Genomic DNA, 144,179 nt, shown 5'->3' with positions numbered 1-144,179 from the left:
GCATGTACCCTACAAAACAGTAAAAAACCTATCATTATTTCAGCCAAAATGTAAAAAAAAATTGAAAAGACATAGCAGGCACCCAAGTCGCTCTTTTCTTGCATGATGTTAGTACCTGTATATAATACTGTTCATGCTCTAATGAAATAATTAGAGGGTCGATGAGCAGGATTGGAACTATCTGAGTCGTCGTAAGACCCAGCAGGTATTCGTAAGACTAAGTCCCAGTTCCAATTACTACAAACCTCACAAGACAGATATACAAATAAAAACACAAAGGTTAATTTAAAATTAAGATCATTACAACAGGCAAAAAAACTATTAGTCAATTTATGGGAAATTTGCATATATAATAGGTCACAATCGCAGCAGTTATCCTAAATTCCTCTGTCACACCTTCACCATGTATTCATCTTTTTCTTTAGGGTTCAGTAACTATGTCCATTTGGTGTCTACAAATGGGCTGATGTGTTTGTGCTGGTAGTTCGCCATTCACCTATCTTACCAAGTTTCCTCCAGATATCAAGCAGGCTGTTTCGTGGTCTGCATGAGTATTGTGTGTCATCAGCATATGTGTTTTTGTGGACTTGTGGTGGTCTATCAACTGTCTTATTGGCAAGAGCCATCAGGATTATGTTCCATGTGCCAATTTCTATTCTTCCATCCCTTTGCCCTTACATCCTGTCGAGTGTCTCTGTTATTTTTTTATTACATAAACGTAAAGTGTATATAATATACAAATGAAGATATAAACCAGTTATCAGAGATAAATAAAAATGCAAAAGAAAAAAGAAACTATTCAAGTACTGTAATCACATGCGCAGGAGATCAATCGTCTGGTCAAGCTAAGTAAATATAGCATTAATATTAATATATACAAAGTACCTTTAGTAAGTATAGATGTAATATTATTACTTGAATAAACAAATTCAAAGTTTATTAAGTGAGCAAGACACTCTCTTCTGAACGAGCGTTGTGATCTATACTTTCTACTTTCCTTGCCATTTTTTAATCATACCTCCTGGAGGATGGATTAAAGTATTACTACCTACCTACCAGGCAGGTATTTTTAACCTTCCACCATGCACCAAAAACCTTTCTGCTCATCATTAAGAGCATAGCATTCAGTGCTCCGGTGTAACCCGCAGGTCGTAGCACGTTCTGTTCCGAAGCCGAACTGGTTGAACCCTATGATGAAGCATGTCACTAAGGGGCAGCCCTGGAGGGTGAGGGTTATATAAGAAAGCCTAGACTTTTCTCTGTACCCTGCAGGGGGTTAGCACAAATAGAACAGACTGGCTCCCTTTTTCTGAGAGTTAAAAACCCAGAAGCAACAGAACACACTAAGGAAGTGATTTTTGGGTGCAGCAAAATCACATGACCTTGATCAGTCTTAATAAAGAGGGCTACTCGGTAGCCATAATAACTTATTGAAAAAAATACTGCATATACAAGTACAAACAATTTGAATAGTTCGGACGGATTTGAAAGCTGCATTGTTCATTAGTATGTATTATAGCTACCTGATATTTTTAGTATGAACCGTTGGTATGGATATTCGAATATACATCCTGCCATGCAGACCCAGGCAAGTTGTGAGACACTGCTGGGGTCTGGGTTAAAATGAAAGGAGAATGACCTTGGAAATCAAGTGGCAGCGTTCACCTGCTTCGGTTGCAGCCAGTAAGTGGGGACTGACAGGTTGGGGACATTGTCCTGAATGCACCTCTCTCCTAACGAAGGCTGCTCTGGGCTCCGTGTAGGAGAAAGAGAATCAAACCAGTCATTTCCACAGGCTAGGGTAAGGCAGAGGTGTGCACTAGGACAAAAATATCCAAGAAGCAAAGGGGATGATTATGGGTGCTAAGCCTGAACCGGGGCACTTTTTATAAAACTGCACCATCAAGTGGCTTGTTGACCAATTGTGTTCAATTCTATCTTCCCAGGTCGTGCTCAATGAACCGCTACAACACCAGTCTTGGGTGCAGCTTATTATTGCATCACTAGCTTAACTCATGTGCCTGGTGTCCCCTGACTGTTGTATTAGTAGAGCACGGATTCTAGACTGTTTTATTCACTGCTGGGATCTGCAATTCTTCTGGGGTCTGCTGCAATGCTGTAGTCTACAGTGCTCCCGGTGCCTGCATCATTGGTGATATTTGTAGTGCTCCTGGGAACTGTAGTGCTGCTGGGGTCTGCAGTGCCCACATTCAAAGCCCTATATGCCTAATGCCATTCTCTATTCAATGCTCAACTCACTGCACAACACTTAAATTAATACTGTCTCCATCCATTTCACAGGCTGTACTCAAGTTTCCAAATTCGAACCAGCCTGCCACCATGTGTAGACAACGACTGTCTGCTAACACTTTTGCCTTCTCCGCAGATCTACTCGTAGACATCACCCTCTACTCTCTAGATGACACCTGCCCTTTCAACAAAACACATCCTACTGCATATACTTTCATCTTCGCTCTGCACGGTCCTCAGTCTCTCTACACATCTACCACTCTGTCAATTTCTGGGAAGTCTAAGCACACTCCTTCTCTTTCCACAACGCACCACTCTGCACAGTTGACAATGCTCTGCACAACTTTCCCCACACAACACCCCACTCTTTGTCCAGGCTTGTACTTTGCACATTTCATCAATCTTTTTTCACATTTCTCCACTTCCTGCAAGACCCACTCTGACACCCCATGACTCTCCGCTCAGCTTTTCGCTCTTTCTATGGGCTATCATTCTCTGTGCAGCATTCCATCCACCATGTCCATCGGTTCACTGCACATACCTTCACTCTGCAAATGCCCCAATATAAGAAACACCCTCTGTGAGCTTCTCTAATTCTAGACATCACTGTTTTTCTTCTCCTAGATCTCTGCTCTCTCAACAGCTACAATTTTACCCTCCACTCTGCACATAGAATCCATGCAGCACAGGACCCAATACTCTGCAAACCTCATTACAGTCTGCACAGATCTTAAGATTTTGTAATTGTCTGCACTCTCACACACTCTTTGCATACACCTAGACTCTGAATGTCCCACTTCCTCGAATATACCCTCACTAAACCCTTCTGCTTTCTGGCAATTGCTTGTGCAACCTTGCACGATGAGCCTCCCCACTCTCTGTGTGCTCACATCTCAGTCCTAACTCTGCAAAACCCCACTCTTCTCAGCACACTCCACTTGGTCTTCCCTAAATAAATCTGCACTTATTGCCCAGCCCTCTGCTGCAGCACTGCCCACATCTTCTGTATGCCATACTACTCATCTCCTAACTTTCTGAACATCTTTCCATTCTCCTCACATGCGCTTGGGTCTCTACGCAGTGACCATTACCAGTTAATGTACCCATTAATTATTCTCAGTTCTCTACTGTCTGCAAAGCAAAGATATCTACAATATCCTCTACTCATCTTACTCCTCTAGTCCCTACTCTACATTCCGACCCTGGCACATCACTTTACTCTCTGCATGGCCCTTCAATGAAAGAACATCTCCCACTACATACAACTTCTATACTCTCTGCACAACATCCTATTACCTGCCCAGACTCACTCTACGAGCACAGCTCACACTTCGTGCACACAACACTCTGTACAGCACATACAATCTTAGTCTCCAGTCTATGCACAGCCAACTGCACACCCCCACTGTCTAATCAGCGTTCCAATGTGTATGTATCCCTCTACTTTCTGCACAACCACCAGTCTTTACAAACACTACTCTATGCACAGCCTTCCACTCATCTCCTCGGTAGAAAGACACCCACACTCTATGGATAGCAGATTCCACTGCACAAAATTCTACTCTGCACTGCAGTCTACCAATCTGAGCCCTCCACTCCATGTACAGGAATCCACTATGCAGCTCCCCACATGGCGCGTCACAATATAGCCCTACTCTCTGCTCCTCCAATTTCTATTTTTACCTGGCCCTCCACTCTACCAGACACCCAGCTCTTTGCAGCTTTGGATTGACTTCTAGGTTCTAACCAGCTTTTTTATCGCCATGCAGCCACTGTGTGTCCCTAAAACCAGAACTGCCCTAAGTAGCTTGCAAAAAGCATTGATTTTACTGCTCTGCCAGCTGCACAGTCCTTCATTCTCTAAACCGGCCCCTTTATCCTGCACAAATTCACACCCCGCATGTAAGAAATAGGGTTACTGAATGAGGAGGGTGAAACACTACTCAAGCAGCAACCACAATACTTCTCAAGGTGAAGTCAAAAGCAAACCACAAATTAGCATGTGCTTAACCCTTTGGTAGCTTAGCACAAAAGTAGTTAGGCTTAACTTAGAGGCAATGTGTTTATTCAACACTTGAAATGGTAATGAAGTAAAACACAACACAAGAAAACCCCTACACTAATTTAGGTAAGTAGATGAAAATCTAATAAATGATTTAAGGCCATAATCACAAAAATCCAGTCAGCAGAACCAGAGATATGCAATGTTAAAGATGTAAATGAAAATAGTGCCAAAAAGCACAAAGGGCCAACTGTGGTTATCTGGTCGTGCTGGACCAGGGAAAAGTCACAATTTCAGATTGACCGATGGAGTGTGAACTGGCTACAGGAACCCAGTTAGGCAGGCTGAACAAGAGTATCTTAAGTCTAGTTGCTGAGTGATGTGGAGTCCAGCATCAAGGATGCGTCATGCAGCAGAGATTCCTAGGAGCTGTGAAGTTGTGATGTGAGGTCTTATGTCATTGTCGACGATGCTGTCAATGAAGGATTTTTGATGCAAAGCCCTTCTTTGAGATGCGTTGTGAATCAATTGGTTCCAAAGAAGCTGCAGGCTTGCATTGTGGAGTCCTGAGTCATTGTTGAAGGTTTTATCGATGTGGGGCTTGTGATGCGAAGGCCTGCACCAAAAATGCCTTGCTGGTTACTGGAAGGCTGCGGGCCACAATGCAGAGTCCTGTGCCAGTAACGGTTCATGCAGTGATCCCGATGTAGATTCTGGAGAGGCTATGTGTCGTGCAGTGGCTCCAAGGTAGAGGTTAGTGAGGCGATGCATCATGCAGTGGCTCCAGTTTGTTGTTTCTGCTGGGACCACAGTTAGGTTAGGAGAGCACCTTCAAGACCACTTTAAAGGGTCTAGGACTGGGAGTGCACCTCTTGAGAGAGAAGTACTCACAGCTGGCAGAGTGCAGGTGCTGGGTTCAAGATGGAGGAAGCCTATTATATCCCTGAGCCTTCTGATCAGGATGGCAGCCAACTAGCCCTTGGAGTCACACTGGTGGTCCTGGGCTCAAGATACAATTCCAATCCTTCTTCAGGCTGGAGAGCAGCAGGCCATCAGAGCAGCAAAGCAGGGCATCAGAGTGGCAGTACTTTGTGCAGCAAACAGCACAGTGTTCCTTTTTCTGAGTATTCCACGGGTCCAGATGTGTATTGAAGATGTGGGGTCTGAGGTCCAATATTTATATCTGGTTTTCACTTTGAAGTAGGAAAAGCTTACAGAGGTTTCCAGTTGCCCCCAGAGGTGCTTGGAATGTCCTGCCTTCATGCCTGTCTTGTCTGGGGTCCCATAGACTAGTGTCAATCAAACCCTTTGTGAGAGTACTCAGGCAGGGCCTTTGTGATTTACAAGTGTGGTAGGTGGCAGTTCCTCCCCCTCATAAACTCCGAGTCGCCAATTCTGCCAGCAAATAACTTCCCTTTGTCTCACTTTGCCTCACTGTCTGGGAGCAATATACACAAACCAACTACCAGCTACACCTAGTCATGTGACCCAGGTGCAAGCAGACAGCAAATGCCAGCGTTCTAAAGGTGACATTTTTATAATTGTGACTAAAAATTCAACTTTGCCATTAAAAAGGGCTTATTATTACTATGCCATAGACACCAAACTTGACATTCCTACCTGCTCCGAATTGAAAGTTATCACTCATTAAATGTAAAAGCATGCAAAAGCCTATCCCGATGAGGGTCGGAATGCTGTCCTCATCCTTTTGGATTTGACTGCAATGTCTGACACCATTTCCCATCACATCTTTCTGTCTAGACTGGCTGAGATTGCACTTGGGAGCTTTGCCCTGCAATGGATACAATCCTTCCTATCAGACATGGAGTCCTCTGTGAGAATGCAATCTTTCTCATTCTTGGTTAGGCCACTCAAATATGGAGTCCCATAATGCTCTGCCCTCAGCCCCACCTTTTTAAATGTATACATGATACCTCGAGCACCGATAGCAGAATCACATGGCACCAAAGTAATTTGTTATGCTGATGACATTCAATTAATTTATTCATTGGGTTACCATGCCATAGGTGGTCAGTTAACATTAAAACAATGTCTTTTAGACATAGTGGCCTGGATGAATAAGAGTGGTCTCAGATGTAATTCATGTAAAACAGAGATCCTCCAGTTTGGTCAGGAGACAGCTGTTAATCCTGAGATGTGGTGGCCAAGGGAAATTGGCTCACCACCTAACCCTTCGGCAGTCATCAGAAACCTAGGGGTTAAATTTGATGATACTCTTCCTTCCCAGCCACATATTCTAGCTGTGACAGGGACAAGTTTTTGTGCAACAATCTTTAAAAAGGTTTTAGAGTTTGTTCTGTCTGATATTCGAAAAACTGTCTTACATTCTTGCATCACATCCAGATTGGACCATGCTAATACATTGTTCCTAGGTGTAGCCAACTACTTAGTAGATCGCTTACATAGCACCACACTCAAATATATTTGTCAGAGGCTTTGCCCTTATCACCCCTCTCGACCTCAGGAGAGTTATCTTATTTGAAGATGCCGAGGTTCTGCCTCAAAAACCAAAGGCAAGTGATCCTTTACTTACCTCGCTTCTAAAATATGGAATGAGCTTTCCCCCTTTCTTTGATGCACCATGGGTAAACATGAGTTTAGGAAGGACTTGAAGACCTGGCTTTTTAGTGCTTGAGTCCTGGTAATACACTGCTCTGCTTCTAGCGCCAGGATGCATATGCTTGGCAGTCAGTCACTTTATAAATTCTATTCATATTATTAGTATTGTTATTATTATTATTTTTATTATTATTATTATTATTGTTGTTGTTATTGTTACTATTTTTATGAATAATAATAATAATGTGTACATTCATATGAAAACTCAATGTTATCCAATAGAAGAGGTAGAGCTACAACCTAAAAGTACATGTCCTACTTTTAAATACACTGCACCCTGCCCTCTATGTTGTTTAGGACAGATCCTAGGGGTGACTCATATGGAAGGCTTGGCTTGGCAAAAGGTTTATTTTGCTAGGTCAAATTTGCAGTTTAAACTGTACACACAGGCTGCAATGGCAGGAATGAGATGTTTACAGGGCAAACTTAAGTGGGTGGCACAATCAGTGCTGCAGGCCCACTAGTAACATTTTAAATTACAGGCCCACTGTACATGTGGTGCCACTTCACTTGGAACTTACAAGTAAATAAAATATGTCAATCAGGTGTTAGCCAATGTTACCATGTTTAGGGGAGGGAGTACGCACTTTAGCACAGATAAAGCAGTAGTGAAGTGCACAGATTCGTAAGGCCAACAAAATAGAGATCCGCAAAAATAGATGGGTGAAAGCAAAGAGTTTTGGGGGAAGACCATCCTCAGGCTGACTGGTCTAACACTGTACATTTCATCACTTCACACTATGCACAACTATCATCTCTTCGCAACCCTCTTGTCCATATAGTCCTCTATGCTGTCCATAGTCCTCCCCTAGTAGCACTGTCTTCAACCCTTGGTTCCATTGTCCACCATCTGGCAAGCACAGTACAATCCCATTCTTAGCTCCTCTTTCAATTTCTGCACAGTCTCAATTCCTTCGCAGCACTAGGCTTTACACAACTCTCCGATCCGTGCAATGGGCAGCAACCCTCGTACAACAATTTGTCTTTCTTTGCACCGCCTCCTTGCTCTGTGAAGTCGCCCACTTTCTGACCTGTCTTCCAATTTCCGAACACCCCCTTGCTGCCTATCAGGATGAAATCTCCACAAGTTCTTCACTTAACACATCCCTCTACTTAATAGAGAGCCTTCCATCCTTTCTACAGCAAGCCAGTCTCAGCACATCCCTTTGCTCATTTGTCTACTCCAAACAGGTCTTACATCTGCATTCTCTACCCTGCTTATGTGTCTAAGGAACCCTCCAGGCTTCACATTCCTCAGCTGTGCTCAGCTATTTATTCGTTCCATAGCACTCCCTTCTGTCTTGTCCTCCTGTCTGAAGATGTAATAATGCAGAGCTCGTCGCAGTCATTTCTAAATCTATTCTCTGGACATATACACCATACACAATTGTCTGCAGTGCTCTCTACTTTCTTCCTATCTGCAATTTTCACTTCTCAGCATGGGCCTGGGTGTTCTGTAGAGAGAGTATGTGTGTGTCCTTGCGCACAATCATGCATATTAGGATATTGTTCTTTTGTATGTGGGTGACTTCATATGTACTGTCAGCACGTCCACACAGCAACCTATGCGCATTATAGCAGGCCACATATCTACATGAAACATGCCAGACTTACTGACTTTGCCAATGCGTGTTTGATTATATGTGTATTAACAAACATACAAAATTCTTGGACACTGCCCAAGAGGTATTATATACCTGTCCTATGCAAGGTGAACATATTTCATTCAATCGTGTATTTTCTTTTTCCACTCTGGTGATTGATTCTCCCTTCAGAGGCACATTGAATACTTTAATGGAGCACCATGAGAGGCAAGCGTTCATATCCTAAGAAAACATTACAAGCATTGAACATTTGTACAGGGGTAAACCTCACTGCGTTAGACAAGCTCTTTACCCTCGACTGTGCCCGGATGCTGGAATACAAGCCTAAAAAACTGTGGTATTCACTTGTATTAATGAATTGTGATGTGCTTCTTCTTTACTTTGAATCTGGCGGGTTAAAAGTGAAACCAAGCAATCACAATGAGGTCTCTTGTTGCCTATCAATGGAACTGCAACTTGTAAACAATAATCCCACCAGAGCAGCCTTCCAGGGGCTAATGAGAGCTGTAAAGGATATCAGCATAATAGCAATCCTGTGCCCTACATCGACATCCCCACACTGTTTTCTACCGCAAGCAGTAATCCTTCAATGCATTTTCATTACTCAGGCTAATTTTCCTTACTTATCGTTCCATTGTAATTTGCTACATTTTACTTTTTCTTGCCTTTCCAGGTTATATTGTTTCCTGGGCTCAGCAACGTTTCTAAAATATTTTAGAAACAGACGAAGATAGCCACAGTTGCTTCAATGATTTGTAATGTCTCCAGAAGCTCCACGAAGTGTGCTGTCCCCCTCTTTATGACGAATAGTGACTTTGCCACCTCCATGGGCTAGTGAACAGTGGGGTCCATGTTAAGTTTATAAAATGGAGATGTTATCAACTTCTATATTTTGCACTGCTGATCTCCGCTGATTGTGTAAAGGCCATCTGGGAATGGAGATTATGCTCATTAAATGCCTCATATTCTTGGATGGGAAGCTAGAGAGGCTCCTGGTACGGAGCGGTGCACGCGGAGCTAGGCTCGAAGCGTGCCTGCCTCCATTTGGGGGGCTCTTCTGCAATTTGATGGCAAAACCTTGTGCTGGACCCCATGAGAACAGCTCTCGACACATCAGCTGCCAATCATCAAAGGCGAGAGTACAGCCACATTTTAAGCGTGCCAGTCAAGCACTCCAGATGTGTATCTGCCAACACATGTGGACTCGTGTTATTCCATCATGTGAGGAATCCTGCTTTAGAAAAATTCCACCCAACCATCAGCTAAGTTGTATTCTATGCCTCATTCTGATGTTTTTCTACTGTCCTCTGCAGTAAACCAGCAGTCACACACCCACTGCCATCCCAGAATTACACCTCTGAAAACAATGTAAACGTGCACAATACAATACATAAACATTGGCTGAAAGGTTCTGACCCAAAGCAATCAAAGGTTAAAAGGGGACTGACCAAAGACCCCTCGCTGGGATTTTTTTGTGCTAATGACATGTACCACGCTAACAGCCAAGGCTGTCTAAGAATCTGTTTATAAGAACATGTTATTGAATTGCTTAAATGACATATTCATGAAGCTTATTTCCAGTTACATCATATCCTCATTTGAATAATCTCGAATGACATTTTGACATTCAGCTAAAACTATATTGGCTACTTTTAATGATTGGCCTAATGGCTGAGATCTTGTCACATCTCAGCAGTCTGTATGTCACTGCTTAAGGGTTTCAGAGACAGTTAGGTAACTGTCACCTTTTTGTCTTTTTCACTTATGCTCAACGGTTTGTGGTCTGAGTCCATTAGCAAAACTTCGGTTATCCCTGTCTAGGGACTGATACTCATTCACTGATATAATTACACTTCTCTGACACAAAATGTATAATTTCTCTGACAATGAATTATAAAAATATGGCATGTAACGTTCCAAGCTTTGATGTATAAGTACAAAATATATTACAATCTAAACCTTCTTGCTGGTGGAAGGCACACCATGACCACAGCTTCAATGCTCGGATTTTAGGTCAGCAGTACTTGCGTTAGCTTGAGACAGGTGGGCTCAATGTCTGCACCTATTGATATAAGCAGTGCCTCCAGACATACTTCTCATTGTAGGTCATTTATACATAGAGGTCAAAAGTTGCTGCTACCTGTAAATGAATAAGAATGGGTTCTTAGCACTCAAATAAAGGTATAAATGCATTCTGTGATAGCTCCTCCACATCTAAGATGTTTTATAAGCACTGGTGAGAAAAAAATGCCAATTTAGTTTTTCCCAATCGTAGTGCATTAGCTCCATTTGCCAAAATGTGAATGCTTTAGTTAAGGTTAATAAAGATTAACTATTGGCAGAAGTGAGCAAAAATATTAATGAAAAGTAGCAAAATAATATTTAGAATTAATCCAATAAGTTGCCAAGGCTGTATTTATTTCAACTATGACAGAAAAGAAGCTGTAAACTTGCTTTTCTGATGAGCCTGAATCCAGCTCCGGAGCAGCCTCTCCTGACTGGCCAGCCTTTTACAGGCTGAGCTAAACTGCTGTGATAAGGTGTGAAGTAGCCTGAAAGGAAACAAAGATACATCTGGTGGGAGGAGATCTGCAGCTGCAGAGCAAAAGGCAGGCAGGGGGATGGGAAGCCAAACTGGTCTTCAAAAGGGAGAAAGACAGCAAAGAAAGGAACCAGGCCCACCCCCATTTCCTGCACCCCCAGCTAGATGGGAGCCCCTGTAATTGAATTAGCAGACGGGTGAAAGGAGAGTGTTAAGGAAAGTTAGCCACACTTGTAGGTTGGGTTAATCAGACCTGATGCTTTAGGAAAGATTTTCTTCATTTTGATTTTTGAGGAAATCAAAGTCTTGCTTTCTCAGACAAGAATATGCCACACTCCGGAGAAAGTGATCATCATTGAGGGTGGCACCCTGCAATCCATTGTTTAGTATCAACCCCCTTCTTGCCAGACAAGAAACCTGCAAAAATATGGGAGACCATCCCAGCAACTCAGATCCCTGTCTGGCAGAAACAAGAAGTAGGACTGCCCTGCTGAACCCCTGGTCTGCACCAAGAGGACTGCACTTTTAAGGAATGCATTTGCTGCACACAATGGCATTTACCAAAAGAAGAAATTTGCATTGCTCTGAAAGTTTAAGGAGTTGACTTCCTCAAAGCAACAGGTTAAAAGAGCTCCACCTACATCATCTTCAACAAGAAGAACCCAGCTTCACGTTGACTTTAAAGGATTTGGTCAGGTGCATTCTGGTCCTGTAGTCCCAACTTCCCAAGGAGCAACTCACAGTTTCTGGAAGCTTGGATTGGGGTTGTGGACACATCAAGGCCCCAAAAGAACCTTCTGGAAGGAGATCCAGAAGTTTGAGACAATTTGGAGAATTTTGATCAAAAAGCTCTATAAGTTGACAGACCCATCTTCAAGAGTCAAGCCGGCAATGTCAAACCCCGACTCAGCCTGACATTCAGGTTTTCTCCGCTAAAGTTCTGGTGCCTTTTGCTGTCGAGGTGACCTCCAGCAGTTCACTGAGACCTCAGGCTGAGGAAAGCCGCAGTTGTCAAACTGCAACCTGGACGGATGAGGAGCCTCACACAACAACGAGGGCAAAAGTTCTAAAAAAGTGACTAGTCAGAAGGTAAAAACATGACCATGCCCTATTACTCATAGTACCCAACCCACACTCTATCACGGTTGGTCTGCAACTTTAACTTTGTTCCCGATCAATTGCGACCAAATGTCCCATTGGTAAAACGACCCAGGAAATCAGACAGCGCATAACACAACACAAATCTCGTATCAGGAGAAAAGTCGAGAATGCGCCACTTGTGAACCATTGGATTACCAAAGACCATAAGGAGAATGAACTCCGCTGGACGGTGTTATCCAAAATTGAAAAAGACCCCCGTGGGGGGGATTTTGAAGCACGACTCAGCCAAAGAGAAGCTCTACTTATTATGAAATTTAACACGGCCACAAATGGCCTAAATGAGATCTCTGAAATATTTAAACCTCTGTAAAAATCGTGTACTATTTCTGCCTGCCTTTGGCTTTTGCTGATTGAGGATGTCTGCCGGTGACGCTGCGGTAATTTTCCCCGCTTCACATCCATTTAATAATTCATGTCTCCCAACCAGCAAAAAACCACTTTCCGCGGCGCTGCAGATATGGTTTCTGCTTCGCATCAATGTATTACATCATGCCCTGCAACTAGTGAAAAACTACTATGTCCAGCATCCCATGCGGTAATTCCGACTAGAAACAGGAAGTAAACCACCCCGCCTTGAGCAACGCGTTTGCCCGGCAGAAAGAGAGCGAATCGAGCATTGAACGGAACCCACACCCGTCTGGTAAGATTGGAAGTTTTGAGGAAATCAACGCTACGGAGTTAGGAGTGAGACGTCCCGTACACTAACATCCCGAATGTTTTATGTCTCCATCAGGCGATAAGAAGACTCGCAAGTAAAGCCCCGAGTGCTGGCTACCGATCCGGACGTTGTAATACATCCCCTCATGGTAAGCGATTAACGTCGCAAGTTCACCACTATAAGCCGTTTTCATCCCGCTTGCCGTCATTAAATGGGACATTGTTCTTTTTGACATTAGGGGTGGAGCACAAGACTTTTTTAAGGTTGGATTTGTTGGACAACCACTAGCTACATACGGAAGGATTAATGGACACACACAACCGTGCAACTCACGGTAAGCCATCTTAATGGAGCGGTTAGCGCTGTGCAGTCAGTAAACACGTGGCAGTTGTTGTTACATAAATACCTTTCACTCTCCTTCTTTCAGTGTTGTCATTGTATGATATTTGGAGTTTGGCATATCTGGATTACAATCACGAGCTGGAGATCATAAGGTATGGAAGCATCTAGGGGTTTGTAAGCTTGACCGAAGGCCAAGGTCATGTTGAGTTCAGTCAGTCTAAAACTATGTCGTTGTTTTTTGTTTTTTGTAGAGAGTTATTGGTCCTGAGGAGAACCCACTTAACAGCTGGGGTTCGAAACGCGTCGACCTACCTGGTCCCTGAACACAAAAAAGTTGTCTGTATAATAGGCAATATTTCTGTTGCCAAAGTTAGGAACAATTTAAATTTATGACATATGATGCATTCATTGTTCAATCATACACGTAGATGTGTTAAAGGGACCCCTTTGTTTTCATTGTTCATTTTGTTTTGTACTTAGGATGTATGTTTGTATGAATGTGACATGATTGTGAATTGGCCAAGTGCATGGTGATGAAATTGTTTTACAGTGTCCTCATCAGTTTTTCTTGTAAAATGTTTGTGGTTTTATGTAGTGAAATGCATAACTAAGATATGTTGCTCTTTGAAAAAATATTTGAAAAATTAAATGAAGATTGAATAATATATTGTGACTAAGTTGCAATCTGTAAAGCAGAGTTTCATGTTTGCTTTCATGAAACTATCACAAAAATGTGTATAGTCAGTCTCAGCATTGGCAGTTGTTTTGTTCTATTACAAATGTCCCAAGTTGGCAGTTTTGGCCTTTAGGCACTACAAGCATTTAACCGTTAAAAACTAATATATCTGATTATCTACATTGTATTATTTGCTGTTTTGGAGTCATATTTATCATAAACATATTTCCAATTTTTATAAAATGGTGTTGGATTTTTATTGTGTGTTGTGTCTTACTTATTTACTGTATTAGTGTTTTTAAACTCATTACACACCTATCTACTAAGTTAACCCTATCTGCTTAAGAGCCAAACTACCAAGGGTTGAGAAATGATTAATTTATTGAGACTTGACTGAACCTTATGTGTAATTGTGGTGTTATTACTAGCTGTAAGTACCCACCTGTGGTTACAAAAATACCACCTTCCAACAGCACTTTTTAAAATTGCTGGCAGGTTAGGCAACACTAAGGGAAAGATGACGGGTAGGGAGGGCAAGATAGAGAAAGGAGGATGTGGGATGGGAAAAAGTTCAATGATGCAGCTAGGGTATCCAAGCCATATTACTTTTCTGTTCTTGCATGGCAAGAGGCAACATGATCAACACAGAAAAAGGGGGATGGGGGGAAAAAGTGCTATGACTGGCTAGCGTTGTCAATTCGTAGCACTTTTTTGTTATGGTGGGAGGGGGCAACATGGATAATGGAAGGATGGTGGGTCTACATAGACAATGGAAAGTTTACGGAGCAACATGGACAACAGAGGGAGGGCAGGTAGGGTGGACAACACAGACAAAGGAGGGAGGTCAGTAGCGGCTGGCACAAGTAGATAGACAATGGACAGTTGGAGGGAAGGGCTTGGAGGAAGCACACAGAGAATTGAAGGTGGGAGGAAGATGCTGGGGTAAACAGAGAGTGAGAGGGAGGGAGAGGGACAGCGGAAGGTCAGCAGGTGGGTGAACACAGAGGTCACAGAAGTACTCAAGGGAGATAGCTGAAAGCCTGTATTATCATAAAGTACTGAAACACAAAGAAAACAGGAGCCCCTATAAAATGACGGAAACAAGTAATGTGTCCATGCTCCATAGCAAGAGCAAACATTCAAAGAAAAAAAGAAGACTTCAGAGGCTGACCAATAAGAAGCAATAAAATGAGAGTGGCAATGAGTCCAGCCAATTATAAGCAACGGGAAATGTAGAAAACGACAATCTTTTGCATGGTGTAACCCCAAGCTTTTCCCCTATTCATGTTTTTTGCCAGTAGAACTCTGTTCAATTTACTCCTGCAAACCAGTAGTTAAGTGCCTAGTTCCCCCTTTTAACATTGTTAAATTGGCATACTCCTAATTTGCATAATTAACTTGCCTATAAGTCCCTAGTACATGGTACAGAGTGAACCCAGAGCCTGGAAGCTAAATGCTACTTGCGGACTGCAGCACCTAATGTGTCATCCACTACAGTAGCAGGGCAAACACGGCTTCAGGCCTATTATTGTAGCCTTTTTGGAGCAGTGCAGAAATTACAGTTAGACCTCCCAAAATAGATCCCTTTGATTTTTCAGAATTACATAAAATTCTGTGAGATTCAGTGGAATTCCACAATGGGGCAAAGTGGGCATTTGGTGATATTTTAGTAGCACAAAATGCACCCTTATCTCAAAAAATGGATGTGAGGATGCATTTTGCATTAGGAAAATAGCTCAGCCAAACACCACTCAGTGCCCTTCCATACTCAGAAGAGAACACTGCAGAGTATCTAAGGGCACTCCCACCGGGTGGTATGCATTGGTTTCTGAGCTTTAGAAATCACTGCATGTCTCAATGCAGTGCATAGCCTTCGGTGGTCCTACATACTCTGCAGTAATCAATACAGAGTATGTAAGGTTGTTGAGCCGTATCCACATCTGTGCTGTGCAATGTTTCTTAAACAGGGTCTTAAGAGGGAGCAGTCTATCTTTAAATGCCATTGCAGACTAAAGTGAAATCTGCAGCATTTTTTAAACATAGAAGGACCACTCTCTCTTCCCACCATGTTTAAAAATCACTGCAGTGTCTGCCCCTCAGTGCCCTGACATACACTGCAGTAATCACAGCAGAGTATGTAAGAGGTTGGAGGGGTAAACTTTAATTTGCAGTGATTCTTAAACCTTAAGCGATTGCTTCCTCTTCCAGCCCTCTTTAGAAATAATTTAGTTGGGATTAACTCACCAGAGGAGCGGTGCAGTTATATAAGTAATTCTGTGTTACAAGAATAATGCAGAATTACCAAATTCCTCTAATTCTGCCAACGGATTTTAATAATTTCACCCAGGCCTACTTTTGACAGGACTAAATCTTTCCTTTTAAATATTTAAGCCCCTAAGTAGGCCTTGTAGCCTACAAAGTAGGGTGCATGGTATTTGAAAATAGGACATGTAGAAATGTAATGTAAGTATGCCTATACAGTGGCATATATCAAAAAGCTATTTTCGCTATAGGAAGGCTAGCTGACCTGTTAGACCTGGCACCATTGGCGTGGGTCTCCCTTCCATTTTTTACTGTTGCCTCTTGTATTTTTGCTGGTGATAGATGCTTTGGGCACTGTACTACTGCTGTCCAGTGCCACAGTGCAAGTGCTCCCTACTGTAAATTGATGTATTAATCAGTGGTTCCATGTTTGGCTATTCGGTTTACTTGTCAGACCCTAGTACAGTGCACTGAGTGTGCCCAAAGCATGTAACTCCAAATGCTGCTGGTCGGCCTTCAGCACTGGTTGTGCCATTCACAGAAGCAGCCTTGTAAAATGTGTCTAAGGTCTGCCATTGAAGAGCCTGCGTGCAGTCCTGTACTGTCATGCTGACTGGGCAAGGGTACCCACTTGCCAGACCCTTAACCTTCCCTTTTCTTCCTATCAGACACCCCTATGGTAGGCCCAAGGGCATGGTGCATTGTAAGTAAAAGGAAGGACAATACCTGATGTGTGTGGCATGTGCTGATAGTGGATTACAGCCATTTTCGTTGTTCACTATTGCAAGGCTACCTGTTCTCCATAGGCTAGAATGAGCAGTTAGATTATTACATTCTCATAATCCTAACTGACTTGGTGGAAATTCAAATTTAGTATGACTGGACTCAGAATGATAAAATAAATCTTTTAATGAAGTTGATTTTAACATTCTGTGTTTGAAAATACCACTTTTAGAAACTAGGTATTTTCTTGTATAACCTTTCAAGCCTGCCTCGTCTAGGTTGTGTATTCCTTGTCTGGAGTTTGTGAGTGACAGGGATGGGGGATTCCAAGAGACAGGATGAGTCAGCCCAGTGGTGAATAGAGAGATCTAGATGGGAGGGAGGAGTTGCACCTGAACCTTGAATAGGGCTGAGCCTGCCTTCTACAATGCTGGCTCCACATCCTGGGGTGCGGCTGATGTCTCTGCCCTGCACACTGAAAGAAGAGAAGAAATCTTGTCAATAAAGTGCTCCAGGTCTGTACTTGCCTTCCTCAAAGCTGGCTCCACCTCGTGTGGGGCGTCTGATGTTTCTGCCATGCACTGTGAAAGGAAAGGAGAAGTCTGGTAAAGAGAGTGCTTCAGAACTGGTTTGGGCTGGGCAAAGGCCCCTCTCCCCTCAGAGAACAAAGGATTTTGGGGTATAAATATTGGGACCCTGATCCCATGAAATTAGATCACTTTTGGACTACAAGAAGAAACCTCTGCTGAGGAGAGGAACCTGAAGAACCTGAGGAAATACTATTCCTAAGCTGAAGTGCTGCTTAGGGGATTGGCCTGCAGTGGTTGCCTTACTGCCAAAGAGAGGAGAATGAACTTTGTGTACTTTGCTTTCAACTTGTGAAAGATCTCCAAGGGCTTGGAAAAGAGCTTGCCTCCTGCTGAAGTCTCAGGGACAACAGACTTCACCCCCCAGCTCCCCAGAGTTCTTTGGAAATGCCTGCCCCTGTTTTGGGCCTTCTGAAGGACTGCGTGTAACAAGGAGATGGAAGCGAGACTCAACAAAGAAGAAGCTTGTCGCTGCTTCTGCCGTCGCACTTCTGAACAAGGGTGTCGCTGCTGGAGTTGTCACACTGCACCGCATCGAGAGAAGCGTCTCGCAATGAAGGGAAAGTCTGTCACTGTAGCTGCTGCCTGCTGTCTCACTTCTGAACAAGGGTGTTGCTGCTGGAGTTGTCGCACTGCACCGCATCGAGAGAAGAGTCTCACAACGAGGAAGAAGCGTTTCGCCATCACTCTTTCTGCCGTCGCATTTCTGAACAAGAGTGTCGCCGCTGCAACTGTCGCATTGCACCGCATCGAGGAAAGCGCCTCGCATCCCCTGAGACGTGCGCCGCCGTTGGAGCCGCATCGAGAGAAGAGTCTCACAACGAGGAAGAAGCGTTTCGCCGTCACTCTTTCTGCCGTCGCATTTCTGAACAAGGATGTCACCGCTGTAGTTGTCGCATCATGCGGAAGCTTCACCCAAACGTGGGAGAAGAGTGTCGCAGCTGAAGCTGTTGCCGTCGCATCACTGAATAAGGGTGTCGCTGCTGCAGTTCCCGCATCGAACAGAGAACTTCTAACATCCCCGTAGAAGGGTGCCGCATCTGGAAGATCTTCAAGTCTTTATTTCTTTGCACCGGAATTTTGCCGCATTTCCCTCACTGCAACATTACTTGTGGAAGCGCAATGCATCGTAAGTTACATTGACGCAAAGTGTTGCATCTTAAGAACTGAATTGAACTAAGCTAAAACTACCATCTTAAAGTAACAGTATTGTGTATTTTTGTTGTTTCTGGTCTTGTGTAAATCTATATAAAGTATACTTATTTTTTATATAAAACCTTGTGTGGTGTCCATCTGTAGTGTTGTCACTGGGTTACTGTATGTGGTCACAAATGATTTACACACTGCCTCTGAGATAAGCCTGTCTGCTCGTGCCAAGCTACGAAAGGGGAGAGCAGGGGTTATTTTAGGAGTATAATCCCCTTATCCTGACTAGAGACAAAGGTCCCTATTTGTCACAAGTACCTACCTGTGCCAACTAGAGACCCCCAAATCTAACATTGGTGGTCAGTGGTGAGGATTCTGGACTTCCATTTGTGACTCATTACAGTGATTGGTGAACACTAATTAGTGAGAGCAGACCATAACGCAACCACATACTTTTTTGGTAGATTCCTTTTTGAATTTTTTATTTTTTGAAAGATGCCAGATTCCGTTGTCATGGATGGAGCATAATCCATAGCCTCTATTGATAGTGAATGGGAAGAAGAGAGGCTAGAAAGCTACAAAGTAAGACACCTGAAGTACTTCTGCAAGAAATTCAATGTTTCCACTGTTGGGTGCACCAAAAAGGAGGAGTTCTACAAGGTGCTGAGGGCCTGGGTAGAAGCAAGGAAAACTCCTGAGATTGAGGAAGAGAAAGACAATGCAGATGTACAGCAGGCAGGGCCATTGGGCTCAGGAGGAAGGAAGGTACATTCCCCCATAGGTAGCAGTGCTTCTGGCAGGAGTCTGTCTCCAGAGGAGTTGGGGGACAGAGAGAGGCCCAGGAAGCATGAAATGGAGATGACCAATTTCAAGGTGAATGGTCAACTGGAGATAGAAAACAGGAGATTAGATATAGAGGAAAAGAAATTACAGTTTGAGCATGAAAAGCTTTTGCGGGAGTTGGAGTTTAAAACCAAGAGTTTAGAGGTTACTTCCTCTGGTGGCAGCGTATCGTCAGTGCCTGTGGAAGCTAGAGTGTATATTCCCAGAGACGTGGAGAAAGAGTTTTATAAAAATGATGATATTGATCAGTGGTTCAGAGCCTATGAGGTAGCCATGTCTTCCCACCAGGTACTGAGAGAGATTAGGGAGCGGGGTTGTGGGGAAAGTTCCTTAGTGAGGGGCAGGACACACTGTTAGACTTGCCTTTTGAAGTCCACAATTCATACAGCCGTATGAAGAATGCATTAATGTCTAGGTATGGTTTGACTCCTGAACTCTAAAGACAGAGCTTCAGGAAGTGCAAGAAGTTAGAAAACAGTACCTGGGTGGAATATGTCACTTTCTTCTGCAGAGCATTGGATGGTTGGGTAAAGGGCAGCATAGTTAATGATTTTCAAGGTCTCCTTGATTTGATTGCATGGGAGCTCTTGTCTGATAATTGTTTTCCAGAGCTGCGCCAGCACCAGATTGATAGCAAGCTGACTAACCCTCGGAAGCTTGCTGAGGAGGCAGACCGCTGGGTTAGCACCAGAGTCCACAAGGGTCACATGGGAGCCTCATTCAAAGGTGGGCAGGGTCTCCAGCAGAAGAGTGGGGGGGACAAGTGTAAACAAAAGGAGTTTTGCAAAGGGCCCCAAAGTAGTCCCCAAGGGAACCAAGGGGAAGGTTCCCAGCCTCCCCCTGAGGAAAAGCAAGGGGTCCCGACAGGTAGTCCTGTTCCACAGGGACCCCTGAAATGTTATAAGTGTGGTGACTTGGGTCATAAGGCGAATGTCCCCAGGTGCTGCCTGTTTGGTAAACCAGCACCCACTGGTGCTCCACCCCGGGAGATGGCTAGTGTAGCCTTGAAGGAGGAGATTGATGTCCAAGCTGGGTGGGGTCCCGCACAGATGACCCTTGTCTCTTTAGGAGACTGTGAGGTGGTCCCAGAAACTCAGCTGCCCAGAAACACTAAGACATATGGGCAGTGGGTGACCATCAATGGCCAAAGGGTGGAGGCTCTTAGAGATACAGGAGCCAGTGTGACAGCTGTCAGGTGTCACCTGGTGTCTCAAGAGCAGATTGTCCCTCATGCATTTTGCCAAGTTGTTGCCGCCAACAACACAGAGAGACGTTGTCCAATGGCTCAGGTTCCCTTTGAGTGTGGGGGGGTCTCTGGTACTCTTCAGGTAGCTGTGAGGCCTACCATGCCTGTTGACTGTTTGTTGGGGAACGATTTAGAGAGCTCACCTTGGGAGAAGGTGGAGAAGAGTACTCACTTGAAGATGGTGAGTCTGCCTGACTGGGTGTGCTTGACTACCCGGTCAATGGCAGTCAGTAGGGATGCTCAAGAGGACCTGGAGCCTGAGAGGGAGTTCCAGGAACCTGTTTTAGAGAGAAGTGGCAGGGGTGCAGGAAACCGCCCCCGAAGTTCCCACGGCCCAGGAGGAGGTAGACCTTGAGGGGTATGCCCTGGAGCCTACCGGGGAACAAGTAGCTGAACTGGGGGACCTGCCTGAGCTGACCCATTGGCAGCAAGAAGGAGGCATCCAGGGAAGAATTCTGCCGGGAGCAGAGAGAATGCCCTTCTCTTGAGGGTTTGCGGCAACAGGTTGCAATCCAGGCAGCAGGTGATCAGTCAGGATCACATTGGATTTACTGGCATCATGGTCTTCTGTATAGTGAGCCTAAGGTTGCTGAGCCTGGGTCAGCCTGTGTGCTGGTTTCAGAGCCTTCCTACTGGGGCTGGCTCATGATGTGCCGTTGGCAGGACATTTGGGGCAGAACTAGACTTTTGAAAGGCTTGTCACCCACTTTTATTGGCCCCAAATTCGCAAGAGTTCCGACACTCATTGCAGGACTTGTCAGACTTGCCAAGCAAGTGGAAAGAGTGGGAGGAAGCACAAGGCTCCTCTCCAGCCATTCCCTTTGGTCAGTATCCCCTTTGAGCGGGTGGGGATTGACATTGTGGGGCCACTGGACCCCAAGACAGCCATGGGCAACAGGTTAGTTCTGGTCTTGGTGAACCATGCCACCCGGTACCCGGAAGTCATACCTCTGAGGACAGTGACAGCCCCTTGGTGGGACGAGCACTGATGGGAATTTTCTCCAGAGTGGGATTCCATTGTGAGGTAGTGTCTGTCCAAGGAACCAACTTCATTTCCAAGTATATGAAGTCCCTGTGGCAGGAGTGTGGAGTAACTTACAAGTTTAACACTCCTTACCACCACAAGGAAATGGGTTGGTTGAAAGGTTTAACCGAACCCTGAAGGGCATGATAATGTGTCTTGAGGAACCCATGAGGCATAAGTGGGACGTCCTCTTACCATGCCTACTCTTTGCATACCGGGAGGTGCCACAGAAATCTCTAGGGTTCAGTCCCTTTGAGCTTCTCTATGGACACCCACTCAGAGGACCTCTGAGTCTGGTCAAAGAAGGCTGGGAGCAATCTCCCAGGAAACCTCCCCAGAATGTATAAAGCTACATGCTGGCCTTCAGGAACCAGACTCGGCGTTTTAGACAACTCGCTGAGGCGAATCTGGAAGCCAGCCAGGAGGAGATGAAGCGATGGTATGACCAGAATGCCACTCTGGTAGAGCTTCAACCTGACCAGAAAGTTTGGGTCATGGCCCCCATGGAGCCTTGCGCGCTCCGTGTCGTACAGGCCTCAGCCTGGCCCGCTAGTGCAAGGGGTTCGCCCTTCTGCGCACAAAGTCCTCAGACCCAAAGGAAAAAGTTGGCATGGAAACTGGAAATGCAAAACATAGAATTTATTAAACTTCATGAAGTGGTGCTAAAGTTCAGACAGTACCCTTCGGCACTATGAGAAGTAGCACAAAGGGCTACCGGACACATGGTTTATTTATACCCACACAGGGGCTCAAAAGAAGGCGGTACAAAGCACTAGAGCACATTTTATGACCATACAAGGTAATATCAAGAAGCACAATCGATCAGTGGGAGGAGTTAACAGTCTTGGGGTCTCGGCTAACACATTCCAATCTAGGGCTAACCATTAGCAGATGTGGACCCTAACGGTCAGCGGCAAAGCACAGAGATGCTATTATTAGCCTGTTGCCGGGCAGATTCAACGGCCATGAGCAGAAAGGTAGGACAACGCACATGGTCGGCACGAGGCAGTATGTGGCAGACAAAATGGCCGCCATGAATCCAAAATGGACGCTGCTAAACGTCAAGATAACAGTCAGAACTCGGATGTCTTTTGCTAACGCTCAACTTAATCGCTGTCAAACTACAACAGACGACCCTTTCAGCGTTAGCTAAAGACATATGCTCTTCTCGGGTAATCTGTGCATTCATCTTGTATATCTGTGCACATTATATTTGTCACCTCCTTATCCAACGATTGTTGCGCTTTTACGGCATTTTGTTTGGATGGTATACAGGCATTTATGCACATAGAACATAGCATTGGGCCACAGTGTATACACATACAACAGGTGAAAATTAATGTGGCTGCAATACACAAGATAGTCAGCAGTTTCCAACCCCAAGCAGAAATCAGAGCCCAAAACCATCCAGCAAATGTCCAGGTACCGTTTTTCTCATGAATATCAGACGCTATCTTATGTAGTTTGAGAATTGCTTCATATACAGAAGGCAAATTATCAGGGATGAAGACACAACAACTACTTCCGATAATTTTACAGGCTCCTCCTCTATCTGCTAACATAACATCTAGAACCATACGGTTCTGAAGAGTTACAATTCTAGCAACTTGTAGTTCCTCTGTAATATTACCAAGCGCTACAGCTGTTTCATTGGTGACAGCTTCCACAACCCTAGTTAACCATCGTATTTTCCTGCTCTTTAATGCAGCACTTACAAACAAAAACAGGCCTAAATTGAAGTTAACATATTGCTGTAGACTAGAGTCCGTCTGATCAATGTCATCAACTCGGACTGTTCGCTTATAACGATTCATGGAAACATTTCGAAACAGTTTAAAATCTCGGTGATAGGAAGCAGGTGCAAGGAAAACAGGGGGTAATTGAAAAGATACATAGCAAATTCCAGACCACCCTATTGGTAATCTATGATATCCTTGACTTCCACATACTAGATATGTGTTATGTGAAGCTAGAAAAGTACTATCATTTATTCCATCCATATTTAATACAGTAACACATTTGCTATCTCCCACTGGAATTCGTCCAGTGCTTTTCACACAAAGATTCGCTTTAGTCCGTGTTACAGTAATTACAGATTCATTACTCGTAGTAGAGTCTCTTGTATGGGTGAAGACATAAGGCGTAGAAGCATTGTCCGGTCAATATTCTTCCCATTTCCATATAGTTCCATTCGCTTGAGGATAACCATGTTCATCTTGATAACACTCTCTATTCAAACGGAAGAGAAGTCCACCTACTGCAGGTTTTCTGTTCGAAAAGAGAAGAGTGTACCAGGCTCGACAAGAACCATTGTGCGAAAAAGGAAGTGGAATAAACGGCGTCCCACCTTTCTTCTCATGAGCTGGAAGCATACCACAAATCTAGCAGTTTGTGGTATTGGTGGCATCGTGAGTATGGTGGAGCATCTGAACAAAAGTGTTATTTATAAAAGATTCTCTATGCTTATGCTCATGATAGGGAAGAGAAAAATGCTGATGCTCTTACGGAATTGGAGTAGTAGGAACCACAAAGAATTTCCGAGCAGGACTCACCCTCTCAACACACCAGGTGATCACTGCTATAACTGTTAAAACAACAAAAACGCTAAATGCTCCTAGGATCTTCTTCTTAGTAGCATCCATAGTTACAAAACTAAATCTTCAAAACTAAAAATAGAAAAAACAAAAATAGTCCATGAGCTCTTTACCCTGGGCAAACGTTGGTTTCTTCGCCACAGATCAAGACAGGTGTCACAACACTACGTAGGGCTGATCCCCCTCCCTTGTCATATTGGCTCTCCGTTTCCACTACCCAGAGCGGTTGCTCAACCAGTCTCGCAAAAAAAAAACTCAGGTTACTCTTCTCGATCTTAAATCATAGCGTGCCTTTCCAGAAGTCGTCTGGTCCGGGAAGAACTCCGCAGATCCGTCAGGTGGTACAGCAGGGCCTTTCTCCGTAGTCAAGATCTCTCGATGATCGGTCAGCACAGCAGGTTCCACTAAGGATGGCAGGACCTTCCGGCAATGGGTACTATGGACCCAGTTCTTCTTGTTGGTCACTCTGACCACAGTTCTCGTAGCGAGGAGTACTTGCTCTGGTCCACATCACCTCGGTTCCAAGCTGCTTGACCTCTCGAAGATCTTCAACATGACAAAATCTCCGGGACGGAGTTCATGGCCTTCACCTTGGGATTTATCAGGGAGCGCTTCTCGAACCTGTTGATGAATAGAAACCAAGCTGTCAGTTAATTGTGCCAAATAGTCATTCATTAAAACACAAGGTACGTCATACACAGAACTTGGTTTCGGAACTCCCCAAATGTTCATTGGCCACCCAAATACCACCTCGTACGGGGTAAGACCCGTCCTGGAATGTGGTACAGATCTAATGGACAACAACGCCAATGGCAGCGCATCTGGCCAAGTCAGATTCGTGGAGGCTTGAATTTTCGCGAGTTTGAGCTTGAGAGTACCATTATACCTCTCCACCAATCCTGCAGATTGTGGATGGAACACAGCATGAAACTTCTGCTTAATTCCTAATCCTTTCAGGACATACTTGATAACTTCCCCGACAAAATGAGGTCCGTTATCATTCCATAAAAGCCTGCAGACACCAAACCTCGGGAAGAACTCCTTCAGTAGCACCTTAGCAGTAGTAATAGCCGTATTATCTTTCGTAGGGTATGCCTCAATCCATTTACTGAAGGCAAAGACCACCACTAGGACATACTTCAAATTATTACACCGCTCAAGCTGAATGTAGTCCATTTGCAGGACTTCAAAAGGTGCAGTTGGTGTGACAAACCCTCCAGACGGAACTCGTGTCCCCTTTCCAGGATTATATTGCAGACAAATTAAGCAGGACTGTACTATTCTCTTAGCTGTGTTGGCAATCTCTGGATGCTCCCAAAGTTGAGTAAGCATTTTCGTTATTGCAAGAGCTCCAACATGTGCTACCCCATGCGCCATCTGAACCATAGGTTGCACGAAAGCTATAGGCAACTTCCACCGATCCATCTGCTTGTTTCTCCAACAACCCTCATCATCTAATTCTCCTTCTTTGGACCACTGTTCACGCTCTTTGTCGGAAGCTGTCTTCTGTATCTCTCGTACTTCCTGCCTAGCATCGTGCCATCTTTCAGCTTGTGACTTCACTACATACATAGAAGTGGTATTCCTCTGCATGGCAGTCTCACGCGCTATTCGATCTACAAAAGCATTTCCCTGTCCGATTTTGTCTGTGACTTTCTTATGCGCACTGCACTTCACTATGGCAATTTTCTTTGGCAGCGTCAATGCAGTTAAGAGATTTTGCACTAAATCTCCATGCATTATCTGTATTCCATGAGATGTAAGAAAGCCTCTTTCCTTACAGAGTAGGCCAAAACCATGCGCTACTCCAAAAGCATAGCGGCTATCTGTGTAAATGTTTACGCACAAACCAGCACTGAGCTCACATGCTTGCGTCAGCGCTATCAATTCAGCTGCTTGAGCCGATTTCTGTGGTATGCGAGCTGTCTCCACTACTGTCTCAAGCGTGGTAATTGCATACGCGGCTGAGGTCGTACCATCTGGCAATTTCAAACAAGACCCATCAACCCACAATTCACCATCTACATCTGGAAGGGGCGTATCCTGTAAATCAATACGACCCTTTGTCTGTTCTTCAGTCAGAAAAATACAATTGTGCGTTTCTTGTGACTGAGGCTGGGTCACCGGATATGGCAACAATGTGGCTGGATTCAGAGTTGCACATCTCTTTAATGTGATGTGGGGGGCTAGTAATGTCAGTTCATATCCTGTAAGACGAGCGCTAGTCAAGTGCTGCGTCTTTGTCTGATTCAAAAGGGCATCGACAGCATGCGGTACTAGCACTAACAATTTATGTGACAGAACTATCCCTTCACTCTGTCGAATGGACACAGCTGTTGCTGCAACTGAACGGAAGCATCCAGGCAATGCTCTAGCAACAGGGTCAAGGACTGCAGAGAAGTATGCACACGGGCGTTGCTTATCGCCGTGTAACTGGACCAACACTGACAATGCACATCCATCTTTCTCATGCAAGTGTGAAAATCTTTGTATAGTCTGGTGTACCTAACACTGGTGCTGAACAAAGGGCTTGTCGTAACTGTCGAAAAGCACTTTCACATTCTTCTGTCCATGGAAGGAGTACTGGGGTATCTTTCGTCAAAAGTGCTAACAGGGGCTTAACAATGTGTGAAAATCCTAAAATCCACTGCCTACAAAATGAAGTAAGACCCAAAAATGCACGTACTGCTTTCTGTGTGGTGGGAACTGGCGTGTCTAAATTTGCTTGTATGCGATCTGATGTCAATGCACGTCCCTCCTTAGACAAAAAGTGACCTAAGTAGGTTACCTTTGGTCTACAGTATTGCAGCTTCTTTCGAGAGACTTTGTGATGATGTGTCGCAAGAAAGGAAAGCAAAGATAAGGTACATTCTTCACACTGCTCTGGAGTGTCGGCTGCCAAGAAGATGTCATCGACATATTGTATGAGAGCCACACCTTCGACCAGTGCGAAAGAATCAAGTTCCCTCTTCAATGCTTGGCTGTAAATACTCGGACTTTCAGTATAGCCCTGAGGAACTCTACAAAATCGATACAATCGATTATTCAAAGTGAAACCGAACAGATATCGCCTATCAGGATGAATAGGGATCGAAAAGAACCCGTTTTTCAAATCAATCACAGTGAATCTAGTAGCAGTTGGGGGGACTAAAGTAAGGAGTGTTGTAATGTCAGAAACCACAGGGTATTGTGGTATCACTATCTTGTTGACTTCTCTTAAATCAATAATAAATCTGTAAACTCGTGTGTCAGTGTCTCTCTTCAAAATCGGAAGAATCGGGGTATTGCAAACATTGTATGGGACTTCCTCAACAACCCCAACTCGTATCAGATCATGTACAATATGTATGAGTGCCTCTTCTCCCTCCTGTGAAATGCGATATTGTGGCAAAAGAAGCAACACAGCTCCCTCCTTGACACAAATCTGGATCGGAGGAATGGTCATCCGACCCACATCAGTGTCTGAGGTAGCCCATAAAGATTCAGGAAGTGAGGCTAATGCAATGTCTTCCTTAACCAGGCAAATGCTGTCAAATTCAGTGTAATTATCATTCAAAATAACTCGCACCCCTTCAGGAAAACATCGGATAGTAGCCCTAAAATATTTTAACATATCAAGGCCTAAAATGTTGTGTGGAGTATTAGGGGAAAGCAAAAATGGACATGGAGCATTGAATTTATCAACATAGAACGGAAGTGGCTGGGACAAATGGCTAAGGGAAGGTGTTCCATCGAAACCTATCGAAGTAATAGTTGTGCCAGACAGGGGAGCCCTGGGAACCAATTGTTATTACAAAGCGCTACGTGTAGCTCCTGTATCGACAAGAAAGCGATCAGTAGAGCCCAAAACATGTGCTGTAACATAGGGACCCATCTGATCTACTGGAACATCAACTGATTCCTTACCCCATCCTACGCAATCCTATGCATGAGCAGAATCGTACAAATCAGGCTGGACATAATCAGATATTTGACATTGATTACGCCTATCGAATGTGTTCTGTCTCTGCTGTGGGCGTGCATTCATGTCGAATCGGGCACGATCATTCATGTTACCTCGAGGCACCGAGAAACCTGAACCAGTTCTTCCTTGACCCCGCCCCCTAGCATCCTACTGAAAACGTAACATTGGACAATTGCGCGCCCAATGGCCAATCTGTTTACAATACGCACATTGATTCGAAGACACATCCAAATGACTATAGGGAGTATTGGGAGGCGGTCGTCCGCCTTTATCATAGTTTCTATCAGGGCCCCTATCATAACCTCTAGAAGGCGGACCATACACTTGGGCCAACATAACTTTCGTTTTTAACTCTTTTGATTTCTTGTCCTCAGTCCCCTTCGCCTCCGCCTCTTGACGCTCATAATATTGAGCCATCGTCAAAACAGAAGCCGGAGAGGACGTAGTACAAGAACTCTCGCTAGCTTTTAAGCAGCTTGCTATGCCGGGTAACGTATTCGAAACATATTTATCGACAAACAAATGTCTGCCGGTATCGTCAGTAAGGGACTGACCGCTAAAATCATGAAAAGCTTCCTCAAAACGAGTAAAGAAATCAGAAACCGATTCATCTGCTTTTTGTTTAAAGGACGCTAAAACAGTCCAATCAATCTTTTTAGGGGGAATAATCGTTTTAAGCTTAGTCAAAATAGCTGTAGGAAGATCTAATATTAGCTGATGCGGTTTTTGGGCGGGCTCTCTATCCGCATCTGTGCGCTCTATCTCTTTCCATTCGGCGCCAGGAACAGCGCGATCATAAATTTTACGAACGGTCCTCCACATATCTGGGGGCAAAATGAGACCAAAAAACAAATCTATATCACATAAGGTCATAACACAAGAATTTAAAGCACCCTCAACTTCTTCGTAAAAGGCGCGTGGGTTTTTACGCGGATCAGGCAACGCATTTTTAAGCGCCATTACATCTGCTCCATTCCAGGGAGTGTATACCCAATTATAAATAAAATATCCCTTAGCATCGGCAGAGCTTTTATCTTCATTATCACCCGTTCCTTTAGGAGGAACATACAAAGGCACAGCTTCCCGCATAGGTTTCATGACAACTGGTGTTATCTTATCTGTCACGAAGATAGGACGCTGCGTCTCTTCGGGCGGATTAGTCTGTGGAACGGCATCCGCAGCCTTTTTCTGCTCCCTCAGATATCGCGCCTTGTTCCGTATCTTAAACAATCGTCTAATCGTATCTTCCACCTGGGAAAAAGCAAAAAGACCGTCACGTAACTGTATATGATCATTTGCAACATCAACAGATTCTAATGTTGGGGAATGTTTGCGATACATTTCCAATACTTCATCAGCAAATGCCGAAGTAAAATATATCTGTTCCCTTTCAGACCAATCCTTTATACTAGCAAAAAGATCGGAAGCAGAATCAGTGCTACGTAATGCTTTACGAGCGGCTTGTCTGATTTGGGCCGAGCGTTCAGCTGGCAACATAGATCGGGTGTCACGCGTGTTCTGTTGTCCCGAATCAGAATCCTCATCATTCCCGGACGGAGCAGACGGGACGGCATACGGAGGTGGAAGTCGATCTAATAACAAAAAATCATCTTGTGGTTTATTAAGGACAGGATAGAGAGGCTGACGGACAGGATATTGGCCAGATATCTGTAACCTACGTTCTTTTTCCTCTCGCTCCTGTAGTTCTTTTGCTTCTTTCTTTCTTAATTGCAGCGCTTTCTCATACACAGTCTTTCGCTGTTCTTTTTCAATCAACGCTTGCTCACGCTTCTCTTGCTGTCGTACTTCTTTCTCCCACATTCGTAAACTCTCAAACATATCACGCCTAGACTTTCGCTCAAACAAACAACGTTCCACATATTCAACCTTTCGCGCATCAAACGACCCATACAATGGCCAACGCAACTCAGAATGCTTCTTGGTGTATTTGTGCCACAAGGTGCTGTACATTATGGCAAAAAGACCATACTTCACATACATATCTCTATTAGGAGTCCCCTCGGGGGGAGCCGGCTGCGATTCTTCAAGTCGTAAACTGGTACCACCAAACAAGCAGCACATCTTTCGAAGTGCGCGACAAACAGACATGCTCCAAAATAGTGCAAGATATACACTACTATAGGCAAAGAGCGCTTAAGGTACTTTCTTAGTACGTTGCGCTATACAAATCAAAGCGGAGAAAAATCTCCATGCTATGTCTGCCTATATGGGTTGCAACGCATATATACCCAAACAAATCATATCAAACAAACAAAGTAGACAAGTCTATCCCAAATCAAACGTGCCACGATAAGCGTCCTTATCATACGTGGCACTCCAAAGGCCAAAACCTACAACAGGCGCCGCAAAACGCCTCTTACCAATCATAGGCTGTCCAGATTCCAACTGCCAAGTTCTAAATTCGACCAAACGGTCACTGCACGGCAGACCAGCAGAAGAGATCTCAGTCGAGGACCGGCGCCGCCTGGATGGTCGGATCGGAAAGCATGGAAGAAACACCTTGGGTGCCAAGACACGGGTCTTATCTGGCAGCGATCGCGTCCTCAGTGAAGTTCCGAACCTTCATCACGACCAATCCTTCGGGCATCCGAGTCGCCGATGAGCCCCACGTGCCGGTCACCAATTTGTCGTACAGGCCTCAGCCTGGCCCGCTAGTGCAAGGGGTTCGCCCTCCTGCGCACAAAGTCCTCAGACCCAAAGGAAAAAGTTGCCACGGAAACTGGAAATGCAAAACATAGAATTTATTAAACTTCATGAAGTGGTGCTAAAGTTCAGACAGTACCCTTCGGCACTATGAGAAGTAGCACAAAGGGCTACCGGACACATGGTTTATTTATACCCACACAGGGGCTCAAAAGAAGGCGGTACAAAGCACAAGAGCACATTTTATGACCATACAAGGTAATATCGAGAAGCACAATCGATCAGTGGGAGGAGTTAACAGTTTTGGGGTCTCGGCTAACACATTCCAATCTAGGGCTAACCATTAGCAGATGTGGACCCTAACGGTCAGCGGCAAAGCACAGAGATGCTATAATTAGCCTGTTGCCGGGCAGATTCAACGGCCATGAGCAGAAAGGTAGGACAACGCACATGGTCGGCACGAGGCAGTATGTGGCAAACAAAATGGCCACCAAGAATCCAAAATGGACACTGCTAAACGTCAAGATAACAGTCAGAACTCGGATGTCTTTTGCTAACGCTCAACTTAATCGCTGTCAAACTACAACACCAGGATAAGTGGACCGGACCATTTGAGGTTGTAGAGCGCCAGAGTCCAGTTACCTTTTTGGCAGACTTGCGGTCTCCCAGGAACCCCTTGAGGGTCCTGCATATCAACCGCTTTAAGCCCCACTTAGAGAAGTCTGAAGTAGGCATGCTCTGAGCAACAGATGCTGGAAAGGAGGAGGAGACTGAGCCTCTTCCTGACCTCCTGTCTGCAACAGAGCTGGATGGGTTAGTGGATGGTGTTAACCTCTCTTCCACCCTGACCCATGAGCAACAGAATGACTGCCGGCAGTTGCTGGGAAAGTTTTCTGATCTGTTCTCCCTGGTTCCTGGTGTCACAGATTGGTGCGTCCATGATGTGGACACAGGAGACAGCTTAGCTGTGAAGCATAAAACTTACAGGGTAAATGACACGGTGAGGGCTTGCATCAAAGAGGAGGTCTCAAAGATGCTTGCGCTAGGGGTGATTGAGTCCTCTAGCAGTCCTTGGGCCATCCCAGTGGTTTTGGTCCCGAAGGCTGTAGCGCCGGGTGCCACACCCGAACTCCGGTTCTGTGTGGACTACAGAGGGCTCAATTCAGTCACGAAGACTGACGCGCACCCCATCCCCAGAGCTGATCAATCAATCAATCAATCAATCATGCCATTTGTATAGCGCACTACTCACCCGGGAGGGTCTCAAGGCGCTTGGGGGGAGGGGTATGCTACTGCTCGAACAGCCAGGTCTTGAGTTGTTTCCTGAAGGCGAGATGGTCCTGGGTCAGCCAAAGGTGGATGGGGAGGGAGTTCCAAGTCTTGGCAGCCAGGTAAGAGAAGGATCTTCCTCCGGCGGTGGCTCTTCGGATGCGTGGTACGGCTGCGAGGGCGAGGCTGGTGGACCGTAGCTGGCGGGTGGGCGTGTAGAAGGTCAGGCGGTCGTTGAGGTACTTGGGGCCCAGGTCGTGGAGAGACTTGTGTGCGTGGGTGAGGAGCCGGAACGTGATCCTCTTGTCGACGGGGAGCCAGTGCAGGTTCCTCAGGTGGCTGGAGATGTGGCTGCGTCGTGGGACATCCAGGATGAGTCGGGCGGAGGGGACCCTCATGCGAGTAGAATTGTACCTGGACGCCGTCATTAGCCGACGAGGTATATTGTGAAACCGCCATCCAGCCTTGCAGCCTCCCCGTGTCCCAGGAGGGATTGACCGCCATATCGCCGCTCAACAACTTGCAGCACCCGCTTTGCGGGTGCCGCTGCGTGGCGTTTGGTGTGGGGTTGAGGAGCAGGAGCGCCGGAGAGCAACCGGGAGGAAGAGTGAACTGCGTGAGGTAACTGTGGGCGCGCGCCGCAGGGACTCCATAGACCAGGAGTCCCCGCGCTGCACAGGTGTGCACGGCCGCGCCCCCAGCAAGACACGCCCCCGGCCGCCCAAGCTCTTAAGAGCAAAGATTTCCCGAGTGCAGTGGGACCCTCATGCGAGAAGAATTGTACCTGGACGCCGTCATTAGCCGACGAGGTATATTGTGAAACCGCCATCCAGCCTTGCAGCCTCCCCGTGTCCCAGGAGGGATTGACCGCCATATCGCCGCTCAACAACTTGCAGCACCCGCTTTGCGGGTGCCGCTGCGCGGCGTTTGGTGTGGGGTTGAGGCAGCAGGAGCGCCGGAGAGCAACCGGGAGGAAGAGTGAACTGCGTGAGGTAACTGTGGGCGCGCGCCGCAGGGACTCCATAGACCAGGACTCCCCGCGCTGCACAGGTGTGCACGGCCGCGCCCCCAGCAAGACACGCCCCCGGCCGCCCAAGCTCTTAAGAGCAAAGATTTCCCGAGTGCAGTGGGACCCTCATGCGAGAAGAATTGTACCTGGACGCCGTCATTAGCCGACGAGGTATATTGTGAAACCGCCATCCAGCCTTGCAGCCTCCCCGTGTCCCAGGAGGGATTGACCGCCATATCGCCGCTCAACAACTTGCAGCACCCGCTTTGCGGGTGCCGCTGCGCGGCGTTTGGTGTGGGGTTGAGGCAGCAGGAGCGCCGGAGAGCAACCGGGAGGAAGAGTGAACTGCGTGAGGTAACTGTTGGCACGCGCCGCAGGGACTCCATAGACCAGGAGTCCCCGCGCTGCACAGGTGTGCACGGCCGCGCCCCCAGCAAGACACGCCCCCGGCTGCAACGCCTCCTTTAAGAACAGCGCACTACCGCTCAGCGGGACGCAAGCGGGACGCCGAGCGAAGCCCGGGCAAAGGGCGGGCCCTCTGTGGCCCTCAGAGGCCAGAAGAGGCCGGGCTGGGTCGCCCCCCTAAAATCTGCCAATCGCATCTTGCATAACAGGTATTATATCTGGACTTACTTACATCAGCCATACCCAGTCATCGTTCTTGTACTTTGCATGGTAGACTATGAGGAGAACGGCCAAGAAGTCAAAGATGCCCATCCTAAGATCAAGCACAAAATCCAAAATGGATTTGCCTCCGCCTTTACCAACTTTAACCGCTATCGACAAGATGCTTAAACAAACCATAGGGGCGGTTTCAAACGCTATCGCAAACACTGAAAGAAGGATGTCCCTACCACCCGTGATCGTCGTCCAAGAAACCCAGGAATCCCTCATTAATCTATCTGAAGCTTCCCGAGATTTGGCAGAAGAATTTGATACTAGTCTGCCCCTCACCCCCTCTTCCTTCGTCGACCTCCCTTGTGCCCAGGTGCCCGATGAAACTTGTAGTGAGAGAACTGATGAACAAACAAACAACCATAATAAGAATTCAAATATTACAGATAAAACTTCGGATAAGGAAGGTCCGAAATGTGGGGGCAAAAAAGGATCACTAAAAACTAGAAATCATAATTTGGTAACGCCTGTAAATCCATCTACACCAGGAATACCCTGCTGGATCACCAACATGGTGGCTGATCTCAAAACGGACCTGGAGCATTCCATTACTGTGCTGATAAAACCCCTTATAGCCAAAGTCGATAGGTTAACATCACTCGTAAATAATAAGGAGTTTGGCTCGAAAGTCCAATTAGCGCAAGAAGGTGGCCCAGCAAAACAGAATGAGGCCACATCTAAAAGACTAACCAAGGATAAGGCCGCTACAACAACTGACACGGCGCCAAGGAACCCTAACAAAGGCACACAAATAAGTACCAAAGATACACAAAAGGCTGCTACCACACCGAATACAGGTAAAAATAAAAAACAAACAATCACTGAAAATAATAAACCACCCCCTGGACCCCCTCAAACTTTGGAAGGAAACACCGCTCAAACCCCCAAAGCGAACCCGAAGACCAATGCGACCCCTTCTACAACAACTATTAAAGAGCATAAAACAGCAACTCGCTTCAGGACAATTAACCTCCCGCCTGAAGCTTTACCGTTTGTAGTAGTTATAACAGGAGTCCCACCTTTAAGGGAGGGCCAACGAGAATCACAAGTAGAGCTAAAAAACAAATGTGCACAGTGGTTAGAAATACACAGACCACTGCCCCCCAATATCCATGGGGAAATCCTTTCAGTAAGAAGGGGGGAGTGGATCGGCAAAGGCACCAAGACCATAGCAGGGGACATAATCACGGTGAACTTCAGGGATATGGCAGCAGTCAACTTTATCTGTAATGCCCCGCCGAGCTATACCCGCTCACAAATTCATCCGGTACATCTATCCTACTTTTATCCTTTCGCATTTCAAAGACCCAGGCAGAGTAACAGACCCCCACCGACTAGAATACCCAATATGGGCTCTCAATATGGACCACCTCAGTGGCAAAGGCCAAACTTTGTCGTTCCAAATTATGACTCCTTTTTAATGCAGCATGCACACTGGAACAGGTTCAGCACACTTGAAGAGGTCGATTGACATGGATGGGATAAACAACCCCCTATGATCGCAAGGCGGAAGGTGGTAAGCACACTCACAACGGGAAAGAGAATGGGGGCAGGAAAGGGATCAGAATTCGCGCCCAGTAATGGAGGCAGCACCAAATCGACGAACCCGAGCGGGGGAAAAGGAGAGCGGATAAATCCCCCAAAATATAGGACCACTGCTAAACAGAGTAGATTAACTGCTACTGGCAGTATACAGCCCAGTCCTGTTACCTTATCGGAAGCGGGAAAACATGCAATGCTCCCATCAGGAGACCCAAAAGGAACTCCAAAGGAAATGACCCAAGAAAACTTTCAAATTGTATCCTGGAACATTGCAGGATTAGCGGCCAAATTTGAAACCCAGGAATGGCTCAGCTATATAACCAAATTTCAAATCATATGCCTGCAAGAAACCTGGGCTACCGAACTAAATGATTACAGCCTGGATGTGTCTTCGAATCAATGTGCGTATTGTTTACAATACGCACATTGATTCGAAGACACATCCAAATGACTATAGGGAGTATTGGGAGGCGGTCGTCCGCCTCTATCATAGTTTCTATCAGGGCCCCTATCATAACCTCTAGAAGGCGGACCATACACTTGGGCCAACATAACTTTCGTTTTTAACTCTTTTGATTTCTTGTCCTCAGTCCCCTTCGCCTCCGCCTCTTGACGCTCATAATATTGAGCCATCGTCAAAACAGAAGCCGGAGAGGACGTAGTCCAAGAACTCTCGCTAGCTTTTAAGCAGCTTGCTATGCCGGGTAACAAATTCGAAACATATTTATCGACAAACAAATGTCTGCCGGTATCGTCAGTAAGGGACTGACCGCTAAAATCATGAAAAGCTTCCTCAAAACGAGTAAAGAAATCAGAAACCGATTCATCTGCTTTTTGTTTACAGGACGCTAAAACAGTCCAATCAATCTTTTTAGGGGGGATAATCGTTTTAAGCTTAGTCAAAATAGCTGTAGGAAGATCTAATATTAGCTGATGCGGTTTTTGGGCGGGCTCTCTATCCGCATCTGTGCGCTCTATCTCTTTCCATTCGGCGCCAAGAACAGCGCGATCATCAATTTTACGAACGGTCCTCCACATATCTGGGGGCAAAATGAGACCAAAAAACAAATCTATATCACATAAGGTCATAACACAAGAATTTAAAGCACCCTCAACTTCTTCGTAAAAGGCGCGTGGGTTTTTACGCGGATCAGGCAACGCATTTTTAAGCGCCATTACATCTGCTCCATTCCAGGGAGTGTATACCCAATTATAAATAAAATATCCCTTAGCATCGGCAGAGCTTTTATCTTCATTATCACCCGTTCCTTTAGGAGGAACATACAAAGGCACAGCTTCCCGCATAGGTTTCATGACAACTGGTGTTATCTTATCTGTCACGAAGATAGGACGCTGCGTCTCTTCGGGCGGATTAGTCTGTGGAACGGCATCCGCAGCCTTTTTCTGCTCCCTCAGATATCGCGCCTTGTTCCGTATCTTAAACAATCGTCTAATCGTATCTTCCACCTGGGAAAAAGCAAAAAGACCGTCACGTAACTGTATATGATCATTTGCAACATCAACAGATTCTAATGTTGGGGAATATTTGCGATACATTTCCAATACTTCATCAGCAAATGCCGAAGTAAAATATATCTGTTCCCTTTCAGACCAATCCTTTATACTAGCAAAAAGATCGGAAGCAGAATCAGTGCTACGTAATGCTTTACGAGCGGCTTGTCTGATTTGGGCCGAGCGTTCAGCTGGCAACATAGATCGGGTGTCACGCGTGTTCTGTTGTCCCGAATCAGAATCCTCATCATTCCCGGACGGAGCAGACGGGACGGCATACGGAGGTGGAAGTCGATCTAATAACAAAAAATCATCTTGTGGTTTATTAAGGACAGGATAGAGAGGCTGACGGACAGGATATTGGCCAGATATCTGTAACCTATGTTCTTTTTCCTCTCGCTCCTGTAGTTCTTTTGCTTCTTTCTTTCTTAATTCCAGCGCTTTCTCATACACAGTCTTTCGCTGTTCTTTTTCAATCAACGCTTGCTCACGCTTCTCTTGCTGTCGTACTTCTTTCTCCCACATTCGTAAACTCTCAAACATATCACGCCTAGACTTTCGCTCAAACAAACAACGTTCCACATATTCAACCTTTCGCGCATCAAACGACCCATACAATGGCCAACGCAACTCAGAATGCTTCTTGGTGTATTTGTGCCACAAGGTGCTGTACATTATGGCAAAAAGACCATACTTCACATACATATCTCTATTAGGAGTCCCCTCGGGGGGAGCCGGCTGCGATTCTTCAAGTCGTAAACTGGTACCACCAAACAAGCAGCACATCTTTCGAAGTGCGCGACAAACAGACATGCTCCAAAATAGTGCAAGATATACACTACTATAGGCAAAGAGCGCTTAAGGTACTTTCTTAGTACGTTGCGCTATACAAATCAAAGCGGAGAAAAATCTCCATGCTATGTCTGCCTATATGGGTTGCAACGCATATATACCCAAACAAATCATATCAAACAAACAAAGTAGACAAGTCTATCCCAAATCAAACGTGCCACGATAAGCGTCCTTATCATACGTGGCACTACGAAGGCCAAAACCTACAACAGGCGCCGCAAAACGCCTCTTACCAATCATAGGCTGTCCAGATTCCAACTGCCAAGTTCTAAATTCGACCAAACGGTCACTGCACGGCAGACCAGCAGAAGAGATCTCAGTCGAGGACCGGCGCCGCCTGGATGGTCGGATCGGAAAGCATGGAAGAAACACCTTGGGTGCCAAGACACGGGTCTTATCTGGCAGCGATCGCGTCCTCAGTGAAGTTCCGAACCTTCATCACGACCAATCCTTCGGGCATCCGAGTCGCCGATGAGCCCCACGTGCCGGTCACCAATTTGTCGTACAGGCCTCAGCCTGGCCCGCTAGTGCAAGGGGTTCGCCCTCCTGCGCACAAAGTCCTCAGACCCAAAGGAAAAAGTTGCCACGGAAACTGGAAATGCAAAACATAGAATTTATTAAACTTCATGAAGTGGTGCTAAAGTTCAGACAGTACCCTTCGGCACTATGAGAAGTAGCACAAAGGGCTACCGGACACATGGTTTATTTATACCCACACAGGGGCTCAAAAGAAGGCGGTACAAAGCACAAGAGCACATTTTATGACCATACAAGGTAATATCGAGAAGCACAATCGATCAGTGGGAGGAGTTAACAGTTTTGGGGTCTCGGCTAACACATTCCAATCTAGGGCTAACCATTAGCAGATGTGGACCCTAACGGTCAGCGGCAAAGCACAGAGATGCTATAATTAGCCTGTTGCCGGGCAGATTCAATGGCCATGAGCAGAAAGGTAGGACAACGCACATGGTCGGCACGAGGCAGTATGTGGCAAACAAAATGGCCACCAAGAATCCAAAATGGACACTGCTAAACGTCAAGATAACAGTCAGAACTCGGATGTCTTTTGCTAACGCTCAACTTAATCGCTGTCAAACTACAACACCAGGATAAGTGGACCGGACCATTTGAGGTTGTAGAGCGCCAGAGTCCAGTTACCTTTTTGGCTATTCTATGCAAAACTCTAGAGGTCGAGGACGAGGTGCTATGCCTCCACAGACGAGTGATCGCCCTTCTAATTATTTCAATCAACGAAATGGACAATCTGCCCAACAGAATAGGTCTCAACAGTATCATGTTGAAGATTACTATGAAGCTAGTGAGGAAGTTCAACAAAGTGAATACTAGGACAGCCATGGACAAAGAGAGGGAGTAGTATCAGTTCCAGTAGATCAGAGTGGGCCTTATGTCGCAGTAGCAACATCAGGTATAGTCGAACCGTTTCTGTTGGATACTGGTGCAGCAAAAAGTTCTATCATACATGCGAAACTCCCTGGCGCACCTTTGTCTGGCTCAACAAACGTTTCAGTAGGTTTTTCAGGCGCCCCTGTTCACAACCCTGTTTCTGGTCCTTTGTCTATTTCTGTTGGACCACGACAATTGAAAGCACCCCTGATTTTGACGACAGGTTGTAATGAAAATCTACTTGGTTTAGACTTGTTAAAACGCCTATATGCGACATTGTACTGTTCTCCAGAAGGAGTACAGCTTACGTTGGGTAAAAGAATCATCTCTCCAATGTACTTGTCGATGGATGCACTCCCACCAGAGCTGCGTTCACTCCCTGATACTCTTTGGGCGACTGGTCCTAATGATGTAGGTCTTTTAGAAATTCCACCATATGTAGTAACTTTGAAAGCGAATGTAAAATTTCCACGAATTCCACAATACAGAATTTCTACTGAAGGTGAGCGTGCGCTCCTACTGATAGTACAAGATCTGATCAAGAAAGGCGTTATAGAAGAAACTAGAGGTAATGTCTGTAATAGTCCTGTACTGCCCATTCTGAAACGAACTGACCCAACAAAACCTCCAGTATATAGGTCTCCCAGGAACCCCTTGAGGGTCCTGCATATCAACCGCTTTAAGCCCCACTTAGAGAAGTCTGAAGTAGGCATGCTCTGAGCAACAGATGCTGGAAAGGAGGAGGAGACTGAGCCTCTTCCTGACCTCCTGCCTGCAACAGAGCTGGATGGGTTAGTGGATGGTGTTAACCTCTCTTCCACCCTGACCCATGAGCAACAGAATGACTGCCGGCAGTTGCTGGGAAAGTTTTCTGATCTGTTCTCCCTGGTTCCTGGTGTCACAGATTGGTGCGTCCATGATGTGGACACAGGAGACAGCTTACCTGTGAAGCATAAAACTTACAGGGTAAATGACAGGGTGAGGGCTTGCATCAAAGAGGAGGTCTCAAAGATGCTTGCGCTAGGGGTGATTGAGTCCTCTAGCAGTCCTTGGGCCAGCCCAGTGGTTTTGGTCCCGAAGGCTGTAGCGCCGGGTGCCACACCCGAACTCCGGTTCTGTGTGGACTACAGAGGGCTCAATTCAGTCACGAAGACTGACGCGCACCCCATCCCCAGAGCTGATCAATCAATCAATCAATCAATCATGCCATTTGTATAGCGCACTACTCACCCGGGAGGGTCTCAAGGCGCTTGGGGGGAGGGGTATGCTACTGCTCGAACAGCCAGGTCTTGAGTTGTTTCCTGAAGGCGAGATGGTCCTGGGTCAGCCGAAGGTGGATGGGGAGGGAGTTCCAAGTCTTGGCAGCCAGGTAAGAGAATGATCTTCCTCCGGCGGTGGCTCTTCGGATGCGTGGTACGGCTGCGAGGGCGAGGCTGGTGGACCGTAGCTGGCGGGTGGGCGTGTAGAAGGTCAGGCGGTCGTTGAGGTACTTGGGGCCCAGGTCGTGGAGAGACTTGTGTGCGTGGGTGAGGAGCCGGAACGTGATCCTCTTGTCGACGGGGAGCCAGTGCAGGTTCCTCAGGTGGCTGGAGATGTGGCTGCGTCGTGGGACATCCAGGATGAGTCGGGCGGAGGGGACCCTCATGCGAGAAGAATTGTACCTGGACGCCGTCATTAGCCGACGAGGTATATTGTGAAACCGCCATCCAGCCTTGCAGCCTCCCCGTGTCCCAGGAGGGATTGACCGCCATATCGCCGCTCAACAACTTGCAGCACCCGCTTTGCGGGTGCCGCTGCGTGGCGTTTGGTGTGGGGTTGAGGCAGCAGGAGCGCCGGAGAGCAACCGGGAGGAAGAGTGAACTGCGTGAGGTAACTGTGGGCGCGCGCCGCAGGGACTCCATAGACCAGGAGTCCCCGCGCTGCACAGGTGTGCACGGCCGCGCCCCCACCAAGACACGCCCCCGGCCGCCCAAGCTCTTAAGAGCAAAGATTTCCCGAGTGCAGTGGGACCCTCATGCGAGAAGAATTGTACCTGGACGCCGTCATTAGCCGACGAGGTATATTGTGAAACCGCCATCCAGCTTTGCAGCCTCCCCGTGTCCCAGGAGGGATTGACCGCCATATAGCCGCTCAACAACTTGCAGCACCCGCTTTGCGGGTGCCGCTGCGCGGCGTTTGGTGTGGGGTTGAGGCAGCAGGAGCGCCGGAGATGAGGTTCCGTGACGATTTGAACTCGTGTTTGTAACATTGTCGCAAATACATTATTTTGGTATCAGTGAACCGCAAATGATCCATTTAGTATATCCTGGTGTTTTCGCTATGCTACGAGCAAGAGCACTCCCGTTATGAACACATTTCTGATCTACCCGTGGCATCCATCTTAGAACAAGGAAGCCATTTTGTATTCCTTGCCCTCACATAGTCAATGGACACGCAATGACCTCTTTTCATTTAAGGACACGTAGGCTTTAGCGGGCAATTCACCTTGCTAGTGACACGTGCACCTTAGGCCAGCAACGCTGTAGCAGCATGACTCGGCAAGAGCTGCCTCCCCAGCCTGAGGCCAGTCCTGCTATACTGGTTCTCGTGTCCGTTGGCCTGATCATGATTAGGCGGCCGAAGCTGGTAGCCTTGCCCATTTACGACCCACAAACATCTCTTATCCTACTGTTCTATCTTCTGCACCTGGCTCTGCTCCTTTCCTTCTGGGCTTTTATTAGGGGGAGGTAACTAAATTTACGATGAGGCGGTCCGGGTCTTGAATGAAAAGTTGACATGGGATTATGATGGAATAGTGGGAACCCCTCGTTCGTAATGTTTTGACATCAGATATTGTTGACGATTCCTGTGCAACGCCAAATATTTATTGTTTAAGATACAAAGGTTTTGAAATGTGCTAACATGTAAAGAATTTGCCTGAAGCCCAATATTCAGTATATAAGGAACAACCCTCTTTGTACAAATCGAACAGGCTCCTAGATACTGCCCATGTGTAGTTTCTGTGACTTCTGTGTCCCTGCAGTAATAAACCTTTGGTCTTTGACGCCACCATCGAGAAGCCCGTGTTTCTGTTTGTTTGTGCACCGAGACAGGTAGAACTCCGGGGTCTTCGGGTGTTATCCCTGACACCTCTGGACAGAACCAAAAAGTCCAGAACTCCAATTGGCGCCCAACGTGGGGCGACGTCATTCGGTATCGGTCCAAAAGCCTGAAGAGGTCGAGAAGCTTCGTGTGAAGATTTCAGAGGGAGGCGCCCCACTTCATCGATCCCGGCATATCGCAAAAGTGGCCCGACGTTCTCTTCCACGAGGGTTCCCGTTCAGACGGCTGCAGTGGTCCGTTGCCTTGACCGTCGCCCTGTCTTGGACCCGAGGTGCAGTCCTTAGTACGGCGAGACGTGACGGGTTTCTCCTTGGTGACGTCTTCAGTGCCTCAGTTAAGTATTAAGTGGTTGATAGTTGGTTACTTCATAAGGGTTGCTCCTGTTTGGATAATCCTTCTAGTTTTCAGTTTCGGTTCGGTTTCATAAGATTGTCGCTGGTTATTCTGGTTACGATAATCATTCAGTTCAGTTCGGGTATCGATACGTTTGTCTGTTCTGGTAGGCCTAAGTTCTTGGTTCGAGTGCGCACCTTTCTTTTGATTTGTGTTTTTTCTGTTTTGTGTTCCGGATTATAAAATGGTAAGTCGGAAAAATTGTATGTTGTCTTGTTTCAGTTGCAACAGTGATTCCCAGTTGGAGGACTCGTGTTCGGTTCCTCCGATTGGAACTCCCCTTTATGATCTATATTGCAAATTTGGTGTGGGCCCTATCTCTTATAACGAGGTATGGATCCACTACACAGAGAAAGATGGTGTCCTTAGTTGGCCACTGCATGGTAGTTTTGAACCTCAAGTTCTTGATAATTTAGAAACGAAATTATTCAAGAAGAAAGCCCGGCCGGCAATGTTTGATTCTTTCCGTTATTGGCGAAAAGAATCTAAACAGAGAGAAATTAAAAAGTTGAAGAAAGAACAGAAAGAGCAAGAGTTGACTTTAGAACAGTCTGCTAAGCAGCTGCAACTCAACGAGTCTGAGAAGGCAATGGAGATGGCCAATAGAGAGCGTAATTTAGCGATAGACAAGTGCTATCCTGCTTTGCCATCGAGTACAGCTAAGATAGTAGAGGACCCTGAAAAGGATCCCCTGTTATCTTACTTGTTACGATCACCCCCACCGTATGCACAAGGTGCTACGGCTCCACCTATACCGAATGTTCAATTACCGGTTGCTGGACAACCTGGTGTTCCTGCTCCTCTGAATCAAGTTCCTGTACCTCCTGTGGTCAATATTAATGTTCCTTCGGCACCCCCTCTTTCAGGGTTGTCGGCTTCTTTACCTATACCTGTATCGCTCACACCTGCTAGTTCACGAGCTGTCTTACCCGCTACTCCTACTGTTCCTGATCTATCTGTTCCAACTGCTACTCTATTTACTGCTTCTGCTAATATTATGACTCCACTTTCTGTTCGTCGGAGAATCGCTGATTCTGTCTCTAATATTCTATCTCCCTTCTATAAAACTCTGATTAAGACTCCTACCTCTGACTCTGTGCAGAGACGTAGTCAGCTTCCCAGTACTGAAGAAAGAGGAATACTAGATTCCACTGCTCTTAGATGGATTTCGAAAATTGGAAGATATAATGTACAAGATGTATTAGGTACATTTATGCAATGGAATGAACCGACACAACGATATGTGTTCGATGAAATGTGTTTCCTTCTACGTTAGGAATTGGAAGAGGATGACTCTGAATCAAATTTAGAAGAATTAATTAATGTTCAGAAAGAGTTTGCTGCAGGTATGATAGTTGGACAAAATATAAAAGAAGCGATGGAACTGATTCTAAGTTATAGGAATGACCCATCCCTTCGTTCACCGAGGGAGTTAGAGAAACGTAGTACGAAACAAAGTCGTCAATACCCAATGAGAGAGGTTCCACCAATTTGGCGTGAAGCTGTGCAAGCTAATGTAAACCTTGGTATTGCAGCCGCTCCGGCCCAATTCCAGAGAGTATGGATACATATTCCATGGAAGCGAGCTGAAGTATTAGCAGTGAAACAGGCCTTGCCAGATCCGCGTAAAAACCCTGCAGGATACTACAAAGAGTTGGCTCAGACAGTTGACGCTTGTGTATTAAATCTAGCTGACATAGATCTGCTATTTGGTAATGTAGTACCGCAACCAATTTGGGCTAAAATTCGTAAAGAGAATCATCCAGTTGCCCTAGGTGGTGATTGGGCAGCTATAATTGCAGCGGATGGTCAACAAATAGGTGGTTCTAAACCTGAACCCTTAATTGCTAATTTGCCCGGTAGAATAATCGACTTAATGAAAACCCTAATGCCAGCATTACGCGTTAACTGGGACAAATTGTCCGCGTGCAAACAGAAGAAAGACGAAAGCGTCTCCGACTTTTTCACAAGATTCGAAGAGACTTTTGTGGATCATAGTGGTCAGGATATGAGCACAGAAGGAGGCCAGAGATTATTTGTTGATAAATTTGTGCACAATCTGTTGCCAGAACTCAGTGGTAAATTAAAAAATTCTGAAAGTGCGTGGGCTGTCTCTACGACTGCGCAAATACTTGCGACTGCTCAGTACTATGAAAATAGGGATAAAGAGGAGAAAGAAAAATTTGATAAAAAGACGAAAGATTTAAAAACTAAAGTTCTTTTACAGCAAGCATATCCGCCTCGCACGAATCAGACTAATACACAGCAAGGGTCATATCAAAGAACGGAGTATAATTCTCAGAGGCCACAGTACCAATGGAATCAGTGTGCTTATTGCAAAATGGAAGGCCATTATAAGACTGAGTGTCCGGTACGGGCACAAAATAATGCTGCGGCAGCTCAGAGAGGTCGTGGTAGTTCTATGCAAAACTCTAGAGGTCGAGGACGAGGTGCTATGCCTCCACAGACGAGTGATCGCCCTTCTAATTATTTCAATCAACGAAATGGACAATCTGCCCAACAGAATAGGTCTCAACAGTATCATGTTGAAGATTACTATGAAGCTAGTGAGGAAGTTCAACAAAGTGAATACTAGGACAGCCATGGACAAAGAGAGGGAGTAGTATCAGTTCCAGTAGATCAGAGTGGGCCTTATGTCGCAGTAGCAACATCAGGTATAGTCGAACCGTTTCTGTTGGATACTGGTGCAGCAAAAAGTTCTATCATACATGCGAAACTCCCTGGCGCACCTTTGTCTGGCTCAACAAACGTTTCAGTAGGTTTTTCAGGCGCCCCTGTTCACAACCCTGTTTCTGGTCCTTTGTCTATTTCTGTTGGACCACGACAATTGAAAGCACCCCTGATTTTGACGACAGGTTGTAATGAAAATCTACTTGGTTTAGACTTGTTAAAACGCCTATATGCGACATTGTACTGTTCTCCAGAAGGAGTACAGCTTACGTTGGGTAAAAGAATCATCTCTCCAATGTACTTGTCGATGGATGCACTCCCACCAGAGCTGCGTTCACTCCCTGATACTCTTTGGGCGACTGGTCCTAATGATGTAGGTCTTTTAGAAATTCCACCATATGTAGTAACTTTGAAAGCGAATGTAAAATTTCCACGAATTCCACAATACAGAATTTCTACTGAAGGTGAGCGTGCGCTCCTACTGATAGTACAAGATCTGATCAAGAAAGGCGTTATAGAAGAAACTAGAGGTAATGTCTGTAATAGTCCTGTACTGCCCATTCTGAAACGAACTGACCCAACAAAACCTCCAGTATATAGGTTTGTAATTGATCTTAGAGAGGTTAATAAAATTGTGATTCCACAGTTTCCTGTGGTTCCAGACATTACTGCATTACTAACGTTGATTCCTGCTACAGCAGCATGGTTTTCGGTTATCGACTTGAAAAATGCCTTTTCAGCATTCCGATAGCCGAGGAAAGCAGAGATATCTTCGGTTTCTCTCTAGGAGGACGAAGCTTCAGGTTTAAACGCGCTCCACAAGGTTATTGTGAAAGCCCATCCATTTACAGTCAAGCATTAAAAAGCCAGTTAGACTCATTTGTACTTCCTCCTGGTTCTGCTTTAATACAATATGTCGATGATCTTCTAGTGGCTGCCGATGACAAGGAAACTTGCAAAACAGCTACAATTTCTTTATTGCATCATTTGTCAAATTTGAATCACAAGGTGTCACCTTCAAAAATGCAATACTGTTGCCAAGAAGTGACCTACTTAGGTCATCTCTTGTCAAAGGAGGGAAGGAAGTTGACCCCAGAGAGAATAAAAGCAATTACACAGATGAATGTTCCTAGCACGCAGAGAGAAGTACGTGCCTTTTTAGGTATTACCTCATATTGTAGGCAATGGATCCCAAATTTTTCTCTTTTGGCGAAACCATTGGTAGCTTTGACTGGGAAAAATGTTCCGAGTCCAGTGCCATGGTCTGCCGAATGTCAGGAGAGTTTTTCTGAGTTACGAAACGCACTGTGTTCAGCTCCTGTATTGGGTACACCCGATTACAGTAAGCCATTCACGCTCTATGTCCATGAGAGAGAAGGTTGTGCGTTGAGTGTTTTGACACAGAAATTTGGTGATAAACAACGCCCTTGTGCGTATTTCTCATCAACGTTAGATCCGGTAGCTAGAGCGTTGCCTAGTTGCTTGAGAGCTACAGCCGCAGCTGCAGCCTCCATTCGACAATCTGCTGGTTTAGTAATGAACAACATGCTAGTGGTTATGGTTCCTCATGCTGTGGATACACTCATGAACCGAACCAAGACGCAGCACCTTACCAGTGCTAGATTATCAGGTTACGAATTGACACTGCTAGCGAGTCATATTCAGATCAAAAGATGCAATGTATTGAATCCAGCAACATTGTTGCCGACTAGTCAAGAGTCGAGTGATTCCGAACCACACGACTGTTGTTTCAGAACTGAGGAAGAAACAAAAGGGCGAATTGATTTAAAAGACACTCCGTTATCAGATCCAGATGGCACGTTGTATGTTGATGGGTCTTGCTTCAAATTGGAGAATGGTGACGTGACTGCTGCTTATGCAGTAACGACCTTGAGTACGATTGTGGAGACTGCGAGAGTGAGTCAGAATTCTGCCCAGGCTGCAGAATTGATCGCGCTAACAAGAGCGTGCGTTTTAGCTAAGGGAAAGAGAGTGAATGTGTTCACAGATAGTCAGTACGCGTTCGGCGTGGCCCATAGTTTTGGCCGTTTGTGGAAAGAGAGAGGTTTCATTACGTCCCATGGGACTAAGATCCAACATGGTCAGCTAGTTAATGACTTGTTGGAATCTCTAACCTTGCCGACTGAAGTTGCGATTGTAAAATGCAGTGCTCATAAAGCAATCACGGATGATGTTGGTCGTGGGAATGCTTTTGCGGATGAGACTGCAAAACAGACAGCTAGAAATATGATGAGTAGAATGTATGTTGTAACGTCTGCAAGATGGATTTCTGAGTCTGGAATGTGTGAAGACACAGTGGAAAGCGTGAAAGAAATTCAGAAAGAGGCGACTGAGGAGGAAAAGCGTGCATGGAAAGAGAGCACGGGTAAATTGGACTCGAGTGGGTGTTGGATTGACTTGTCGGAACGACAGCGTTGGATGTTGCCTGATGCGTATGTGCTTGCAGTAGTAACGATGGCACATGGAACAGCGCACATCAGTTCTAAAGGGATTTGTAAGATGTTGGCTCCGGTCTGGAAGAATGATGGGATTAGTAAGTGTGCAGAGAGAGTGGTGAAAAATTGTATGGTATGCTTGATGCATAATCCTGGCAAGGGAATCCCCACACCTGCAGGTCATTTCGCTCCTCCTTCCTGCCCCTTCGAAGTGATCCAGCTAGACTTCATTCACATGGATCGTTGTAATAATTTAAAGTACGTCCTAGTGGTAGTTTGTGCTTTCTCCAGATGGATCGAAGCATACCCGCTAAAGGACAATACTGCTTTATCCACTGCCAAAATCCTTCTTAAAGAATACTTCCCCAGATTCGGAATGCCACGGATTGTATGGTCAGATAACGGAAGTGAGTTCGTAGGGAAAGTTATGCAGAGTGTGTGTGCCGGCCTAGGGATTAGACAAAAGTTCCACAGTGCGAATCATCCCCAGTCCGCGGGTTTAGTTGAGGGTTACAATGGCACCCTTAAACTGAAACTTGCTAAGATACAAGCGTCCACGGGTCTGCCCTGGCCAGACGCACTGCCTTTGGCTTTGTTATCAACAAGAGCAACTGTACATTCTAGAGTAGGGCTTAGTCCATATGAAATAATTTTTGGTCGTCCTGCAAATGTTTGGGGGGTACCTAGACCGAAAGAATTTAAGCAGCTGGAATACCCAATGTTAATTGATTACCTTTTCGACTTGACTGCTAAATTGAGCCTTATTCACCAACAGGTTTTCGATGCATTGCCAAAGCCACCGGAGAGTCCAGGTCATCAGCTGAAACCTGGAGACCAAGTAGTCATTAGAAACTTTGCAAGAACGAAAAATCTTCAGCCCAGATTTGTTGGCCCTTTCCAAGTCTTATTGGCAACGAGAACTGCTATTCGAGTGGCCGGAAGGAAGAATTGGATCCATACGACACACGTCAAACGTGTGCCTCTGCCACTTCCTTACGACAACTGGGTAAAGAAAGGAATCGGTACCTCTGAAACAGAACAAGTCCCCAGGTTCATACCTTTCAGTGATGCAGAACTGATCACGGATACATCAAACTCTGACTCTCCTCCTGAAACTGCTCTTTTAAACCCTGAACATTTGCCATCTGCACCAAAAGAACATTTGCCATCTGCAAACGTGAACATTGCAACGTCGGCTGAAAATACATTGTTTCCAGATCAGACAGCTCTTGCAAAACTGAGATACAATTTGCGGCCTCGCAATATGGACAAATAAAGCAGGAAACTGCCTATTTTCACATTCGAATTTTTGATACATTGCCTCCAGCCAGGAAGTTTGCTATTATTTTGTTGTTTTAAATTTTGCCTTGCCGTCTGGGTAGCCGTAGGGTCGTGGCTGTGTGCCTAGTTGAATCTGCGGGGGTCAGACACAAGGTCGATCTTTCTGTTAGTTCTGGGAACTCCCAGGGCTGATAGAGGCATTTTCATCTACGTACACATCATCAGTGGTCACAAGCGGATTGTAGAAGATGGAGCTTCCTGAGCTGCAAAGAAAGAATGTAATTTATGTTCGCAGAAATAGACTGTACAGAATACTTCACAGCAAATGCTTTCTAATACAATGTGCAGTTACATTTTTAATTGTTTTGATAACGTTGGTGGGTGGAATCATCTTTGGTGTACATTTGATTTTTATGCCGGTAACTACAGTACCTCCCCTTGATCCTACTACTTCTACGGTTTCTTCTATGCATTCTTTTCACTCATTTCCTGAACACGAACAAGCTCGACGTTCAGAATTTATTAACAATACATTTGTACAGCTCTTACATCAACACCAACTGGTAGTTAATACTACAGACTGCTGGGTGTGTGGCTTGATACCTCACACTATGGATAAAGGCATTCCCTATCTAGTCTTGCCTTTTAGCTATAATGGATCATTTCAGGCCTTTCAGACCATTTTTTCATATGCCCTTGAGACCTATCCTCCGCGTCCACCACGGTCCACTAAATACAACTCAGCCAACAAAGCTTTAGTCCAGGGAATTATTGACATGATTAAAGACGTCAATAATACTCCATCTTACCCTAGAGATGAATTACGGGTGTATTTGAGTTGGAACTCTACCGAGTATCGCCTTAGTTTGGGAGAAAGCAAGCGTAAAAGCTCCACTTCAGTTTGGGTCGTGCCTCACCGAGGTCAGGTCTGTTTGCAAGGAAATGGGAGAAATCTGAGAGCTCAGCTAGGGAGGAGTGAGTGCGTTGAGACTTATGTATTTCCGTCTAACTCCTCCCCTGCCTTCCTTACTGCTAGGGGTACTTACTTCATCTGTCAAGACAGAGCGTATACATGGCTGCCTGCTGACTTCTCAGGTTCATGTTATATTGCTCGATTGTTACCTCCGACATACACTGCTTCTTCAGATTATCACAAAACCAGAGTAGCAAGAGGTGTCTTCAACAAGGAAGATACCGCTGGTCAGGAAGCTGGAGACTTCTTCAAAGGTTTCCTTCCGTTTTGGGGGCCTATGGCCAATAGTAGAAATCTACGTCAACTAACACGGGTAGTCGAATCTACTATTACAGAAACCGCTGGTGCCCTTAGTAACTTAACAGCTGAGCTTCAGGCGGATCGTCTCATGACGTTGCAGAACCGAATGGTTCTAGACGTAATACTTGCAGATCGAGGTGGGGTATGCAGAACGATCCAATCGAGCTGCTGTGTTTTTATTCCCAATAATGCTCCAACCGTTTATGAAGCGATCTCTAAGCTACACAAGATTTCCGACTCTATACACGTAGACAAGGGAAACTGGTCCTTCATGGAGTGGTTTTGGACTCTGATATCAGCGTGGGGATGGAAGGTTCTGATGGTCATTGGTGTCATCCTAGTATTTCTGTTCTCATGCTGCCTTATTATCCAATGTGGTCCCGCTTTGTGTAGCCTCTGTGCTGCAACCTGTTTCAGAAAACCACCTGCATTAGGAGAAAAGGCACGAGACAGGATGATGATGCAACAACATGTCACTGACCTAATGAGCATAGAGTTAGATTCTGACATAGACTGAGTAATTGCCTATGTAAGGGCAAAAGGAGGGTCTGAGGTTCCGTGACGATTTGAACTCGTGTTTGTAACATTGTCGCAAATACATAATTTTGGTATCAGTGAACCGCAAATGATCCATTTAGTATATCCTGGTGTTTTCGCTATGCTACGAGCAAGAGCACTCCCGTTATGAACACATTTCTGATCTACCCGTGGCATCCATCTTAGAACAAGGAAGCCATTTTGTATTCCTTGCCCTCACATAGTCAATGGACACGCAATGACCTCTTTTCATTTAAGGACACGTAGGCTTTAGCCGGCAATTCACCTTGCTAGTGACACGTGCACCTTAGGCCAGCAACGCTGTAGCAGCATGACTCGGCAAGAGCTGCCTCCCCAGCCTGAGGCCAGTCCTGCTATACTGGTTCTCGTGTCCGTTGGCCTGATCATGATTAGGCGGCCGAAGCTGGTAGCCTTGCCCATTTACGACCCACAAACATCTCTTATCCTACTGTTCTATCTTCTGCACCTGGCTCTGCTCCTTTCCTTCTGGGCTTTTATTAGGGGGAGGTAACGAAATTTACGATGAGGCGGTCCGGGTCTTGAATGAAAAGTTGACATGGGATTATGATGGAATAGTGGGAACCCCTCGTTCGTAATGTTTTGACATCAGATATTGTTGACGATTCCTGTGCAACGCCAAATATTTATTGTTTAAGATACAAAGGTTTTGAAATGTGCTAACATGTAAAGAATTTGCCTGAAGCCCAATATTCAGTATATAAGGAACAACCCTCTTTGTACAAATCGAACAGGCTCCTAGATACTGCCCATGTGTAGTTTCTGTGACTTCTGTGTCCCTGCAGTAATAAACCTTTGGTCTTTGACGCCACCATCGAGAAGCCCGTGTTTCTGTTTGTTTGTGCACCGAGACAGGTAGAACTCCGGGGTCTTCGGGTGTTATCCCTGACACCTCTGGACAGAACCAAAAAGTCCAGAACTCCAGAGAGCAACCGGGAGGAAGAGTGAACTGCGTGAGGTAACTGTGGGCGCGCGCCGCAGGGACTCCATAGACCAGGACTCCCCGCGCTGCACAGGTGTGCACGGCCGCGCCCCCAGCAAGACACGCCCCCGGCCGCCCAAGCTCTTAAGAGCAAAGATTTCCCGAGTGCAATGGGACCCTCATGCGAGAAGAATTGTACCTGGACGCCGTCATTAGCCGACGAGGTATATTGTGAAACCGCCATCCAGCCTTGCAGCCTCCCCGTGTCCCAGGAGGGATTGACCGCCATATCGCCGCTCAACAACTTGCAGCACCCGCTTTGCGGGTGCCGCTGCACGGCGTTTGGTGTGGGGTTGAGGCAGCAGGAGCGCCGGAGAGCAACCGGGAGGAAGAGTGAACTGCGTGAGGTAACTGTTGGCACGCGCCGCAGGGACTCCATAGACCAGGAGTCCCCGCGCTGCACAGGTGTGCACGGCCGCGCCCCCAGCAAGACACGCCCCCGGCTGCAACGCCTCCTTTAAGAACAGCGCTCTACCGCTCAGCGGGACGCGAGCGGGACGCCGAGCGAAGCCCGGGCAAAGGGCGGGCCCTCTGTGGCCCTCAGAGGCCAGAAGAGGCCGGGCTGGGTCGACCCCCTAAAATCTGCCAATCGCATCTTGCATAACAGGTATTATATCTGGACTTACTTACATCAGCCATACCCAGTCATCGTTCTTGTACTTTGCATGGTAGACTATGAGGAGAACGGCCAAGAAGTCAAAGATGCCCATCCTAAGATCAAGCACAAAATCCAAAATGGATTTGCCTCCGCCTTTACCAACTTTAACCGCTATCGACAAGATGCTTAAACAAACCATAGGGGCGGTTTAAAACGCTATCGCAAACACTGAAAGAAGGATGTCCCTACCACCCGTGATCGTCGTCCAAGAAACCCAGGAATCCCTCATTAATCTATCTGAAGCTTCCCGAGATTTGGCAGAAGAATTTGATACTAGTCTGCCCCTCACCCCCTCTTCCTTCGTCGACCTCCCTTGTGCCCAGGTGCCCGATGAAACTTGTAGTGAGAGAACTGATGAACAAACAAACAACCATAATAAGAATTCAAATATTACAGATAAAACTTCGGATAAGGAAGGTCCGAAATGTGGGGGCAAAAAAGGATCACTAAAAACTAGAAATCATAATTTGGTAACGCCTGTAAATCCATCTACACCAGGAATACCCTGCTGGATCACCAACATGGTGGCTGATCTCAAAACGGACCTGGAGCATTCCATTACTGTGCTGATAAAACCCCTTATAGCCAAAGTCGATAGGTTAACATCACTCGTAAATAATAAGGAGTTTGGCTCGAAAGTCCAATTAGCGCAAGAAGGTGGCCCAGCAAAACAGAATGAGGCCACATCTAAAAGACTAACCAAGGATAAGGCCGCTACAACAACTGACACGGCGCCAAGGATCCCTAACAAAGGCACACAAATAAGTACCAAAGATACACAAAAGGCTGCTACCACACCGAATACAGGTAAAAATAAAAAACAAACAATCACTGAAAATAATAAACCACCCCCTGGACCCCCTCAAACTTTGGAAGGAAACACCGCTCAAACCCCCAAAGCGAACCCGAAGACCAATGCGACCCCTTCTACAACAACTATTAAAGAGCATAAAACAGCAACTCGCTTCAGGACAATTAACCTCCCGCCTGAAGCTTTACCGTTTGTAGTAGTTTTAACAGGAGTCCCACCTTTAAGGGAGGGCCAACGGGAATCACAAGTAGAGCTAAAAAACAAATGTGCACAGTGGTTAGAAATACACAGACCACTGCCCCCCAATATCCATGGGGAAATCCTTTCAGTAAGAAGGGGGGAGTGGATCGGCAAAGGCACCAAGACCATAGCAGGGGACATAATCACGGTGAACTTCAGGGATATGGCAGCAGTCAACTTTATCTGTAATGCCCCGCCGAGCTATACCCGCTCACAAATTCATCCGGTACATCTATCCTACTTTTATCCTTTCGCATTTCAAAGACCCAGGCAGAGTAACAGACCCCCACCGACTAGAATACCCAATATGGGCTCTCAATATGGACCACCTCAGTGGCAAAGGCCAAACTTTGTCGTTCCAAATTATGACTCCTTTTTAATGCAGCATGCACACTGGAACAGGTTCAGCACACTTGAAGAGGTCGATTGACATGGATGGGATAAACAACCCCCTATGATCGCAAGGCGGAAGGTGGTAAGCACACTCACAACGGGAAAGAGAATGGGGGCAGGAAAGGGATCAGAATTCGCGCCCAGTAATGGAGGCAGCACCAAATCGACGAACCCGAGCGGGGGAAAAGGAGAGCGGATAAATCCCCCAAAATATAGGACCACTGCTAAACAGAGTAGATTAACTGCTACTGGCAGTATACAGCCCAGTCCTGTTACCTTATCGGAAGCGGGAAAACATGCAATGCTCCCATCAGGAGACCCAAAAGGAACTCCAAAGGAAATGACCCAAGAAAACTTACAAATTGTATCCTGGAACATTGCAGGATTAGCGGCCAAATTTGAAACCCAGGAATGGCTCAGCTATATAACCAAATTTCAAATCATATGCCTGCAAGAAACCTGGGCTACCGAACTAAATGATTACAGCCTGGAAGGCTACAAAAGTTTTCTTGTTCCAGCTAAAAAAGCAACCTCGGGGAGAGCCAGCGGAGGACTTGTCATATACGTCAATCTAGACATTAAGGGTACCTGGTCCAATGTTAAATGGGCCTCATATAACCTCCAAGTACTAAGGTTCGGCTCATCAAGACTAACCTTCTTCTTAGTCAACTGGTACAATGCTCTTGGAACGACGGATAAGGGAACAGCCGTAAACGAGCTGAAGGCCTGCCTAAGAAATTTGAACTCTTTAAATAAGACCCCAAACCCCCCAAGCGTAATACTAATGGGAGATTTTAACTGCCACCTTTGTGACAAATTAAAACCCTTTAACAAAGACTGGTCAAGATGTACCATAATGAAAGGCCCTCACTTCATTCACTCAAAAGAGGGATGGGACTTAGAGAGGCTAACGAAAAGGCATACCCTGATTCAAACTCTAGACCTGGTTGTGCTGGGCAAAAAAGGGGAACTAACCCCAACATACAAAGGAAGAGGTTGCCACTCCTACATCGACTTTGTTTTAGTCTCTCCCATATTAAAAAGAAACATCAGCAATACTTTTATAGAGGCCAGCAGCTTTAGTGACCACAACCCGGTCATTATCACAATTGGAGGCTTTGATTTTAACTTGCACCTAAAGAGACCTGACATCATGGAAAAACCAGTGGATCAGGGAAGAAGAATCAAATGGGCCAAAATTGATGGGGACAGATTTTACAAAAAATTACTAACAGAGGCCTCAGAAGCAATAGACAAATGCCTTGATCCAAGCGTGGTTGGCGTTTCGGTGGTCAGGGTATTTGAAGAAATTGCGCAACATGTACATAACTCCCTAAAGTCTACTGGGCTTAATAAAACGTCCTCAAATCCCCGCTGGTCTGGTTCGAATTGCACCAAGGCGCTTAAAAAACTGAAGGACAGCCTCCACTCTAAACCAAGGGACAAGATCACGGTGGCACAGAACAGAGCGAATATAATAAAGCTCTGAAGAAACATAAGCAAAGCCTACAAAATCAAGCCTGGGAAGACCTAAGGGACGCTGCGGAAAGGAAAGATTCCGCATGTTTCTGGAAAGTGATTAATTCCCCATGTTTCCAGGACCAAGGGGCACCAAAAATTATGAACATTATTCTGCCGGAACAATGGCAGAACCACTTTCAGAGCCTATACAATCACTCAAGTTACCTAACTCTGGAGGATGCACCTAGGGGTTTTCAGCCGGCCAAGTTAGACTTTTCCCTGAAAGAAGTCGAAATGGGAATAGCAGGGCTCAGTAAAAACAAGGCACCGGACCCGGACGGAATTCCACCAGACCTATTCCTAAGTAGACCCGATCTATGGGCACCGTTGCTTACCAGGGTATTAAACGAGGCTGTGGTGGCAGGTCTGCCTCAGTCCTGGTCAACGGCCACCATAGTTCCCATCTACAAAAAAGGGAACCGCGATGACCCCCAATGCTACCGACCCATTTCTTTAATCGATGTGACAGCAAAGTTATTGGGGCGAGTCACTCTACAGCGGCTGCAAGATTGGGCTGAGGAGCATCAAGTCCTCTCGGAAATCCAATATGGCTTCAGGAAAGGCAGATCTACCACCGATCAATGCCTAAACTTATATCTCCTGATAGCTAAATATACCATCGCCGGGAAGGGGTCCATTCACATGGGGTTCATGGACCTTTCAGCGGCTTTCGACCGTGTAAATAGAAGAAAGCTTTGGTCCATGCTGTTAGAACTAGGAGTGGATCAACCACTAGTCGACACCCTGCAAAATCTCCACCGGAATACCACCGCAAGTGTGAGATACAACCAAGAGGGAAAAAAGACCAACCCCTTCACTTGCACTAGTGGAGTAAGGCAGGGATGTATCCTCGCGCCCTTTCTTTTTTCTATCTACATTAACTCGCTGGAAAAAGACCTCCTCAAACTTAAGGTGGACTCACCCCAAATCGGTCATCGTGCTGTGCCTGTACTACTCTACGCCGATGACGCGGTTTTGCTTGCCAGAACCCCTTTAGGATTGCAAAAACTGATTGACGGGTTCGTCACGTTCATGGACAAACTGGACCTGGCGACGAACCTGGAAAAATCCTATATTATGGCATCAGGGCAACTGACAAAAGGGAACTTCACCTATCACATTGGGTCACACAAAATAGACCAGGTCAAGACCTTTTCATACCTGGGGGCACTATTTGATCACCACCTTACCTTTAAACCTCTGGTAGAAAAGCATTCCATGAAACTGGCAGCTTCAGTAGGAGCCATCATGGGGTACGGGCAAAGACTAGGAAAATGGTCTCCAGAACAAATACTGAACTTGTACAGGTCAATTTGCTGTGCGAAAGTATCCTATGGGGCAGAAGTGTGGGGCTTTCTGGATAATAAAGTACAGCAGATCCAGACAGAAGAAAACAAATTCTTGAGAAGAATTTTGAAAGTGCCCCAGAGTGAATCGGCCCACATTATCCATGAAGAAGTGGGAGAAACCTTCATAGAAGACAGGATCAAAATTAAACCTCTCCTGGCATGGGTCAAAATATGGACTAACCCAGAGGCGACCCTAACAAGACAAATTATATCGGACTGCCTCAAAAGAGACAAAGGTCAAATCATCCCCTGGCTGAAATACGTCAAGAAATCATTAGCAGAGATTGATTGTATTAACTTTTTTACATCCCCAGACTCTCTAACATCCGAGAGCAAGGCCCTTGTGAAAAAACTCTTTCCGGCACAGCTTAAGTTGTCAAGGGCAGAAAAAGAAAACCATAAACCCACTAATCTCTCTTATAATGAACTCACAGTGAAGCACGGCATGGAACCTTATTTAAGGGTCATGTATAACGCCCAGGATCGCTATGTTATGACCCGTTTCAGATTTAAAATGCTTCATCACCTCTTTGCGGTCCCGGCTGGGTTCACTCACACAGTGGAGGAGAAGGGTACCTGCGGCTGCGACCACAGGTCTCCGCAGGATACCCTTCACTTTGTCTTACTGTGCCCATTTTATACCGTCCAAAGACGCAAGTTTTTAGTGGGGATTCTGAAAGACTTAAAGTTTAAACATGCAAGATTGGCCCTGAGGTTCTTACAGGAAGCGGAGGATGCTTATACCCTCTTTTGCACCATAAATTTTATTCGGATGGCAATACGACTAAGGAACACTAGAGAAACTGGCCCCTAACAATTCTCGTCCCCTTGAACTTTTAAATTCATGATCCCCTGGTCTTTTTATAGTGTCAAATAATCTTAACATGTATAACTTTTTAATGGAAAATTATTCTTGTTTTAAATATTTTGTGTGTACTTTGTATTTGTGCTTTTATGGTGTCTTTTTAAGAACCGAATAAAGATTACAAATTGAAATTGAGTCGGGCGGAGGCGTTCTGGATGCGCTGGAGTCTTTTCTGTAGCTTGGCTGTGGTTCCGGCGTAGAGGGCGTTTCCGTAGTCCAGTCGGCTGGTGACGAGTGCCTGGGTGACAGTCTTCCTGTTCTCGGTCGGGATCCAGCGGAAGATCTTGCGAAGCATACGCAGGGTGTTGAAGCACGATGAGGAGACGGCGTTGACTTGTCTGGTCATCGAGAGGGAGGGGTCCAGGATGAAGCCCAGGTTGCGTGCGTGGTCGGTTGGCTTGGGTGCGGTGCCCAGGGCTGGGGGCCACCAGGAGTCGTCCCAGGCGGAGGGCGAAGATCCCAGGATGAGGACTTCCGTCTTGTCCGAGTTCAGTTTCAGGCGGCTGTCCTTCATCCACTCGGCGACGTCTTTCATCCCTTCGTGTTGGCAGGTTCTGGCGGTGTCGGGGTCTCTGGTGAGGGAGAGGATCAGCTGGGTGTCGTCGGCGTAAGAGATGATGTTGAGGTTTTGCTGGCGTGCGATGGCTGCGAGAGGTTTCATGTAGATGTTGAAGAGGGTGGGGCTGAGTGAAGATCCTTGCGGGACGCCGCAGATGACTTCGGTAGCCTCGGAGCAAAATGGGGGGAGGCGGACTCTTTGTGTTCTTCCGGCGAGGAACGAGATGATCCACTCCAGTGCCTTCTCTTGGATACCGATGTTGCTGAGGCGCTGGACTAGGGTGCGGTGGCAGACCGTGTCGAACGCAACGGAGAGGTCCAGGAGGATGAGGGCCACTGTTTCCCCCTTGTCGAGCAGGGTCCGGATGTCGTTGGTGGCTGCGATGAGGGCGGTCTCGGTGCTGTGGTTGGCTCTGAAGCCGGACTGCGAGGGGTGGAGGGATCCGTTCGTCTCGAGGAAGGCGGTCAGCTGTCTGTTGACGATCTTCTCGATGACTTTAGCAGGAAAAGGGAGGAGCGAGATGGGGCGGAAGTTTTTTGAGATCGGTGGGGTCCGCTGTAGGTTTCTTCAGGAGGGCGCTGATCTCGACGTGCTTCCAGCTCTCCGGGAAGGTGGCGGTGTTGAAGGAGGCGTTGATGATGTTCCGGAGTTGGGGTGCGATGGTGGAGTCGGCCTTGTTGAAGACGTGGTGTGGGCAGGGGTCGGTCGGTGATCCGGAGTGGATGGTGTTCATCGTGCGGGCTGTGTCTTCGGTGGTCACCGTGGTCCAGGTGCGAAGGGTGGCGGTGGGGGGCGTTGGTTCGACGGTTGGGTGCGTGGGTGGGGCGCCGAAGCTGTTGTGGATGTCGGCGATCTTGCGGTGGAAGAACAAGGCGAGGGAGTCGCAGAGGTCTTGTGACGGAGTGATGTCGTTGGTGCCGGTGCTGGGGTTGGAGAACTCATTGACGATAGTGAAGAGCTCTTTGCTGTCGTGGGCGTTGTTGTCCAGTCGTTCCTTCAGGGATTTCTTCTTGGTGGTGCGGATGAGCTGGTGGTGCTTGCGGGTAGCGTGTTTGAGGGCGGTCATGTTGTCGGTGGTCCGGTCGAGGAGCCAGGCTTTCTCGAGGGTGCGACAGGTCTTCTTGGAGTCCTTGAGGTGTCGGTGAACCAGGATGCCTTCTTGCTTCTGGGTCTGCTGGGAGGGTTCTTTAGTGGCGCGAGGTCGTCGGCGCAGGCGGTCAGCCACTGTGTGAAGTTGCGGGCTGCTTCGTTGGGGTCCGTTGTGTTGGCGGGTGGGCTCTGGCTGAGGGAGGTGGTGAGCTGGTCTGCGGTGATCTTGCTCCAATTCCTGTGAGGTACCTGTTGCGGGTGGTCGTGGATCTTTTGAAGCTGAAGTGGACGCAGCTGTGGTCGGTCCAGTGGAGTCCGGTGGCGTTGCTGAAGGTGATGTACTTGCTGGAAGAGAAGACGGGATCAAGCGTGTGGCCGGCGTAGTGGGTGGGGGTGTTGACCAGTTGCTTGATTCCGAGGTTGGCGAGGTTTTCCAGCAGGGCGGTGGTGTTGCGGTCCTTGTTGTTCTCCAGGTGGAAGTTGAGGTCCCCGAGGAGGATGTAGTCAGTGGAGGGGAGGGCGTGCGGGCTGATGAAGTCTGTGATGTCTTCGCTGAATTGTGTGCGTGTTCCCGTCGGTCTGTAGACGAGGGTGCCTCTGAGGGTCGTCTTAGGGTCAGTGTGAATCTGGAAGTGGAGATGTTCGGCTGCGGCGAAGGAGTCGTTGGCGTCGGTCGTGATGCGGATGGTGTTCCTGTGGACGATGGCGATGCCACCTCCGGTCTGGTTGATGCGGTCCCTCCTGATGATCTTGTACCCGTCGGGGATGGCGATGGCGATGTCGGGTGCAGAGGAGGCGTTCATCCAGGTTTCCGTGAGGAAGGCGACGTCCGGTGATGTCGCGACGAGGAGGTTCCAGAGTTCCACGGCGTGTCTGTGGACGGAGCGGGTGTTGATCAGGATGCACTTGAGGTGGTTGCTGCTGGTGTTTGTCTTGGCGGGTGCGGGGCAGGTTCGGAGGCAGGTGAACTTGCAGGTGCAGCAGGTGAAGGGTCCGTGGGTGCGTCTCGGGGTGGCTCGGCAGCGGCATTGAGTGCGTTGAGAGTGGCGGCGTCGTAGGTCAGTCGGGTCGTCTTGCGTCGGAGGGGGGCAGGGGTCCTGGCACTGGGCGCGGGCCAGGCGTGGACGGGCGCAGACGGACTTACCTTTGGCGCACCTTCGGCGCTCAATCGGCGCTCCCGCTGCACGCGTCCGCTGCGCGGTCGCTCTTGGGGCGTCATAAGTAAGGAGCCGGGAGGGAGGAGCAGCTGGGTGGCGGGATCTGGGCGGCGAATGGAATCACAGGGGGGCGGGCCGCAGGGAGGCAGCGGCGGGAAATTCCAAGAAGCAGTGGGCAGCGGGAAATTCCCAGGAGCAGCGGGAAATTCCCAGGAGCAGCGGGCAGCGAGCGAAGGAATCTGCAGGCAGGAGGCGGCAAAGGCAGGCAGGAGCGGCAGCAGTGAGTGAGGCGACCAAGCCCTGTGGAGGGCTGAGCGGTGAGCTCATTGATCGGCTAGGGGCTGCACAGTACCTCAGCATGTTGACTTAACGTCTGGGTACTGATAGAACACCTGGGCAGCTGGGGCAAAGGAGAGGTCAGCATTCTCCACACCAGATGCGCATTTCCAGTTCCGTGTTATGCCCTTTGGGATGAAGAATGCCCCTGCCACCTTTCAGAGGTTGGTCAACCAGGTGTTGGTTGGACTGGATGAGCTTAGTGCCGCCTACCTGGATGACATTGCAGTGTTCAGTGCCAGTTGGGAAGAACATCTGCGCCACCTCTGGGAAGTGTTATTGGTGCTGCGGAAGGCAGGCCTCACGATCCAGGCGAGTAAGTGCCAGATCGGGCAGGGTTCCATGGTGTACTTGGGACACCAAGTTGGGAGCGGCCAGGTGGCGCCCCTACAACCCAAGATTGAAACCATCTTTGCTTGGGAGCCACCCAAAACCCAGACAGAGATGAGAGCCTTTTTAGGACTCACAGGGCATTACAGGAGGTTTGTCAAGGGGTATGGCAACATTTATGCACCCTTGAAAGAGCTGACTTCCTGGAAGCAGCCCAAGAAGGTGATTTGGACTGACACCTGTCAGAAAGCTTTTGACACACTGAAAGCTGCCATGTGCACGGCTCCCATGGTCCTGGCACCCAACTTCTCAAGAGAGTTTATCGTTCGAACAGATGCTTCAGAGCATGGTGTGCTGGCTGCTTTGTCACAGATGAATGAGGAAGGCCTAGATCAATCTGTAGCCTTCATTAGTAGGAGGTTATTTGCACGGGAACAGAGGAGGAGTGCTATTGAGTGTGAGGCATTTGCTGTGGTCTGGGCACTGTAGAAGCTGAGACCATACCTGTTTGGGGCTCACTTCCGGGTTCAGACAGACCACAGGCCCTTCGGATGGTTAATGCAGATGAGGGGTGAGAATCCAAATCTCTTGAGGTGGTCCATTTCCCTACAGGGTATGAACTTTACGGTGCAACACCGCCCTGGTACAGAACACGCCAATGCTGATGGTCTGTCCAAAATTTTACGCCTTAGTGATGAGAACTCCCAGGAGTTAGGGTAGTTCTCCCACATTTCAGCTGGAGGGGACACGTTTTAGACCTGGCACCATTGGCGTGGCTCTCCCTTCCATTTTGTTGCTGTTGCCTCACGTATTTTTGCTGGTGTTAGATGCTTTGGGCACTGTGCCACTACTGTCCAATGCCACAGTGCAAGTGCTTCCTACTGTAAATTGATGTATTAATCAGTTTTTCTATGTTTGGCTATTTGGTTTACTTGTCAGACCCTAGTACAGTGCACTGAATGTGCCCAGGGCGTGTAAATCCAAATGCGGCTGGTGGGCCTGCAGCAGTGGTTGTGCCACCCACAGAAGCAGCCTTGTAAAATGTGTCTAAGGTCTGCCATTGTAGAGCCTGCGTGCAGTCTGGTACTATCATGCTGACTGGGCAAGTGCACCCACTTGCCAGTCCCGAAATCTTCCCTTTTCTTCATATCAGACACCCCTATGGTAGGTCCAAGGGCAGGGTGCATTGTAAGTAAAAGGTAGGACAAGCCCTGATGTGTGTTGCCATGTCCTAATAGTGAATTACAGCCATTTTTGTTTTTCACTATTGCAAGGCTACCCGTTCTCCATAGGCTAGAATGGGCAGTTAGATTAATACTGTCTCATAATCCTAACTGACTCAGAGAACATGGTGGAAATTCGAGTTTAGTATGCCTGGACTCAGAATGATAAAATGTATCTTTTAGTGAAGTTGATTTTAAGATTCTGTGTTTAAAAATACCACTATTAGAAAGTAGGTATTTTCTTGTCTAACCTTTCAAGCCTGCCTCTGCTAGGTTGTGTATTCCATGTCTGGAGTTTGTGAGTGCCAGGGCTGGGGGATTCCAAGAGACAGGATGAGTCAGCCCAGTGGTAAATAGAGAGATCTGCATCTAGATGGGAGGGAGGAGTTGCACCTGAACCTTGAATAGGAGTGTGCCTGCCTTCCACAATGCTGGCTCCACCTCCTGGGGTGTGGCTGATTTCTTTGCCCTGCACACTGAAAGAAGCGAAGGAATCCAGTCAACAAGTGCTCCAAGGCAGTACTTACCTTCCACAATGCTGGCTCCACCTCCTGTGGGGCGTCTGATGTGTCTGCCCTGCACTGTGAAAGGAAAGGAGAAGTCTGGTAAACAGAGTGCTTCGGGACCGGTTTGGGCTGGGCAAAAGCCCCTCTCCCCTCAGAGAACAAAAGATTTTGGGGTATAAATATCGGGACCCTGAACTCATGAAATTAGATAACTTTTGGACTACAAGAAGAAACCTCTGCTGAGGAGAAGAACCTGAAGAAACTGAGGAGAGACTATTCCTAAGCTGGAGTGCTGCTTAGGGGATTGGCCTGCAGTGGTGCCTTACTGCCAGAGAGAGGAGAAAGAACTTTGTGCACTTTGCTTTCAACTTGTGAAGGATCTCCAAGGGCTTGGAAAAGAGCTTGCCTCCTGCTGAAGTCTCAGGGACAACAGACTTCACCCCCCAGCTCCCCAGAGTTCTTTGGAAGTGCCTGCTGCTGTTTTGGGCCTTCTGAGGGACTGCGTGTCGCAAGGAGCCGGAAGCGGGACTCAAAGAACAAGAAGCATGTTGCCGTCGCTGCTGCTGCCGTCGCACTTCTGAACAAGGGTGTCGCCACTGGTGTTGTCACACTGCATCGCTTCGAGGGAAGCGTCTCACAACGAAGAGGAAACGTGTTGCAGTCGCTGCTGCCTGCCGTTGCACTTCTGAACAAGGGTGTCGCTGCTGGAGTTGTCGCACTGCACAGTGTCGAGAGAAGAGTCTCGCAACGAGGAAGAAGTGTGTCGCCGTCGCTGTTTATGCCGTTGCACTTCTGAACAAGGGTGTCACCGCTTGAACTGTCACATTGCACCGCATCGAGGAAAGCGCCTCGCATCCTCCGAGAAGCACGCCGCCGTCGGAGCTGCTGCCGTCGCATTTCTGGACAAGGATGTCACTGCTGTAGTTGTTGTATTGTGCGGAAGCTTCACGCAAACATGGGAGAGGAGTTTTGCAGCTGAAGCTGTTGCCGTCGTATCGCTGAACAAGGGTGTCCCCACTGCATTCCACGCATCGAACCGAGAACTTCTAGCATCCCTGGAGAAGCGTGCAGCATCTGGAATATCTTCACGTCTTTATTTCTTTGCACCAGAACTTTGCCGCATTTCCCTCGCTGCAACATTACTTGTTGTGGAAGCGCAATGCATTGTAAGGTACATTGACGCAAAGTGTCGCACCTTAAGAACTGAATTGAACTAAGCTAAAATTACCATCTTAAAGTAACACTATTGTGTATTTTTGTTGTTTATGGTCTTGTGGTGAACCTATATAAAGTATACTTATTTTTGATATAAAACCTTGTGTTGTGTCCATCTGTAGTGTTGTCACTGGGTTACTGTATGTGGTCACAAATGCTTTACACACTGCCTCTGAGATAAGCCTGTTTGCTCATGCCAAGCTACCAAGGGGGTAAGCAGGGATTATTTTAGGAGTGTAATCTCCTTATCCTGACTAGAGGCAAGGGTCCCTATTTGTCACAAGTACCTACCTGTGCCAACTAGAGACCCCCAAAACTAACATGACCCATTAAGAAACACTGAGAAGCAATATTAAATATTAATCTAGCTTTCTCATAGTGAGGTTCAGCTAGAACTGTGATTCAACAACTGTTTTTCATAGTTATCAAAAGCCCAATTCAATGGTGACATAGACTTTTTGATAAATATCAAGGAAAACTAACTTTTAGAATATTACTGTTTCCTAGCCTGAAGCCTCAGGAGGCTAATTTTCATTTCCTCCAGCTGCAGCCTGCAGCCTTCTGAGTGAATTGGCCCGAGTGAGGATTGAAAACTGCTCCATGTGTAGAAATACAATGGGTGTGGGGAAGGTGTTTTTGTTCCTGTGTCAAGGAATTTCATGTACTTCAAAAGGGCATCCCCTGTCACAGGCAAATGTCAGATGACACCCGCCCAGACCCTTCTTTTGTTCCTCCAACCAGGTAAGCACCAGTCCCAGTGGAAGGGTAGCTTCCCCAGAACTAGTCTGGTAAGACCACAGAGGAGGGACTGATCATCACCTTGGCCAAACCTATGGGTGGGCGCACGGGCTTTGCACAAGGTGAAGAGGATTTCACCATCTCGAATTTAGGCAAAGTGGGGCACTGTGGGGTTGCTTCTACAGGTGCAGACAGGAACTGCTGCAAACGTGGTTAGAGTTACCCATAGGAACTTTTCTACCATATATTAGGCAGCAGCCAGAAACAACCACCACCCACACACTCGTGCCAGTCATAAACGTGGCATCCACTGGCACCTTCTTGCAAACCCTTTCTGCACTTTGGAAAGAACAGAATAAGACTGGACCTGCTGTCTGTAACCTGGACGAAGCCCTTAAGGGCTGGACCTACTTCCTTCTCTTACCCAGGACAAAGAAGTGGACTCCAAGCATTATAAGACTAACTTACTGTTCAAACTACAAGGATACAATAAGCTACAAGAGGCCTGTTCTGCAACTACTAGGCTGACCAGTTATAACTGGACCTGCCCAGGACCATGCTATTGACCTCTGCTAGAGTGAGTCCAGACCCCCAAGTGTCGCTCCTAAACTCCTGGAACTCTTGGATGTGTCTGGTTGGACACCTGTAAAAATCTGGACCTTAAAAACCTCTCAACTTTAAAACCTTTGGAGCACCGGAAAAAACTGTCAAGCTTATCTGACCAAGGTGTTTTGCTGCTGGGCTGAATAATCAGGTTTCTCCAATTTGAAGCTTCTCGCCATTGCAAATCCGATTCAGCAGGGCCTCATGGAGAAGCTATCAGGCCTTCTGAAGCCATGTTCAGGTACAGGCTGCAGCCTTGCCCCGCTGAAGAATTCTGAGCTCCTAACAAGGATGAATGTAGAAATCTTGCTTGGGCCAAGAGGCCATAGGTATCTGTCTGGCGGGGGCATTCTTTGAGCATGACATTTGATTTTCTCCCACTCAAAGGTTTCCCACCATAAAATCAATGGTTTTATTAGGAACGCACACAATGGCTATCTTACCTGTTCTTGCCCTGTATCTGACCCCTGGACCATCTCAGTTGGCCACAAATTCCGACTAGGTCCCGGTCTACCTCAATCAGTTGACCACGCTATTTGGCGCTATTTTTCTTTAAAACTTTAATGAATCATATCTTGGTTTACCTTATTGGATTTTTATTATTTTGGTTTCATTTATGGCATATTACTTTATGTTTCTAGTTTGGTTTGGGAATATTTTTGTACATTTAGTTTATTATGGTTTTGATCCTGCATAAATATGTTATCAATATTTTACACATTGCCCTAAGCTAAACCTGGCAGTGAGCTCAGCTTACTTTAGTGAACTTGATGGTTCACACTGGCAATGATTGTGGTTGTTATTTAAGGTGGGTTGTCTTCCCATTGACTAAAAATCCAATTTTTTAGATTGGTGTTCAGTGGTGTCATCCAGGACTTGAGTTTTGCAGCACCACTCAGTGATTTAGGTTGTCATTTCAAAAAAGGTTTTTAAATTAACAGCAACAATTAACGTTTTGAATTTTTAATCAGCTTTTTGTTTTAATGTGGTCATTTTTAATCTTTTCTAAATTCTTTCTTGTCCTCAATTTTGGCACCTGTAATTTTTTAATGCATTGAGGTAGACCTGAGCAATATGCTTGGCAGAGCTCAGGAAGATGTGCAAGAGGAGAGGGCTAAAGCTTAGCAGGGAGTCCAAGAAAGGCAACGACCACATTGCCCTCAGAACTTGGGAGGAAGTATGCATGCTGCAAGCCACCTCACAGAAGTATGAGGATAAGGTAGAGATGGAGGAGAGAGTGTATCCTCTCACAGTTTGTCCACAATAGAGCTACAGGGCAAACAATCAGAGAAGACATTGAAGTTGCAACTGGCCACCATGACCCTGGAAGAAAAGAATTTAACCCTGGCCTTGGAGGAGTAAAAGGTCAAATTGGCCCATGAGAGGAGTCAAAAGCGCCCCTTATTCAAGTGATGATGGTGGTAGTGACACTGAAGTGGCTAGGAAACTTGTCCAGAGTCCCCAGAGATATTGTGCCTAATTATATGGTGGGGATGACATAGATAAGTGGATTGCAGCATCCACAGAAGCCTGCGTATATATAGAATTCCATATATGGACGGTGATCCAGTCTGTGCAAGCAAGTGCCCATTGCTGGGAAGCATACATCATTAGCTCTGGGGGAGCTCACAAGATCAAGTTTTCTCCCATGAAGTGCCATAGCTGTCAGGGGGACCAATTCAGGTTCATTTAGTGACTTTGAGGGTTCACCTGACAAGGATTGTGTTTGTTAACAGCAGCGGCTGGTATTTAATGGCAGTGGTAGGCCAGGTCGCGGGAATAAAACAAAAAATAAAATATCACTTACCTGTCTGCCTTCGCTTCCGCCGCATCCTCTCGGTCCTCTTTTGCCCGCTTCCAGGGAAGAAAGCAGGAAACACCAGCTCCCAACCTCCTGAAAGCCAATCACAATGCTACAATGCAGAGTTGGGATTGGTTTGAGTGCCATGGATCGGCGCTCACCCAGATAATGGGAGGCTGGGCATGTTCCCCATGCAACCTGCAATGCAATGCAGCCTACATAGAGAACATGTAAAGTGCGCATGACGGCCGGTCAAAGCATCCTGCGCACTTGTAGTGGGAACACAACTCCTCCACTGCTCTGCCTTGCGAGCAGAACAGCCCAGCCCCAGCCCAGCTGAGCAAGAACGTAAAATTAAAATGGTAAAAACAAAAAGTTATTATCATTTTAGTTTTACTTTATCAGAGGGGCGACGTTCCTCCGCCTTAGCAGAGGAGCTACCACTGGTTGTTACTCTAGGTGAGGAGTCAATCCACTTGACTAATAACTCAATTTCTTACAGACAGCTTCAAAGCCCACTGTTAGAAAACAAAAAGCCTTGCAACGTGACTTAATTAAGCACTTTTCGTATGGTAATCGATCGAGGGTAATATTCCTGTATAGGTCTTTTCTACAAATTACTGTTACTGTCTATCAGAGACCTTCTATCACCAACACACACATACATGCGTGCGTACATACAGATTTTGACATTTTTATTTACCTTGCCGCTCACTTTAGCTGTCACTTAAAGCCATTGCATTTCATGACAGACTAAATGGGAAAACAAATATTCCCCTTTAACGTTTCCACTGTCTTGTGTGCTTCTTATTGTTACTCTGCACTGTCCATATCCCCGTACATCCCCAATAATCCCTGCAGTGTATACGGATGCCCATTTGATTTACCCACTCCCACTGCTGCTGCCCTCTGGGCCAGCATGCTCGTAGTTCGGTGTTGTCAATGTTTTTTGGATGTAAGCACTGGCAAACTCATACCATCCCAAAATGTCCCCTGTGCATGTATGGTGTATGTGTGGATCGTGTAGTAACATTTCTTTTTTTCAGGAAACTACTTTTCAAGATGAGCACTGCATACACAGGTGCATACATGACTACCATCGTGTAAAGAGTTTCGATTTAAAAAAAAAAAACTTCATTGCAAGATGCCTCCCATACATGTGCCCATATACATGGTAGCCATTTTGAAACTCGGTCATTCTTTTTTGAAACTTTTACAAGATGGACACCATATATGTGTCTGCATGCATCACAATCATTTTTAAATGAGGTCTGTTCCATTTACATGTCTTTTACTAGGTCTCCGCCCCAAAACCATGTTGATCTCTCAGTCTTGGCTCAGCATGTGGTACCTTTGTGCCATTTTGAGAATTAATATTGGTGGCCCTGGGGACTTAACAAACAAAATGAATCGAACTCTCTTCATTTTACTGACTGTTTTCATCGTACTGGCAGCAGAAAAAACAACCACTATCTTACAATACCAGTAACGGATATACTTGTTCATATTATGAACTGTAGCTTTACAGATGTGGCAGCAGGTCGGCACAACACCTTGGCACTTATATTTTCTTCTTAAAGCCACATTTGCTAAGTGGGCAACAAATGACATATGTTGGACTTGGCCCTTATGACAGGTTCACCCCTAATCTTTTTGCTTTTAGTATATGATCTGTGTTAGTGATTTTTGGGTCTCTGCGCACTTTTTTTCCCTGTGTCCCAGAGTAAAGTGCGTGCGTGTAGTGAGGCTGGCCTGCCCTCCCATAGGAATGCATGGGGAATGTGTGTGTCCATGTTAGTTCCTGATGTGTGGGGAGTGCAGGCTCGAGTTTGGTATGTGCGAACTCGTGTAAGTGAATGCTGCACGATGGTATGTGCGGCTTGTTTGTGTCTAATAGGGAAGTGCCACTTCTAGACATTGATGTGTGTGTGTGCAGTGAGGGTGCTGGAGCGTGATTGGCTGGAGCGGCTGGCAAGCCTGGCTCCAGGAAGTCTGGATGGGTCTGCCCAGGAGTGAGTGGAGAGATCAGACTGAGTGATGTGAGGGAGGGCTGCACCTGGTTCCTGATGGGGCTGGGCTTTCCCCACACAATGCTGGCTCCGCCCCCTGTGGTGCGTCTAACGACCCTAGCCTCCCCAGTGAATGAAAGGGGTGGTTGGGCCATCAAGGGTACTCCAAAACCAGCTGCGACTGGTTTCCCCCCACCCTGCACCCTGAGACAAAGGATTTATGAGTATAAGAAGGGGCTGTGTCCCCAGAAATGTTGTTCTGCTTTCTGGATCCTAGCTGAGGGGGCTGCTGCTGTTGCTGGGGCCAGGAGGACCGCCTCTTGGATTGTCACCCTGCCTGGAGACCCAGTGAGCTGGCTCTGGGCCCAGCCTTGCCCCCTGCCTGCCTCAAGACCTTGCTGGAGCTTTATTCTTGCCCCTAGCACCAGGAAGCACTTTTTTTGCTGTGCCAGCACTGGGGAGCGCATTATTGCCTTTAGCGCTTGAAAGCGCTTCATTTTGGATTCCTAGCGCTGGGAGCGCTTGACTTTCCCCTCTAGCGCTGGGAGCGCTTGACGTTGCCTTTAGAGCGCTTGGGAGGGCTCTGGTTGCCCAGCCGGTGCCCACCCGGCATTTGCCGAATTTGCTGCGCTCGTTATTTAATTTAAGAGTGCCCACCTCGAGTTGTTTTCTTACTTCAAGAAAGCCGGTGCCCACCCGGCATTTGCTGCTTTGTTAGCCCCGCCGGGCCGCCGCGCTGCCTGCGATGACCCGGAAGTGATTGGCAGGTCGGCCAATCGCTGCGCGGCCCGTGAGAGGCGGCCGGAAGTCCCGCCCCCGCAGCTCCGAGATGAGGGACAAACCCAAGGGAGTCCAGCGGAGATGGCCTCCACCCCAGGAGAAGCCGGTGAGTGGGGCCGGGAGAGCGAGTAAAGGGAGGAGGGCGTCGGGGCACATTGCCGGTGCCCGCCCCCCCTCCAGTTGTGTTCGAGCCCCGAGAGGCTCGCAGGGCGCACAATTGTTTCGAGCCCCGAGAGGCTCCAGCCCACAGTTCTATTTAGAGCCAGAGAGGCTCTGGGGGCATTTCGCTGTTTTAGAGCGCTGAAGCTCTCAAGTGACATTCTATTTGTTTTACGGGCCCTGAGAGAGGCTCAGGAGGGCCAGTTCTTGTTCAGAGCGTGAGAGGCTCACAGTGCCATTTGTACTTTAGAGCCCTGAGAGCTCTTGGGGGACACAGGCAGTTGGTCAGAGCCCCGAGGCTCCCACGCTGTGTTTCGCCCCACCTGTGTCCTTGAGCCCACGAGGATCCAACGTCGGCCCATCAGTATTTACAACTGCCCAGCACTTTGTGGGCAGTTGCCACGTTTATGTTTTGTTCTTTGCTGCCTGCGCAGCCTGCCCTGACATTTTGGACTAAGGGCATCCCAGCCCTTGCGAGGCCACTTGGCCTGAGGGACAGTTCTAGTGTTGTGCTACGTGCACCCTGCGCAATTTATGGTTTACTTACTTATGTGATTCCCGCGCAAATGTTCTACCTGCACCTCTGAATGTGTTTTAATGCCTCATGTGCAATGTGTTTTATGTTCAGCAGTTTTCGTATCCTCCAAATTATGGGATGACTCAACAACCAGATCCCAGTTTTGGTAGAGTATCATGTTTCTTCCCCTTTGCTAAAAGTGACCTGCTTAGAGGAGTGATTATGGTTTATTGCCGTTGCTAAATGTGACTTGCCTAGGTGATTGTTTTATGCTTCTTTCCCTTTGCTAAATGTGACATGCTTAGGTGAATGTATTTTTGATGCCTCATGTGCAATGTGTTTAATGCTTCGGTCCCTTTGCTAAATGTGACTTGCTTAGGGGATTGCTTTTCTTCCCCTTTGCTAAAAGTGACCTGCTTAGAGGATTGTTTTAGGTTTCCTTCCCTTTGCTAAAAGTGACCTGCTTAGGTGATGGTTTTCCTTCTATAGGTCCTGCTAATAAGGTCCTAGTTCCCTGCGTGATTTTCTTACAGTAGTTAGGGTTGCGTAGGAGGTATTTACCCTTTACCAGTAGTTACTGGTTGTGTGCTACATTTACTATTTTGGTGCTACAGTCATTTTATGTTTATGTGCTAAGTGTTATACCTACAAGTGCTAATTCTAAAAGTGCATACCCCTGACAGTGGTCCAGGTGGCCCTGTCCTGTACATAATCCCTTGTAAATTCTGCCCGTGCCTGTTGGCACATTGTAAAGTGTGTGTCTTATCTAATGTGTTTTTATTATAATACAAAGGCTATTTTTATATGACCTTGTGTAGAGTTTCCTTTGTGGTGGGCCCAGGGTGTTGTTGCTGGGGTGCGCGCGCAACCGCTTTACACATCGCCTCCGAGGTTAGCCTTGCTGCTCGTGTCACGTTACCTAGAGGGTGAGCAGGGGTTGTCTTGGTGTGTAACTGCCTTGCCCTGACTTAGAAATGGTGATCCCTGACTGACTTTGGCGTGAGCATTGGCCGGCCGGGGGTCCCGTTTCTAACAACATAGGAAATGCACACTGTCCATAAACCCATGATTTTATAGCATCCCCAATTACATATGCAAAGACTATCAGCCAGATTCATCAACCAAAATTGCGATTGCAATAGCTGCGAATTAGCAATTGCGATCGCAATTAAAAGAAAAGCAATTCATGATCAAAAAAAGTTCAAAATTGCGAAAACGCCAAAAATATTTTGCGAATTCGCAAAATAAATCGCAGAATCTAGGTGGAATCCCTTTAGCAATTCGGAAATAGCGAGAAATCAAGGATTCTGCGAAATATTTTGCAAACTCGCAAAATAATCGCAAACGCAATTCATGAAAACTCGCAAATAGCGAAGAACGAGAAAATCGCTATTTGCGACGCGCAATTTAAGGAGAACACAAACCAGGTGGTAACCATGAAGTCAATAAAAAAAAAAAACTAAACTAGCCACAGGTGCAGGCCTGACCAAACACACTTAAGGAGACACAGCAGGACTCTCACAATGCCAGGACTATACATGGTGGTCAGGCGGCGAAGCCTCCAGGCTGCAGCAAGGAATAGACGTAGGATCCATGAGAGAATATTCCGCCTGCGGATCACCCTTCTGGGCCAAACTGAGGAGCAAATCTACTCCAAGTACTGCCTGAATGGGGCAATGATCAATAAGCTGATCCGGGACCTAGACCCCCTGATGCAGCACCCGACAAGGAGGACCAATGCGGTGCCCACCCATGTCCAGGTCTTGTGCAGCCTGCACCTCCCGGCCTCCGGAAGCTTCCAGGGGGTAGTTGCCGTTGCAGGGGGGATCTCCCAGAGCACCATGTCCCGCTGCCTAAGGAGTTTCCTGGAGGCAATGCTGACCCGGCTACACCATCACATCACATTCCCGACCACCCAACAGGACTTGAATCAAACCAAGCTTGCTTTTTACAACATTGCGCAATTCCCACATGTAATCGGATGCATTGACTGTACCCCCATCCACATCTGCCCACCTGCACAAACCAAATACATGTACCGGAACCGCAAGTCCTACCACTCCCTGAATATCCAGATGGTGTGCAATGCTAAGACAATCATCACGGACATAGTGGCACAATACCCGGGGAGCACACATGACTCCTTCATATTCCGGCACAGCGGCATGCACACACGACTAGCCAAGGGAGACTTTGGCGAAGGACACCTTCTAGGTAAGTACACATGCCACCAAATATTACATTTTGACCATGTAGCTGCGCATAACAGGCACTCACCCTCTGCTCCTTTCATTTAGGTGAGTAGCTCCTCACCCATACCTCAACCCTGCCACATCGCAGCAACGGCATTACAATGCTGCACACATCCGCACAAGAAATTGCATTGAGAGGACATTTGGGCTTTTGAAGAGCCGATTCCGCATACTTCACAAGACTGGTGGTGCCCTCAAATACCAGCCTGAGGTCTGCTGCAGCATCGTGGCCGTGTGTGAAATACTCCACAACATTGCTACCAAGCGCAGGATACCTGTAGAGATCTCTGGCAGTGAGTCGGAAGGGGACAACCGCCCACCTGCACATGTGCGTCATGCACGCGGGGAGAATCCTGCCGAAGGACACAGGCGCCGCAACCAAATCACAATTAACTGTTTCTAGTGCACCCACTCCCCTCACCCAACACTTCACTCATGCATGACAATGGAAATAATGACATGAGTCTGATTAACTGGTACTGAATAAATATTATTGTTTTATTCACAATAATGTGGCATTTTTCTTACAGTTACATGAGAGCTGTATTGACTCATACATCCCCATGTATGTGAGGAGGGCAAGCTTGTTTCATCAGCATGGCCCTGCCTGGTACACAATAAATTGTCAGTGGCGCCTCCGGGAGGGCGCTCCCAGTCGCCTTTCCAACTCTTCCTCAGCATTTGCCCGTGAGGCAGCAGTGGGCCTGGTGCTGCGGCGGGGTACTGTCCCCAGTGGCACCGACAGGCTGCTGTGGCTTGAATTGCCCTCACTTGTGTCATCCACCCCTCCTGCCTGGCCATGGCCAGTCACCTGCAGACTCTGTACTGCAGTGGTGACTTGCTCCAGTGCCCTAGCGACATCCTGGCAGCATTGCACCATTTGAATTTGCATCGCCAACGAGCGACGTGATAGTTGGGAGGTGGCATTCCCAATAATGTGGTTCGAGCGTGTGTACGCAGACTGGCGGGTCAGCAGTTGGCAGTGGCGGCGCCGGTTGATGTCCCGCTGGGTCAACATGGCCTGGGTGTTTTTCTCAACTGCCGCGGTCATCCTGTCCATTCTGTCAGAGAGCTGTCCCACATTCTGTGCAGTCTTGTGCAGATGCAGGTGTGTGGCTGCAAGGTGACGTGCCTGCTTTTGGTGTACGTGGAGCCTACGATGCTCAATTGACAGGCCAGGTACCTGCATATTCACCCCCCCTGCCGCCGTGTGGTGGTGTGTCACGCGGCTCCCTCACCAGTCCGCTGGACTGTGACCTCACAGTGGCTGTGTGCCTTTTTTGCTTCCGTGCAGCAGCTGTAGTTGCCAGTGCCACTGGCATGGGTGCCCCACGGGGTGATTGTGGTGTGCCTGTTGTTGCTGGGGTGGCCCTGTCCACAGGGGCAGGTGGTGGTACTACTGCTGGTGCTGGTGCTCGGTGGGATTGTCGTCTATTGTTAGGGTCTCACTATCAGTGCTGGGTTCTTCAGCGCCACCTGTGATGTAAAGTGGACGTTGATTAATGACATGTATCTTGCACATGGAAGGTTGCTACATGCATGCAGGCAGCATTCCCTGACTGGCTCTAGGATTTACTCTCACTGGACAGGTCTGGCTGTATGGGGCTAAATAGAAATTGTGGTCAGACTACATGTCCCACAATGCAATAGGGCTTTTCTGGCGTGCATGGGCTGCATGACTGGGGTTTCTAATGGGTAGCTCTGGGGTCATGGCCATTGTTAGGGGACAGGGTCGCAGTCGCATGGCACTTACCTCGGGATTCTTGTGTGGGTCGGGAGGAGTCCAGCCGGGTTACTCCCACGCATGCCTCGGGATTAAGGGTGTCCTCCACGAGGTCCAGTCAGTGGGGTGTTGGTTGGTATGGTGGGCTCTCCTCCTCCAGTTGTAACACGCTCCCCCAGCCTCTCTGCAATCCTTTCCTTGGCACGCCCTCTGATGTCACACCTCCTCTTCTTCAAGTCATCTATGGAGCCTTGGGTCACTCCAACTGCATTTACTTTGGCGCGGATGCGCATCCAAATGCGCCTTTTCTCCGCCTCAGTCACCCTCCTTGAGTCCTTCGCAAAGAGACAGTCATGGTCTTTGCTCACTCCCTCAATTAAGAATTCCGAATTTTGCTCAGAGAATTTGATTTTACGTTTCCTTCCTGTGGAACTGCTCCCTGCTGCTTCCTGGGACATTTTCTGCTATGGGGTGTCTCCTGAATTTGAGCTGGAGGTGGTCTGGAGTGGAGCTCTGGCCAGTGCTGCTTCCACTTCAGACTCAGTATGCTGAATGAGGGAGGGAACTGCCTGCTTCCTGGTTGTGATGTCATCAATGTGCTCGAAATGCGACTTCCCGTTTTTGCGATTTCGCAATTAGCGAGATCGCAATTTGCGATATCGGTAATTGCGAGATTGCAATTTATTCTCAGAAAAAGGCCGATTCTGCGATTTATTTAGCGAGTTAAGAAAATTCGCAAACGGCAATTGCGGCCGTTTGCGAATCGCTTTTTTTGGTCGCATTTGTTGATGGATCCCATTCTGCGAATTCTAAATTGCGAATCGGTATTTCTCGCAATTTAGAATTCGCAGAATTTGGGTTTGATGAATCTGGGGGTAAGAGTTTAAGATGAGCCTTTATTTTCATGGCTTATGCTTAAGAATGGTCATACCATTGTTGAAAGGTTACTCTGAAGGGCGTTTTAAACTTTACAATGTTAAAAGAGATCCACACAAGCAGACTCAAGTGCGCTGGATGGCTCTAATAGATTTAGAAAGCAGATGTGCGAATGTGGAAAGATACAAAGTCATTCTTTTTATCATAAATCGTGAATAAACACTTTACGTATCCTTTGAGACAAAGGTATTTGCATTGAGACATACATTGTCATCATTCTAGATGTTAGCAGAACTGTTTGCTTTATTCTAATATGCGTTCAATCAAATGTAATGTGTTCTGAGACGGCTTTCACTGCAGCTATCGCTTTAAAACCCCTTAGCATCCATTAACTAACTAGGCATTTGTATTCATGACGTTTGATATAATAAAGGGCGTCAATGCCTGGGATGCAATAAGATGGCATATCATATTGAATAGGCTTAGTATTAAACAAGGTACACAAAAGGTCAAAATAGTGAAGTTTGTATGTTTTAACTACCAACCGATATATTCTTTATTTTGTTACATGAAGAAAAATAGGTTTCTGAGCATCCCTTATTCAATTTTCTCTGCTTGGACTTTGAGCTCCAAACATTTGTAAATATACTGCATAGCAAAGTGTGAAGAAATATTTTTTAATTGTATTTTTTTCCCTGCGTACTAAAGACTATTAATACAAATGTTGCAACAGAAAGAGAGAAATTTTAATTCGGTCATTTATTTTCCAAAGAGTAGTAAAGGTATGAGGGGTGAGAAAGAAAGAAGAGTAAAATACCAACATTGTGTCAAAAATTGTTCACGTCCTAATTTTGGATACAGCCATTTGGCACAAATGCGAGAGTAGTATTAGAAATACGTACATATTGCACAAAAAAGTGTACTGGGACGTGGCAAATGAGAGGCCCCCGCGTCTAGGGGTGGGGGGCCTTTAGTGGCATTTCGGGCGAGAGGCAGCAAGAGAGAGGCTGGGTCAGTGCACATGTGGGCAAGGGGAGTAATAGGGGTCAGCAGGAAATATGAGGAGGTAGGCAAGCTCTTAGGCGTCACCTAGGAGAGCAGGCGACCCCCCCCCCAGGAAAAGGGATAAGAGCACTGAACACGAGGGAAAAGCCCTCTTTGTCTTCTTGCCTTGGGCGCCGCGGGTCGCAGCTAGAAGCAAGTTGCCCACCCACCCATCCCTGTTCTTAAAGGTAGAACTGGCGGGGTCCTGGGCAAGAAAAATGGCGGGGACTCCTTTTTGGCAGGGACTGGCTCATCCTGGAACAGGGAGGGCAGTCAATGGGGCTCCAGGCTGGCAGGAGAGGGGGCCATCCTGCTGGTGGTCCTGGACTCTCCGGCCCTCCCCGAGATGCCCGTGCTTGGAAGAAGCAATTTTGGTGAAAGCTGGTGCGCAAGGAAAGGCGCAAAGCAGTACCAGGTGGCCACATCTAGGGGGTAGATGACGGGTAGTTACCTGGAATGGAAGGGAAGCAACGGAGATGGGTTGAGCCCTGCTGGTACAACCCGCATCCAAGGTGGCTCTGGAGATCCTGAATTGGACATACAATTGTAACCGGTGGGGCAAACGAATACTGCACAACCCAATGTTTATCAATGTGTGTTGGATTGGTTTAATAAAGTTGGTCTAATGTTGACAATGCATCAACAAATAAAGAGGGCGTTATCTGAGAATTAATAAAAACTACGCAGTGAAGACCAGCCACTTTGTATGGTGCCTTTTTGTAGTGGGCAAAAGGGGGCAAAGTATGGTGGGACGAATCGCACGTTATATGCCTACTATGAAGAACAGGAGTTTTCCCAGGTGGTTCTCATTATTACACAGGTTGCCAAACCCCTTAGACACAGTTTCTGCCTAAACTATCCACAATATATTCCTAGATGGTAGAAACTGTTTTGTCCCACATGTTCCAATATGACTGCCCTTTTACTTACAGTGAGAGGGCCAGATATTGCAGTAACAAGGCCTGCCTGCTGTCTCCGCTTCCTCAGCTCCCAACATCTGCATCGCCAGGAAAATGTACAGAGGAGACTGAAGCACAGTGATCTGGCCAGGAATTGGCCTCTAAGCTCACCAACTATATTACATTACAAGATGACCACAGTGTGGATGGCATGCATGCAGCCTATGCAATGCAGAATCTCTGGGGACCAAAAAATTATAAAATAGGTCCATACCTGCCAACCTGAAGAATAATCTCACAGTGTGAAAAGAGGCGGGGCCTTGAAGAGGGGGATGGTTCTTATGCCGAGAAGTAGCTAAGAGGTACAAAAGGGGGTGGTGCTGCACCACCCCCTTTTGTACCACTTTGTTCGCCATAAGTTGGCAGGGTATGCTCAGACGTGAGTCCCTTGCTCACTTTGCCACTGGATTCAAGCAAGCCGGGCTGAAGATGGCTGAAATGCCAGAAACCGGTCCTCGGAAGCTTGTTTCCGGTCCAGGGAAGGCATGGCTTGGCAGTTAGGGCTGGACTGTTCCCATGAGGCACAGGGTCAGACTGATTTGCATATGGTCATGTCTGAACTGGGGTGGCAGAGTGGGCTAAAGAACGGTGATGGATTAAACCCAGATCTGTTGACTGGGTGTGAGTGTTTGATTGGTTCAGATGCTCCATCCATCACCACCCCCTTTTGTACCGAGAAGTTACTAAGAGGCACTTTTGAACCCCACTGGCAACCCAAGCCCCTTCTCCCCAAAATAAATTATCTTGTTGTGGCTGTGCTGATGTCCTTGAGAGTTTTCACACCCCTAAATAGAAGTCAGCAGTTCAAAGCCGCTTGAAAACAAGCTGGAAAAGCACTATTTACAGTGGTTTTCAGCTCGTTTTCGCTGCCACAGTGTGATTCACAGGGATACCTTGTGATGGGAGCGGATATCGTGTGTCACACTGTGGCACCATGTGAGTTGGCAGGTATGTAAGTCCGGGCCTGGTAGCAAATGTGAGACCTACGGGTTTGAAAACGCTTGTTTAAATTAAATTTTGTGATGTTAGAAGTTTAACAAAAGATTAGAATACATTGGATTACTGTAGTTACAAATTGACGGCTACAATTTTAATGATTATGCATCACTGAACTAAAGGCATGCATATCTACTATTGTCTCATGCAACATACTTAAAGAACAGTAAAGTGAAGAAAGGGCAACAAGATCAATGCTCCAAAGGGTTTCTTATCACAAATGATCTCACTATTAAAGGATGACAAAAGAAGAAAATACCCTTCTTATTTTTGCGGTGGAAAAACTGGTCCCCACAGATGTAGTAATCAACATGGGCTGCAATGATGGCAATCTGTTAATGCAGGCAAGATGGTCCACTGTCCCTCACAGGCCTTTATACTTGCATTTGAAGCCATCTGCATTGACTCGCAGAGAGTATGGGGCCTTGTTACTTTGATATTGCAGATACTCATTTTCTGCAGAACCTATGTAATACATATGAGTCACACAAATACAACAGCGTGCAAGCGACACATCTGGTTTATAATCCAATCCTCGATTAATTCTGGCCTTAATCGTTTAAAGTGACACTGTCCCGCTAAACAAGCCTGTTGTTGCTGTGCCCGTATTGTTGAAATTGATTAAATAAAGTATGAAGGCATTTGGCATATAATCAGTGTGGGTTAGAGCAGTTGATGCGTATGTATGTTCCAGCAATTTGTTAATTTCATTGTTTTGCTTTTTCTTCTAAATTCATCTGTCAAGTTAACTAGTAGGTGGTTCATATTACACTTTTGTCTCTAACAACTGACACTATTATGCAATCTATTCAGCTGACTTGAAGTTGGTGTACCAGTAATATCAATGGGTCATAATGAGAAATGTTACACACAAACAAATTACTTAGGACTCAATTTAGAGTTTGGTAAATAGGGTAGTCTGTCACAAAGGCCAGGAGTACCCTGTCTGCAAAACCTATGGCCTGCATGACTCATTTAGAGATGGACAAACAGTACATTTTCTATCGAACTGTGTTCCTTTAGGCGTTGGTCGGTCGGATGAAGAACATTGCATTCCCCGCCCTGTTTAGGGTAGATGGAGTAATGTATTTTTTTCTGTCTCTCACCAACAGAAAAAAGATGGCAGTATGAGAAAGAAAAGGAAGAAATATTGAACCTTACACCCTGAGAGAAAACTTCCAGGGTGTGTGAGTCATTCGTGTTTTGGGAGTTTGAGTCTGAAAAGCAAAAGAAGTGGCCAATTTGTTTAGTTAAAGTATATAAACTTTTCTAGTAATTCTGATAGAAAATATGTTAACTTATCAACCTATAAATACATTTTGCTACAGTACTCATTCACTGTGTTGTGCATATGTGAAAGTCAATTTGACAACTCACATCTTTTTACCTAAATGTAAGCCTCAACATGTAACAATCATGTTGTCTGAGCTGTTGAGCAACATGGCGCCATAAGACCAAAAATTAAAGCAACACAGCAAGCCAGTGTGATACAGTGTACTGCATGAAAGAGATAGGGCAGGATTTCCACATATCCACTTAGGAATGGGCCATTCCTGTCCTCATGCACGTAAGCAGTGCAGTGCAGCACAACAAGCTGTCTTGCTGTGTTCTTCAGCATCAAAGTGTGTATCATATGGTACTCAGTGTATGATGGTTCACAATTCTTACAAAAAGGTAGTGCCTGAGGCAAACTCAATTTCTAGTGTGTTCCCCATTTAGACTAGCATGTAGAATGCTAACATTTTGAAGGAGTAAAAGTTGCAGAAGATACCATCACAGATCATGGGTGACAGTTGTCATGGACATAGGCCTAGTCTCAGGTGTAGATGTCACAATGTCATTAGTTAAGAATAAAGTCATGCATGTGTGGGGATCTATAAACCAGCAAACATGTCACACCTTTCCTAAACAGATTGATGTGATACTCACATCTGGCCAATGTTGGCTAAAAACACATCTACCATGCTTTGCACAGATATGCAAGGAGCATCAAAGGCCTGCGACAAAACTTAATATGCTGACGATTTAGCAATGTATGGCATAAACCAGAGAAGTAAGACAAGGGAGATGTGAGGCAACCATCACATCACTGCAGGAAGACATGTGTGAAACATCCAAATCCAAGATCATACACAAATGTATGTGTACATACACAGCAATGGAGGTGTTGGGTAGGAAGGTCCCCCTGCATGGTTAGAGTAATCTACTCCTGGCCGTAGTGACCAGCTGCATAGTTATGTGGCTCACTAATTCTTGTATAATCCCAAAGGGGTACATGGAATATGCATATGTCATGACTCAGGCCTGAGTCATGGATTGCAGTCTGTTTGAACCGGGCAGGCAACACAAACACCTGCCCTCATAGCAGATATCTGCTACTGCATTTGGCAGGAGTAAGACAGAGCTAAAGTGGGGGTGGGAGCATGCTGTATATCAAACAGTAGTAGTGAACATGACCAATTGACCGTGGCTCACTCTCCCCTTCAAAAGGTCTATTGCTGTAACATCGGGTGTTCACGAGAAAACCATATGCAGAATGCATGTGCCTGTGCAAGACGTACACAACACATAGGTTGAAATATGGAACAGTGTGCATGTGGTTCATGTGTATGTGTGCTGGTAGTGTGTGTTCTAAGTGCACACTCCAGTACAGTTCAAAGGGAGTGTAGAACCAATCGGTGTGTCTGCTGCCTGTCAGCCTGCTGGCGGTAGCATGATACATGTGGATCACAGTATTGTCCACTGAATGTCCTGTGAATGAAGGTACATTGAGGGGCATAGTTAGAGCATGGTCACACAGTGCAGCAAAGCAAGTCACTTAAGGTGCTGCTCTGCGTGAAAGCAAAAGTGCAGGGAAGTGCAGTATCTAATAGAATCAATACATTCCTGCCTTTTCCCTTGCAACATTGCCATTTAGGCTGCCTAGCTCCCATGGAGTCACCACTTACAGTGCATGTAGGAATGTGTTTGTGTATGAAGGGGTACTTTCATGCAAAAAAACAAACCTGAGAGGAATATACCTAGATCTATGTATACTGCCGAATGCAGCACACATTGAAAGACGAAGTAACAAGGATAAATACATTTAAAAGTCCTTGAAATGCCTGTCCTGAGAAGGTATATCTGTCTGGCGCATTAACAGCTTTGCCAAATCTGGGAAGTCTGGAAATGCATCATAAACAAAAAGGTGATAGAGGGCCCGAGGGAGTTTAAAGACACATGCCGGATACAATCCTCAACTCTATAATTCAAAAAACATAAAATATCCAGGGTCTATAAAAAACCAACTACTTGTTGAAAGAAGAAAATACAAACTTATAGTCTCTAAAAAGTATGCCTCAAGAAAAAGTAGCAAAACAACAGTTGATGGACAGAATGCAGAACAATGTCATACATTCACCGCAGTACAGATATCTGGGCCTAAATCCATCGTTTTTTTGCACTCCACACCACCCCAGTTCAGACATGGCCATATGCAAATCAGCCTTGACCCTGTGCGTCATGGGAACAGTCCAGCCCGAACTGCCAAGGCATGTCTTTCCTGGACCAGAATCAAGCATCCTAGGACCGGTTTCTGGCTATCAGCCGTCTTCAGCCAGGATAGCTTGACTCCAGTGGTGTGGAGAGCATGAGACTCACGTCTGAGCATACCCATCCCACTCGGGGTGACAAATGCAAAACAACAGATGATGGACAGAATGCAGAACAATGTCATACATTGACCCCAGTACAGAGATCTGGGCCTAAATCCATCATTTATTGGCACTCCACACCACCCCAGTTCAGACATGGCCATATGCAAATCAGCCTTGACCCTGTGCCTCATGGGAACAGTCCAGCCCGAACTGCCAAGCCATGTTTTTCTAGGACCGGAATCAAGCATCCTAGGACCGGTTTCTGGCTATCAGCCGTCTTCAGCCAGGATAGCTTGACTCCAGTGGTTTGGAGAGCATGGGACTCATGTCTGAGCATACCCATCCCACTCAGGATATCCAGGCTGATGAGGGCCGAAAGCCCGAAACCAGTCCTTGGATGCTTGTTTCCAGTCCAGGGAGGACCTGGCTTGTCAGTTCAGGCTGGATTGTTCCCATGGGGCACAGGGTCAAGACTGATTTGCATATGGCTGGGTTCAAATTGGAATGGCATGGTGAGCAAAAAATGATGGATTTAGGCCCAGATCTCTTTACTTGGGTGAATGTATGACATTGTTCTGCATTCTGTCCATCACCTGTTGTTCTTGCATTTGTCACCCCGAGTGGGACGGGTATGCTCAGACGTGAGTCATGTGCTCTCCATTCCACTGGAATCAAGCTATCCAGGCTGATGAGGGCTGAAAGCCCAAAACCGGTCCTTGGATGCTTGTTTCCAGTCCAGGGAGGACCTGACTTGGCAGTTCGGCTGGACTGTTCACATGGGGCACAGGGTCAAGACTGATAAGCATATGGCTGGGTTCCAACTGGAATGGCATGGTGAGCAAAAAACGATGGATTTAGGCCCAGATCTCTTTACTGGGGTGAATGTATGACATTGTTATGCATTCTGTCCATCACCTGTTGTTCTTGCATTTGTCACCCCGAGTGGGACGGGTATGCTCAGACGTGAGTCCCGTGCTCTCCATTCCACTGAAATCAAGCTATCCAGGCTGATGAGGGCTGAAAGCCCGAAACCGGTCCTCGGATGCTTGTTTCCTGTCCAGGGAGGACCTGGCTTGGCAGTTCTGGCTGGACTGTTTCCAATGGGGCACAGGGTCAAGACTAATTTGCATATGGCTGGGTTCAAACTGGAATGGCATGGTGAGCAAAAAATGATGGATTTAGGCCCATATCTCTTTACTGGGGTGAATCTATGACATTGTTCTGCATTCTGTCCATCACCTGTTGTTCTTGCATTTGTCACCCCGAATAGGACGGGTATGCTCAGACGTGAGTCCCGTGCTCTCCATTGCACTGGAATCAAGCTATCCAGGCTGATGAGGGCTGAAAGCCCGAAACCGGTCCTTGGATGCTTGTTTCCAGTCCAGGGAAACCTGGCTTGGCAGTTCGGGCTGGACTGTTCCCATGGGGCACAGGGTCAAGACTGATTTGCATATGGCTGGGTTCAAACTGGAATTGCCTGGTGAGCAAACAACGAGGGATTTAGGCCCAGATCTCTTTACTGGGGTGAATGTATGACATTGTTCTGCATTCTGTCCATCACCTGTTGGTCTTGCATTTGTCACCCCGATTGGTACGGGTATGCTCAGACGTGAGTCCCGTGCTCTCTATTCCACTGTAATCAAGCTATCCAGGCTGAGGAGGGCTGAAAGCCCGAAACCGGTCCTTGGATGCTTCTTTCCAGTTCAGGGAGGACCTGGCTTGGTAGTTTGGGCTGGACTGTTCCCATGGGGCACAGGGTCAAGACTGATTTGCATATGGCTGGGTTCAAACTGGAATGGCATGGTGAGCATAAAACGATGGATTTAGGCCCAGATCTCTTTACTGGGGTGAATGTATGACATTGTTCTGCATTCTGTCCATCACCTGTTGTTCTTGCATTTGTCACCCCGAGTGGGACGGGTATGCTCAGACGTGAGTCCCGTGCTCTCATTCCACTGGATTCAAGCTATCCAGGCTGATGAGGGCTGAAAGACCAAAACCGGTCCTTGGATGCTTGTTGCCAGTCCAGGGAGGACCTGGCTTGGCAGTTCGGGCTGGACTGTTCCCATGGGGCACAGGGTCAAGACTGATTTGCATATGGCTGGGTTCAAACTGGAATGGCATGGTGAGCAAAAAACGATGGATTTAGGCCCAGATCTCTTTACTGGGGCGAATGTATGACATTGTTCTGCATTCTGTCCATCACCTGTTGTTCTTGCATTTGTCACCTCGATTGGGACGGGTATGCTCAGACGTGAGTCCCGTGCTCTCCATTCCACTGGAATCAAGCTATCCAGGCTGATGAGGCCTGAAAGCCCGGAACCGGTCCCTGGATGCTTGGTTCCAGTCCAGGGAGGACCTGGCTTGGCAGTTCGGGCTGGACTGTTCCCATGGGGCACAGGGTCAAGACTGATTTGCATATGGCTGCGTTCAAACTGGAATGGCATGGTGAGCAAAAAACGATGGATTGAGGCCCAGATCTCTTTACTGGGGTGAATGTATGACATTGTGTGCATTCTGTCCATCACCTGTTGTTCTTGCATTTGTCCCCCCGAGTGGGACAGGTATGCTCAGACGTGAGTCCCGTGCTCTCCATTCCACTGGAATCAAGCTATCCAGGCTGATGAGGGCTGAAAGCCCAAAACCGGTCCTTGGATGCTTGTTTCCAGTCCAGGGAGGACCTGACTTGGCAGTTCGGCTGGACTGTTCACATGGGGCACAGGGTCAAGACTGATATGCATATGGCTGGGTTCAAACTGGAATGGCATGGTGAGCAAAAAACGATGGATTTAGGCCCAGATCTCTTTACTGGGGTGAGTGTATGACATTGTTATGCATTCTGTCCATCACCTGTTGTTCTTGCATTTGTCACCCCGAGTGGGACGGGTATGCTCAGACGTGAGTCCCGTGCTCTCCATTCCACTGAAATCAAGCTATCCAGGCTGATGAGGGCTGAAAGCCCGAAACCAGTCCTCGGATGCTTGTTTCCAGTCCAGGGAGGACCTGGTTTGGCAGTTCGGGCTGGACTGTTCCCATGGGGCACAGGGTCAAGACTAATTTGCATATGGCTGGGTTCAAACTGGAATGGCATGGTGAGCAAAAAATGATGGATTTAGGCCCATATCTCTTTACTGGGGTGAATCTATGACATTGTTCTGCATTCTGTCCATCACCTGTTAGTCTTGCATTTGTCACCCCGATTGGTACGGGTATGCTCAGACGTGAGTCCCGTGCTCTCTATTCCACTGGAATCAAGCTATCCAGGCTGAGGAGGGCTGAAAGCCCGAAACCGGTCCTTGGATGCTTCTTTCCAGTCCAGGGAGGACCTGGCTTGGTAGTTTGGGCTGGACTGTTCCCATGGGGCACAGGGTCAAGACTGATTTGCATATGGCTGGGTTCAAACTGGAATGGCATGGTGAGCATAAAACGATGGATTTAGGCCCAGATCTCTTTACTGGGGTGAATGTATGACATTGTTCTGCATTCTGTCCATCACCTGTTGTTCTTGCATTTGTCACCCCGAGTGGGACGGGTATGCTCAGACGTGAGTCCCGTGCTCTCATTCCACTGGATTCAAGCTATCCAGGCTGATGAGGGCTGAAAGACCAAAACCGGTCCTTGGATGCTTGTTGCCAGTCCAGGGAGGACCTGGCTTGGCAGTTCGGGCTGGACTGTTCCCATGGGGCACAGGGTCAAGACTGATTTGCATATGGCTGGGTTCAAACTGGAATGGCATGGTGAGCAAAAAACGATGGATTTAGGCCCAGATCTCTTTACTGGGGCGAATGTATGACATTGTTCTGCATTCTGTCCATCACCTGTTGTTCTTGCATTTGTCCCCCCGACTGGGACAGGTATGCTCAGACGTGAGTCCCGTGCTCTCCATTCCACTGGAATCAAGCTATCCAGGCTGATGAGGGCTGAAAGCCCGAAACCGGTTCTTGGATGCTTGTTTCCAGTCCAGGGAGGACCTGGCTTGGCAGTTCGGGCTGGACTGTTCCCATGGGGCACAGGGTCAAGACTGATTTGCATATGGCTGGGTTCAAACGGGAATGGCATGGTGAGCAAAAAACGATGGATTTAGGCCCAGATCTCTTTACTGGGGTAAATGTATGACATTGTTCTGCATTCTGTCCATCACCTGTTGTTCTTGCATCAAGAAAAAATAGGACCGTGGAAAATCAGCAGAAAGAAGAACCCTTGTTGTCATTTGGATTCCTATCACTCACCAATGTGATCATTATCATCATGTGGGTTTCCAACCAGCAACCAAAATTACCCACTTGATCAGAGAGGGAACCTGGCTGGATTGTATCCTCTCAAGGGTAGTGTAAAGGAAACAAGAAAAACAAGAAACCAGAGCGGGGAGAGAGTTATGTCACTCTCAACAATTTTGTAAACAAATCCCAAGTTATACGGAGGATCAGAATGGTACAACAGAAGTTGTATTAAGTACAACCTGTATGTATAAATTACAATTTTGTTTATTTTTATGGTTTCCACTACGGCACAGTAACTATTTAAATGCAGTAGCAATAGAAAGAAATAGACAGGTCCTGAAGAAAGCCGTGGACTAGTTGTCATATAGGCTGAAACATGTTGGCCGCTCCATAGGGCAGTCATTTTGAAGTGCTTTAATTATTTGCATTGTTTTTAGTAAGGATTGCAACAGATATTCCAATAAATATTATTATCTGTCTCTTTTTGTAAATCCTTTTTTAATCTCACTGCACTTTCCCACCATCTCCCCTATATCTTAGGCATACTTTTTAGAGACTATAGGATCTTATTTTCTTCTTTCAACAAATAGTTGATTTTTTATAGACCCCAGATTTTTATTTTTTATTTTTTTATTTAAACAACTCCAATTAATACATGTAGAAAAATATAAATACATGTCAGTAAATAAATATATAAATACCTTCATGATTAATAGAAATAGAAAAACGGCACCGATTCTAGGACCACTACAGCAGCAATCATAGTCAACCGAAAAAAATAGTAGTTTAAAAATACATAATTCATTAAGAGACATCAATAACACACATATTATAGCGAGAGCAACTTTCCTACAACCCTCTTACATCCCTACGCAATTGGAAACCAGATCCTACTGCCGCACATTCTAGAGTGTCTCCCTCTGGTAGAGTAGATGGCTTTTTCCTGGTTATACACCCCCAAAAACCTAGCTAACCACATTTGAAAGCTCGGGGGATCCACATCCTTCCAATGAGCTGCCAGTAATATTCTATAAACTGCTGTCCCCACAAAAAAACATGATTCCTCCTCCGAGCTTAGCCCCAGAGTGCTATCATAGCCAAGAATAAGAAGTGTAGGTGATTCCGCCACACTATGCCCAAAAACCTCCTCCCAAAATCCTGACAGCATCCTTTTAAGTGATGTTAATTTAACACCGTCATAAAACATATGTGGCAGGGTAGCTGGCCCTAATCCACACCTGAGGCAACAATCATTTATTCTTTAACCCCAAGCAAACAGCTTGGCAGGGGTATAGTATAAATAAAGATGGTCTTATAAAGCTGGGCTTTTAAGTTAGAGGATAAGAGTAGTCGTGATGTTAAAAATAAGCTCATGTCAATGTCAATATTTGGATTAGCGTGTTTGCCAGCCCAGGATGACTCTGTGCGTTCCAAGTCGTCTTGAAGTTTTTCAAGGAGCAAGCCACATATTGTTCCAATTCTAGTTGAATTATTACATATGATATCAAAAAATGGAATCTTTTCCAATGTGATCCTTGGAGTTTTTAAGCTAAGAATAGTATTAACCTTAATACATTTAAAATAATCACTATTAAGAATTTCAAAAGCTCTCTGTAGGCTCAAAAACCTGGTATTTGCCCCCCCCAAACAAAATCCCATACTGTTCAAACTCCCGCGCTTTCCCATGTTTTTTAGCCATGTCGTCATTAGCCTGTAGTGGTAATAAAGAAGAATGCCAATGAGGGGTATATCTATTAAACTTTGGGATTGCCATGTGTCTAGAAACCTTCCTCCAAACTTTCCAAGCACTGATGATGACTTTGAATTTAACTTTTGTATTGTAGCTTGGCTCTAGTTGTCTCAGCAAGAGCCCTTGATCTTTCTTTCCAATTGATAATTCATAAGTGGAAGGTATTTCTGTAACCTGTGTATTCTCGGTTGCGGCCGTGGTATTAAAAAGAGGTACCATTTGATGGAGAAGAGCAGCCTAGTATACATCATACTAGGGATTGCTAGGTCACCCCTATTTTGGGGTAAGGATAGATTTTTCAAAGTCCTCCTAATCTTCCCATATTGCCAAACAAAGTTAGACATTTGTGATTCAAGTGTTTTTATAATGCTATCTTCTACAATTAAGGGAATAGCTCGAAACAAATATAGTACCCTAGGGAGTACATTCAACAAAAAAAAAATCCCCCGCCAATGATTGATAAATGCAGACTATTAACTCTTGTAAGATCTTTTCTTATGTTCTTCATTAGGGGTTCATAGTTCAATTTGTTAATATTTTCAATCGTTGGGCTTAAACATACCCAAGGTAAGTAGCTTTTTCTGTTTTCCCAGGGTCATCATAATCAATATTATCGGTGCATAAAATAATTGTTTTATCTCTATTGAGAGTGTATCGAGTATTGACCAAATAACTGGGTAATTATCTCTATTTCTGGAATTGCCTCAGCGGGATTCGGTGTTAATACTGCCACATCATCGGCGTAAGCTAGTATTTCGGTTTCATACGCAAAGACAGTAATTGGTTTTATTTCCTGGGTCTGTAACAGTTTAATAATCAGAGGATTGATGTAAAAAGCAAATAATATCGGGGAGCAGGGACATCCCTGTCTCGTTCCTTTCGATATAATAATTGCACGAGATTCTATACCCATTACTTGGAACCTAGCTCTTGGTTGTTGTTACATGGCTCTGATCAATTTAATAAGGCCAGGCCCAAAATTGTTAAATTCAAGCACACCCCAAAGAAACTCCCATGACACCCGATCAAAAACTTTTTCGGCATCTAGGAGGATCATCGACCTCTAGCCTCCTGTCCCAGACATGATATCAAAGAACGAGATGACTCTACGGGTATGATCCGTTGTATTCTTACCAGGGATGAAACCATGTTGCCAGGGGGAGATCAGATGTTCAACGACCCTCCTGAGCCGATTAGCCAAGATTTTTGCATAGAGTTTAGAGTCAGAGTTAATCAGGGAAATAGGTCGGTATGATGATGGAATCTCGACTGGTTTACCCTTTTTAGGAAAATGATTATATTGGTCTCTTTCCAAGACTCTGGCGGGGTGCCACTCAGCTGTATTCCAATAAACAAATCCAATAGGAGAGGTAGTATTTATACTCCTAGTATTTTATAGAGTTCTCAAGGGATTTTGTCAGGGCCAGAAGCCAAGCCAGACAGGGCTAATTGAAGCTCTGTAATACTAATCTCTTTTTTCAGGTCCTCTCTAGTTGTAGTATCTAGGACCTTACTCCACCCAGTATCTGCTGTAAATTCACTTAAAATGTTCTAATTCCATCCGAATCAGCTATGGTATCACTTTGATACAGCTTTTGGTAGTATTGTTGAAATATTTTGGCAATATCCCCTGGATTTGCATATTCCTGGCCATCTGCTTTAATAGAGGTTATCGTATTATATTAAATCTTCTGCCGAGTGCCTAAAGCCAGCTGCTTACCCACCCTCTCTCCATTTTCATAAATACTGCTTTGGTGCGACTGAAAAGTCTCTGCTGCTTTCCGGGTCAGCTCAGCCAGCTGTTTAGTTCTGTTTTTAGAACCAGTATGCGGTGCATAGTATGTTTCACATCTTCTTCCGAGCTATTGTTGCACATGTTCTTCTTCAGCTCTGGCCAAATCTTGCATCAATAGATAATTTTCACTATCATGTTGTTTTTTTATTCTAGCCACATAGCTGATAGTCTCCCCTCTAAGGGCAGCTTTAAAACAGTCCCAGACAACCCCCCTAGAGGCACTATACCAATTCATATCGAAATAGCTTTGAGCCTAAACAGTTATACATTTTATATAATCTCTATTCACCAAAGAATTTCCATTTTGAGCGGTGTCTGGTAAAGTTGGTTACGTTAATTTTCAGAATTAGGGAATTATGGTCCGAGATTATTTTGGGACATTTTATAAATTCTGCTTGGTCAGCCAGATCCCTTGTCACTAATATGTAGTCCATTCTGACATATTTATTATCAGGGTATGAAAAGTACATATACCCAGGATCAGGTTGATTTTTAACATCCCAGATATCCAGATCGTAACTATCTTTAAGTTGGCTGATAGCTCTAAATACCCTTGGTTTACGGCCTGAGTATCTATCCTGAGTTTGATTCCTAAACGCAGACCCAAAGGAAATATTAAAATCACTGCAAAAGACGAGCAGTCTTGACCAAGAGGCAAGCTCCAATTCAAGATCCTCAAATATTTGTGGGTCGTCTTGGTTCGAACCGTAACTGAACAAATAGTTATACCCGATGCCAATTCTATAATAACCCACCTCCCAAGGGTATCCGCTGCTTTACCCACAGCTAGTCCTAAGGATACTTTGGCTAGAATAGCTACCCCATGAGTATTTGACGTTTGTGTGGTACAGGCAAGCATATTGTAGCCTCCAACCCTTAAAAAATCTTTTTTATCCCAAGGTAAATGTGTCTCTTGAAGACAGATTATATCCGAAGATTTTTGTTTAATTATTTCACATAAACTAACCCTCTTACTCCTATCATTTAAACCCGCCACATTCCTGAAGCAAATTGTTATCTTCCCAATTACAGTTTATTAGTTTGTTTCGAGGATCCTACCACCCTAATCTCAAAGCCCTGACAAGCTTTAAAAATATATTGTGCCTTTTGTGTATCTTTTATGAATAATACCCATTTAATTGTATCAATTACTATATCAGTATTATTATTGGAGTTTCTTTTTTCTGTTTTAGTCCCCTGCCCCCCACCACCATTCCCTCACCCTCCCCAACCGCCCCCCCAGCACCCTATTTGAGGCATACAGACTCCACTAGAGTCTGTTAGTGATGAGCATGCGACACATGACCAGAGCCCATTCAATCCATCTTTACATATATAACATACATGCTGACCTCCAAAATCAACAGTATATATATATTATTTTGTTTTGTTTTTTGTTTTCCGCCTTTTCTTTCTTTTCTTTTTTTTTCAGATGCTATGTTGTTCTCAGTTTGGCAATATCTGAGTCAGAAAGATTTGCTAGTCCAAACCTAATTTAACCTAATTTAACCCATCAAGATATTCTTTGGCCTTTATTTCGGAGAGAAAAAATGTAGTTTGCCCCCCCAAATCACTTTAAGGCGAGCAGGGTTGTTAAGGTAGGCTTGTGGGTTCTTGTCTTGAAACAGCTTTATTAATTGGTGCAGCCTCCACCGCCTTTCGACGGTAGAGTGACAAAAATCTGGGCGAACAAAGTAGGAGACCCAGTTTCTGGTTCGCTTAGTCTCAGGTCTAGCTTTCTCGGAGATCGCCTGGCGGAGCAAATAATTTCCAAAAAACACAAGAATGGCACAGGGATATGCCCCAGGTTACGTTGGTTGTTTTAGAGTGAAGGGCATGCGGTGGGCAGGTTGGACTTCTGCAGCCCAATTCCACCCAGAAAGTTCTGGCAGAGAGTCACGAAGAAGGTCCACCCCATAGGAGCGAATATCTTCACCCTCCACCCCCTCGGGGACCCCTAAAATGCGCAGATTGTTCCAACGCTGGCGGTTTTCAAATTCCTCCATCTTCCATCCAACATCTGCCTGCTCGGCTTCATGAGATTCAACCTGTTCCTGGTTCACAGCGATCGCTGTTTCATTAGAAGCAATTCTTGATTCTAGTTCAGTCTTTCGGTCCCCAAATGCACTATAGGTCCTGGTTAATTTACACACAACCCTTTGCACCTTACGTAGTCCCGCTTGAGCTTTGCGCCCATCCTGGGATATCTCCTCGCGATGCGATGGCCTGGAGAATATTACCCAGAGTTGGAGCAGCTGGGTCTAAATATACCAAGTGATCAGATTGCTATACAGGATGTGACACGCAAGAGGGATCAGTAAGTTGGTTAGTTGGGGTATAGTCCCAGGCCAAATGCTTTTCTCCGTGGCGACTTTTTTTCTTTTTCAAAACAGTTTTTAGTTTGATCCCGGGGTCTTCCATTTTTTCCCCACTTCCACTCTCATCAGTCATGCAGGAGGAAGTATCATCAGACCACTCGCCTTCATATGAGAAGGAAAAAAAGTCTCTGGGGTCCCTCTCCAGCTCCGGGTCAATGTTATTTTCGTTATTCTCATTAACATGGCCAGTGTTTAGTACTATGTTAGGGTCATTAATGGCTAATTAAGGTGTTTGGGGTTTGTGAGCTGGATTATCTATGTTATGTGACTGAGACGACTGAGCAGCCGCCCTGGATTTAGTCCCAATATCGGAGCTTATCACCCACCAGCATCAGCCCGCCGGCGTCAGTATCTATCATCAGGGGGGTAGCGGTGAAAGCATACCTTCGTCTCCGCGGATGTCAGTTTCAAAAAGGTCCCCCGCGCTCAAATCAGGTGTTGGCACCAAGATATTACTCTCTCTAACCCCTGCCAGGGTCAATGCTTCAGGGACAGCAGAGCCATCAGGTAGCGTGCTTACTAAGCCAGGATCCATGTATTTATCGTCAGTTAATACGGCTACAGCAGTCTCCGTTCCATCGACGTTTCCAGTCTTGCTCTTCGCCTTGCTCTTCCCTTCTTGACCCAGAAGCAATCTCACCGGGGTCTTCCACAGTAAATCTGCCACCGTAGGGCCGGTCGTACTCCCCTTCCGTGCAGCAGCATTTCTGCGCTTCGGCGTCTTGGAAATCAGAGCAGCCCCCTGCCCTTCTACAATCCTTCCGCTTGCCTTGTCTCCTGGCTCGGCGGTCTCACGCTGCGCCAGCCTCACTGCCCTAGACTTGGCAGCTGCCGATGCTGCTGCAAGCTTAGGAGCCATGAAAAAGTCAGCATCAACACCAGCACAGAATGAGGGGTAAGCTTTAGTTCCAGCTTTTTCTTTGGGATACTCCTTCCATAAATAGCGCAGACCTGCGAGGCCAATTACGGTGCCTAATTTCAGTAATTGATTTCTGGCGGGTTTTGTTTCTTCAAGGCAGGTTTCCGTTATCATCTCTTCTGTTCTCTTCCTTCGGTATGGCTCTATGGCTCTTGGTTCTTAGCCCAGCATTACCGGCACATTTTTCTTGGGAGCTCTGGTCAGCGTGTGCACTGCGTTTTTCACACAACCACCATCTTGCCTCCTCCCCGAGAGAACTGCAGCAGACCCCGGATTTCCAGACTTCAATAAACATTTTTTTAAAAAGACCCCGGATTTTTGATCTTTATTGAAGTCTGGAAATGCGTCTAAAACAATGGAAGTGGCATGGGTACGCCCATGCAATGGCCATGGAACATCTCCCTGGTGCAGAGTAAGGCTATGCAATGATTTGTGATGCATTCCTTCACTCGAGATACATGATGCTCTCAGGGCTATGCTAGTCGGATTTGGGTGGCTTCACAATATCATATTAAAGTAGCATTGTGCATGCACCATGTTGTGTATTGTAAGCACCACACAACTGGGGTCATACATATACCCCTGAGTGCAGAAGTCGATGAGCTGCTACATAACATGGAGAACCTTGGCTACCTTTGTGCGTAATTCATGGCTGCCTGGTCAAAACAGCGCAGCAAAGCTGCTAGATGGGTGGGACATACACTGGAATGCTTTATTTTATTTTATCATTTTATAAAGCACCTAGCTACACCAACGGTGTGTCCCTGCGCTAATCTGGACTTCTGTGTGGAGCAAGAGTGGAAGCTGGACTGGCTAAGAGCCCCCAAAAACACATATTCTCAGTATTCTAGTTTGAAGATGGGAACAGCCAGGTCTTTAAACCCTTGGGAAAAGTACTTTCTCAAGGTTCAGTTCTCAAAAACACTGGCAAAGAATTCCAGCTCTTGGCTGTGAGGTATCCGAAAGATTGAGTTTCCATCCTAACTTTTTGAATTCTTGGCTCCGTGGCCAGGGATATTCCTTTAGATCGTAAATTGCGTGCTGGTGTGTAGAAGGACAGCATAAAGTGCAGGTATCTCAGACCTTTTTTCCATAAAATTCTGTAACAATAGCACATGGTCTTAAACGTGATCCTCTTCTCCACAGGGAGCCGGTGTAATATGGGGAGCCCATCTGTCTCTGTGTTTCTCTAAGTGTGTATTGCATCCATGACACATCACATGGTAGGGGCCCTGATACATCACAAAAAGAGAGAGGTTGGTCTGATTAGGGAATCAAATGGAGTGGGGCATAGGCCCTCAATATCAAACCTTACATGCACAGACATCTCTGGGGGACATCCAGGTGTGTACCTTGGTAACACTGGAATTACTGATGTATCATCATTAAGCTTTTGATTACTGCCTTGCTGTGCTGCCATGCTACCTGTTGTTACCCTGGCTGGGTGATAAGGACTGCACATGCATTCCTTGAACCCAGACTGACTCCAAGTGCAATCTGCCTGGCCTCCTATCATTAAGTCCCAGGGACATGGTGGACTTCAATGACCCTGCTACAACACTGGACACTGCCATCTGTCTCTCTGACCTGTAAAGTGGTGCCATCTCAGTTCTGGGCAATTGAAAGTGGACCTGAGGTGTTGGTCCTGAAGAAGCCATACTTCTAATGTAGATCAAGAGCATACATCCTGTTGAGTGGATCAGAACCCACGCATCCCCCATGTTGCATGGCACATCACATAACTTGCTCCACTCAGAACCCATGCATCAATCCCATTGTGTGGAACCGACTGCACTGCAGAAGTGCTAATGCACAGAGCATCCATCAAGCAATGTCCATTTACATAGCAATGAGTCAGAAAAATCAACGCAAATGTCTGAAATATGCTGGACTCCCCCAGGAAATGATGCGTGTGGCAGGCTGCATACTAGGAAGTATGAAAGTTAGTTTCACTTTCTCTTGCAGTCTGTTAGTTTGTGCTGAATTTTGGAGGTGATAGAGAGTGCCTGGTGCTTCTGACTGAATTCTGGTCTAGTTGGTGTCTGATCTGTTCCTGTATTTTGTTAAGTGTGTACCTTTTGTATCTTTTTGTAGTATATTGTATTAATTTGCCATTGTATTGTTGGGTGTTTGACTGTTTGGGGTTTTAAATATATGAGGTGTTTGTTTGGAGTGTAGTAGGTCAGGGAGGGATAGGGGCATGTTGCGAAAGTTTAGGTGTTGGAAAATGGCCCTCTCTGAAGGGTCCCTCCAAACATTTTGCCTTCCTCCTCCTCTTTTTGATGAATCTTTGTGTTGACCATAGGACTCTGAGCACATTACCTCTGCTAAAATTCATGTGGTTCTTCCTGAAAACATGGTTACATTGATGTATACACAATTGGCATATTTAATTTACTTATAAGTCCCTTGTGAAGTGGTATACCATATACCCAGGGCCTGTAAATTAAATGCTACTAGTGGGGCTACATCACTAATAGTGCCATCCACACAAGTAGCCCTTTAAAAATGTCTCAGACCAGCCACTGCAGAGTCTGGATGTACAGCAGTTTTACTGCCATTTTGACTTGGCATTACGACCCTTTGCCAAACCTCCCTTTTACTACACAAAAGTTACGTCTAAGGTACGATCTAGGTAGCCAATAGGGCAGGGTGATGTGTAAGTAAATAGTAGGACAAGTATTTTAAGTTTTGCATGTCCTGGTAGTGAAAAACACCTAAATTAGTTTTCACTACTGTGAGGCCAATTTATCTCATATGCTAATATAGGGAATCCCTTAATACACTATTAAGCTGTAAGTCCTGATTGGAAAGGAGTAGGTGTGTCATGTTTGACATCTGTGAAATGGTAATGAGAAATCCTCTTTACTGGTAAAGTTGGATTTTATGTTACTATTTCAGAAATGCCACTTTTAAAAAGTGGACATTTCTTTGCTCTTACAGTTCTGTGTGCACATCTGGGGTGGGTGACAGCTACATATTGTGCATTCCCTCCAGATAGCCACAAACACAGGAAGATTAGGTGTGTTTGAGTACTCATCTGCCTTCTGATGGCTCTTCCTGGGAGGGAAGGGAGGGGGGATCTGATATTTACACCTGAACACGCAGTGCCCTGACCCCACAATAAGGGCTGATTACTCCCAACAGCTAGTCTTGAGCCGGGGTTGGGAAGAAATGGCTTCTGTGAACTTCAAAGACTTTTCTTTGAAGTCACCTCCACTTCAAAGGCACAACTGGGTATGAGCACTAGGGCTCTGACCCCACTAAATCAGACACTTCTGGACCTATAACAGAACTCGGTCAGAAGAACTGCTGGGTTGCACCAAAGATGATACTCTGCTGGACGGCCAATCTCAAATATTTGATTTTTAGCTATGATGCTGTGCTGCATGATGCTCTCTGACCTTGCTGATGGTAATCTGGACTCTGCCTTGCAACTAAATTGATCTCCCAGGGCTTGTTGCCTTTCCTCCTGTTGCTTGAGACTCAGGGCTATGGAAGTCTCTACACTCGGTCCTGTGCCTGGTTCATTGGAAGTGGACCCAGACACTTGCAGCAGAGAAATTTATGCATCTCCAGTCTTTTAGCAGAACCAGTACATCAACCTTGTTGCGGGAGCAGAATCGGTGCATCACTCTCAGAACCAGCGCATTGCCTAGAGAGCCTAACTCGTTGGATCTGCGCATCTGTTTTGGGGCAAAGTGGAGAGATCAATGCATTCCTTCAACTGCGTGGAGACCCCTCAGGTATCGCACTCTGGAACCAATGCATCTTGGCTCAATGCTTCGCCAACGAAACTGACAGATCATCACCACTGCATAGAGGAAAATCAATGCATCACCTCGGCTGTGGGCTCAACATCGACACATCACTCATCTGTAACCCGCATCTCACTTTTGCGACAAGGGTAAATATACTCTTTTCACCAGGCCTGAGTGGCTCCTGTCCCCTGCCTGTGCTCCATTGCAGTCCGCCTGAACTGTCGACTTTGCTCCGGTACAGTGCAACCAGATAACTCCCATTAAAGCTTATTGCTTCTAAGCATTAGAACTCTTTTAATTCATATCTTTGTGGAAAAACAGCCCAAATTACAACCGATGCCCAGGCTGCTGGCACAAGACGCCTCTTAGTTCCCATTTTGATCAGTTACCATATAAAGAGACGGGCGCTGGAAGCGGGAGTGCAAGAACAGATTTTTATTTCTCATGAGGAGAGCCTGTCATTTCGGACACGCGCACAATGTCTTCAAGAGGTGCTCTAACAAGTTTCTCTGAGGCTCCGTCTTTTATACACAGGTTTATGATGCACAAACATTCCTTATTGCAATAAAGAAACTTGGAAGTACGAAAAGGCACGTTTGGAATCCCAGCTTCAGGCCTATTCCCAAACCTGCCGCTCGGATGTCGTTTCCCCTCCCAAATGTAACATGTGATTGTAATCTTGCAGCCGGACATTCCAACAGGACGCGAGGGCAAGAGGGGGTGGTCAGATCTAAGGTTTGGCAGGCGATAAGATCGGGCACTTCGGTTGGTGTATCACGTTTTACTATGCGGGGCCGGGGGGGTACGTCCATGAGGCTTTGTTTTATGACTTGGGACCGGGTCGAGAGGCCAGGTGTAGCCGGGGGGGGGGGTGTCATCAGAAGAGGGGAAGGGTGTTCTTGGGAGGAATGCAGGGGGTGTCGGGCAGGCAGGGGTGTGACTTTTAGAGCAGGGTCGCGCAGAGGGAGAGGGTTTTATGGCCTATGCATGAGAGAGCGGGGGTGTTCAACGGGGGGGGCTGAGGATTTAACAAACGGGCAGAGAGGCCTTGGTGCCTAAAATGGCTGTCATGTATGTGCGTGCATAGGCCTATGCTGGCGGGATGATGCGGTCAATGCTTCGCGGTATTAGTTCTGCTTACAGCGAGGGGTATGGTGAACACAAATGAACGCCGCTTATGTACATATACATTGTCATTTTCCACAGTCGCCGCTTTTTAACATAAGTTAGTTCATTTCCGTGTTTATCATAACTGACGGGGTGTACATACAGCCATGTGTGGTCAATGAAATAGCGTTTGTCAATACTGGCGGATTGCATATAACCATGTGCAGTCGATGCGATAGACGAGGTGCAATACAGATGAATTTACATTTGTTGTGTTATATATACGAGTCTAGAGATTGGTATACTACTCAGTCGGAGTCAATCAAGGAAATGTTCCGACACATTATGGAACCATGTTCTGACTCTCTCTCCGGCGGTATCAATGTACAGTCAAGAGTGACCGATGAAACATTTTGAAAGCAATACAGAGTGGTTGAGGGAGGAATTCAGTTCAATACAAGCAAGTAGTCAGGGGGGGGTAGAAAGTTCAGAAAGGGGAGGGGGGTCTTCGCCACAGTGTCTTTTTAGCAGCGAGCCATCACTGGTAGGCTCAAGTAGTTCGTTTTCTTCCGTTGGCGCTGTTGAGCACCGGCGGTGGAGCTATAGGTCCAGCTCAGATCCATCCTTACACGTCGCAGGGTGCGATCTGTCCCCTGCTGTTAGACCACAGTCCTGTTTCCTAACTAATCTTTTTTTTTGGGTGCCTCATGCTGGGCACCTGCATTTCTTTCTCCTTCCGTGGCAAACCCTATTCTACCTAAATGCTGTTCTTCTTCTCTGAGTCAAAATCCATGTGAAAAAAAAGGGGGGTTGTCGGATAATCGAGGGAAGAGAGGGCGGAGTGGGATCAGATCTTTGAGACAAACCAAGGGAGCAACGGATAACGAGCAGGCAGGCCCATCAATCGGGCTCAAAGGGGCGGGGACTTCTGGCACGCATGGGTCAGCAAGCAGAGGGCTTCAAGGCAGCCCTCCATCCTTTCATTTTCCGTGTTTGAGAGTGGTGCCTCGTCCCGCGTCTCGTTGCTCTGCGGCTCCACCTGTGGTCGAGGTCACATGTGCTTCATGATCTGCGGCTAGGCTGTGCGTCACGTCCAGCCCCTCTCCTCCGGTGATTGTGTATCTTTGAATGGGTACAAAACAAGCTTTAGAGAACTGGCAGGAGAAGACATTTATACATTTCAATTCCGCCCTCAATCTTAAGTAGTTGGGGATACGTTCATCGGTCACGGTCAGAAGTTATCACTATGGAGTATGTATGCGGGCATTTCTACTGAGTTTGTACTAAGTCTATTTGGCGTTCATTCATGACGTATATGGAGAGAAGTCAGACTCCTATCAACTGCGTATTCCATCAAACTCGAAGTCGGGTCCTTCGGTAGAGACTCGTCTTTCTAACCCAAGCCCTGGCAGTCTTCTATCATCATGAGAGAGGGATAGAGGCTAAACATTCTTTTCTCGGGGAGCAACGGTTAATCAGGGTCATCAGTCATACTTCGGGGTATGGAGCTGGGGTCAATCGGGAGAAACGAGGACGCTTTGGACATCCGTACTTGGGTGCAGAGAGGTGGGGCAATCTGGGCATTGGGGATTGTGTTTCCAACGAACTGAGAACAGAAGGCCACTGACATATAGTCCCCCTATAAAAAAAGGCCAGATTAGGGGACATCAGTCGTCTTACCTGTCCTTTCCTTCTTAGCCAATTCAAGTTCCATCATTTTACAGAAAGGAGAGGTAGTAATATGGCAAATTACAATTGTTTTAGTTTCTGTCAATTTTGCCGAACACCTTTGTGTTCAAAAACCAATTAGGCTTGTGCCGGCGGGGCACAATGTTACCACACAAAGGAAGAGGGAACAGGGGGACCCTCAGAGAGAGAGAGAGTCGTCCGCATTTTAAACGAACTATTCGGTACACGTACAACATGGAGAGAGAGAGAAAGAGAGAGAGAGAAACGTGTACAATAATAGGCCATTTAGTGCGCACACAACACAGAACAGCAGGGGTCAAGTTATATAGAAACACAGCCTGAGGGACGACGTAGATCCATACATTATGTACACATGAATTCAGGCGGGGGGGGGACAGTACATGTATTATATACAAAAATCCAAGACAAAACATAGAACAGTACTTGGCCAAAAAGATTTCTTCCTGCATGCTGCGCATCCTTAGTATCCTACTTAATTCATCTGGCTGCCTTTGATGGTGGCCTTGGTTGCAAATACTTACACCTTTGTCAATTGTTCGGGAACTAACCTGGTCGGGCTAATACTCACGGTGGGATCTTCGAATCATTTTTAGCGAATGGGTATCCAGGCTGAGGCAACGGAGGGTGTCAGTCGGGAGAACAATGGGGCAGCTTTGAGTTTCATGTCTATGAGGGTGCAAGAAGGAGGTGGTAAATCTTAAACATTGACAATATTCCTAGTCTTCCTGGAGGAGGGTACTTGGGTAAACCTCACCCCGGAATATTCCTGAACCTTTCCCTATTTAGTTACCGTATGAATTTACTCATGGGTGCACGTCATTCTTGGTTGCATTATTTGGGGTGTCGGTTGGAGTCATATTTTGTCATACTGCAATAACCCGCCAAGTTTCTGCTTCAGGCCACCCTCACAGTCGCTGGGTTCAGAGAGAGAGAGACAGTCGTTTCTAAGTAAGGGAGTGCTATATCTTTGTTTGTTCGTCGTGTATAGGCACCATGTTCAGACCCCTTTTTCCCCATTCCATCGGCCGTTCGAACATCACTTAAGTCATACATAAAACATTTCTCTTATCAATCCAAACGTGTGCGACGTGTATTCAGTCGAGCTATACACATCAGGGCATACACGCGTGCATTCATATCAAACAAATTCGTCACGTTCTCAGGGGCAATCCCCATAGACAATATACAATTTTTCCGTGCGGAACCATGGCGTGTTGCTTAGGTCTTCTCCATACTTTAGTCGACGTTCCGATGTGACCTGCAGAAAAGAAGGGAAAAAGAAGGGGTGGGGGCAGCGTTTTAAAACACATCAGCGCGCATAAACCCGAAAATGCTTTTACTTACCACATACTCGACCTATCTCCGCGGGATGCAGTCCCTTTCATCTCGGCGTTTAAGCCCAGAGGGACCGGTAGTGCGGGAGAGATAATCATTGAATCATTGTATTGCATAGATCGCCCAAGTGTGGTATTACGGATCGTGTGTAGGGAAGGGTCAAAACAAAGGGCAGTCAGTGTAAAGTGGGGGGGTGAACTCGTGCTCTCCTTCGAGGAGGAGGGATGGTCTACAGTGGTACAGGGTCGTTTTTTGTTCATCAGGCACGGAAACTAGAGGGGCTAGGTGGCATTCCTTCGGAGTGGCTTAGGGGCATCTGAAACAACTTCTCTGATACATGTGGCACATAAAGTAAAGGCTAAATACCGGGACCTTTATCGATTGCTTTTACGTTGCACAAAAATAAAAAAATATATATATATAAAAAAAAAACACACACACACAACAAACCTGGACCATTCACACTTGCAATATTTCTGTGTACTTTGCTTTTTAACCTTTAAGTAATCGAGTTGCTTCATTTCATCTGTATTTTACTTATATCGGAAACAGTGGCCATTTATTCGAAACTTACCAATCTAAGCGCTACAACTATGTTTGCTTTTAAAAAAAAAACTTTATTTAAAAATGTTGGCGCACAAATACTGGCCTACAACCACGTGGGCCGGCCACGGAGCAGACTGGAATTGTACATGAGGGGATATTTATTTGAGGAAAACGTAACGGAGTCGGTGGTCGTTGATTTCATAAAGGTGCGACAAGTGCAATAAAATCATATCGAAAATTCATTGTGGGCAAGTACCATAAGTGTCGAAAATTCGAACTTTCAATAATACGGTAATCAATGACGCGTCAGAACTTAATATCAATTCATTGTACGAATGTTCGATCAGTACCCATCCCATCCCACCATGCGCTTCAAAAACTGCATACATATCTCATGATATCAAGGCTGAGCAACCGGAACACAACAGGGAGTTGCGAGTTTCATTTGTACCGGCGCCATTTTGGGTGAGGTCAGGCAGGTCCAAGTATAGTCAAAATGTCTCCACCAACTCGTGGTTGGACCAGAGCCTCTTTCGGCAGTCCAAAAGTTTCGTTAAAGGGCAACAGAAGGGGCCGTCGATATGAACCATCAGTCAAAGGGGGGAGGGAGGCAACAATCTTTCCTACCGGGTCATACTGGTGTTCCACCGGAACTGATCAAATTGGTAGTCTGCAGAATTTTGGTCATTCAAACTGAGGCTGGCGCCAGCATGAGAGCGCCAACGTCTCGTGGCTACGTCTTGGTCGTTCCGCGGGCAATCATGGCAGTCATTCCCCATCGGGGGGCCCGCGGGGGTCGGGGGCCCCTGCAGGTCTCGTAGAATCTTCAAAGCTGAGGAGAACGCTTCTGGACGGGGGACTCATATTCTAGCTGACAAGCGACCAGGCCATCTTTGCACGCCAGGCCCAATCCTGCAGAGTCGACCGTCATTTTATGAGTTCCGCGGCAACCGGCAGTCGCTGGATCGCAAGAGCAGATGGACTCCAGCCTGTCGGGCGTGGCATTGCACCGCAAGAGGGGTGGGCGCAACTCAGCTTGGTGAGTGAGGCGCAGGGGTGCAGCGTTGTGTCCCAAGAGTGGGAGGAACTCAGCTGGTTCGGGCGAAGCGCCGTTGTATCGCAACAGTGGACGAGACCCCGTCGGGTGAGTGGAGCGTTGCTGCACCGCAAGAGTGGACGAACCCTTGTCGGGTGAGTGGAGCGTTGGGGGTGCAGCTGAGGGGCCTCCACCTGGGGAGGCTCGTCCGCGCCGCCTCTCCCTCCCAGTGCACCCCACGCCGTCTCCTGGCGCTGACATTCGTGATGGCCGGACCAGGCGATGAGAGAGGGGGGGGGTCGGAGGCATAAGCAAGACATCCCCCCCCGTGGCCTGCAAGGCGCCAGGAGAGGATGGGAAAACCAGTACATTCCGGGCCATCCACCCCACGACCTCTCCGGCCGATGGCGGCCAGCCGGGCCCTGCCCTGCACGTGTCGAGGCCTCGTCTTCCGGATGGACGTAACCGTGGACCTGTTGCACTTCGGGAGCTTCCGGAATGGGGGTAGGTATCTGCTGACTTGTATCTATCTTATGTTACCGTTATTGGGCGTGGCGGGCGATGAGACAGACATGTTTGGAGCAGTGAGGGGCGGCGGAGCCTAGCTACCTCGTGGCTGCCGTGATGTCAAGCTTCGCTTCTCTCACCACTTTCATGTTTCTTATTGCGGGCTATTTCTAACGTTTCTTATTTCTAGCGAAGTCAAAAAAATCAACTCATCAGTGGCCTACTGATTTTGCTCGATTTCTTTTTCCTTCCTTTTCTAGTGTGTTTCGTGCTAAAGTTTCTGTTAACAGGATACAGTGATTACTTCGTATTTTACATATGTCCTTTTTATTAGGGGCGCCCTCCGGTTGAGCCAGATGATCTACCTCTAATAAATGGTCCGGGTGGAACTAGTTTACCAATCAGTGGGGAGTAGATAGGCATGACAGATTACAACGGGGGACAAAGGTCCGCATTACCTACCCTTCACTACTTGCAAAGACTAGACAGAATATTTTTATTCCACGTTCTTTGCAGACAGAGAATACCTCAAAAGAACTATTCCTTGAACAATAAATGTCCAGACAATCAATCAATCAGTGGGGAGAAAAACAGGCATGACGGATTACAACGGGGGACAAAAGTCCGCATTACCTATCCTTCGCTATCTGCAAAGGGAGACAGAATATTCCTATTCTTCTCTGTTTGTAGACAGGGAATATCTCAAAAGAGCGATAATCGATAAAAAAATCGATAACAAACAATCAGTGGGGAGAAAGATAGGCATGACGGATTACAATGGGGGACAAAAGTCTGCATTACCTACCCTTCACTATCTGCAAAGGGAGACAGAATATTCCTATTCTTCCCCGTTTGTAGACAGCGAATGTCTCAAAGAGCAACAGAGCAACCAATCAATCAGTGGGGAGAAAAATAGGCATGACGGATTACAACGGGGGACAAAAGTCCGCATTACCTATCCTTCACTATTTGCAAAGAGAGAGGAACGTTCCTATTCGTCGCTGTTTGCAAACAGAGAATGTCTCAAAGAGAACCAATACTTCAAGTAGCAACCAAGGCTAAATGAACCAATCAATGAACAATACCAGTATTTAAATACCAATTCCAATATAAACAATCAATCACTCAATCAATCAGATGGATAAAGTCATCCTATCAATCAGACGTAAAGACGTCCTACTTAACCTTACCCGGACCGGACCGTGTGCACAGTTCTTCGCCTTCCCTTTTCAGTGGCCGATCGTTCTCTTACTCCATGTTTTTACCGCAGCATTCCTGTGGGATCCCAGTCAGGACAGTAGGTCGCTTGAGAGAGGTCCGTTCGGAATCGGTGAAGTTCATTCAATCGGCAGCCGGACGAGGGCCCTCTCAAGGCAGGTATACTCCAATCGTTCAGATGTTCACCCCATCGTCTGGACCTCTCTTACCGGACCTTATGTCGCTGATGGGCCCCGCGTTGGGACGCCAATTGTGGAAAAACAGCCCAAATTACAACCGATGCCCAGGCTGCTGGCACAAGACGCCTCTTAGTTCCCATTTTGATCAGTTACCATATAAAGAGACGGGCGCTGGAAGCGGGAGTGCAAGAACAGATTTTTATTTCTCATGAGGAGAGCCTGTCATTTCGGACAAGCGCACAATGTCTTCAAGAGGTGCTCTAACAAGTTTCTCTGAGGCTCCGTCTTTTATACACAGGTTTATGATGCACAAACATTCCTTATTGCAATAAAGAAACTTTGAAGTACGAAAAGGCACGTTTGGAATCCCAGCTTCAGGCCTATTCCCAAACCTGCCGCTCGGATGTCGTTTCCCCTCCCAAATGTAACATGTGATTGTAATCTTGCAGCCGGACATTCCAACAGGACACGAGGGCAAGAAGGGGTGGTCAGATCTATGGTTGGGCAGGCGATAAGATCGGGCCCTTCGGTTGGTGTATCACGTTTTGCTATGCGGGGCCGGGGGGGTATGTCCATGAGGCTTTGTTTTATGACTTGGGACCGGGTCGAGAGGCCAGGTGTAGCCGGGGGGGGGGTCATCAGAAGAGGGGAAGGGTGTTCTTGGGAGGAATGCAGGGGGTGTCGGTCAGGCAGGGGTGTCACTTTTAGAGCAGGGTCGCGCAGAGGGAGAGGGTTTTATGGCCTATGCATGAGAGAGCGGGGGTGTTCAACGGGGGGGGGCTGGGGATTTAACAAACGGGCAGAGAGGCCTTGGTGCCTAAAATGGCTGTCGTGTACGTGCGTGCATAGGCCTATGCTGGCGGGATGATGCGGTCAATGCTTCGCGGTATTCGTTCTGCTTACAGCGAGGGGTATGGTGAACACAAATGAACGCCGCTTATGTACATATACATTGTCATTTTCCACATCTTGACTTCTATTTATTGGATCTTGGTAATTTTGGTCTTGATATATTAATAAAATAAACTAGTGTGGAGTCTTTTGTGGTGTTTTCATTGTGTTACTGTGTGTTGTGTTGCACAAATACTTTACACAATGCCTCTTTAGATACGCCTGACAGCTCTGTGCCAAGCTACTAGAGGGTCAGCACAGATTCTCTTTTAGTGTGGATCTGACTGGGATTGTGGTTCCTGCATGGACAGGGTGCATTCCTCTGCCAACCAGAAACCCAATTTCAAACAGTAGGGATAGGAAGTTTGATGAGGGAGATGTCGGGCATCTTATGGCTCACATTGTGCTATTTGCCCTACATGGTGGCCTCTGGGTGTAGGGTCAGCAAAGGCTACCCTACCAAGGACAGCAAGGACAGGTGGAAATGTGTGCGTTGGCACGTCTAGAATCCTTGGAGGGAATCGCATTGTCTCAAAACCAAAACATTGATTGGCTGATGTAGTGTCATGTAAGGCTGGCAAGCGGGGCCCAGAGGTGACAGTCATGCCTAAAAGTGCAAGTGATGTCCCGCAGAGCAGACATGCCTGGCAATGTGCCCGGGTGAAGACTGGGCCAAGATGGGCCAGTCATGGCCTGACAGAGGTCGGGCCTGGCCTTCCTATTTTGTGTGGCTTGTGGTTCACTTTTGCACTCCTCTCTGCCTTCTTTCTGCTAAGAAGTTAAAGAACAAGGTACTATCCGCTGCTTTTGCTCCAAGTCCCTAAGCTTGCATTCCCATCAGGGCATGTTTGTGGAAATGGGGAAAATAAAAACTGCCATTACAGCCATGGGCAACGATGTGTTGGCTAGGGCGGTAGATGTAATATCTAATGAATGTGACAATATCTCTGAAATGTAAAAAACGGAACCGCAGCCCACTTTCGTTTTTTGCGTCCAAAATGTGATTGAAAACCATCTTTTATTTGAACTGGGAAGCGAATCAAAAGAAATAGAGGTTGCCAGAGTGCTAAACATTCTAGAAATTTTTTATAAATGGGAGGTAGTTCTGAAAATAACTTTTTTTTAAATTGTTTTTGTTGTTTTATATTTTTTTGAAAATTCTTTCTTCAATACTGGTGCCATGTGCTTTAAAAGACAAATGAGCAAATAACTACTCAGTAAGGTATAATGTAGATGCACCTAGTATTGATTACATTGATACATTTATTTTGGTTTTCCGTTTACATTTGAACACCTTTTTCACTATTCAGATATTTGAATCTTGGTAAATTTCAGTACTGATACTCAGATACGAGAATTATCGTTTTGGACAATGGTGATTATATTGGATAACTTGATATGGTTATGCGTTTACTTTAGAATATTTTTTAAACAGAGATTTTTGTATCATTGAGTATTTCATTACCGATATTTAGGTACGATAATTATTGTTTCGGACGAACTATGGTAAGATACAGGGATCAGTACATTTTTTCAAGATGGCGCTTACTGATTTGCATCAGAGAGATATTCGTTTTCGGGTACGATTTGTGCTCGTTTTTTGAATGACACTGGCAACTTATAAGGATAAGTATACCATTTCAAGATGGCGCTTACTTTCACGCCTTGGAAATAGAAGATTTCTTAGGTAGAGAATGTATTATCATTTGGACAAACTATGGTAAGACACAGGGATTAGTACAGTATTTCAAGTTGACCCTTACTAATTTGCGCCAGAGAGAATGATATTTTCTGGTACATTTTTGTGTCAGTTTTTGGAATTACACTGGTAACTTATTAGGCTAAGCCTACCATTTCAAGATGGCGCTTACTTTTCTACGTCATAGAGGTAGAAGCTTTCTTAGGTAGTGAGTGTATTTAAGTACCTGCAAGATGGCGCCCTTTGTGTACGCCGCTGAGAAAACAGGATTACCGGGACACAGTAATTCGGACAGGTAAGGTGGGGAATGGCCCGTATTTACTTAAGGGATGTGGAGACTATGGGGCATATGTATGAAACAATTTTTTTGTCGCAAACGCTGCAAAGCGCAAAAACAGCGTTTGCGGCAAAAAAATTGCAAATCGCGATGTCTGAGACACAATCGCATCGCAAAATAGAATTCGCAAAAATAGCGATTTCTTAGACTGCGAAAATAAAAATCTGCGAATAACCTTGCGATTTCTTAAATTGCGATTTTCTATGTTTGCGAAAATCGCGAAATGGAGATCGCAATTTAAGAAATCGCAAGTAAATGTATGAAAAATTTGCAAATTGCGAAAATGGCAAATTCGCAATTTAAGAAATCGCAATTAACACCAAGTGCATGCTGGTGGTAACCAGGAGCAAGATACTTAAACCAGCCCACAATGCAACAGACCTTTTCACAATGGCAGCACTATATGTGATAGCCAGGAGGCTGCGTATTCGGGCTCTTGCACAGAAAAATGAGACAAGAATGTATCTTCGGGCTGCACGTCACTGTGTTCCAGCAGACTGAAGAGGAGATCCATGGCAAGTACAGGCTGCACCCACAGACCATCTTGGACCTGATTGAGGAGATGAAACCCTATTTGGAACATCCAACACGCAGGACCCAAACAATTCCCACCCATGACAGGTCCTATGCTCCCTGCACCTCCAAACCTCAGGGAGTTTTTAAGGGGCGATAGCAGAGGTTGGCAGGGTCTCACAGAGTGCCCTGTCACACTTTTTCCATGCCTTTCTAGATGCAATGCTACAGAGGCCATCACATCACAAATTCTTCCCCAGCACCCAACAGGCATTATAGCAAATAAAACGTGACTTCTACCAGATTGCACGTTTCCCCCATGTCATTGGCTGCATTGATGGGACCCATGTGGCCATCACACCCCCATCTGCAACTGAATATGTCTACAGAAACCGTAAATGCTACCATTCCCTGAATATACAGATTGTGTGCAATGCTAAGTATATAATCAATGACATTGTACCTAAATACCCTTGCAGTACACATGACTCTTTCCTCTTTAGACATAGTGGGATACACAGACGTCTGAGTGCTGGAGAGTTTGGAGAGGGATACCTTCTAGGTAAATGCATGGCACACATTCATCCATCCACTACATCTCCTGAGGGGGGGAAAGTGACTCACCTATTGTGTGTATTCCTGCAGGTGACAGTGCCTATGCAGTGCAGGACTTCATCCTGACCCCGTACCTGGATCCAGCCAATGCAAGGGAGAGGAGATACAACAGGGCACACAGATCTACGTGCTGTGTCATAAGGCAAACATTTGGAATCCTAAAGAGCCGGTTCCGGTGCCTGCATAGAAGCGGAGGAGCACTGCAATACAGCCCTCACACTTGCTGTAAGATCGTGGCAAGCTGTGCAATGCTCCATAACATGGCTATGAGGATAGGCACCACAATTTACGTGACCGATTCAGATACATCAGATGCGGATTGCCCTGCTCCCCCTGGCAGACCAGCATCAGGAGTTTGGGCAGCTGCCGGACGTCAGAGACAGACTGAGATCACACAGAACTACTTCTAGGTGAGTAATGATGACATGAGGCAAAAATATGATTTAAATCAGTGCAGTGTTTATTCATATTTGAAACACATTGACTGTTACTGTACCCAGCACATGTCAGGGTCACAGTGCAGGTAGTTCCCAAAAAAGTGTTCCATTTGTATTAATGGGTTACATCACCCATTGACCCAACTGTTTAACTGTACAGTTCACCTCCTTCGGTGACGGATTGGTGAAGGTTGGTCTCCATGCTGAGTGCCCTCCGTTGTGTGCCTAAGTACTGCACCCTGTCTGCCACTGTGCCTTCTTGCATCTGACAATGTTGGTGTGTTGCTACTACAACTTGTTGTCTCCTCACCCAGAGACACTGAGCGCTGTGCCACCTGAGTTTGCTGTCTGCATCTGCTCAACTGAACTGGTGACCTGCGCCAGGCCTCTTGCAATGTCGTGGCAGCAGTGTGACATTTCCACTTGCATGGTAATGCTGCAACGGGTTAAGTTTCTGGTGGTGGTTCACAGGCGGTTATGCAGACGTACGTTGGCACGTTGGGCATCCCTGTTCCTGGCGTCTTGGTCTTGTTTCAAAGTGACACAGAGATCACGTATGGCACCTGCCATGGCCATGATGCCCTCCCCCATGTAGCGTTGATTCTTGTTTTGTCTGCTGAGCTGCCTTTTAATAGAGCGCAATGATTTCTGTTGCAGGTGCTGTACCTGCAGCATGCTGTTTTCAAGACCGTCAAAGACTGTGTGTTCTTCATTGGTGGCAGTGCTCGACCTGGGCCTTGACCTGCGTGTTTCTGTTACTAGGACACTCATTTGTGGGGTTTGCTGCCCATGCTTGTGTGACACACCCTGCCTTGCCTCTCTTTGCTCACTCTCCTCCCCTGAGGCCTCTATGTCATCCTCCAACGGTGGCAGTGGGAGCACATATGTGTGCTTCATGTGCATGATGGTTGTGTGCTCTGTCTCTTCACTTGAGTCTCCATCATCAGCCTGGTCCTCAGCATTTCCAAACTCATCTCCCTCTGCACTGTCATCAAGTTTCCTAGATTGTGCTGTGGATGTAAAGGGGAATAAATGAGTTTGTGTCATTGTCTGTATTTTACACTCAATAAAGTTTCAACACTTTGTCTTGGCTAACTTCTGACACTGTCTTATTGCCTTATCACTGATCCACATGTTGCATTTCATTTCCTATGTCTCATAGACACATTATCATACATCTGACTATGTCTCCCATGATGCATTGTTGGGTGTGCTGTAAGACGTGGACCGGAGTGACATGTGTTGTTTCTATTTTGCGCATTCCTGATTGTGTGCATGGGATGAGGATCTGTGCAGATATATTTGGAATGCATCTTACCTTGGCTGCTGGTTGAATGGGTCAGAGCTGTCTATGTCAGCCACACCACTAATGTCCTCAGGCAGGAGAGTTGACTCCACCAGCTCTTCATGGGGTGTTGGGTCTGCTGCTGTGGATGATCCTCCCCCGGTCTTGTTAGACTCCTTCAGTCTGGCTGCCAGCCTCTCTTTTGACCTTTGCCGCATGTCATACCACCTATTTCGCAGTTCTTCCACAGTGCGATCAGTCACACCCACAGCATTTACTTTTTCTTGAATGTCCAGCCAGATCTTTCTTTTCCTGGACTCAGGGAACCGCAGTGCCTTTTTCCCAAAGAGGAGCTCATGGCTGCACACCATCTCTTCTATGCGCATCTCCTGCTCCTTGTCAGAGAATTTGTGTTTCCTCTTTCTTTTTTCTCCCTCCTTGCCCTCATGTTGCTTCTAGGACTCCGTTGGGCTTGCTCCTCTGCTGGGCTGACTCCTCACACTCTCCAAATAGCCTCTGACTGTGGCTCAGGCAATCAGGTGCAGCAAATCACTACCACTTCCTGGTTGTTATGTCATCAGGCTGCACCTGTATTGCAGATTCCCGTTTTGCGATTTCCTAATTTGCGAATTTCGCAAGGAATCACAAATCATGTTTCTGAGACTTTTTTGCGTTTTTTAAGAAATCCCTATTCGTTAGCAATTTTTTAAATACATCCCGATTTGCGAATCTCAAACTGGGAATCACAAAATATCACAATTTGAGATTCGCAAAACGGGATCTTCATATAGATGCCCCTATGAGTGCTTGAAATGAATAGGGCCGTTCTGGACTGATGTTTGTCTTTGTTCCTGATGTAGTATGCTGTGAGTAAATGATTACCGAGACATGGTTACTTGGTTAGACTATGTGGGAGGATTGTCGATATTTACTTACAGTGCACCAATAGAGGATGTGCATTATATTCAATATGTTACAACGGAACCAAGCTATATTTCCCGCAGTGTAGAACTGATTGACCGGTTTACTTCCAAAGCCGGTATTATTATTGTTACTATTTGATGTGTCTTTGAGTGTCTGTACACTTTGTTTTACTATATTTTACAAATTGGGTGACTTTGATTACATGTGACATATAACATTACTGGCTATTACTTCAAACTAGTGAGAGTAGTTGTATTTTATGCCTTCCTCTGTTTTCACTAGATCACATACTTGTGATTGCTTTATTATGAATTATGCAATTCATTCTATGTTTTGAGACATTTGCTGATGCATTATCGTACTTAGTCAGTGACTGATTATACAGTAGGTGAGACGTCTTACTACCTCATTTGGACATAGACAAGAGATAACATATTTTGGGGGTCTGAATATTTCTCATATATTTGTATTTTCTTTTTGGTTTTTCTCTTTGTTATAGCTACAGGATACTTGATACAGAGAGAATCGGTGTACATAAGATACATTGTATCTGGAGCTCATGTACTTGCAAAGAAGGATTTAGCCATTTACAAGGTGAACTGAGTGTTTTAGGTTACGATAATTTAGAAACCCTAATTGAGATTGGAAATACCATTATATCATGTGTTGTTTATATGTACAGGACTTTGGAGTTCGTGTTTCCAGTAACTTGGGCATCTTATAGTATGGATTTTACGGAAGATCTTTTAGCAAGTGAATTGGATTATTGAGTGACTGTACAATTCTATCGGAGAATCTTTTCTGACACTAGGCATTGAAATACAGGGCTTTTGTTTCTGCTCTCGCTTATACACGTACTCACTTTAATCGCAATCTGGTGATGGTGAAGGTCTCTTTTATCATTACTTGGTGAGTGGATTTTACTCCACAATTCTACGTTTTTTTTAGGTTAACAATTGAGCAATTATGCTTTTCTTGGGATTGCAGCCCTGAAGAAGTCAATAGTACATTACATCGCACAACAAAACATGTGTTGTCTGGTTTTGCTGCAACTAGAATTTGAGATCAAGCTGTGTCTTGAAAATATTACCTGGCTACATTGGAGAAGTGATAAACTCAAATAGATATTTTGAACTTGGATCAAGAGTTTTGGGATATTTGGGACAATATAGGAACTACTTGTGTGCTCTGGGTAGCTTTCATTTATGAATATATCCCTTCGAACGAGGGGAATAAGAGGATTAAATTGGTAACCAATCTTCTCTCTCTTTGAAGCACCAACAAATTAGATAATTGTGTGTTTGCTTAGCCCAAACCTAGTGTTGAGCACCCTAGGAGTAGTTTGTTCCAGGTTACCAAAGTTTAAGTGCAGAAAGAGGACTACTTTGACTGTACCTTTTTCACAGACTCATACAAAGTAGTCTATTCACTAATCCTTCTCCTAAGATGTCTTAAACCTCACTTTTCCCTTGAAGGTTCACTATTCATCAACAGCTCAAAATGTTAGACCTATCAAATGAAAACAGCAGTCCTAACCATATCACAGTTGTAAGTCTGTAGAAGGTATGCATGTGTCTCTGCTTTTACCTAGTGACATGCTACATGCAAATAAACATACAAATACTTGAATACATGTGCCTCAAATAACATACTCCTTAAATTTGTGTACAAAAAGGTGTATGGATTTCTTTCTGCTCATAAATCAGGGCACATGGGTATTCAATAGTATATTTGAGGGGCTCTATAACATCTATATACATAAGACATGTCTGCCTGTGCAACCGATTGACAGAGCAGAACTAAGAAGATTTGACCACCTATAGGAGAAGCTACCCACTTTTTAAGCTACCATCTTCAGATACATAACACACGTGAGAATACATGTACAAGTAGACATATACCTTAGTCACGAGAGCTTGCAGACCTTTAAACTTGACAGCTTGCAGTGTCCATTTGAATACAGAAAGAGGCAAGAGAAGTACAGAAAGAAGTAAGAAAATTGCAGAAAAAACAGAGAGGTGCAGTAAGAGTAAGAAATGTGCAGAGAGAGGCAAGAAAGGTGCAGGAATTGGCAAAGGGAGGTACGCAAAGAGGGAAGAAGGGTGCAGAAAGAGGCAAGAGGGGTGCAAAAAGAAGCAAAAGAGGTACAGAAAGAAGCTAGAGAAGTGGTACAGAAACAAAGCAACAGAGGTACAGAAACAGGCAAGAGAAGTGCAGAAAGAGGGAAGATAGGTGCAGAAACAGGCGGGAGAGGTACAGAAAGAGAGAACAGGGATACAAAAAGAGGCAAGAAAGGTGTAGAAAGAGGGAAGAAGGGTGCCAAAGGAGGTAAGAGGGGTACAGAAAGAAGCAAGTGAGGTGTAGAAAGAGGCAACAGGTGCAGAAAAAGGCAAGAGGGGTACAGAAAGAGGCAAGAGAAGTACAGCAAGAGGCAAGAGAAGTGCTGAAAGAAGCAGTAGAGGTGTAGAAAGAAGCAGGAGAAGTGATGAAAGAGGCGAGAGAGTTGCAGAAAGAAACAAGATAGGTGCAGAAAAAAGCAAGAGAAGTGCAGAAAGAGGCAAGTGAGGTACAGAAAGAGGCAAGAGAGGTACAAAAAGAGCTAAGAGAAGTACAGAAAGAAGTAATAGAGGTACAGAAGGAGGTAAGAAAACAACAGAAAGAGGCAAGAGATTTTCAGAAACAGGCAAGAGAGGAACAAAACGAGGAAAGAGGGATACAGAAAGAGGCAAGAGGGATGCAAAAAGAAGCAAGAGAGGTACAGAAAAAGCAAGAGATGTGCAGAAAGAACCAACAGAGGTGGGGAAAGAGGCAAAAGGGGTACAGAAAGAGGCAGGAGGGGTACCGAAAGAGGCAAGAGAAGTGCAGAAAGAAGCAAAAAAATGGCGAAAGAGGCAACAGAAGTGCAGAAAGAGGCAAGAGAAGTGCAAAAACAGGCAAGGGAGGTATAGAAACAGGCAACAGGTATGCAGAAAGAGGGAAGAGGGGTGAGAAAGAGGGGTACAGAAAGAAGCAAGAGAGGTGCAGAAAGAAGCAAGAGAAGTACAGAAAGAAACAACAGAGGGTCATAAAGAGGCAAGAGGGGTACAGAAAGAGGGAAGACGAGTGTGGAAAGAGGCAAGAGAGGTTCAGAAAGAGGCATGAGAGGGGCAGAAAGAGGGAAGAGGGTACAGAAAGAGGCAAGAGAAATATAGAAAGAAGCAACAGAGGTGCAGAAAGAAAAAAGAGAGCACAGAAAAAAGGGAGGTGCAGAAAGCAGAAAAGATGTGCAAAAAGAGCCAAGAGAAGTGCAGAAAAAGGAAGAAAGGAGTTGAAAGAAGTGAGAGAAATGCAGCAAGAGGCAAGAGAGACCCAGAAAGAAGCAAGAGTGGTTTGCACACCAATTTGACACCCACATTTAGCAATAAGTAACATGTGACCGTTACAGGTTTGCAAAGGGCCTTCCACGATGCTGTCACTGCATTTTTGGTAATGTTTGAGCTACAACAAGGTTTTTTTGTTCAAATCTGCAGATTATGCAGCAGATGATGGATTATGTGGAAAATGCGGGAAATGTATAATTGTGCAAAAATTGGTGCAGCCAAACAGTCACATAATTTCAATGGCCCTGCTTATACCTCTTACTAGGTCCAGAAGTGCTCCTCAGTGGTGCCTTCTTTTTCTTGTCTCATTGAGTTTATAGTTTAGCTTCTATGGAAATGGAAATGAGGAAGACAGTGTAAAAGGCTGGAAAGAAAATGGAGGCAGAACTATAGCGTATCTGCCAAGACAGAATTGAAATAAGCTCAAAAATCCTATTACGCGACGATTGTAGCAGCTAAATGCTGTTTCTATGCTGATCGTATCACCATGTTAGGCAATAATGCTAAGGAACTATTTAACATTGCTAAAAGTTATATTATCCCTAAAGCTATGAACAATGCTCACACCCCTTCTATCTCCTGGTGCGAAGAGCTTTCTGACTTCTTTATGAATAAAGTTAGATCGCTTCAATTGCTCTTCAACAAATTAGTAGCCCAGCCTACGGAGATGTACCCTGACCTTATTACTGCTTCTTTCTCCATCATATCCCTTGACAATTCCCTAGCTACCTTGTCCGCTTTAAAATCTGGTTCCCCTCTCGATCCTTGTCCCCCGAAACTCATAGCTCATGCAGCTGTTGCCTTCTATCCTCTGGTGAACCAGCTGATTAATGCATCACTGGGTTCGGCCTTTGTTCCTCGTGCCTGGAAGCAGGTCCTGCTGGTCCCTCTCCTCAAAAAGCCAACTCTGGATCCCCACATCCCATCCAGCTATTGTCCTATTTCCCTACATCCGGGTGTGGCCAAAGTATGTGAAAAATTGGTTAATAAGCAGCTGACCTCCTATATTGAATAGCAGGGTCTGCAGCATCCGGCTCAATCTAGGTTTCGAGCTTCATACACCACTCAATCTGCTTTGGTGGAAATTACAGAGGCCATCCGGGAGACGTTAGATGGGCAGGACAGTTTTGGTCCTGTTGGACATATCTGCTGCATTTGATACTGTTCCACACGCTCTTCTCCTGGCCCAATTGCAGAGGTTAGGTATTATCAGTGCTGCATGGGAATGGTTAAAATCCTTTCTCGATGGTAGAACCCAACAAGTATGGATCCCCCCTTTTGCATCTACTACCCAAGCCCTACAGACAGGGGTCCCTCAGGGATCCATATTGAGCCCTTTGTTGTTCAATATTTATATGACCCCTCTAATGCAGCTAGCCGAGGACCTTGCTGCTAAAGTGGTAGCTTATGCTGATGATACTCAGCTTTTATTCACCTGGTAAAAGCATGAGACTGTTACCACTCATGTCAGAGCCTTCCTGTCTGCTGTGGTCAGCGGGTTCACATGTGCCCAGCTGAAATGTAACAAAGATAAAACAGAGATCCTGTTCTTTGGGGAGTTTCCTTCGATGTTTTGGCATGACTGCTGGCCTGATGATGCCCCTCGACCCTCCGCTTCGGGACTCCCACTGAAAAAATTTGGGATATGGTTTGATGAAAAACTCAGTTTTGTTAACCAGATCCGCAAACTGACAGGCACCTGCTTTGGTATCCTGAGTCTTCTTAGAAATGTTTTGCCCGTGCTGCCTCTCTCCACCAAAAAAACTGTAGTCCAGGCCTTAGTCACCTCCCGTCTCGATTATGCTAATGCATTGAATGCGGATCTTCCGGCCTACCTCATGGATAAGTTGCAGACTGTGCAGAAGGTCACTGCATGGCTGCTGCTGGACTTACCCAAACACACTAGTGTTAGACAGCATCTGCCCGACTTGCATTGGCTGCCGATAAAAGCTAGGGTCATGTTGAAGGCTCTGGTTACGGCCCATGCAGCACTCTATAGCATATTTGAGGACCAGTTTCTCGTTTTATGTCTCTGGCAGACTCTTGCGCTCCTCAAACATGTGCCTGGCTTCCATACTCTGAAAAGAAAGGGAGGCAGTTCCCTGGCCTATCTGGCTGTTAAGTCTTGGAACTCTCTTCTCCCGGATCTCCGTAGCCTTCAAAACCCTACTCAGTTTAGGAAAAAACAAAAAACTTTCCTATTCAACTAAGCTTGTTTTCTCTTTGCCTCTATTTCGGTACTCTGTTTCTGTTCTTTTTGGGCTCGCACCGGGACACTCTTCTGAGTAGCCGTGCATGTTATTAATCACTGCTAACATAACATACCATAACATAACTAAACCTGAGGTTACCACTCCACAACACACACTACCATACCACGTAATTACTCTCCATAACACATAACCCCACTCTACATAATTCCTATACACTAAATACCACATACTTTCTTTCCACATAATTTGACTACAGAGCATACCACATAATTTCACTACACACAACGTACAGCCACACCACTCCAAAAACATCAGTAAAAAACTTTTACATTTACGCCAATAGCTCTAACTCTCGCAAATGTGAGACATATTACATTGCAAATGCTTCTTTAACTAGTAGTCGGGGTTGCAGAGTGGTGGAGAAAGGGGGCTGGGCCTCCGATCAGCACTCTGGAATTCCACTGCATAGGACTTACAAGAGGTAATAAGAGGGCTTCTTGGCTCCCAAAGTCCCTTAGGAGTAAAATGGGCTTCATCCCCCAAATAGTAGTGTGCCAGGCGGCACGTTTGCAGAGTGGTGGAGAAAGGGGGGACACAGGCCACGCCCCTTTCTCCATCACTCTGCAAACGCACATTGTGGCAAGCTCTAGGTTGGGGGATGCAGTCCCCTTGCCTGCTGATAGTCCCTGGGGGCAAATTAACCCACCTGTTACCTCAAGTAAGCCCAACACATCTGGATTGCTGAGAGTGGTCAGAAGCCATGCCCCTTTTTACACCACTCTGCAAACACACCTCCTGGTGCACTGTGGGGGAAGAAGTTCACTTAAGTCCTCAGGACACAAGGGGACTTCATCGGCCCATCTGCAATGCCCCTAGTGGCGCATTTGCAGACTGTTGGGAAAAGGGGAGTGGCCTCGGACCACTTCTCAGCAATCCCACTGTGTTGGGCTTACTGGAGTACCTGGTGTGCTAGTTGGCCCCTAAGGACCCTCACCAGTGAAGGGGACTTCATCCCAAAAACTAGAGCGTGCCAGGAGGTGCATTTGCAGAGTGGTGATGGGAGGGGGTGGGACTGACCGCAAGTTGCTGGTTTCTTTTTTTTAATTTTAGGAAGGGGGGTTCTGTGCCCCCTCCCTTCCCTTGAGGATTATGGGTCCGGGGACCCCATCCCCCTGGGCCTTAGCCATTTAAAAAAAGAAAAAATATTTTTTTTTGGCCTTGGGGACTCCCTCCCCCGGGGCATGGCGATAATGTTGGGGATTGTGGGGGGAGCCCCAATGCCCCTGCTGTCCCTGCTGGCTCCCCGCCCCCTGCGGGAGCCGGCATTGCTTTTGGGCACAGGCAGATGCTAACATGCAGCTCCCTTTGCGCAAAAACAATTCTACTTCACTTCATGGAAGCAAGAGCAGTTTTCCTGCTCTCGCTTCCATGAAGTGAAGCAGAAGTTTGCTCCCACCCTGCCGTAGCAAACTGCAATGTCCCAGAGGTGGGTGTCCTGAGACATTGCTGGAGCCAGAACCAAGGAGGGGTCTAGGATGCCATCTTCTGTGCAGCCCCTGGGAGGTGGTGGTCCCTGGGGAATGGGGGGCATGCAGAGCCCCCACCCATAAATAATGAATGACCCAGGGAGGTGGTGATTCCTGGGTAAGCATGGTAGGCAGGAGCACCCCCATGCTTTTTTTAACAAAAATCTTCCGGGAGGTGGCAGTGCCTAGGGCTGTGGGGGGTCACTTACCTCCCACAAATCATTAAAATTGCCCCGGGAGGTGGCGACCTCACAGGGCCGCGGCATCACATTTTGGCAATGCCCCGGGACCAGGCCCACCCGGGGGCTTAATTAAACAAAGAGCTTCATTTTTTTTTTCGCCACGATTTGCAGACCCTATGCGAATTCATCTGAAAATATTTTTGAACAAAGGCCCTCGGGATCCCTGTGGGACCCCTGAGAAGGGGGCAGGGTGTTTCTACCCTGTACCCTTTACTTGATTTTAATTCCTTTTTACCTTTTTTCTTGCGACTCAGTTCAACGAGTCACAAGATGGCTGCCAACACTTCCTGGTTGACAGCAACTTAAAGGGGTATGTTTTTTTTTAGTTTTTCATTTTAAATACCTATTTATTGTTACAGCAATTAATGTTGGCATCAACATGGAGGTTGACACATGACCAATGCACAAGAAGAGTTCTTGAAGGTGTTAGTCTTGCACAAAGTGTATCATGATGTGTTTTTATATAAATTTGTGGAAAATGTTGCCAAAATATTTGTGATATCTTAAAAAAAAATGAGTTTATTTGATGTTATAGGGGAGAATTCAACATTGTTAAGAAAAATGATAAAAAATAAGATAGGAGCAATAATAAAAAATTACAACTTTGTGACAAATTTTTTTTTGAAGATGTTGCTTACATGCAGGAGATAAAGTTAAAAGTAAGCCAAAGGTTAAATGCCTTGAAGCAGGTTAAATGTTTGTATGTTGAAAATGATTTGAGAAAAAACTTCATGATCAGTTATATTTCTATAGATACAATAAAACTATTATATGTATCTTTACAGCTTCTTTAAGAGCAGGGGGAAGAGACATTGGCCAAGAAGGTGGGGAAGTAGCTGTCCACTGTGTTTCGGGTAGTAAAACGTCTGGCACCGATGGATACAGTTGCGAAAGGAACAAATGATGGAGGGAATGCTGAACAATGAAAAGATTCACAGCCAGTCACAAAGTTATGGGTTTAATCCATTGTTCTTTTGCTTACCATGCCACCTCAGTTTGAACCCAGACATATGTAAATCAGTCTTGACCCTGCTCCTCAAGGGAACAGTCCAGCCTTAACTGCCATGCTATGTCCTTCCTGAACCAGAAACAAGAATGCCGGGACTCGTTTCGGGGCATCATTCACCCCTAACCAGAGGCGCAGTGACCATGGGACTCACGTCTGGGCATACCCTTCCCACTTAGGACAACAAAAGCAAAAGGCAAACAAGCCTGGCTGATGAGGGGTGATGCACCGAAACCAGGTCACAAACCACAACAGCAGCAAACTCACAAGTATCACAGGGTGCCAGACAGCAGACACATCCAACTACTCTGGCCACAGCAGAACCCTCACATGTCTCAACCGTGCCACAATCCCCAACCCAGTGTAACTGCAACAAATGATGGATGGAATGCTGAATGATTCAAACATTCTTCCCCGGTCAAGAGATCTGGTTAAATCCATTGTTCTTTTGCCCACTACGCCACCCCAGATTGGACCCAGCCATATACAAACTAATCTTGACCCTGTGCCTCATGGGAACAGTCCGGACCGAAATGCCAAGGAAGGTCCTGCCTGGACCGGAAACAAGCATCCTGGGACCGGTTTAAGGGTATGTCACCCGTCATCAGCCAGGCTAGCTTGAATTCAGTGGCACAGTGAACAAGGGACCCACGTCAGGGTATACCCATCCCACCTAGGGCAAAAAGTTTAACTGCAACAAAAGATGGATGAAATGCTGAATGATTCAAACATTCTCCCCAGTCATGAGATGAGGGAAACCCTGAAAACGGTCCTAGGATGTTTGTTTCTAGTCCAGGGAGGACCTGGCCTGGCATTGCGGGCTGAACTGTTACCACTGGGCACAGGGTCAAGACTGATTTGCATATGGCTTGGTTCAAGCTGGAATGACATGGTGAGCAAACAAACAATGGATTTAGGCCCAGATCTCTGTAGAGGGGTGAATGTATGTCATTGTTCTACATTCTCACCATCAATTGTTATTTTTGTATTTGTCATCCTGAGTGGGAAGGGTATGCCCAGACGTCGGTCCCATGCTCACCATGCCACTGGAGTCAAGCTATCCTGGCTGATGAAGGGTGAAACCTCAAAACCGGTCCCAGGATGCTTGTTGCCAGTTTGGGGAGGACCTGGCCTGGCAGTTTGGGCTGGACTGTTCCCAATGGGCACAGGGTCAAGATTGATTTGCATATGGCTGGGTTCAAACTGGAATGGCATGGTGGACAAACAAACGATGGATTTAGGCCCAGATCTCTGTACTGGGGTGAATGTATGACATTGTTCCACATTTTGTTAATCAATTGTTCTTTTTGCATTTGTCACCCCGAGTGGGACAGGTATGCCCAGTTGTGGGTCCTGTGCTCGCCATGCCACTGGAGTTAAGCTATCCTGGCTGATGAGGGGTGAAACCCCCAAAACCGGTCCTAGGATTCTTCTTTCCAGTTCAAGGGAGGACCTGGCCTGGTAGTTCGGGCTGGAGTGTTCCCATTGGGCACAGGGTCAAGACTGATTTGCATATGGCTGGGTTCAAACTGGAATGGCATAGTGAGCAAAAAAACAATGGATTTATGGCCAGATCTCTGTACTGGGGTGAATGTATGACATTGTGCTACATTATGTCCATCAATTGTTCTTTTTGCATTTGTCACCACAAGTGGGACGGGTATGCCCAGACGTGGGTCCCGTGCTCACCATGCCACTGGATTCAAGCTATCCTGGCTGATGAGGGGTGAAACCCCGAAACTGGTCCTAGCATGCTTGTTTCCAGTCCAGGGATGAAATGGCCTGGCAGTTCAGGCTGGACTGTTCACATTGGACACAGGGTCAAGACTGATTTACATATGGTTGCTTTCAAACTGGGATGGCAAGTTGGGCAAAAAAACTATGGATTTAGGCCCAGATCTCTGTACTGGGGTGAATGTATGACATTGTTCTACATTCTGTCCATCAATTGTTCTTTTTGCACAATACCCAACCTAGGCCACAGCGGGACCCTCTACTAGCCAGCCCTAGTGAAGGTTGCCCAGCCAGGCAGGAACAACATACTCCCTAAATTATAGGATGGTGCGACACATGAGAGGACTTAGCAACAGGATGGCAGGCCTTGATAGAGAGAAGGCAAGCATCTGAAAATGTTTACTAACTATAAAGGAGGCTGTGGAGCAGAAAGCGGGGCAGATCTGAGACTCTTGCACTATTCCCACTGACTTTCCTGGTTGTATTTTTTGTAGGATGGGTAAAGTTATTTAACATAGTGTTAGTTAGGGATTTGTATAGTTATAGTGTAGGTAAGTGGTAGTATTTAAATATTTTGATAGATAGTATTTTTTAGGTCTGTTTTTATAATGTTAGGTTTTAAGTGGGTGGGGGTTTGAAGCTTAGTGTGTTTATATATATTTTTTAAAACCAAAAATACCCCAAAAATATATCTTTGTTTAGGATTACATGTGTAGGTCGAATATGTTGAAGATGTGGTTGCTATTTGTATTGTACCGATCTATATCTTTTAAGAGTGGGGAGTGGTTGATGTTTAACTTGTCATGTGTGTATATTACTTAAGATAGTTTAAGATAAGTTAAGATAGTTTAGGCTAGTGTTAGGTTATTTAGTGTAGACTAGGTAGGTGTAGGTAATATAAATAATTTTTATACAATAAATATTTTTCTAGTTTCACAAGTTTGTTATATATTCATATCTAAGAGTTTGTACCATTGTGTAAGTTGAATTGAGTTCATGATGTAGTAATTGACCTGCGGTCTTTGAAGGTATATGTAGCTTTGTCAGAGACTTCAAGTCATCAGCGCCATGCTCACACCCATTCTGAATGGCTCCACCTCTTTGGCGACCTTCCCAGATGCTTGGAATTACACAACTGTCCTCTCATTGCTAAAGAAACCCTCTGAGAACCGTTAAACACTCACAAACTACAGACCGATCTCCCTGCCACCATTACGAGCCAAGGTCTTTGAGAAAACCATCAACAATCACCTCACAGAATACCTCAATGACCACCAATTCCTCAACACTACTCATTCTGGTTTCAGACTTGACCACAGCAGGGAAACTGCCCTCATCATACCACACAGATAAAATCTGCATGACTCCGGACAGAGGAGGCAGCCCTCATCCCCCTGGACCTCTGCACAGAGTTTAACACAGTCTCCTACCCCATCCACATCCACCACTACATTGCATTGGAATTCAAAGACAAGCGCTGCTTCTTTCTGACTGGAAAACCTAGTGATCCAGCCTGGCACTGTATACCTCAGACTCCCACGACTTCATATGCGTAGTTCCTCAAGGATCCTCTGTTGAAAGCTGGCTCTCTATATAGTGGACCAAAACGAAGTGCACTGTGTAGAGAGCTCAGGCAACCCTTATTGGTTTACAGAGGCAAAAATGTTAACACTAAATGCTCACTTTTGTGGTTGTGTCGGCAAGCAGTTTAGGCTTATCAGAGAATAATGCTAAGCATTTGTTGTACACACAGAGGCAAAAAATGAGACACACACTCAAGAATAAATTGGAGACCAATTTAGAAAAATAAGTTGTATTTTCATGTAAATTTTGATACCAAGAACTTTGTTATCTAGTAAGTACATTTTATATATAGATTTTTACAGGAAAGTAAAATGTTCATTTAAATCTGTCTTTATGCAGTAATGATTACTATGGGAAAAAGGCATATATTGTTTTCAGTTATTTGCAGTTGGCTTCTGGGGGTGTCCTTCTGGACTTAGGGTTGTAGGGGCAAGATCCAAAGTGCCACTAGTAGGCATTCATTAACTGCCCTGAGGAGTCCAGATACAGAGGTGTCGGTTTGGCTGACAGATTTTTGAGCTGTGAGATAGAAAGAAGGGAGGGGCTTAAAACAGGGTGCAGAGGGGGACTTAGGGACAATTCCAGGAGCTCCCAATGGGATGCTAGAGTCACAAGAGTCCTGGGGACATGGGGGCACAGCCGATTCATTGGTACCCAGGCTGGAGTGCTCGAGTGCAGAGCAGATAGGTCAGCTAGGCTCTGTGTGTCCAAAACCTCATACTTGTCGGCCTCGCTGGTTGAGGAATCAAAATCGGGACAGCTGGGCCAATCTGGATGTAGGTCCCTGTGGGGATGATGCCCCTCAGGGGCTGCTCAGTCTCGGTTCTGTTAGAGTTCCAACTGGACTTAAACAGGCTTTGGTTGCTGCTAGGGGTCTGGTATCCCGGGTATTGGTGGTGCGCAGCTCCGGTCAGTCCTGGTGATTTCTCACTTGGTGGGGTGACAAATCTGACCTTCAGGATTACCGGTACCTCTTCCTGGTGGGGCTGATGCATTGGGCTTGCGGGGAGTAGCCATATGGTAAACCAGATTACGCTTCTTTGGTGCCTACAGACTGTAGGAGAGTAGCTCCTCTACTCCAAGGATGAGTTATTGGGTCAAAACTGTTGAGACTGGTGCAGGTAGGCAGAGTTTTGCAATAGAAGTCCACTGCAATCTTAATTTTTGCATTCTCACCGCTCTTCTTTGTCCACTTCTTCTGGGTCTATCGAATCTAGTTTCCTGGTGTCAACGGGCCACCTAAATACTCAATTTCGGGGTATTAAGAGAAGTGAAGGGTAGTAGCCAACGGGCTCCTTCTCTGGGGTCACTACACCCCCTAGATGACCACTTCCCATGGGAAGTCAGCATCACACTGCCCCAAAGTTCCTAATTCCACCACACACATGATGGTGGAATCCTAATTTTCATGTTAACTTCAGGTAGCCCACCCTAGGGGTGAGACTAGCCTGGGGGTGCAACACATCTCCTTGCATAGCTAATTTCCCATCTGCCCTGGTGCCAAATGGGCCTCAGGACAGGAGGTGGCATCTCTCAGTCTGGGGGAAGCCAGGCTCACATATCAAAGGCGGCGGGCAATTTGAAGTTTCCTGGCTTGAAAGGCTAATTTACTAGCTATCCTACTGGAGGAGGTGTAAACACCTCCTACAAAAGCAGGTATTGTTTCTGACCTCTGAGAGCAGGACACTCACCTTCTAGGGGTCAGAAACTTTTCTGGGGTGGCAGGCTGGACAGGACAGTCAGACAGCACACTAGAGGACTGGTAGGGCTTAGGCGGTACATCTTAGGTACCCTCTGAATGCAGGTATTATTAACTAGAACCAGTATGGGTTTCTTATTATGAGGTGTTTGATACCATATACCATAGGTTTCAGAGAAGGCATTCTGTAGCTGGGAAATCAATTTTGACCAGTGCCCAGTACATTCATTAAAATGACTTCCCTGCTCACTTGTAATGTGAATCAATGGAACTAAACATTACAGGGGCGGAGCTGATCATGCAGAATTGTCCACACCTGTGCTTTAAAACACCAGGCCATAGGGGATGTATGACGTTACAACGCATACTTTTACAACGCATACCGTTACAACGCATTTTTTACAACGCAAAAACTTTTACAACGCATACCATTACAACGCATGATTTTACAACGCAAGTACTTTTACAACGCATGCCATTACAACGTAAGTATTGGTAAGTATATAATATTTTTTTTTAAATTAGTTGTAATTAATTTAATTTAATTTATTTAATTTAATTTTTTTTACCTTGTACCCCTGTACCCCAAAAACCCAAATTAACCCAGAAACCTAAAAATACCCCTGTACCCCAAAAACCCAAAACTGTCCCTAAACCCTAAAAATACCCCTGTACCCCATAAACCCAAAACTGTTCCTGAACCCTAAAAATACCCCTGTACCCAAAAACTGAAAACTGACCCTGAACCCTAAAAATACCCCTTTACCCAAAAACTGAAAACTGTCCCTGAACCCTAAAAATACCCCTGTACCCAAAAACTGAAAACTGACCCTGAACCCTAAAAATACCCCTTTACCCAAAAACTGAAAACTGACCCTGAACCCTAAAAATACCCCTTTACCCAAAAACTGAAAACTGACCCTGAACCCTAAAAATACCCCTGTACCCAAAAACTGAAAACTGACCCTGAACCCTAAAAATACCCCTTTACCCAAAAACTGAAAACTGACCCTGAACCCTAAAAATACCCCTTTACCCAAAAACTGAAAACTGACCCTGAACCCTAAAAATACCCCTTTATCCAAAAACTGAAAACTGACCCTAAACCCTAAAAATACCCCTTTACCCAAAAACTGAAAACTGACCCTGAACCCTAAAAATACCCCTTTACCCAAAAACTGAAAACTGACCCTAAACCCTAAAAATACCCCTTTATCCAAAAACTGAAAACTGACCCTGAACCCTAAAAATACCCCTTTACCCAAAAACTGAAAACTGACCCTGAACCCTAAAAATACCCCTTTACCCAAAAACTGAAAACTGACCCTAAACCCTAAAAATACCCCTTTATCCAAAAACTGAAAACTGACCCTGAACCCTAAAAATACCCCTTTACCCATAAACTGAAAACTGACCCTAAACCCTAAAAATACCCCTTTACCCAAAAACTGAAAACGTAAAAAAAAAAAAACATATAAAATATTAAATATAATTATATACTTACCAATACTTACGTTGTAATGGCATGCGTTGTAAAAGTACTAGCGTTGTAAAAACATGCGTTGTAATGGTATGCGTTGTAAAAGTTTTTGCGTTGTAAAAAATGCGTTGTAATGGTAGTGCGTTGTAAAAAGTGTGTTGTAAAGGTTGTTTACCGGCCATAGGGCTCCAAGGCCTGCTGTAAGGATGACTTACATTACATATAGCATATGCAATGTCTTTGGCAGAGTGTTTGTAGTGTCCCATGTCATGTACTCAAAATGGTTTGCACCTAGTCATACAGCCTGCAATCGCAGTCTGTGTGACATTATTGTGTGGGTCCTTTACTGAGGAATAAGTTATACTGCAGCCCTTAGGGACCAACTTTAGTAGTCTTACTATGGACTCATAGATATGCTAAGTCCTTAGCCAATTGGGAACCAATCTGAAATCACTTTCTTTTAAGAAAGGAGCACTGCCACTGAGGTCTGGCTGGCAGGCCTCAGTGCATTGTCACAGTCGAAAATCAGCATCTAGCATTGGGGGGATTACTATAACAAAAACCCAGTTTTATATATCCTCCAACAGCCTGACCCTCTTTAACTCACATAGGATCCCTCTATCCAGCATCATCTACTCACATGATATCAATGTCTTCGCCTACGCCAATGCCACACAACTCATTCTGTCCCTCAAGGACAACATGCCCAGTACCTGGATCAAATTCCATGCCGGTATATCTGAGATCGCCCACTGGATGTAGACCAACTGTATAAAGCTTCCCACTGACAAAACCATCTCATCACTGTGGGACTTCACCTGGTGGCCAACAGACTATAACAGCTGCCATGCCAAGAACCTCAGGATTGTCATTGACAGCCATGACCACCTTAGACTTCCATACCCTGAAGATGCTGAAAAATATTTTCAAATGGGTCTCAGTTGGCACCTGGAAAACTCTCAGCTACGCCCTGATCACAAGCAAGCTGGACTACGGGAACACCTTCTATGCCGGGATCAACAAAAAACTCATCAGAAGGCTGCAGACCATGCAGGACTTGAGGCCAGAAATACTTTCAACCTCCCATGCTGCACTCATATCCCAACACATCAGAATTGTCCCCGACCAGGAGCCTGACCCTCTTCAATGCATACATGTTCCTGCCATAATCCACTCCCATGATATCAATGTCCTCCCTTACACCGATGACACGCAACTTATTCTCTCGCTCAAGGACATGACACCCAGTACCTGGATCAAATTCAATGTCTGCATGATTGAAATCGACCACTGGATAAAGACCAACTGCCTAAAACTGAACACCGAGAAGACCAAAATCAGAATATTTGAGAAAAACACATCACCGTTGGACTCCACCTGGTGGCAACAGAGCTAGGACAGATAATGCCAATAACCTCAGGATCATCAATGACAGGCACCACGGTCTTATGCTGCCATACTCTGAACATGCTGAGGAAGATTTTCAAATGGCTCCCAATCAGCACCTGGAGAACCGCCACCCATGCCCCGGTCACAAGGAAACTGGGTTACAGAAATACTCTCTGTGCTGAGATCAACAAAAAACTCTTCAGGAGGCTGCAGACCACTTAGAACTCAGTGGCCAGAATCAGTGTCAACCTCCCACGCCACACTCAAATAACACCACACCTGAAGGAGCTCAACTGGCACCTCATTCGCAAAGGAGCACAATTCAAACTCCTCACCCACAATACCGTAACATAAACATTCTGCATTCCTGATTCCTTCTCCCTCTGGGGTCTATCATCTTCCATCCTCAGCCCTCCACCTTTTTGCTTCTTCTTCTTGTAGCTCTCTCTCTTTTCTTTACGTCTTCCATAGTATCCCCCTTTACTCATTAGCTTGATCCTCCCAGTTCTCCCCTCGTTTCCCTGTAATCCTTGGCCCTCCATTATCACTAGCTCTCTTATTTGCCAACCTTCTCCTCTTCCCTTTTAGTACCCTGTTCCGAATCTTCTTCATGCATCAAATTCGACCATTCTAGTCTTCCACTGTTCTTTTTCCCTCACATTCTGTCTCCTCGGTTTTTTTCTCACTCTTTCTTCTTTCACTTTTCTTTCTCCTTATCATCCTCCATTTCCAAAGTGTTCTCTTGCCCTAGCCAAACTCACTCTCACATATATTCTGCCTTCTCTCCTATACTCTGTTTCTCTTGTATTCCTCTCTGTCGTGCAATGAACGATTAAAAATTGCACAGGTTGCCACTATGAAAACGTGGCAACTTTTAAAGGTCCCCCAAATTCACCCTTCAAGAATATTTTTAATATATATCTATTATTTGTAAGATGTAACGGATATAATGTTCAAACACTGGGATAAAAGAGTTAATGCAATTCTTTGGCAGAGGGTATATACACAGCTATGCGACAGCTCACTGATACTAAATATGTTATGTTATGTTATGTTATGTTTATTAATTTATAGAGCGCGCCTGTTACCCATGGGTGTCCTGGCGCTATCTGCTATCCTGAGGGAGGGAAAAAAAGACGAGTTGCACGGTAAAGAGGTGGCTCTAGAACAACCACGTTTTAAGCATTTTTCTGAATGGTAGCAAATCCGTGCAACTCCTCAAATAAAAGGGAAGCTGATTCTACGGTTTTGCTGCGCCCACCACAAAGCCTTTCCCGCCCCAGCGGGCTTTTTTCACTGGTGGTACTCTCACCAGTTTTTGAGCGTAGAGGCCTGGTTGGTAGATACCATTGAAGTTGGTCCTGTAGATAGCGTGGTCCCTGGTTCCGAAGTGACTTAAAAACGAGGCACATCGATTTGAGGTGCTCTCGTTGTCTCACTGGCAACCAGTGAAGTCTACGGATTTCACTAGAAATAGGGGAGAATTTAGGTATGCCTGAAATCAGCCTATCAGCCGTGTTCTGCAGCATCTGTAGCCTATGCAACAGCCTCTCTTGGATGTTTAAATAGAGGCTGTTGCAACAGTCCAGTCTTGACATGACCAGTGCTGTAACCACCGTCTGTCGACTCTCCTTTGGCAGAAAAGGAAGTATTTTCTTTGTAGTACTAATAGTGAACATCGTGGATGACACCATGGCGTTGACCTGTTTTTTTCATGTCCAATCTGTCATCCAGATTCACTCCCAAATTTTTCACATGTGTGGAAGGTACAGGCAGAGGTCCCAAAGAGTCAGGCCAGCATTCTGGGGTCCACAAGTTAATATCGTTCCCAAATAGAATGACCTCAGTCTTGTCTGAGTTTAATTTAAGACAATTACTGGCCATCCATGATCCAACTGCTTCCATACAATCATGTAGCCTGTGGCTAACAGCCCCTTCTAATCCTGGAAGCAGGGATACCACTATCTGCGTATCGTCCGCATAGGAGGTAAGATGGAAACCAAAAGATCTAATCAATGGAGCCAGGGATGATACATACACGTTAAATAGAGTTGGAGTTAATGATGATCCCTGTGGCACTCCACAGGGAAGTTGAAAAGGGGCCGTGCAAAACTCTCCAAGGGCTACTATCTGCCTACAATCAGAGAGGAAAGACTTTAAGATCTTCCTGGCAGAGTTCTTTACTCCGCAGGTTGACAAACGGTCCATCAGAAGATCATGATGGACCGTGTCAAACGCTGCGGAGAGATCCAGCATCATCATTGCTGCTTTACCACCCTGATTCAGAGTTTTCCTAATCTCGTCAGTAGATTTTAAGAGGGCGGTTTCTGTACTGTGGCCCTCCCGGAAGCCATATTGAGTACAATCAAGCACCTCAGAGTCATCTAGATATCTGCTCAAATATCTATTAATCCATTTCTCCAACATTTTGGCTGGAACAGGTAGGCAAGAAATGGGTCTGAAGTTGCGAACATCTGTTGAGTCAAGATTCGGTTTTTTTAGCAAAGGGATCAAGGAGGCCGTCTTCCAATACGCCGGAAAGCTGCCCACCCCCAATACCGTATTAAAAAGGGGAGTCAGAGCCGTAGTAAAGATTTGAGGGATCAATTTGGCTATTTTAATAGGACAGGGGTCATAAGGGAAGCCTGATTTCAAGTTTTGCAAAAGTATGGCAGTATCAGTGTTGGATAGCAGAGGGAATTCGGTCAAATATTACATTATAAGTAGCAGACAGAAATGCACTAATACACAACTGTCGTATTTTTCCATGCAGCAAAAATGAAGGGATCTGGGCATCCTGGATGACGAAAAATATTGCTTCTATAAACATGAAAATCTCACAATAACTTGCTTACACCGGCTCCCTAAATCACATTAAAATTACACTATTCCTCATGTTAGGCCTGTCAGGCCCATTATGCCACTTCAGAATAGCTTTCTTGAAAACATTTCTGTATGTGTGGTGTACGTTACCTTTTGTTTGACAGTTACCCTCCTTTTTAGGTTTTGCCTAGTAGATAGTGCATGCTGTGTCTGTTGTGAAGCATATTGCTGGCTTGCAGCTGATTTAGAGTCTGATTGCGTACCATTGGTTGACTCTATTGTCACTCTCATTTACTTGCTTTTTAGTAGTTAGTTTGTGTGGGTTTTCCTTCCTCTTGTGTTTTTACCTCACCTGTAGCATAGACCAATTACTTGTGTTAATCCACTGCTCATTTTTCAGGCTCAACATTTTTCTTTTTATTTAAGCACTTAACAAGAGGGCATATGTTTTCCAGTTGTGCCCCCAGTGTGATTATCTCCCCCCTTCTCCACATTCCATGTTGTACTCTCATTCTCTCACCCATGTGCTTCTGCCCCTTCTCTGTGTTGCTTCCCTCCACACCTATTATCTGTGATTCTGCCCCCACCCTCAGTATTGCTTCTTACCCCTCTCCCACGTTCCACATTGCAGTCTTTTACCCATGTTTCTTCCTTTGTGATTTACTCCCAGAGAAGCTGAGGATAATTGAATTTGTTTTACCAGGCAATAAATGACCTGTCTGATTTTTGGATCTTCTCCCAGAGAAAACATACTGCATCTCCAGGGATGCTAAAGAGATGTAGTGGCACCCAGAACCGCAGGACTTACAATCAAGGCCCGGGGTGTCATAGTAGAGTCTGACTCATAACATCGGCTATGCTCCTGCCCTCCCAAAATACCACTCGCTGCAGAGTGAATGTAGCAGATGACAAAGTGGTGACCCCTTCTTTCTGCTCCACAAGTTTTAGTTTTGACTCCAAGGACTCCACATGTTTACAACATCACAAGTAGTAGTTCTTGTCTATGAGCCAACATTCAGCTGTCTGTAGCATTAAGCTTACTGTGGGCAAGAGTACTTTAAATGGGATTTAAAAAGGTGGGGGATCTCTTAAATGGCCTTGCCCCAGCTTACAACTGTGTGGTTCAAACTTGTGAACTAAAATCATGTGCTTTACACAGCATGCGACCTGACCAGCAATGATGTGCCTCCTTGTGAATTTGTCGCCATTGCATCCAGAAATATCATACAACAACAAACATATGCCGAAAACAAGCCAGACCTATTGGCTTTGTGAGTGCTTGTTAAAGGTTTGATATAAATCTGTAACACCAATTATTTTGAAGTAAATAATTAGAATTAGTCATTTCAAATGGTACATATGTGACCATCTCTGTGCGCTGATTGGAGAGAGGCCATGGATTGGATGAGCATGTGATCTGAACACTCTTCCTGCCTGTGGACTCTCACTGACTTTAACTTCAGCTCCAGAGCACTCAATTGTGCCCCATTATGAAAACCCTCCCACAACCATAATTCACCAGGACACTTAAATGTGACTCAGTTCAGTCACGCAGGCATTGAATTTAATCCAGCTGGGCGCTTTGTCCTTGAGCGAGAGAAAGAGTTGTGTGTCATCGGTGCAAGGGAGGACATTGATATCGTGAGAGTGGATGATGGCGGGAACATGTTCCATGCAGGCATTGGGAAACCTAAAAGCTCAATGTTTTAGAACGAGAACTCTTGGCTTTGGCAATACTTAGTAAAGTCAGTTCCAATTATCATTAAAAAAACATTAAAGCGAAGAGAGTTCACAAATATTAACACGTTCAAAGTCTTTACTTGCAAAGAGTATGCAATGTACATACAGTAACATTTTGCTAAAGTCATTGGTAAACCCAATAGATCCCAAAGGTGAGACCTATTGGTTTTCCTAATGCTTGCTAAAGGACGGAAATAATTTAATGAAAAAAATCTGACTTCAAATGGATGATTTTATAATGATTACATTGATTGTAACTAACAATTACACTACTGTTGAAGATAGTTATGGTTTTAAGGGTTGCAAATTCTATTTGAATAAATCACCTATTAAGTATTATAAAGATATAAAAATGATCATTGGTATGATTGAGTTCTGCTTACACTCTAACATTGGTCTGTTCTGAAATGTACTGTACAAACCACTAACAGATATATATGTTTCCATTGAAACTGGAAAAATGTAGACTTAAAATAGAAATTTTCATTAACATATTCAATATCTTATTGCAGAGGCCCCCCTAACTTCTCTTACAATTGGGCAGATCACAAGTCCCCACCATTACCCTAATATGGCCACAACCAGAAGTTTACGCCCAAACAGGGATTCTGGATTGGGCGCAATTTGCACAAATGTCCTCTGATACGATTTGGCTGGAAACCCTGGCACAATTTATCAGTGGAAAAACTCGTTTAAAAAAGGCAGAACTCGGGTGCCCAAACGCCCATACCACTCAATATGCAAAATTGTAATCTCATTAAATCGTGAACTAGCTCACCTTGTAAACACATTACCCAGATTTCTTGGTTTTTACTTGGGCTCAGATAACAGGGCTAAGTTGACTGTGGTAAGTTGTGCACTTGCTACTAACCATTTATTTAGGGTGCACTAATTAGCGGTTGACCCCCTCCGATTTCCTACAGTTTATGGGATGGTAAACCAAAATTGCCCTCAATTTTCACCCGTGATTTGCTGCAGAGTTACCTGCCACAAATGGAGGGTAAGAACTTATTCATAAAATTCATTTTGACAGGTACTTGGAAACTTATTTTTAGCGGCAATGGAGGTTGCATCAAAAAAACAGGATAATCGGTCCAAATGTAATCATGGCCCGGAGGTTCTATAAGCGTACAAAATGCTTTTTAGATTAGCCACGGTTATTGATTATTTCTTCTTGATACAGTGAAACATAACTAGCGTAGACGAACCGTGCTAATTGGCCTATTATTACGCCATCATTCATCGTAACTTGATTTGTGGAACTAGGTGTTGATACACTTCAACTCCTCTCTACTCTGGCCTTTATAAATGCAGCCTTAGTCTATTTTTGTGCAAAGTGAGAGCTTGCAATTATCAGTCCATTTCCAAACAGCACCCATATTCAGCTGTGAAAATACTTGTAACAAATTAACATTTTCACTCAGGTATTATAAAAAATAAAACAGTTTTGGTCTATTTTCGTGCAAAGTGATACATTCTCAGTACCAGTCCAAACCATGTGTGTCAAAAAGACTTGAAGTTTCAATAATTCAACTCCAGTTTTAAAAATAAAAATATGTAAATTCTTTCACAGGCATAAAGCACTATTGTAGCCAGCAACTTTTGTTCTGCATAACTGATATGCGGAAATACTTGTGTGAGAACTTGTTAAAAAAATTACGATTCCCCGTGGAGGGTGGAGGCAATTGGAAGAAACGTTTAGGGAATTGTGGCAGATCACTTTTTTGGGGAAACCTTCTCAATTATAAATTACCTTACCACAACAAAAACCAAGCTCCTCTATTTTAACCCTAGTAAAAAAGCCAACTGCACGATTACCCTTGATAATGTGCCCCTAGAGCGTGTCAGAGTCTTGGATAATTTAGGGATAAGGATATCGGACCAACTTAATGGCATTGGCCCTCATAGCCTCCAGGCTGGACTACTGCAACGCACTTTATTTAGGCATTAACATCGGCTTGGTCCAACGCCTTCAGATTGTGCAAAATGCAGCGGCTCGGTTTGTTGTAGATGCTCCGAAGTTCTCCTCAGGCTTTGCCATCAGGAAGAACCTGCACTGGCTCCCCATGCAGGCTAGGATAAACTTTAAGGTCCTATGCCTGACGCATCGTGCTCTGAACGGGACTGGGCCCGAAGACATCCGTTTTCTAGTGTCCCACTATGTTCCCGGTAGGGCTCTTTGCTCCGCCAACAAGAATCTACTTGTTGTCCCCCGAATATCCAAGGCCAGATGGGGCGGAAGAGCCTTCCGATTTCTTGTACCCAGACTTTGGAACACTCTCCCGGAGGACCTTAAGGGTCTTTCTTCCCATGCCCTCTTTCGCAAAGCACTTAAGACCTGGCTCTATCAAGAAGCCTACCTGTAACCCGCCCCTCATCCTCCTCTGATCAAACAGTTGTACCACCTTTCAACGCCTTGATGCCCATGGGTTTAGTCGCGCTCTATAAATCCAATTTCATTCATTCATTCATTCATTGTCTCGTCATGCAGCCATTGCAATACAGATAAGTTCATTGCCTATATTGAGACTTTCCAGGTTTGCGGCCCCGAGTAATACGTTCCCATTATATAATATGATTGTATTATTTAAAATTGTCGATAGAAATTTCTCTATTTCTTGTTTAACCACTTTTAGACCCTCACAGGAAGAGAAAATATGAATGCAATCAGCACTATACAGTTTACACCTAGGACAGCATGTACTCGGGCCGGACCCACATTTTGCTATTCTGTCCGGTGTATAATATAAAAAGAAGCAAGTTTTAAAAAATTGTGCCTGGAGCTTAGTAGACAACAAAATTGTTTGCAACATTTCATAGGCATAGTTAAACTCATTATTCGAAATATCCGCTTTCTCTAACCATTTCAAGGATACTTTTTCCATATTGTCAGGAAACAGTGTACTTAAGTATATGCCCCCAATCTTATTCCCTGCATCAGATATTAGTAAGTCCATTAATATTATCTTATTCATACCCCCACTCCCACCTGTCTTTCGCGTCAGGAAATCTCAGCTGATTTGGAGGTATTTAAAGAAATCGCACCAATCTAATCCAAATTTATTTTTCAATTCTTCAAAGAAGTATATCCCAGCGGAGGAGAAGAGACAACCTATTTGACTAATCCCTGCCTCGTATCATTTAAGCATATAATTGTCGTTAAAGATTGCGGGGATATCAGGGTTGTGTTTTGTAGGTGTGTAGAATGAGAATCTTCCTATCCCCAGCAGTTTCCTTGTGAATTTCCAAACTTTGCGACCACTAAGTAATGTTTTAAATTTAACTTTTTGTGATAGCTGTCATGTATATGTCGCCACCAGTATCCACCGCTCTCCCTCCCTAGCAGTAACTGAAACGTAGATGGTGTATAGGCCTCCCTTTCTCCTGTTTCCCCATTATTCCCCAACATTTCTTTGCTATACATAAGAACGGTTGCCCAATAATATGCTTTTAAATTCGGGAGACCTAGTCCACCACGATCTTTCTGAAGGGTGAGGAGCTTCTTGGCACGCCATGGTTGTGCAGAAGCCCAGACGAAACAGGAGAACATCCGATCAATTGATTTCAACCAGGACGCCGAAAATTCTAAACAGATGGCTCTCAGCAGGTATAAAAGTTTGGGGGAAAAAACCATCTTGGTCACGTTTACTCTGCCAATAATGGAAAGGTGTAGACTATCCAGACGTCTAAGATCTTTCCGTATTACAGAAGTAATTGGTTTTAGATTGGCATTGACCAGGTTATCAAGATCGGATGTAATATAGATGCCTAGATACGTTGTACCGCCACCAGATCATCCCTCATCTCGCAGTTTTTATTTAGCACGATCTGGGTTTTGCCTTGATTATATCCAGACAGTTCTCCAAACTGTTTAGCCGCTTCCTCTATTGCGGGCATAGCCATGATTGGGTTGATTGTTACAATTGCGATATCATCCGCATAGGCTAATGTTTTAGTGGGGAAGCATTTTTAGATTACTGGTCTAATTACCCTATCCTCCTCTAGTCGCCTGATGAATGAATCAATATAGATCGCAAAGAGCAATGGAGAACACGGACAGCCTTGCCGTGTCCCCCGAGATATTGTCAGCTCTTCTGTTAGGCTGCCATTTACCATCACTACAGCCCTAGGGTTTACACACAATTTTTGGATAACCTGGATATACCCTTTTTGTATCCCAATTCTAGCCATTGCAGCCCAGAGGAAGTGCCAGGAGACCCTATCGAACGTTTTTCTGCATCAGCGCCATAGGGTCCCCTGACACCTCCATACCATCGAACAACGTGATTACGCGATGAACGTGGTTAATGGTAGATCTACCTGGGATAAAGACGTGTTGGCTTGGCGAGATAACTTTGTGGATTAGGGGGGCAATTCTATTGGCTAGGACTTTCTAATAGATTTTAGAATCTGAGTTGATGAGGGTGATGGGGCGGTATGACCCAAGCTGTTCGGGGGGTTTATTTTTCTTAGGAAAGATGATACTTTTAGCCCGGGACCACGATTTCGGTGGGATGCCGCCTTTAAAGATATGTGTGAATAGGTCCACCAGTTCTTTTGTCACCTGATTGAGGAACAGAGCATAGAATTCTGAAGGGATACCATATAACTCTGTAGCTTTCCCTCCAGGTAGATTCTTAATTACACCTAGGATTTCCTCCTCCAAGGGCAGCTCCTCTAAGTGATTTGATTCCTCTACATCAAATTTAGTGAGCCTGGAGTTATCCAGGTAGTCTTCAATGTTTGCCTGACCAGCCGCCCCTTTTCCAGCATATAAGTTCTGATAGAATTGCCCAAAGGTCTCTTTAATAAGTTTGGGATCCTCCACCCGCGACCCCTGGGAATATTGAATTACACGGATCAAGTTCGAGGTGGCCTGTTGTCTCATACGTACTGCTAATTGATGTCCAATTTGTTCATTAATTTAATAAATCCTCTCTTTTTGGGCTAAAGATTTTTTATTTGCTTTTTATGTAAAAACATTCAGAAATTGGGCTTTCGCGATGGCGACTTGATTCTGCAGTTCTGTAACTATTTCTTTTCTGATTAAGCTACTGTCACTTGTATTGCTTATTAGTTCTTACTTTGCCCTCTTCAAGTTGTCTTGCAGTCCCTGCGTAACTAACCGACTTTGTTATTAGATTTTAGAGAATATTGCATAGTCTCCCCTCGGATCCCTGCTTTTAGCGTGTCCCAAATGACTTTGATTACAGCACTGCCCTAATTCTCGGATAGGAATCTTGGGATCCTCTCCCTCGTGTGGCTGCAATACTTCTCATCTAAAAGAAGAGATTTCGCGAAGGTCCATGTGTTGGGTAAATTATTACTAATGTCCACCTCTAGAGAACAGATAAGAGGATTATGATCCGACAGGAGCCGGGGAAGTTTCAATATCTGACATTTGGATTTAATTGAATTAGAGGTTAAGAAATAGTCTAGTCTTGTATGGGTAAGGTGTGGATTGGAGAAATATGTGAATCCTGGATCATCAGGATTAGAAGTCTGCCAACCATCGACCAGGCCATGACTCCAGCACAGCTGTTTCAGTGCTTTAAAGACCTTGGGTTTATGCCCTGTGTATTGCCACTCCTCGCTTAGGGACCAATTATGAGGCAAATTGATGTTCAGATCCCCACAGATCACTAGTGGCAAAGGCCAATGCATTAATTAATTTGAAATCTCTTCAACAACCGAGGCCTCATCATAGTTGCTTCCATAAATAGCGCATAAGGTTAGTTTTTGCGTACTCCCAAATTGGCATTCTGTCATGGCCCAGCGGCCGAATTAATCAGCTTTGGAATGATTAAAGATTAACCCTGTTTCCTTTGCTAGAATGGCTACCCCCCTTACCCTTGCTCCCTGAGATGTGGCACATATCAACTGATAACCTAAAGTATTAAGAATATGCCTTTGAGACCCTTCAACATGAGTTTCCTGCAAACAAACAATATTTGTCCCCCAGGCTTGCAGTGTTGTCATCACCGTTTGTCGTTTCTTCACATCATTTAATCCACAAATATTCATAGATAATATTCTAACAAGACCCATCTTGCTTCTTAAGGTGTTCCATACAGATGCAGTGAATTAATCTTCCCTTTACCTTTTATTCCTCCTATTTCCTTTTCTATCCCATCTTTCCGCATTTTATCCCCCTTTTTTTCCCTTCCTTTTTTTCCCCTATTCTGTGTCCTTTCCCGTCTGTCCCCCCACCCACTACCACTTATGGAGGTTACCTGGCCGAGCCAGGGGTGTGACAGCCGACATGCAGGGCCCTACGAGCCCGCTGGCCCCCCCTACACCTATACTTATCCTACTACACACACTTGATATTATGGCGGCACAATCTCTGCAGGTAGCAAGTATCTCCCAACGTGAAAAGAAAAGAAAAACAGGGAAGAGAAAGAAAGAAAAAGAACAAAGGGCTACTAGGCAGAGCGCAGCGAAGACAACCCCAAACAGCCATATTACAAAGCTCTTGGCGAAGGCTCCATCCCCGAAAAAAGAGAGAAGATGATGCTCTGTGAAAGTGACAAGAGCAATACAATACAATACATTATATCCGGGCAGGCGCCCATCTACTATTCAGATAGGTTTTCAACCCGAAGAAAGTAGCTTTAGTGATCTTATTGTTTTTTTTGCCCCGACAGTTCCACAAGATAATTTTGTGCCTGTATTTCGGAGACAAAGCTGGGTACGGCCCCCTTGAAGACTGTCTTTAGCCTGGCCGGATTCTATAAATACACTTCAGCTCCAAGTTTCTGGAATGGCTCAAATAGCTGTCGGAGCCTCCACCTGCGCTCTACTGTGACGTGAGCGAAGTCTGGCCTTGTAAAAAATGTTATTCCCTCAAATGTCCGTTTCTTTGTAGGCCTGGCCAGATCAAACAAGGCTTGGCGTAGGATAAAGTTACCGAAGAATAGCAGCATGGCTCGAGGGTGTTGTGAAGCAGATGCATGCTTGCCAGGGAACAAGGGAAATCTATGAGCTCTTTGTACCTCCCTGTCCAGGTCCCATGCTTGTAACTCTGGGAATACTCTGTTTAGCAGGTTGATCATACATTTCCTGGGATCATCTTTTTCTGCGCCTTCGGGGATCTCTAGAAAGCAGAGGTTATTGCGTCTCTGGCGGTTTTCTTGTTCCTCCATCTTCCACCTCAAGTCTTTTACCACCCCCTAATGTTCGTCATGCTGTGTCTGCAGTGTTGATACATCCTTTTCCAGTTGTTACGTCCTGACCTCCACCGTGGACATTCGCTCAGCTATGTCAGCACAGGTTTTCCCCACCTTTCTAACGGCACCATGCAGCTTTTTGGCAGCCATGCAAGAACGTCGGCTATCAGCCTTGACTTCATCTTGAAAGTTGTTTATGGACTTGAGGACAACTGATAAAGCAGATTGTTCTTCTGCCTTTGTAACGCCATTTCCATCACTCCCTGGGCTGACTACTGGAGCAGCTCCTGAGGCCAAGGAGGGGGGTGGGACCAGTGTGAGAGGGGTATTATTATAGTCCCATTTAAGATCATTCATACTTTCATTCCCAGACCCGTCAATATCTTTATCATTGTCCCTTTGCGTTCGGTCACTGTTTCACTTTTTATGAAGCTTTTTGGTTCCAGATCTGGATCTACGATTATTGGTGTTAGGGCTGCTGAACCATTTCTTGCGTTCCTCCCCGCTAGACAAAGAAATGCTGCTATCTATTATTTCCGATTCCTCGGTTATTGAAAAAAACTTGTCTTGGTTGTCTGGCGTCATCTGACTCCAATCTAGTACTGGGTTGGCATCGTTCAGCCCTGGGGGGGGAGAGGTGTGCTGCCTATTGCGCCTTGGGCCTAGATTGTGGAGCTTGTTTTTACAAGAGGGTTGCTGTGGCTGCCTGTCATGCTACCAATAAAAACGCATCAGTTTCCCCTGTATTTATCGTGATTGTCTCGACTGAGCCTTCTCCTGTAGGGGTATCTTCCCTCTGCACGTCACCACTACTCTGCTTACTGCTCCCGTGTGCACCGGAAACTGCAAAGCTGCTAGTGATTAATGGCTGCAAGTTATCAGGTTCTTTGAGTAACTTAGCGTTATGTTTTTCCCCTATAGAGTTAGTGGCTAAATCTTTCTCCAGCATATTCTTGCCCAAGCTTTCCACCTTCTCGCCCCCTCCTCGGCCTTTTGACCCTAAATTTGCGTTTTCCAACTTCTTACCTAGGCATGTGGGTCCAGGTAAAGTGCTTTTCTGAGCCGTGTCTGGCTGAAGGGATAGGGCAGCAGCCTTGCCTTTGCCTCCTCTAACCCCCTTGCCCGTCATCTTGCCGTGGGTAGCTTGCTGAGTGCAGTACAATATTATGGTCCCAATCCGGCTTTCCACGTTACCGTTGTCTCTGCCCCAGGATCTGGTGCCGTCTCTATTCCAGGATCGAGTGCCGTGCTCAATTCGGGCTAATCTCCTGCACGCCCCACAAAGAGCACCCGGCTCACACAGAAGCTCTCTAGCATGTAGCTGAAGACGCGCTGGGGAAGAGCCCCGCAGGTCAGGTCTCATCCAAGAGCTCTGAGTGGCCGATGCAGCGGCTGCGGTGAGTGCGGCGTCCTCGCAGCAGGGACAGATTACCGTGATAAGGAGCATCAGCGGGTTCTGCTTGCTTTGGATTCTCGGCTGCATTTCTTGCAATAAGGTTGCTTTTACATTCATTTGCTCCGCGGTCTGCTTTAGCTACTGGGAGAATGTGCCTTTGATAACTCCCTTTCTCCAGTCTCCAAAACAGTTTGATTTGGGTGAGGGTCAGCGGAGTCTCCTCACGGCGATGTCAATCAGTCGCCATCTTCCTCTGGATAGGGACATTCACACCACTGTTAATCTTAATGAATTCCGTAACTTCTTATTTAGTTTATCCATTGTTTCCCTATCTGCCAGTGGAGTGCAGTCTAATGTCCACTTTCTTTCTATATACTTGCTGCTATCTTTAATTGTTAATATAACCGCTGAGTGATCTGAAAGATGGGCCACCTTATATTCAATGTCTGAAATATCCTCTCTTAGGCTTCAATCTACTAAGAAATAATCTATTCTCGATCTGTTCATTTATTTCTTATTGGGAAATGAAATTCCTTGCAAATTTCCAACTCTCTCTCTTTAAAGATCACACAGAGTATGCTGACTCATTATGACTTTTAAAAGGGCTCATGATTTAGGCTTTGGTACCGCTCTAGTTACTATATTAAAATCTCCTTCCATAATTACCGGACCGGAGAATTCTAACAAGTTTGAAAACAAATTTTTGATTGGTACACAATCATCGTGGTTTGGACCATAGTGGCCTTCCAATGTTAATAGCCTATCCTCTATTTTTACACCTGTTATAATCTACCTACCCTCTTTATCTGCCTTAATGTGTGATACCCATATTTTTGCTTGTTTTTTCACCACAATTGCAAACCATCTAATGTTTGCGCTCTGGTGAGTACATAACATTTGTTGTACCCATCTTTGTTTTCTAAAAAGCTCGACACATTCCTTTTTTACCAAATGCGTCTTCTGTAGGATCAGAATTTGAGCAGGGGAATCGCTAAGGTATTGCAATATCTTATCCCTGCGCCCTTTCACCCGTTACCCATTGATATTCCATGGTAAATCTGAATAGGCATAACTCTACTATCCTGAGTCCATTACATTTTTCTGCGGTATTTGAGCAATTTGTATAATTTTTTTCCCATATGCTCCCCACCCAGTGCACCCTCCCCATCCTTTCCTCCCTCCACACTTCCCTGGAGAACCCACCTCTGCTTCTTCTTCTTGGACCAGATGTTAGTCTAAATTCCTTCTTTTGCACCATGGGCACCCACCACTGTGATAGCTATGTGTATGTATATTACAGATACCAAAATATAGCATATTTTCTTTTCCTTAATATTTTCTGACATCTTATCTGCTTCCCTTATACTTATTATCGTCTGCATTTTGTTGTTGTACATTACTCTTAGGGAAGCAGGGAATCTAAGTTGCACAGTTGCCACCGCTTTCTTAAAATCATTCATGCACTTGCCCAGTTCCCACGGTCGATCTAGAGTCACCCGAGACAGATCTGATCTAATTTTGAATGAGAAATTTGGGCCTTTTAGTGATTTTAGTTTTAGTGCAGAGGATTTTTTCCTTTAGGGCATATGTCTGGAAGTTGATAAGAATCTTCCTTGGCTTCTCTCTACCTAGGTTTCTCATGAAAGGGTCTCTGTGTATTCTTTGAATATCCTTCGTAATATCTACCTCACTCTCACCCACCTGAACTGTAGCCTTTATGAGAGCTACCACATATGTTTTTATCTTATCCTCCTCTTTCCCCTCGGGAATATTCAGGATTCTCAGATTGTTTCTTCTGGAATTGTTTTCTAGTTGTTCCAGTTTTTCCTGTAGTCCTTGCTTATCTCTGCGTAGTGCCTGGAGTTCCATCTCACTGCTCCCAAGATCCTGTTTTTGAGTCCTATTGGTCAATGTGTCCATCTATTTTTCTAGTGCCTCACAGAAAACATGTATTTCACAATGATTTGTTTAGGATACTGCAAACCCTTTCTTAATGTATACAGTAAGTGATGCTAACATCTCCTCCAGAGTGCTAACCAAAGTTACTACTTGGCTCCCCTCTTCAGCATTCTTAGGGGTTGTATCTGGTACGTAGTCTCCGTGATCTTTATCCTGAGTACTACCGCCTGCCTGGCACTAAGTTCCGCCTAAGCTAACAACTTCGGGATTTATTTCCTGACAGGTTTGTTCTCCATCAAGGCATACCTCCCCTACCTCCATTTCTGCTGCTGTGCCCAAGTTACCTCTAGCCATCTCTGCTTTCTCAGGCCCAGATTGTGTTGGCTTTTGTAGTGTTCTGATCAGGTGTCTCTTCTTTTTTGGCCTGCTTTCTGCCCCTTATTTTGACTTCCCTCCTAGGTTTCGCTCTAACGTTTTCATTGGGATAACCCTTTTGTGAGTGAGAGTGTAGGGGAGGGAAAGAGCCAAACAAATTACAGATGCCGGTTGCCAAATCAGAGGACCTTTCCTCCTCCTCACTCTCCACCACCTTTACAGTCTTTACAGCCTTTGCTCCCCTCTCTGTACAGGCTTTAGTCACTGTCTGTCCTCTCTCTCCACAGAAAATGGCTCAGGTAGTGGCTCCCCAACCTTTTACATCCTGTATGTCTCTGCTGCCACTGCTGCTAATATTGACCGGATTCATTCCAGCCCGCACTTCCTCGAGTGCTCCAGGGCTCGCCAAACATCCGATGTGTGTCAGCGCAGCGTATGTGCTGACGCTGCCTCCGCCAGCATGGAGGAAACCTCACGCTGCTGCCCTGCGGCTCTTCTTGAGCTCCAAGTCGGCCCTAAGCCAACGTGATTTACCGTCATCGCCCGAATGATGCCGCCAGTCACCAGAGCCGACCACCAACTCACTAGACCAACTAGGCACGGTGAGTAGCCGGGGGGTTTACGCACATTTTTACAAAAGATTGTAATCCATTACAAGCAAGTACCTCCGGTGCTCTGCGACCTGCGTGCTACGCGGCTGCCATGTTCCCCCGCCCTGAATAAACCACATACGACAGTGGTTGACTTTGATGAGTGTTATCAACCATTTAATGTAAAACATTTGTAGTAGATAATCAATGCACATCAAAATCACATGCAACAATGGTTGACTTTGATGTGCATTAATTATATACTACAAATCTTTCACATTGAATGGGTGATAACACTCAAATAAAATAAAATAAAATCAAAATCAACTTTATTCGGTTTTACATGCAGAAAACCATAAAAGTTTCACAACACCTGGGTCCAAGATGGCGTATTCACACCGCCAGGGCGGAGAACGCTCACAGAGGGTCCGGCTAAGGCGCTTTGCATTTCGAATTGATTTACTACCAATCTCGATGGAAAAGTTTATTTCCGACAGCTTTTTG

Source organism: Lissotriton helveticus, chromosome 4_1 (genome assembly GCF_964261635.1).
Source record: "Lissotriton helveticus chromosome 4_1, aLisHel1.1, whole genome shotgun sequence".
Classification (NCBI taxonomy): Eukaryota; Metazoa; Chordata; class Amphibia; order Caudata; family Salamandridae; genus Lissotriton; species Lissotriton helveticus.
This window is presented reverse-complemented; position numbering follows the sequence as displayed.